The sequence below is a fragment of the Cryptomeria japonica genome, chromosome 10, assembly GCF_030272615.1.
Source record: "Cryptomeria japonica chromosome 10, Sugi_1.0, whole genome shotgun sequence".
Taxonomy (NCBI): domain Eukaryota; kingdom Viridiplantae; phylum Streptophyta; class Pinopsida; order Cupressales; family Cupressaceae; genus Cryptomeria; species Cryptomeria japonica.
In genome coordinates, this window is record NC_081414.1 from 189,274,503 (window position 1) to 189,418,681 (window position 144,179).

The following is a 144,179-nucleotide window of genomic DNA, read 5'->3' on the forward strand; positions in this document are numbered from 1 at the left end:
GTTTGAATATAAGACTGTTCACCTTTACATTAGTAGAAAAATTTATCAAGTAAAGCATTTAAAATATAGATATAAAAACCTAAATTGCTTTTATGCACTTATATATGAAAGTTGGAAAGACAACACAAATAGAAACGTGTATAAATTTTAATTTGTTCAAAATATGTTCGAGTGGGAAATAAATCGTAGATCAATTTTTGTATCTAGTTTGACACAAAGTATGGATTTTATGCAAAATATGTAACAACTGAAATAAAATAATATACCTTAACCAAGATATATCTAGAGACTGTTTTTATGTAGATACACTTAAACTAGGTTCTATACATGCAAATGAATAAAAAACAGAAGTTGCAAAAATTTATGTGTCTACTTAATAATCCAACAATAAACATGTACAACTCTTTAATAATCTTGAGAAGATTCATTACAAAAGCTTTGAAATAATTTTATGGCTTTCTAGCTGACCTACTAATCAAGAACTTGTCAAGATAATACATAGAGAACTCTTGGAGACACTCAAACAATACCATATCTACTAGTTATGATCATTCTTCAAAGCTTTAATGATTCCTTCATAAATTTTGAATAGAGCCACACCAATACAACCTCAAAATAATACTACTTAAAACTAGAAAATGTAACCTTACGGCTTCCAGCAATATTTTCTTCGTTTTCTAACTACTCTTCTTTCTTCGCACCCCCCCCCATTGTATAAGCCTCACGTGTTAGTTTGTATCACCTTCACATGGCCATACACTCGAAACCATTGCCTTTACATCAATAACCATATGCTTTTGTATAGACTAATGTCTTAGAGGGGTCCACAAGTACGAAGAGGTATTTGGGAGCCTTCATATGTTGAATCATTCCATTTCAAACCATTAGTGACATCATGGTTCATACGGAGAGGTAAGTAAGGTTCTTATGTTTGAATGACAAAGTTTTGAGACTTGGCATGCTAGGATTTCAAAACCTAGAAAGTTGGATTTTTGGGAGTGGGGGAGTGATTTTTGAGGAAAGGATGTATGGATGACCAAACCCAAAATATCAAAATTTAAGGGAAAGGAGAGTAGAAAGGAAAAAGGGGAGTTAGGGATAAAGGCATGCTATGGATAATAGGTCCAATGAGGATTTCAAGATGAGAAATTTTGAAACTTTGAAATTGCCTAAAATCACATGAAGAAAGGCCAAATTACAAGGAATTGACCATAAAGTACCCCTTCATTAATGTTACAAAGGATATTTGATGCAAACATTTAGACAATTACTCAACAAAAGAGACCCAACCGAGATTTCTCAAACTGATTATCAACAAAAGGTGGACAGGGTCAAATGCACAATTTTTGGAGTAAAAAAAAGCAAAGATGAGACACGTAAAAACAAGGTGCTAACACAACTCACAGGTCTCTAACACTCGTCACAACCATCCAAAATATCTATTCTATAATGCAAACCCAAAATAACCTTCCATAAAGAAAAATAATTTCAACACCACACCATTTCAACTTGTAGACATCCACTAACTAGATCATACAATTAGATCAATTTAAATCACCTCAAATGTTAATAATATACTAACTAATTGTACATATAAACACTCCTAAAATTACAATAACTAGTGACACCATGTAAAGAAATGCATTGAACTTTTCCTCATAAAAAACTATCAACCAACTATCTGTTGGAAACTTGAGTTGTGTTGTGTTGTCATTGATGTCAACCTATCTTAAATAGTCATCGATGATGAAGGATGGTATAGTGGAAGCACCAATATGCAAGAAAGAGTATTTATGGGTTTTAGTATGACAATGAAATAAGGATGATGGAGTGGAAGTTTCAATATGTAGGAGAGTCCATCTATGTGATTTGGTACTCTTGAATTATCTGGTGCAGATGTTGATGTATTTCCAGAAGGGTGGTATAGTAGAAGTCTCTATATGTAGGAAAGAGTTTCTAATGTCTCAGTGGAAGAATGTCTTGCATTCCTCCGATTTGTGAAGACTATGTTATGGTTTTGAATACAATATTTATGTTCTATGTGTATTACTCTATCAGGTTTGTAGATGCTTTATGGCTCATTTGGCTGAGCTGATTATCGATGTTTTTGATAGTAAGGTTGTCTATCAGAATGGGTCTGATGGGTTCCATATAGGTAAATTCAAGTTTGCGGTTTGGAGGATATGTTCATACGGATTGTGCAATGTTCCAATCCAATTTTCAGATGATGGTTTGATTGGCATGTGAAATTATGATGGTCTATGTTCTAGGTTGTGGGCCTAGTCTGGTTTCTAGATGTCTATGACATTGTATCCTACTTGGATCATATTATTCTTTTGGTCCGGGTTTGTTTTAGAGGATGTGTATATAGGAGTTGATAAAATACAACACCACAGGAGCCTGAAGATCTTCTACAAGCTGAATAACCTGTTACAAGGAGAAGCAATGAAGCAAAATCTGAAGAACATACAAAACACAAAGAATATGCTCAAAAAGAGAGAGCTCAATATTCACAAAAATATGTAATGTGATTCTTACAATGAAAAAAAAGAACTCAACCTTTAATAGGTCAAGAAACCCTAAAAAGAGAAAACCTAGGTTTGCACATAATAATTAATTATATGCACCTAAAGTTAGCTTAAGTGTAAAAGAGATAAAGGGAACTTAAATAATTAAACAAAGAATGTTTAATTAATCAAGTAAATACCCGAATACTCTAACACCCCCCCTTAAGCTAGACTTAGGGAGAAGCTAAAAACTAGAACAGCTACTGAAAGCAATAAAGATGGGTCCCGACAACAAGGCCTGATCAGGTACCCAAATACAATGAAATCTCTATGAAACGGAGACAAAGGAGAAAACCCAGTGGGAAAAAACTCCTCTCCAAAAAGAGATAAAAGAACACCATTGAAGCATGAAGAACATGCAAACTCTGTCGAAGAATAACTACTGATCTGAAGAACATCCACTAAACTAGAACATGACGAGGTAGAGAAGACTGTAATCTGCATGAGTGCCCTCAAATGACACTACTCGAATCAGGAGGCAAACAAGGCAAAACAACTGAAATTGAAGATACAGATGGCATGAGAAACCAAAGCCTGAAGAGCTGATCAATCGAACCACAGAAGCATTAGAACCAACAGGATAAACCTCCCCATAATGCGGAAGTGGGAGAGGGACAGGAACACTGAAAAGGACAGCCAAAAACAACTGCATGACGAAGAACCAAGAACATCAAAGGTGCTGAGACACATCATCATGAGGCGAATTTCGTGGAAGGAACACTCACTTGACAAAGGAAGATGGCAAACAAAGGCAAACATCAACCCCCTCATGGCACTTGATCAATAGTGCATGTACAACAAGACACAAGATATGCAAGATTCCAAGTAAACAATGCATGATGGCACTTTATCTCAGTGCGTTTGCATAATTACAAGCTATAATGATAAGAAGACTGGAAATAAAAACGAGAATCAAAACAAAGACACCCTACTCAGAAAAGAGATCCCAGGACCTGAAACAACCACGATATCCACCAGAGTGCTGAAAAGAAAAAAACTGAATAAAATATGCATGGAGCAGAATCTGGAAAAAAAACTCATATTTCTGGAAAGTACACAGAACATGCTTTCTGAAAATATAAAGTTTTCGAAAAACGGAGGTCGGATGCTCATTCTACGTCTCCCGGAGTGCAAAAAAGAGACCTCACATTGACTGTAAAAAACATAGTCAAATAGCAAAATTGGAAAAAATTACCAACACCATGAGGTCGGCCTCGGAACCAGCTTTCCGACGCCTATTCGTTCTCGAAAAAATGACTCTGTATGCCCAAGATAGGGCCAAAAAACCAAACCCCCCCCTAAAAAAGCCAAAAAAGGGGGTCTGGTTGCTTGTTGGTGGTCCGGTGGCCAGTGGGTGGCGCACCAGTGGCGGCCGGGCAGAGATCTGGTGGCTGGGCGGCGGCCGGGTGGCAGAGCGGTGGCTGACCGGAAAAAAATCCAGGGAGCTGGAGCGGCGGCCGGGAACTGAGCGGTGAGCTGGGGCCGCAGGCAGGTGGGGGCCGCAGGGAGAGGCGGCGGTTGGGGAGAGGAGCTGCGGGCGACGGCCGACGGGAGGAGACAGCGGCCGGTGGGAACAGAAGTCGGGGACTTGCAGCGGCCAGTGAGGAGAAGCAGCCGGCAGGGACGGAAGCCGGGGACCTGTAGCGGCCGGCGAGGAGAAGCGGCAGGCGGGGACCGGAGATCGGGCCGGCGCACAGCCGGAGACCGGAAAAGAACACCGGAAAGTGTCGTTGATGGGGGCTGCAGAGGCCGGAGAAGGACGGAGGGGCCGCCAGCGGGGGCCACAAGGGTCGGACTGACAAGTCTGACAGGCCTGTCAGTCCGGTACCCTGCGGTACCCACAAAAAATGTGCCAAATTTTTTTTTTTTTCTTAAAAAGAAACAAACCCCTCCTTTTTTTTTTTCGCCTTTCTTAAAAGATTTTTTTTTTTAAAAGAAAATTTCGGCCTGCATGCCATAAAAAGGAAAATTTTTTAACTTTTTGAAAATTTTGTTCTCGATCTGCGTGCCAGAGTTGTACGGCCTGGATTTGAGAAAAAATTTCACCCAGAGGCTCAGGAACCAAAATAGGTCAAATTTTATATGACCATAGGGGTTTTCGAGTCTTCTGAGCACGATAGTGAGGTCCGTTTAGGCCCAAAGTGCTCAGAAAAAAATCTCAAACCCTAGGTACATAAAAAATTCCTGAAACCCCAGATCTGCTTCCAAAGCAAAAATTCTCAAAACAAGAATAGGCAGCTGCAGATCTGAAGCTTTGATACCATATAGGAGTTGAGAAAATACAACACCACAGGAGCCTGAAGATCTTCTGCAAGCCGAATAACCTGTTACAAGGAGAAGCAATGAAGCAAAATTTGAAGAACATACAAAACACAGAGAATATGCTCAAAAAGAGAGAGCTCAATATTCACAAAAATATGTAATGTGATTCTTACAATGAAAAGAAAGAACTCAACCTTTAATAGGTCAAGAAACCCTAAAAAGGGAAAACCTAGGTTTGCACATAATAATTAATTATATGCACCTAAAGTTAGCTTAAGTGTAAAAGAGATAAAGGGAACTTAAATAATTAAACAAAGAATGTTTAATTAATCAAGTAAATACCCGAATACTCTAACAGTGTATGGCTGATGTTTTGGGTTTGACTGTGGTGTGTGTAGATCCGCATTGTGTTTCATGCATCAAAGAATGCTTGTAGGTCGACTGGTTGGCACGCTTCATTGTCCATCTACACGTTTCAATTTATGTCGACCTTAGAGAATGTGCTGGTGTGTGTGGTTTGTTGGAACCATTTGGAAATATTGTATTGCAATGTTTTTGGGTCCTCTCTATCTCCTGGGGTGGATCGCATTTACTATTTTAAGTCCGTGTGGCTAAATTTATGTAAAAATATATATTCTATCTATGGTTGACCTAGTTAAGGGGTTTGATAATTAATCTTGTATATAAATGTGGATGTATTAGTGAGTGTGTGGAATGGGTGTGAATTGATTTGCTGAAGGTGTGAAAGATCTACAAGCAGATCTAGTATCGGAGATGTGTGATAGACTATTGTGAAGAGCTTTGATGATAATATTCTCAATGTGGCAGAGTTCAGAGATTGTGTTTTGGAAGAAGAAGTGTTTGTCATGATATTGATTGCTTGACACAATGGTTCAAGATCAAGTTCATGATCTGGAGATATAGTTCATTCCAATTCAGTTATTTGTTTCTTTGTTGGATGATAGTGAGTCTCTCGGCAACTTTTTGTATCTTGCTTGGAAATAGTGAGTTTTAGTCTTGCAAGTCAATTGTCTCTAAGGTTGTGTGCCTTAGTTTTGCAAGTCCTCGTAGGAGAAGGGTGTTCCAGAGGCAATATTGTAATAGATTATATTCATATTGTGAGTTTGAGTCTCATTTTGGTTTTTCCCTAATTGAGTTTTCCATGTAAATATGGTGTTCATGTGTTTGTTGTGTTTCTTACCTTTATGATTTTTTATTGCTGGGATTATATGTTCGTGACTTAAATTTTGAAGATTAGAAATTTTTAGTATTTGAAGGCCTGAATTTTGATTCCTTGACACAGTGGTTCAAGATCAAGTTCATGATTTGGAGATATAGTTCATTCCAATTCAGTTATTTGTTTCTTTGTTGGATGACAGTGAGTCTCTCAGCAGCTTTTTGTATCATGCCCCGAAATAGTGAGTTGTAGTCTTGCAAGTCAATTGTATCTTGCCCCAAGGCTGTGTGCCTTAGTTTTGCAAGTCCTCGTAGGAGCAGGGTGTTCCGGAGGCAATATTGTAATAGATTATATTCATATTGTGAGTTTGAGTCTCATTTTGGTTTTTCCCTAATTGAGTTTTCCATGTAAATCTGGTGTTCATGTGTTTGTTGTGTTTCTTACCTTTATGATTTGTTATTGCTGGGATTATATGTTTGTGACTTAAATTTTGAAGATCAAAATTTTAAGTATTTGAAGGTTTGGACTGATTCAACCCCCCACCTCTCAGTCCTATGGTGTGTTGAACACTATCAAACATACAATTTACTAGATATTCCCAAATTCCTAGACACAATGTAAACTTTCAATGATTTCCTAAGGATTCCCTACATCAAAAACCTAGAGTAAATAAAAAATGAGTAGCTCATTTTCAAGGGCAACTTGTCCCTACCTAGAAATTCTATCCTACTATTCCCTCTTTAATTTTCTTTTTTCATCTCCTCAAGTATGCCTCATGTGATCCACCCTAAGTGCTACTGTTACATGTGTTATTTGTCACTATATCCCTTTATTCATCCTCTACACCACTTGTCCCTATCTTGTATTCAATCACAACCTACTTCTCTTTTTTATTAATCAATCCCTCACATTTTCTATTGTCTTTCCTAGCTATCATATATCCTTTTGTCTAGCCTTTGATAGGTGTAGGTTCTTCAATGCAAATACTTATCCTATTGTTTATTTGTCTTGTCCTCAAGACCACTTCCTTTTGGTGACCTCGCTTCTCACAATCAATTATTTGTGCTACTTCCTTTGCATTTGTAGTGCTACCACTCATTCTAGAAATTTCACACAACTTTAAAATCAACACATGTCATTCCTCCCCAACAAATGCACACATGCATGCACGTGCACACACACACACACACACACACACACACACACACACACACACACACACACACACTCATGCTGTTAAAAATTTGTCCCTCAATTTCCCTTAGTGGCATCAACTTGTGCTTCTAATCATCCTTCCATATGGTGAATATATTATCCCTCCCATCATATACTAAATCTTAATCAATTTACAATGGTATACCCAACAAAAAATGATACACATATATTTGTGCAATGCAACATACTATTTCATCACCTAATGCTTTGATGTTGAATCTCCCCCAACATCATTCCTCTTCCAAAATTTGATCTCCCTATTACAACCAACCAATCTAATAGGAACGAATGCCTCATCCTCAACCACAACTTGCCAACCATTTCCATAGACACCAAGTTGTTTGTGCTACCACAATCTACCACCTCATTGAACCATTTACCACCTTCCTTACATTTGGTCCTGAAAAAACTATTTCCCTATGTCATCTCATCTCTCCTATTGCACCTCAAGCCTCTCCATGAAAGTAATGAATCCCCATACTCAAGGTCTCTCTCCAAAGTAGGTGACCTCTCATCACCAAATCAAAATCCCATGTTATCTTTTGCTCACTTTTCTTGGCTATTAAACACTTCGTATCCTTCCTTGCCACACCCTAAACATGTTGAAGAATGTTTTCTATTCCCTTCAATATTTCCTTATATCCTATTAAGAATATCCTTCATTCTCTTCCCAATCTTCTCAAGAATGAGCATCCTCTACTCTTTCATCTTTGTGATAATTTCCACCAAAATATATCCTTGTGTTAGCTACTATGGTTATCTCTCTTATTGTTGCACTAGGTCATATCATCTTCTTTCTCTTTATGGTAGGAATTTCAATCTTCTCTTTTGATGAAGTATTGGTTACCCTTTCTTGATCTTTTGGGGTTTCTCCCCATTTTCGCATCTCATGTTACTGCCCAGTTCTCCTCTCTTCATCTTTGGTGGTTCCACATCATCCTATTTCTAGTTCAACTTCTTCTTTAGGGTGTGAGTCAATTAGTATACTATTGATGTGTGTTTTATGCACATAACATTTCAGAATAAAATACCAAGGAATTTACCCTCTCTTGAACAAAATCACCTCAGATGGTAAGGATAAGATCAACTAAAAAGATTCCAAGGTTTCTACATGTCAGGTCTTGACGATTGGGTAACTCAATGGTCGATGTGAATTGTTGTGTTCACTTGGGGACTTACGCAAATGTTAGGATTGTCTTATTCGATCATGAAGATGCGGAATAGGTGTATTGACAACTTAGGATTTATCAATGAAGCTTCGGACTTAATTCTTACTAAAAAATGGGCAGAAGGAGCAGGGTTCAGGAAATCTATTCTAAGCCTAGGAATGTAGGAAATGATGAACAAATTTAGTGGAATCAAACTAGGCAAGGTCTCACAAACAGGTATTGACACAAGCTTAGTGCAATCGTCTAAGGTATACTTAAAGATTTCCAGACTATCACCATCAAACGTTGACACCATCCAAGTTGATGCTTGTCAAGGGACACATAATTGTTGAAGTTAAGCTTACTCAAATTTCTAGTTGACCACACAAGGCACACTTACCAGTGGCAAGAGGCTAGTGGTATGGATTAAGGATTCCACACAAATATATTCAACACATCTTTCATTCAGTTTGACATACATGAAAATAAATTCTAATCTAACTTGGAGGAATTGAGAACCATGAATGCAAATACAACACTTGAAGAGCAAAATCACCAATAATTGAACAATGATTATGATTCAAATAGCTGCAACATATACCAACAATTCTACAAAAACTCTCTTACAAATGAGAGACAAGGAGGCATATATAGAGTCTCTTACAAAATGGATGGCCAGTATTGATACAAGATCAATGACCAAGATCATGCCAACAAAACCCTAGAATTGCCCTAATTAGGGTTTACATAAAAAAATGGCTCCACCTGCATATGGCCCAATAAAAAGATACCTAGTCATCAAATAGGGAATCTTCTAGAAGATTCCTCCCTGCATCTCTCTCTCTCCTAGTATATTCCAAGAATCTAGCCAATACTGAATCTAACTCCTCCATGGAAATGCTAGGCAAGGTATCCTGTTGTAAATCAATCACGTCCAGTGAATCTGAGTAAGCGTCCAAAGTGTTCTCCCAATCTGGCATGAGCTTCTGTGAACTATGAACATGAATCAATAAAGAGACCAAGTCGTCTATCTGACTCTTCTTCAAAGAGTCCAACTGGCAAAAATACATAAACTTAAACTTAATCTCATCTATCAATTCAACTAAGTGTAAACCACTAGCATCACTAACATCAACACCCAATAATTCTTCAATCGAGGCAAGGATCTTCGCCTGAATGTCTTGAATCAATCCCTCCATCTCCATACAACTTTACTGGGCATTCTCACAAGTCGATCTCTTCACGGCCAATGAACAATACCAGCCATGGAAATCGTATTTGTCTCCATTGTGCACAATGTTCTTGCTGACCAAGGTGGAATTAGGAATCTTCTTCAAAGCCTGGAGGCGTGGAATAGTCTTCTCTTGAATAGGCCGGAATTCTTCCCAAACTCCTTCCAAATATTAGATTCTAAACACGAGCCCTGTTGTCCTATCATATGCCTGGACAAACTGAGTAAGGATATCATCTGCCTACTTTCTTGTACTCTCAATCCACTTTTCCACCTCCGAGAGTATATCTCTTGCTGCCTCATAATGTGAATGTATTCCATGGTCAACTGCAATAGTGGAAATAAGGGTGGGATTCTCACGCCTTATCCCTGCAATATACTCTCTAAGTCTGATATTCTCTTCTCTGTACTTTTCCTTCTCTGCAATTTCTCTGTCTAACCTTGCGTTGATTGCCTTGAGGTTTTCACCAACCTCCTGAAATTCTTGCTCTCTTGATGTACGACCAAGGACAATTGAAGTGATCTGGAAATCCATAGGAGTAGCAATGTCCATTGTCACGACTGCAATAGGAACATCAACCTGCGCAATCTGCATTCCTGTCTCATCTCTAGCTATGTGCGAAAAAATCTCAGCTCTCTTGGGTTCTTTCTCCTTAGCACTCCTAGCTAAGTAGTCATCAATGTCATCAATATGATGTACCTCTATCATTTTCTTACTTTTCTCCATACTTCTCATCAACCAATTAGGAATAGCGGCCATCTCCATGCCATCATTGAGACACATTTCTCGATCAAGTCCTCTCAATGCCGAGATAACATCATCATCATCATCAGGATTATCCCTGGTCAAATCGTATATCTCATTTCCCAAACTAACTTCCAAAAGGACAGTAGGGGATCCTGGTTGATCATCATTCTCATTTGGAGGTGCAGATGTCGTTGTGGCATGTAACTCCTGAATATTCTCTGGTAGTATCACTGTGTTGGAACACTGTTGGGTTTCCTTGTTATGCTCTGTTATTTCAATCACCTTAATTGATGAGACACTGAGAGGTGGTGGAGTGATAGGTGGAGGAATGATAGTCTTTTGTTTCTTTTTCTTCACCTTGTCAATCTTCTTTCTTCTAGCCTTGACTTCTCCTGATGTGTTCTTCCTTCTCTTGGGAGCTTGACTCTCTTCATCTGCATGAATCTTGACATCACTGATAGTCCTCTGATCATCTTCGGAAGCAGACTCTTTTGGCTTCATCTTTTCATAAGTGAAGGGAACACCCACATCAACTAACTTATTCATCTGTATATCTACCCATGTACAAGAGAAACTCAAGACCTCTCTCATTAATACATTCAGGTCAATCTCTTCTGACTCTGACCAATTAAGCAATAAGATTGCCTTCTTCATTTCATTCTCATATTGTGGATGCGTATGATCCCTGTCATCTAACACTTAATCAAGAATGAGGAAAAATCCACACTTCCTCATGAAATCCACTGACATTCTGGACCACATTCTTCTCTTTACTGCTTGCTTGTCTATCAGGTCAGCCCAATAATCTTCTATGTCTACTTTGTGGATGATCTTCTCTCCCTTGATCCTTCCAACTTTCTTATTTGGATCAAATCTTTCTCTTTTCTTGAAGGTTGCAAATCGATAAAATGCAAGCTCCTCACTAGCAGTGTTGGCGGCTAAGGCAGACTGGCAAACCTCTGATGTCTTCCCAACTGAAATAGGGAATGTCATGTCTGTCCTATGCTTCTCTCTTTGAATGGCATCAAACTCTAGAAGCTGTCTCACCACTTCCAACAAGATCATTATTTCGGACGGATACCTAGGAAGCTTGTAGGGTTCGGATTGAAACCCATGAATTCTAAGGTATGTGAAAGTGGGAAACTGAATATACCACGATCCATATTTCTCTATTAACTTTGTTGCCTCCTTGGACAATCTTCTGTGGATTCCACCTAGCAGCATCCGCGTGATGTACATAGTGAATACATCATTCACTCTCTTATAGTCTTCAATTCTATACATACTCAGTTGGGGGTGGCACTCATGACTCCTGAATTATCTTTGCCCATTTCCGACTTCACCTTTGCATATCAATCCTTTGTATGAAACGAACCGTTCAAGTAGGTATACCAGGTAGGAAGTCATGGCAAATGACTTGGACTGCTCTACATTCCTCAGTTGAAAGTCTAGATTGTCACTTATAATCTTAGACCAATTTACCAATGTCCCTCTAAGACAATCCTGGATAAAATAGAACATCCATCCATTGAATATTGCACCCTGCGACATCCCCATCACTCTATTGAGTAGGAATATTAAGTCACTATACTCCTCTTTGAAGTCTATGCACATGAGTGTCTTGGGAGCCTTGGAATGATGAAGCCTAGGCTCAATCATCCACTCTTTGTTTATCATATTCTTGCAAGCACCCATCTTCTTCACGTATCTTTCTTTATATTCATCCTTGGTCGCATCCTTCATATTTGTTCCGCATGGAATCCCGAACACCTCAGCAAGGTAGGCAATGACAATGCCCTTAGAAGTTTTGATCATTCGCGTGAGAGGATCATAACATCGTGCACACTCCAAGATAAGCTCATTGCACTGTATGGATTGTGGAAATCCAACGGCATGAAAAATACCACTCTTCATAATGTTCACATATGTTGGGGAAGGAATCTGATTTTCGACTCCGAACATCCATTGTCACATCTGGTTCATGTGCAGGCAATGCATGTTTGTATCTGTGATCTCCTTCCATCTGGATGAAATCTTAGGCTTTGGATAGAATCCAGTCTCCAGTATCTTCAGTGGTTCTTTCCTTTCCTTAAATCTGGACTTCGACATCGCACCTGTATGAAGCTTGAAGTTAGAACTTAAGAAAATAAAATAAAATTCATGATTTTCTAAAGATTTTAAGCTAATTAGAGCATAAAGTCAGGAACATAGTCTACACTCTTGGTAGATCTTGACAATTAGATTCAAAATGTGACAACGCCAGAGCATGGAAACCCTCTATAAAATTCATTAATGGGTGGCTGCAAGAAGTTGAGTCCCACTTTTGGGCAAAAAGTGGAAGTGTTTTCGTTGTTTTTCAAATTTTCTGTCGATTGATGTCAAAATTTGATGCACTTAGAAATTGAATCTCAAAAAACTTCAGTAATAGAAAATGTAGTGCTCGGAGTCTACTTTTCAAATATGTAATTTATTTTAATACCCACATGGTAGAAATCAATTTTTAGTAGGCATGTTTAAAAACTAGTTTTTCAAAATGCTTGTTTCAGGACCATACCACACATGTGTACGACCACCCTTTTTTGATGCAAATAAATGAATTTTTGCAAATCCTTCTGGGAAACAATACCTAAGACACCATATATTGATGAGAATATTTTTACTTATTTTTTTATTGAATATATATTTTTTTATTAATTTTTAACTGACAATAAAGTATATTTTCAAAACATTGGGTGTACGACCACCATAATTTGATGAAAATTTGATATTTTTCAAAAAAAAAATTTAATATTCAAAAGAATTGTATGTAGATCAATGTCATATAATTTATTTTTCTAAAATCCTAGAAAAAAAAAAGTTATTAAAGGTTTAGTGAACCTTGGTATTTTAGGTTTAGGTTCCATTTTTTATTAATAAATAATACAAAAATAGTAAAAATAATCTTATCACTATGAAATTTACATTTCTGAAATCAGGATGCTGAAAACTCTAATGGGTTTTCGTCTCGTCAAAAAATTCAATCAGAAAGGCCCTCAAAAAATTAGGCCAAGGTAGAAATCTGATGTCGTTTTACCTTATTCATTTTTTGGAGGTCCAAGCTATTGGAGTTGAGAAAATACAACACCACAGGAGCCCAAATGATCTCTACAAACTGAAAAACCTGTTACAAGGAGAAGCAAGGAAGCAAATATAGAAAAACAAATACACAGAGAATATGCTAAAAAAGAGAGCTCAATATTCACAAAAATATGTAATGTGATTCTTACAATGAAAAGAAAGAACTCAACCTTTAATAGGTCAAGAAACCCTAAAAGGGAATGTTGGTGTAAATAAATATTCATTTTGGATATTATTACATTTACTTAAGTTAACTTAGGATAATGCATCTCTTCGTAGTTTGGATTTGAGACACTTAGGGAAGTGTGCACATAGGGATAGAGTTTGTAGGAGAAATTCCACCTTTTGTGGTCTTATTTTGCTGTTACACTCCACATTCGGTGGGTCATCCACCTCTTATGGAATATTATATTATTTCTCCTACCTACCCCTAGTATTTCTTACCTACCCTTGTTTCTCATTGAGCCACATGTCATATTTGTGTGCTCATACATCCATATGGCCTTGCCTATATAAGCAGGCCTATATTCATTGTATTGGTTAATCAAGTTGATTATTTTGCATATTGATGAGAATACAGTTTGTTCTTGTCATTCTATTGTCTCTTTTATGCTTTTCATTGTGCCCTTGATCTTGGCAAAATCCTACATGGTATCAGAGCTATTGGGGCTTCATTGATTTGTTTTTGGACACATCATGGAAGGCTTCTATTTTTGGATTTGGGGATCTTCATTTTTTGGGGGCGTCATACAGCGATTTGGACATCACCGTTGAATTCGGGAGGCCGTTTCCATAAATTTTGACTATAAAGTCGACCTATTTTGGTGAGAAATTTTTTTTCCCCATTTTGGCTATTATCGTACGGATTTCGAAAAAAAATTTAAAAATTTATTTTTCAAAAAAAAAAAAAAAAAATCGAAAATCTAAAAAAGTGATAAAATTTTTTTTAAAAAAAAGAGGTTTTTTTGTGCGCTGTTTTTGGGGGTCCGCAGACCCCCCTGTACCTACGTGTTCCACAGCTTGCAGGTCATACCTGCACCGCCACAAGTCCACGTCACCCTCCACCACCGCCGCTCGTGCAGGTCTCTGCGCCCGCTCCGGCCGTGTACCCTCTGGAGCCCGCTGCCACCGCCGGCCGTCCCGTCCTCCCGGCTTCCACCGCGCCCTGCTTGCTATCGTCGTCGCCGCCGGCCGCCTTGCTAACACCGCCGGCTTCCCTCGGCTCTCGGTCGCCGGTCTCCGGTGCCTCGGCTCCTGACCGTCGAAAACCTCCGATGACGCCTTCTCTCCGTCGGCACTACAAACCAGGCGGAAACCGCGTCCGCCACGTGGCAGGTGGCCACTGGCCCGTGGGCAAAATCGTACACCTCTGTCTACCACATCAGATCCGTACACCTTGTCAGTCGTACCGCATAGTCACCTGCATAGTCAGCAGTTCGTACAATACGGACACCCAGTCAACAGGGAGGCGAAGTTTTTGCGACGGTCATATGGCTGTCAAATTTAACACAGTGAATTGCTAACGTCAGCGCCACATCGACAGCTTTTTGAAATTTTTTTGACCCATTTCCATTGAACTTTTCAGTTTTACAGTCCAACTTTGAAAGGCCATATCTTGCTCATTTTTGCTCCTTTTTTGGTGCAATTTTTTTTGAAATGGGATAAAATTTCGTGATCTTCATAGTGGTGTGGTTATTTTCTGATTTTGGTGCATAGGTTTTTGGGAATTTTTGGATTCTCTCAGCTGTACTTGTCCAATCCTCAATTCTGCAACTTCAAAGGCCTCGTTTGAGCTCATACGACCTCCTTTCCGTTTTTTTTGAAAGTGCATATTTTTTCGTTTACTTTCATAATCTATGATAAGATTTTAGAGATTTTGAGTGAAAATTGTACTTTCAGATATTGATCTTATTTGGCCTATTAGGTACTTGTAAATTGCTTGGATCTTAGTTAGATCTCTTGCATTATTAGTTTGAGTCTCTTTTGGCCTTATTGAGGCAGTTGTAAAATTGTAAATCAGAAGTCCACTTTGCTATTTTTTTGCAAGTGGCCCATTGTATACGCACTAACTTTAAAGTGCCAAATTATCACTTTTGGGGGGGGGTTCTTTGATTGAGTGAATTTGGGGGGGGGGGGGGTGTCTTGTGTGATTGTGCCTCTCTTTGTGCTCTTTCCATTTTTGTTGCAATGAGTCCTAATAAATTTCCACCTTTAACTCCACATAATTATGCATCATGGAAAATTAAAGTATGGAGTAAATTAATAGAAAAGGGTCTCACACATTACATAGATGGAACAATAATAGCACCACCTGATCCTAAGGCTGATCCAAATGCTCAATTAGAATGGCTCACAAAGAATTGCATGGCTCTTGGAACCTTGCGCAAGTATGTATCAGATGACCTCATTTTTCACATTGAGAAGTGTAAAACAATCAAAGAGGCTTGGGATATGTTTCAGAAATTGTATGGACAAGTTGATGAAATCAGAGGCTATCAGATTGACAATGAGCTCACCAACTTGGATCCCAAGAGTTTTGATACAATCCAAGATTATGTCACCAAAGCAAATGAGCTAAGAGCAAAGCTTAAAGATTGTGGAATTGACAAAAAGGATGCTCAGTTGATATTCAACTTGTTGGACAAGCTTGCACCAGAATATGCAGCATTTGTGTCTAGCTTCCAAACTCATTGTTTGACAGTGGGGAGTTCTTATGTTATGCCTTCATTTGATGCTTTCATAGAAATGTTAATATTGGAACAATCTAAGTTGTTGAACATGGGGTTTCTCAAGTCTTCAAAGTCCAAGGCTTTGGTGGCTAATCAAGGGAATCAAGGAAGTCAAAGGCAAAGATTCCAACAAGAAGAAGAAGCAATCTAAGTCTAAGCCACACCAGGAAAAAGGACAATCATCCTCTCCATCACAAGGCAATTTTTCATCCTCTTCCAAGAAGGGGACACCACCTAAGAAGGATAAACCAACTTGTGCATATTGCAAGAAGTATGGTCATGATGAGCATCGATGCCACGCAAAGCAAGTTGATGAGTTAACTAATCTTCTCAAGAAAAACAACATCAACTTGCCATCCACCTACACAAAGAAGGATTCATCTCCTTCCTCTTCCTCATAGTCTAAGGGAAAAGGGCAAGCATTTGTGGCTACAACAAGTTCTTCACAACAATGGATACTTGACTCGGGTGCCTCATATCACATGGGTTCTACAAAGGAGCAGTTTTCTTCATTGGAACCATCTAAGGTACCTCACATTTACATAGGTGATGATACACAAGTTGAGGTTGGAGGGAAAGGTTCAGTTGACATGGATGATGGAACATTTGAGAATGTTCTCTATGTTCCTAACTTGTCTACCAACCTTCTCTCCATCGACCAAATCACTCACTATGGGAATGGGAAAAAGGTTGAGTTTACACCAGATTCAATTATGGTAAAGGAACTTGATGATGATGCCTTGGTAGCAGTGGGACAAGTCAATGACAACTCAAGGCTTTATTCATTCTCCCATTTTGTGCCAAGTTCACCTTCTAGGGCCTTGCTTACTCATTCAAATTCAGAAAGTAAGCTATGGCATGAGCGGTTTGGTCACCTCAACTACCGCTATCTTCAGCAGCTAAGCACTAAAGACATGGTCACAAGTCTACCTCGAATCAGTTTTTCAGAGGGTGTATGTTCAGGTTGTTCCATGGGCAAGCATCCCGAAGAGAAGTTTGATAAAGGGAAATCTTGGAGAGCTTTGGAAGTTCTTCAACTTGTTCACAGCAATGTAGCAAGTCCATTTCCAACACCTTCATTTAGTAAGGCCTGCTATGTTCTTACCTTCATTGATGACTACTCTCCCTTCACTTGGGTCTACTTTCTCATTCATAAGAGTGAAGTATTTGACAAATTTCAGGACTTCAAGACTTGTGTGGAGAAGCAATCAGGGAAAGTGGTCAAGATTCTTCGCACAGATAATGGAAGGGAATATGTGAACAAAAGACTTGAGGATTTTTGTACATTTGAGGGGATTGATCTTCAGCATTCTGTCGCATACACTCCACAGCAGAACGGGGTTGCATAACGCAAGAATAGAACTCTCAAAGAAATGGCTAGCTGTATGATACATGCACGTTCTCTTGATCCCGCCTTTTGGGCAGAGGCTATCAGTTGTGCCACACACATCCAGAATCGGGTTCCTCACAAAGCTTTGCAAGGTATTACTCCTTTTGAAGCTTGGGCTGGTAGGAAACCGATTGTGAGACATTTCAGAGTCTTTGGGTGTCCAACATGGGCTCGCATACCTCCGTAGAAACGCAAGGCATTGGAACCACAGAGTCGACCTTGCATATTTGTTGGATATCCTGAGGGTGTTAAGGCATACAGATTGATGGATCTAGAGACACATGAGGTATTCATTGAGAGGAGTTTTCACTTTGAGGAAAGCTCTCCTAGCTTAGCCTCTCTACCTCCTCCACCTTCCTCCATTGTGGATAGTGATGTTAGTGATTTAGATGATGAGACTCCTTCAACTCCGACTCGCAGGGTTACACCTCCGCAGGGTCCACTTGCAGTTGAGGAGCCTCGTTCTCCACCTCCACCTAGACCTTGTTGGGCTCGACAGACACTTGAGTCCGCGGGTTCTCTTGTTGGGGATCCTTCAGATACATGGAGAACTCGATCACAACATTAGGATCTTCCACATGCATTCATTGCCACCGCTTCCGATCCACAGACATTTAGGGAAGCATCAGGGGTTCCTGAGTGGGACCAAGCTATGGAGGAAGAGTATAGTTCCTTGATGAGAAACAACACATGGGATTTAGTCCATCTCCCTAAGGGGAGAAAGATGGTTTGATGTAAGTGGATCTATCAGACCAAATTTGCAGCGGATGGTAGTGTGGATAAGTATATGGCTTGGCTTGTTGCAAAAGGTTTCTCGCAGGTTGCAGGTGTTGACTATATTGAGACCTTTGCACCCGTAGCCAAGATGAACTCCATTCGTTTGACACTTGCTATTGCTGCAGCTCATGGTTGGGCTATACATCAGATGGATGTGAAGAGTGCTTTTCTTCATGGTGATCTTGATGAGGAGATTTATATGGAGCAGCCATAGGGTTTCATCCAGGATACTTCCTTGGTTTGCAGACTACGGAAATCTCTCTATGGCCTTAAGCAGGCCCCCAAGGCTTGGTACGCCAAGATGGATTCCTTTCTTCTCTCTGCAGGGTTCACCAGGTGTCATTCCGATCCGAATGTCTACATTTTGCGACAGGATGACTCTCACTTGATACTTGTGGTCTATGTTGATGACTTGATCATTACAGGGAGTACTTCATCCATCATTAGCAGGGTCAAATCTGCTTTGCATGACAGATTTGCTATGACTGACTTGGGTCTTTTGCACTACTTTCTCGGGATAGAGATTTCACAGTTACCTTCCGGGATTACACTATCGCAGCCCAAGTATGCTCTTGATCTACTTGCACGCTTTCATATGGCTGACTGTAAGCCTGCCCCGACTCCCTTTCTTTCAGGAGTCAAGCTTGAGGCTCAGTGTTCTTCTCCACCAGTTGATGCCACTTTGTATCGTCAACTTGTGGGTAGTCTCATCTACTTGACTCATACACGCCCTGATATTTCATTTGCAGTTGGCATGGTTTTCCGCTTCATGCAGGAACCACATGAGCTTCATTGGAAAGCCGCCAAACGCATCCTTCATTACATCCAGGGTACACATCACTATGGGATTCACTATGCAGTAGGCATAGGACTTCGCTTGGTTGGTTACATAGACTCCGATTGGGTTGGCGATCTAGTTGATCGTAAGTCTACTTCTGGTTACAGTTTTCACCTTGGTTCGCGCCCCATTTGTTGGCAGAGCAAGAAGCAACATGCTATTGCTCTCTCTTCGACTGAGGCTGAGTATCGAGGCACTGTTAATGCAGCGACTGAGACCATTTGGCTCCAGTAGATTCTCACAGAGTTTGGATTCACCATTCCACGGCCGACAGTTCTACATTGCGACAATCAGAGTGCTATTGCAATCTCGAAGAACCCAGTCCAGCACCAACGGACCAAACACATCGAGATTCATATGCACTATATCCAAGAGCTCATCCAGGAGCAGGTCATTGATTTGCAGTATTGTCCTACAATAGAGTAGGTTGCTGACATATTCACCAAACCTTTCACCGAGAGTAAGTTCCAACAGTTGCGAGCTCTCTTGGGGGTGCGGGATGTGTCATTAGGGGGGGTCAGCTGACTTCTCCTTCCTCTCTTATGGGGGGGACTTTTTCCTCTTTGAGGTTTTGTCCTTCTTCTTTGAGAGTCTTTTGTACATTCATCTCTCTTTTGGGGGAGAGTTTTTTCCACTGGGTTTTCTCCCTTTCTCCGTTTGTGAGAGATTGCATTGCATAGTTTTGCTTCCATTTGCATATTGTACATGGGTACCTATCATGGCCTAGTAGCCGGGACCCATCTTGTATTGTTGACTTGAGTCTTCATTCCCCTAAGTTGCACTTAAGGGGGGGTGTTGGTGTAAATAAATATTCATTTTGGATATTATTACACTTACTTAAGTTAACTTAGGATAATGCATCTCTTCGTAGTTTGGATTTGAGACACTTAGGGAAGTGTGCACATTAGGATAGAGCTTGTAGGAGAAATTCCACCTTTTGTGGTCTTATTTTGCTGTTACACTCCACATTCGGTGGGTCATCCACCTCTTGTGGAATATTATATTATTTCTCCTACCCACCCCTAGTATTTCTTACCTACCCTTGTTTCTCATTGAGCCACATGTCATATTTGTGTGCTCATACATCCATATGGCCTTGCCTATATAAGTAGGCCTATATTCATTGTATTGGTTAATCCAGTTGATCATTTTGCATATTGATGAGAATACAGTTTGTTCTTGTCATTCTATTGTCTCTTTTATGCTTTTCATTGTGCCCTTGATCTTGGCAAAATCCTACAGGGAAAACCAAGGTTTGCACATAATAATTAATTAAAATAATTAATTATATGCACCTAAAGTTAGCTTAAGTGTAAAAGAGATAAAGGGAACTTAAATAATTAAACAAATATTGTTTAATTAATCAAGTAAATACCCAAATACTCTAACACAAGCATAGGCTTGGTGGGACCAAGCCTATCCTGAAGCAAAAAACAATGCTAAGGGTTGTTTCCTGCTCCTAATTTTAACAAACGGGCACTCGTTTTTTAAATTCACAAAACGGGCGCCTGTTTCGCTTTGTACCATTGAAAGCGAAACGGGCATCCGTTTTTAAAAATAAGCATCCGATTCTAAAACAGGCACCCGATTTGAAAAAAAAGGGCACCCAATTTGAAAAAAACGGGCGCCCGTTTAGCTTCGGGCACCTGAACCAAAACGTGCGCACGTTTCCGAAAAATGTGTGCCTATTTTTGAATGGCTCGGGCACCCGAAGCAAAACGGGTGCCCGATTTGTAAAAATCGGGCACCCGTTTCTAGCGGGCTCTTTTCCCAACCCGCAGACTTTCGCGGGATTGGGACCCAACTTTGTGCATTTACCCTAATACCTCCTTATACTTAGAAATTATGCAAACTGAAGTGCAAAGGAGTATACCGAATCAACGATGACTAAGGAAAGGTGTGAAAGGTTGTGTTTTCACACAAAGTATGTCTGAGGACACCTTCAACAGTCAACAATGGAGGTCAACAAAATCTGAAGACAACCTGAAAATCAGACTTTTTAAAACATGTTGCAATCATCTAAATATGCATAAATTGAATAGAATTAACCTTCCAAGGCAAACACAAGAAAATATGAACATGTATGTAGGGCTGGAAATGAAAACTTAGTCTGAAGACAAATCTGGGAATGAAGTTTTCTGACTTACTAGCACCCTTAGGAATGATAAAATACTCAAAAATAAACTCCAGAATGAAGCAAAAATGCTTCCCAAGTGAAATCACAAGGTAGGTAGGTGGCTGTAAAAAATTGTTTTCTGAGGATAGCACCCCTACAATGGAGTTTCAGGTCTGCAACAATGGAAGACAACTCTGAAAATTGATTGAAAATGTCTCCAATCAGCTCCTTGGATAAAATCGCTTAAGGCACAAAATAGTTGGGAACAAGGCATAAGTCTGAAAATTGATTTTCCAGCTAGCTATGGAGGTCAAACAAGCTGCAACAATGGAGGACAAACTCAGATCTGCAACATATCAACAAGCTGGGAATGATGGCAACCACCAAGTGTGAAGGAATCCACCCCAAATAATGGCACAAACACTTGCCAAAATAAAATCGAAATTTTCAGCTATGGCGCCATTTTGAAAATTCTAAAAAATGTCTTCAATCAAGCTCTAATCTGTTGCAATGAAGGTCTAGGACAACAAGCAACAATGGTGGAGAAAATCGCCAAAGACATCAAACACTAAAAATCGCCAATTTCCACCAAATAGTGATTTTCACCAAAATGACGAACTTCACCCAAAAAATAAAAAATCTAGAAATGATCATCAATGGCAGCAATGGAAAGGATTGCCAAGCTGAAAAAATGGAGAAGAATCCTCAATCCAACACTTCACTTCAACACTTCGCCAATAAGAGAGAAAAATCGCCAAACATGGAGACGCCTGGCAAACTTATATAATAAAATATTGCTGGAGACTCCTCTCTTATACTTGCTTTTGCCTCTCACTTTCACCACACAAGCAATGTGGGATAAAACACTTGCTTATATACTTGTTTAGTAAAACTAACTTGCTTCTAGAAGGGTAAAAATATTAAATGCTCTTTGCAAGTTATTTAATTTTGTTTTTAAAATTTTAAATAATCGTCAAACATCATTTAAAAACAATTAAAATGGGGCTCATTTATTAAATATTTCAATTTTAAGTCAAAATTGAGCCTCTGGGGGAAAATCGATATAGGTAGGGATTAAGAAATCCCATTAAAAATCATTTAAAACACCAAAATATTCCCCACAAGGGAAAATCGATATTAGTATGGATAAAAATCCATGCTAAAACTCATCAAAATGCACATAAAATAGGCCAGGGGAAAATCGATAGGGGCATGGACAAGGAATCCACACTCCAAATTCACTTCATTTGCAAAAAATACTCCCTGGTGGAATTTCGACCTCAGTTCGGATGAAAATCCGAACTCAAAACTCATCAAATTGCTCTCAGTGGAAAATCAACTTGGGTATGGACTGAGAGTCTGCACAAAAATCCACATTAACTTGTCACAAAACATCCTGGTGGAAAATCGACCCAGGCATGGAATCATCCTCAACTTCATCCGCACTCCCAGTGGAAAAACAAAGGCAGTCTGGAAAAATCCCGACACTTATTCAAATTTTAATGCTTCCAGGGGAAAAACGACCCAAGCATGGATAAACAGTGGTGGAAAATCATAGCCAGTATGGATTTCAAGGGAAACCCATGTGTAGTGTGGCTTTTGAGTGGGGGAAAAGCATGGGTAGTTCGGAATATGAGGGGAAAAGCACCTCTAGCACGGAATTTGACCTTTTAACCCTTGGAATATGGATTTCTCTTAGGAATTTGACATTTTAACCACTCAAAATCGCTTAGAAACTTCAAAACTTGACTGGACTTAGGCAAATTTTCTAGAAAATCGAGTGAAACTCAAGGAAATTTGTCGGGATAAAGTGCGAAATCAACTTGAATAATACCTAGGAGCGAGAAATCAACTCCAAAAGGTTTGAAAATACCTTGGCACTTTAAAACCACCGACGCGCATGTTTAAAAACACGTAAATGCTCAAAATGGTCAACACTTAGACAAAAATTAGGATCATTACAATTCCAACGTTTGCAACTTGATCCTATAACCTCAAAACCCTAAACGACACTAGGCATGATCAAAACTTCGAGACTCGGGCATGGGAAACACAAAATTGCCCACTAAGCAGCCAAAACCTTGACCTAACAACGCAGAAAACCAGAAAAGAGGGGGTCCCTGTTAGCAATGGGGCGATGTATGAAAAGGTCACAACATATACCTCCTCTACTATTTGGATATATTCCTTAGTGTACTCCTTAATAGTCATCTCTCCTTGCTGCAACCTATGTAGCTCCTTCAATGTTTCCAATCAGTAATTGGCTCAAATGAATTTAGATTTTAGCTTCTCCATCATCTAGTCCAAATTAACAATGGTAGACTTTCCCTTTCTATTCCTTTCAAACTAGAGTTCCTTCGACCATATTGCCACATGGATTTTGAGGTTGGTCTTTGCAAAATTTACCATATTCAAATCCACAATGTCCTCATAATTAAATTTTCCTTCTACATTAGTGATCCATTCTATCAATTTGTGATCCAAATTTCCAAAATAGTTTGAAATGACTACTCTTGTCCTCCTACCAATGCCAAAAATGGTCTTTATCATTCTCTCATCCTTATCCTCTTTTCTTCTAATTGATTCCATAAGATATGCTTATTGTTCCTCTTCATCACTTTCCTTGACCCTAAGATTAGGTTTCCTTGGTGGTCTTGTTCCTATGCATCCACTAGGTTTTGGATCTCCTTCAACATTTCATACATCTCTTTGATTCTTCTTGCAATATTCAAGATTCCTCTCCCTCTATTTGGCAACATCTTGACAAATTCTATTGATAGGTGCTTTGTCCATAGTCACCCCCTTGCAAACTACTTCATAGTTAGTGCTTATATACAAGCCTCTTATAGGCTACCTTAGCTCATAAATTTATTTAATTTTGACAAACTATCAATAACCTTGACATAATTTCTCATCTTATGCTCACACTTAAATTTACATACCCACTACCCACCTCTTTTGACAAAGTCATTCTAAAAAACGCATTGAGTAGGTCACTCATCCAGACTAATACTCCAACATTGACAATGATCAACCTCACTTTGATACCATCTAATGCAATCGTTGTCAAAGGTTCCAATGAAAGATTATCAAGTCATGAAGTCCACACCAAAAAACACGCACAATAGAAACCCATTGCAAAGTAACACAAGATATACATCCAGAAAACCCTCAATGAGGGAAAAATTAAGCCTCAAAAGATTTCTTATTATATTGATTTCACAAACACAATTACAATTTACCGCAATGGCTTCTCACACACATTTAGACATAACTTGGAAACACTACTTCTACAATTGCCACATGGGCTATGAAACAAAATTATAAAATTGGCACATGATCCCTTCACATGATTGCACTCTACATCATACTCCTTATTACCTCACTCTATCTTTTAGCCTTCACTTCCTTGCAATTATACTCACTTGTTACACCTTCGCTTGCTCTTAATCTTCTTTGATTGCTTACAAAAGAATTGAAAACACACATATATATACCTTTCCTTAGCTTTTCACACAATCTATGTTAGCCTCAAGGTGGTGCAAAGACTAAAATCATGTGACATTTGGCATTAACTAAAAATAATGAACTTACAAATCTCAATGATTCAACAGTGGAGAATCTCCATGAGATAAAACTTGCAACTTTCCAATGATAATTGCAACCTTCCCAACTATCCATCCTTTGATGCAAACTTGAAATAACCTTCTACAAACCAAAACGCCATTGTCAATCCATAAACATCCACTCACTAGATCATGGACTTGACTAAAGTAAATTAAATCAAACTTCAATAATAGGCTAATCATTTGTACATAAAACCACTCCTCAATTGGAGCCCTTGGTTGAATAACATCATGAAATGCATTAGCTTTTCCTCATCACATACTATCAATCAACTATCAAACATACAATTTACCATATATTCTCAAGTTCCCAAACATAATGTAGATTTATCACATTGCCGTAAAAATCCCCCTACATAACAAAGATCCAAACCACAACTCATATTTTAAACTTCTTAAAACAACTCTAATTAAGTTTTGATGGTTTGTTTAAGTGACTCATACTTTTGTGATGTATAATGCGATCACTTGGTAGAAATTCCATATTTTATGACACTAATATTTTATTGGACCTAAATATGGACCCATGTTATAGCCTAGAATTTTGTAGATTTTATTAATGATAATTTTTTTTGCTAGTGGCATGGAGATCCTATGATTTAAAGAACACTACCAAATTGCCCACGTTTGTTATATAATCTATGAGATTATTTTATAGTTATTTATATTATTAATAATAACGGAGTTGCTTCTATTCAAATATTCCCTACAGTTATAATTGTACAGAAAAATATTCATTTGTAAGTTAATTGTATCTTGTAACCCGAGCATGTGATACCATGAATGATAATTACAAAGTGATTTAGCTTTTATAAGGATAGAAGTTACTTCATAACAAATTCCCTTCTATTGTAAACATCAAATACACTCATTACAAAGGCTTAAACTAACTTAGAATCATATGTTTACTTATAATCATACAATTGTCTAATGCATTTGCATGAAATGAAGAGTTAAAGTTCATTTTTCTTGATTATATTCAAAAAGATTATTTTTCCTACCTTCCTTGTTTACAAACATGTATGTTTGTGATAACATTCCAACATTTTTAAATAACTAAGCAAATTGTTAGCACATGACTCATTATTCTTTGGACATTATAAATTGAATCCCCTATTATCAAATTTTCATATGAATCAATTTTGAAAATTCAAGATCCATAAACTCATTGTGATTAAGGATTATAAACAAACATTAGTTGTAGCATATGGAATTTAGTCTTCACTAGCATTTATCAAGTATGCGACATGCAAGCGTATTCAATTCTTGCCTTGCCAAATAGAATTTAACCTTCGCTATTTATTAGTTTTGCCACAAGTGAACAAAGTAATTTATTTGACCACATTATGAATATAATCAAAATATTCTTTTCAAATCTCTCATTTTGTTTCTATAAAATTCTCCCAACTTTTTGAGTTCCTCTTGTCACTACAAACACTTACAAAATGCCCTATTTAGATCTCTCTCAACCACCTTCAAACAATCATGTTATCAATACTAATTTATAAATCTCATCATATACAATTTTGCAATACAATGAATGTGCAATTACAATACAATAAAAATTGAAACATTATTTTTACATTTACAGATGTTATTCTCTACTCTGTAGATCAATCTATAAGCCTCCTTGTGCAAGTTTGTCAAGTGCCATGCATAGTGACTAATTACTATATAAGCATAATTGCAATTTTTTTTACCTCATATATAAATTATATTACTTTATTTCTAATTAAAATCAAATAAACTGAAATAAAATTATATTATAAATATTTGTGAATTCACAAATCTATTGGCTGTCTCATAAATAAAAAGAATATGGAAAAACATTAGAAATATCTAAACATAAATGAGACAAAATCTACATATACATAAAATATTTCATACTGAATTTGAATATATAATTTAATCTCAAATTTGTTAACCAACGTAAGTGAAAAATAATATCCTTAATCCAAACAAAAGAACTATACAAAATAGTAAGGGTAGTTGTGAGCCCTGCTTTTCCATTACCTGCTGGTCAAACATCTTTCTGTTTACTTTTAGTGTTCCTCACCTATAGTTGTATGCCCTTTCCCCACCACATCCTCCACCTTTAAATTTTGCACCTATAAAGATTTCATGGAAATAATTCAATGAAATGTCAATATTATAATAAAACAGATCTTCGACAGATACCCAACACTGTATATAAGTAGTGGTTTCCATTGTGTTCTATGCATCTAATTTACTGAAGCCAACAGCATGTTCTAGATTGCTAAATACTTAACCAAAACTAGAACTAAAACTTCCAAGAACTGCAAATAAAACCTTACCCTTACCCCTTCCTTATTACTGCAGGTCTGACACGATGCACATTATTATAGTGTATGATTATTTCTCATATTACTTCATTTGGCATCACCAATAATCTCCACAAGAACATTCTCCATGTTTGAAATGATGGAAACGGTTCACATCTCTCACAACAACATCACCAATAATCTCCACAAGAACATTCTCCATGTTTGAAATGATGGAAACGGTTCACATCTCTCACAACAATTTCTCTTGCAACAATCTTGGAAATAAATTTCGATGCAGTGTGACAATCAGCACATACCCGAAGGTTCTTAACAACTCTAATAGTTGTACCAGGGGGTGTGTTTAACAAACCAAAAGCAATCGCCAACTTCTCACTATGGTGGCAAAGAAATAATTCTTCTTCCTCTTTTTCTACATCACTAAGTAAATGTCTTGAATCTGGAAAATACCCTGCAGCCTTCATCTCCCAAGCCAATTTCTCCAATTCTGCATAGATCTCCCGTGTCTGTGGATGTGATCTGTCTCCTACACAAAAAGCATGTACCATTTGATGGCCTTCAATCCAACTACATCCAGGGATCTTTTTAATTCCTTCATCTCTCATTAATTTCCTTACCATTTGGACCTCTCCCCACCTGCCCACTTCTGCATACATGTTTGAGAGAAGAACATAAGTTGCAGCATTTTTAGGATCCAAAGCAAAAAGCAGCGTTGCTGTAAATACTCCTAAGCCTAAATTCAAATGTGATCTACAGGCACCAAGAAAACACATCCACACAACTACCACAGGTTTATCTGGCATCTTAATGATAAAATTTAGAGTGCCCTCAAGATAGCCAGCACGGGCTAGAAGGTCAACCATGCATGCATAATGATCAATTGTAGGGGTAATGCAATAAGCGTTACTCATGTGATTGAAGTATTTACAGCCCTCATCCACTAAACCTGCATGGCTGCATGCACATAAAACACAAGCAAAGCTTATAATATCAGGACATGTTCCAGAGTGCTTCATTAATTCAAAGATTTTGAGAGCATCTTTGCAAAATCCATTTTGTGCATATCCTGCAATCATTGCATTCCATGAGATGACATCTCTTTGAGGCATCCTGTCAAAAAGTTCACGGGCTTTGTCTATGCTTCCGCATTTTGCATACATGTTTACAAGGGTAGTTGCAACTACAACATCTGATGAAACTCCTCCGTCCTTTATCATTTGATGGATGTCCATACCCTGTTCCAAAGCTCCCATTTTGGCACAGGCAGGGAGGATACTGGTAAAGGTTGCAGAGTCTGGCTTTACACCTGCCACTTCCATTTGCTTAAACGTTTCTAAAGCCTTTTCAACAAATCCACTTTGTGCATATCCTGCAATCATTGCATTCCATGAGACCACATTTCTTTGAGGCATTTTGTCAAACAGTTCACGTGCCTTTTCTATGCTTCCACATTTTGCATACATGTCTACCAAGGCAGTTGCAACTACAACATCTGACAAAATTCCTCTATCCTTTATGCTTTGATGGATGTCCATTCCCCGTTCCAAAGTTCCCATCTTGGCACAGGCAGGGAGGATGCTGGTAAACGTTACAGAGTCTGGCTTTACCCCTGCCAATTGCATTTGGTTGAAAGTTTCGAGAGCATTTTTAACAAATCCATTTTGTGCATATCCTGCAATCATGGCATTCCAAGAGACAATATTTCTTTGAGGCATTTTGTCAAACAGTTCACGTGCCTTTTCTATGCTTCCACATTTTGCATACATGTTTACGAGGGCAGTTGCAACTACAACATCTGATGAAATTCCTCTATCCCTTATGCTTTGATGGAGGTCTATACCCTGTTCCAGGGCTCCCATTTTGGCACAGGCAGGGAGGATGCTGGCAAAAGTTGCAGAGTCTGGCTTTACACCTGCCAATTGCATTTGATTGAAAGTTTCCAAAGCTTTTTCAACAAATCCATTTTGTGCATATCCAGCAATCATGGCATTCCATGAGAATGTATTTCTTTGAGGCATTCTGTCAAAAAGTTCACGTGCCTTGTCTATGCTTCCACATTTATTATACCCTGATATCATGGCATTCCATGAGATCACACTTCTTTGAGGCATTCCGTCAAACAGTTCATGTGCTTTATCTATATTTCCACATTTGGCATACATGTCTACCAGGGCAGTCACAACTACAACATCCGTTAACATTCCTCTATCCTTTATGCTTTGATGGATGTCCATGCCCTGTTCCAAAGCTCCCATTTTGGCACAGACAGGGAGGATGCTGGCAAAGGTTGCAGAGTCTGGCTTTACACATGCCAACTGCATTAGTTTGAAAGTTTCTAAAGCCTTATCAACCAATCCACAATGTGCATATCCTGCAATCATGGCATTCCATGAGACAACATTTCTTTGAGGCATTTTGTCAAACAATTCACGTGCCTTGTCTATCCTTCCACATTTTGCATACATATCTACGAGGGCAGTTGCAACTACAACATCTGACAAAATTCCTCTATCCTTTATGCTTTGATGGATGTCTATACCCTGTTCTAAGGCTCCCATTTTGGCACAGACAGGAAGGATGCTGGCAAAAGTTGTAGTATCTGGATTTACACCTTCCAATTGCATTTGATTGAATGTTTCTAACGCCTTTTCAAAAAGTCCATTTTGTGCATATCCTGAAATCATTGCAGTCCACAAAATCACATTTCTTTGAGGCATTCTGTCAAACAATTCACGTGCCTTGTCTATGCTTCCACATTTAGCGTACATGCCTAGCAGGGCAGTTGCAACTACAGTATCCGACAAAATTAAATGATCCTTTATGCTTTTATGGATGTTTATACCCTGTTCCAGAGCTCCCATTTTGGTACAGGCTGTGAGTACACTGGCAAATGTAAACTGATCGGGTTGGAGACCTGCTTGTTGCATACGGTGGAACAGTGTGACTGCCTCGTGAGGATACCCATGTCTTCTGTACGCTGAAATAATCGTATTCCATGAGACGGCGTCTCGTTCCTCCATGTGGTCAAACAGTTTACGGGCATCAACCAAACTTCCACACTTGACATACATGTGAATAAGCTTATTATGAAAAGTTGCGCGAGAAGCAAATGCAAAATGCCTGTGAGCGATGAAAGAGTGTACATTTTTACCTTGTGAAATCGATTTCTTGAGAATACAGATCTGCAATACTTGAAGATATGTAGAGAATGGCATTTTATGATTGTTAATCAGTCTCTACTTCTACCACAATGGCATTGCCAGTGATTAGCAAGCTTCGAATTAATGAAAACCTTAAACATCTCTCCATTAAGATGAGATGATGTCCTTCCAGTTCAAAATTTTCAGAAAGATCAATTCCCGTCATTTTCTTAATCCTCTGCAAAATTGATTTTAGCTCAAATGTACATTCAAATATAGAGCACGGATCGCTTTCTCAGAAATTTCCTAGGACTAATTATATGTAAAATCTCTACAAATTTTGGATTTGTGAGTTTCATATACATTAATATTGACAAAATCTAAAAGTCTGATAACGATGCGACAGAAAATATACCTCTTCATCTTGGAGAACATCGCTGAAAGATCGTAGATCGGTGATTCTCACCCCATCTGATGACAGCATTCTGCCCTTCAAAACCAAATAAACATTAACAGAAAGATGATAACGTTTTATTTGCAGTCTTAAAAATCCCTCAAACACAATGATAGCAGACAACCATGTTCCACGAATCTAATCGAATCTCAAAATTTAACCCAAATACTTTTGAAATAGGTAGACTTGCAAGCATACTTATTTTCACATTTATTAAGAAAAAATATATTGACAAATCTAATATTTAAGATTTTTTTTATTTTTTTTATTTATCAATTTAACAAAGTAAAGTTACAAAGCATATTTTTAGGTTAGTTTTAGTATAAATGCTATTGTATATATTAAATTGAAGATTATATTCATATCATTTTGAAAAGATGTATTGTCACTTATATATGGTTATTTGTGTGAAGCTATGTTCTTTTATCTAGTTATATTCATATGTCATTTCATTTTTATTGTTTTTTATCATATATTCATATATTTTGACACATTTTGATTAATTGTCTTAATTGTCTTGATTATCTATGCCCACATCCCTCTAATTTGTCACCAAACATGAGCTTTATTATCTTTATTGTCTTAGGTCAAGTTTGTGTGTGAGAGGTCTCCTTGGCAAGCATGGATTTAAACTACATAAAACCTAATAGATTGCCACCCTTTTACATCTTGACTCCAAGCTAACTGTGTATAGTTTCTCATGAATTACTTTCATGTGCTTTTATAAAGAGACATTAATTTGCATTTAGTAGGAAAACATCAGAGTACATATAAACCAATCAAAGAATGTCAATGAATATGCATGATCTCTCATTTGAAAGTGATTGTTTTAGCACATGCAAAAGGGGAATCAAATATCATTGAATATTGTAGGATTTGTACATAGTGCAAATTAATAAAAGCCTCAACCTAGATGACAAAAGAAAGTTACAATAACAAATATCTTAGACAATATATAATATTGATCTAATACAAAGAATGGATAAAAATAATTAAAAAATAATAAATGAAGTAGAAATATATAGGTCTCTTAGATGTATGAGTCAAGTAGGTGAAATTTCCAAGAAGTCGTGATTAATTAATTACCTCTAATGAGGAGGGTTAACTTAGTCCAACTAAGACAAGGTGGTGCTTGATTAAACACATGTTGCACCTAACTTCTATCAATCAAGAATTGATGAGGAAATAGTAGCACTTGATAACCTGAAATAAAGGGTGACACGTCATTATTAGCTACATGGGTAAGGGAAAAATTATTCCTAATAGATCCTAAGAAAACTTACTAAATAAGCTCAATATCACACTTAAGATAAAATATTATCTAGAAGGTGAATTATAAATATTATGCCAACAATCCTTTATAAGTGTAACTTAAGATAATAGTGACAAGTCTCAACAAATTTGTACGCATATTATGTACTTAAGTGCAAATTGATCCACCACCAAATTAATAAAAGTATAAATTTTTCTCATCCACCACCTTAAAGAAGATAAAGGAAAAACTTATCATGTGGCCTCCCAAAGAGAGAGAAGAAAGAAAGAAGAAGTGTCCTTTCTCAATGATGGAATTTACTATTCTAGCAGTAGCAAGCTAGTAAATGATTAATGGTCTTCCCTTATATGAGCTCCCATAATCTAGTGCATATGAATGTTGACCTATTTGTCTTATATATGATGGACTAAATTCTTTGAAATCTTGATACTATTATAGTTGTCATAAAATATGTTTGATAGATTCTAAATAGGAATGCAAAACTTGGTAAGGATTTTTTTCAATCAAATAGCCTCAATGGTGACATTAACTACCTCTTAATGCTCAACTTAGTAGAAAAAAGATCAATAACATGTTGCTTCTTACTTTTCCAACAAATGAGTTAAAAAAGTAGACAAAATTTACCAAAGTAAACTTGTGGTCTTCAAAATCATAGATACATAACATAAATCTATGTATCTAATCAAGTATAATTTTGTAGTTGCAATATGGTGAATCTCAAACCTATGTTTACTCTAAACATAATGAATGATGTGTTTTCCAACTTTTAAATTAATCTCATGAGGCTTTTTTCATAAAGCATGTGACCACGTCAACTACATAGGAGATAGATGGATGAGTATGAGCTAGGTAGATGAAGCTATAGACAAGATAGAAATACAATTTTGTATCAACTAGTGGGTTTGAATAGTTGGACTTGTGCTTGACTTTGAATAGAGAGGAAGATGATATTAGATTACACTTAGCATTATCAAGCTCCAAAAGGATGTTAAGGGCATAATTAGGTTGTGCTAGGTTGATCTATGAAGAAGATCTTGTGTGATCTCAATATTGAGAAAGTAATGCAACAAACCCATTTTTGTCATGGAAAAACCCTATCTTGTATATTATATTTGACTCTACCAATGATGAATGCATTAACATGAAGAACTAGAAATAGTGGAGAATCATCTTAATACAAGAAAATTAAAAAAAATGGATTTGAGTGACATATTAAGAATCTAGTCAAGAGAAAAAAGTAGACCATCTTGGCATACCAATTGAGGGGAAGCCATAGGGAGATTTGTGTAAGTCATAAGCCAATAAATAATCTTTAATGAAACACGATGACTACTCCATGTATATCTCCTTCTTTACATCTTTATGAAAAAAATTGCGGCTCATATCCATCAAATGTACTAACAAACCTTGAAAGGCAACAAAACAAGAATTAATTAAATGAAATTTAAATTTATCATAGTAGTTGGGGCAAAGGTACGTATATAATCAGTACTAGCTACACATGAGAAACCATTGTCCATAATTGGAGTTTTGAACTTATTAATAGTTTCATCTACAACATGTCTGATATAATCTAGACCCACTTACATCAAATAAGTTTCCCTCCCTTTGAAAAATAGACAAGGTGTCATGTATAATTCCTCATTAAGGAATTGTTGTCTTCCTCCATTGATGAATACCCAATGCTCCCTTAAAGGAATATGGAATAAGAGAAGAGGTAATATAGACATGTGGGGGATCCTAATAATGTGATCACATTCATCAAGTGACAATAGAACCCCTAACTAAAGGGACACGTCTATTCTGGCTCCAAAACGACAGTACAGATTGACTAACATGTGTGTTAGTCACACGTTTTACATCGTCGATTTTGCAATTAACGGCTGTGATTGACTAACTTGTCACTAACACATTGTACAAAAGGTCTGTTTTGGAGCCAGAATAGATGCAGCATAACTAAAGTTTCTACAACATAAAGTGCTTGATGAGCCCAAATAATGATAACTCAAAGATGGAGGTAAAGCATCAAGAGTAACCTTGTTTCTTATTAATTTCAGGATTTGATTTCCTTTTACTATTGCTCTTTGCTTTTTGTTCGTTGGAATTAATCATTGAGCTAAGCATAATAATGTTTTTATATCAATTTTTTTACTTATCAAATGATTCTTATGACATAATATTTAAAGGGTAATCTTTTCTATGTACCTTTTTCTCTATTACTCTTCTTTTGCATTTTTAATATGTGTCTATATCTAGATTAGTTAAGAATATTTTAGTTTTAATTTCTTTAAATGTAATTTTAAGATTTTAATTTGAATGTTGAGTCCTATATTTTATATAAGACTAAAATTTAAAAATTGTGTTTAAAAAATATAAATTATAAGTGAGTTTTTTTACACATTATTTATTTTTAAAAATTTATCAAAGATGGTTTACTTAGAAAATTATTTTTATGAGTTCTTTACATATTAGTTGTTTTTTAAAATTTATCAAAGATAGTTTTCTTTGAATTTAATTTTTATGAATACATCTAAAATTTTATAATTTGTTATTTTTTGGGGTTTGAATATTGGTTTTGTGCAATCAAACAAACTCTTAGAAAGCATATGGATATTCTTGTAGTCAACTGACTTATGAACTTATGAACTTGTAGGTGTCCCATAGTAGTTAATTCACTCATCCACTAAGTTATTAAAGGATATTTTAACCCATAAATGCATATAGAAGAATCTTGAGGTTAACACCATTCAAGTGGGTGATTCTTTTTCCCAACATCTTGGTGTGCCAAAATAAACATCGACTGGTCCATGTTTATTCTATGTAGTTTTTTGGTTGTGACTTTAAATATACACCTTTTGGAAATCAACTTGGCTTTATATTCATTCAACCTACCAAAATCCAAATGAATTTCTTCAATACCCTTTGATTTATTTTGAGAATTTAAGAATAGACTATTTTCATAAGATTCCACCATATGATGATTGAGGTTTTGAAAGAAGTGGGTCATGCTAGAGTAAAATAGGAATATCACCTAGTTGATTAGGTCTTCTTTTTGCTTTATTACACTTAAGCTAAACTTGGAGTGTTTTTCTATTTTTAGTTTATGTGATTTTTTGTCTTGTATTATAGCATTAGAATACTTGTTGTAATCTAATCTAATCTTCACCTATTGTTTTTTCTAGGGTTTCTTTTTTCTTTTTCTTTTATAAGAATTAATTATTTATTATTGTAATAATCTAATCCAATGTAATCCTAATGTATTAATCAAATCATCTATTTAATACAAAATTTCAATCATGGAGCCTATTTGGATCAATTCATTTCTTAAGGTTACATAGCATAATCGTGGTGTTTTCTCTCTTCGTGTGATAGGCATTTTGGTTGCATATGCTTTTCGAGAGTTGTGGGGTTCACTATCAACTCCAACATAGTATCAAAACACTAAATCTAGTATTTCCTCTTCATTTTTCGACAAATTCAGCCTTGAGAAAAAAATTGGTGCATCTTGGAGCAATGAAGACCTCATTATTACATAAACACCCACAAACCTTAAGATTGACTATCAAAGCACAAGAAAACTAACTTAGAGAAATTTAGGTTTTATTAGGTTGCATTTAAAAAAAAAAGCTCCATATAATAGTATAGATTTGTACAATCATACCATCTCTACATATTTATGTATTGCTCTAAATTATTTCTATCTAATTTCTAGTTTTTTTTTATGATGAAGGAATTTTCTGAATGATATTGGCTTTTCTAGTGAGTTGTAGAGTTTTCTAATGTGTTGATGTCATTTTTTGGTGCTTCCAAGTCATCACCCACCATCCACAAAACTTGATTTTTTTAATCTATTTTTGTAAATAATCTATAACTTGGGCATATCATGTTAGACTTTTACAAATAAGATATCACTGAAAATATGATTTTGAGAAATTTCTTGTGGTGTAGGTCTCATCATTATATTTTTTTGCTAGTAAATTTAATCTCCTATGAAAGTCATATCATCATTTTCTATTTGCAATCTCATAACATTTTCCTTATATCTCCAGTTTTCATTATTGTTGTAACCACTCAAGAGTGTTTTTCTATATATCTATGCATTTTTTCTAGTGTACATTTCATTGTTTATCATTATATTAAATTTTGGTCAATTAATTTGATATCCTAGAATATAAAAATGTTATGTTTGCATGAGATGACTTCATTTGATCTACCTTATATGCATTAAGGTTATTTGTCTCTAATTTTTATCATTTTAGGAGGTATCTATTTAATTTAATGCGTCATCTACCTTCTAAATTTTATGTCATATTGCATGGTTCCAACATTCTTGGGTACATTCCTAAGGCACTTAGGGTGTATTTGGAAAATAATTTGTAATATTTATTCTCAATATTATTTGTAATATATTCATAAGGGGTGACGGGTTCTACTAGCAATGGTAAAGGTGGGTTGTCGACATAATTATTCAATATCATTTTCCCCACATGTGGATGCCTAGAATGGGATAATTAATGAAATGGGAAGGGGATGAATGAGTGATCTTTGGGCTTCTCTAAGTGGGTTCTTGGAAGATGCAAAAAAATGTTTCGATATTTTATCATTTATTGCATTTGATGTAATGTTTATTTTTCATGTATGGGCACCCAAGTTCGAGTGATCAAGTATTGTTGAACCCACGACATGATTGAGAGGGGTGGGGGTGAATCAGCCCGGATCTTTAAAACAGATCAATTATAAACAATATTTAACCATTCTAAAATATTATTGATAAATCATCAATCGTCAACACACATGAACACCAAATTTACGTGGAAAACCCAAACAAGGAAAAACCACAATGAGAATCAAACTCATAAGATGAATAAAATGATTACAATGTTTTAGGCTTACTTCCAAGGAGAAAAAATGCACCTTATAGAATTGCATGACTAAGGCACACTGCCTTAGGGTAAGGTACATGGACATGCACAACTGGGGCACATTGTTTCAGGGAAATATACAAGGTGCTATCGAAAGACCCACTGTCAATCAACAACAAATAAAATAGTAGAATTGAAATGAGAAGGATATCCTGATCATGAAATTATCCTTGAAAATCTATATGAAGTGACCAACATCATGACAAACATCTTTGAAAAGTATCATTGTCTCAACACACTGTCTCATAGAAAATATCACCTTCAAAGCTCTTCACAAACTGACTTTCACACATCTGCAATCTCAAATTTGCTTGCATATCATTCACATTTGCTTCTCATCAATCCACACTCTATCTCATACACCACAAACATCAACTCATACATCCATACTCCTTAAATATAAGATAGATCATCAAAAACCTAATCGAGGGTCAACCACAACTGAAATAAACATTATTGCACAAAAATAAGCCACTCAGACTAAAAATACTCAGAGAGGTCCAAACTAGGAGAAAGAGGGGACCCAAAGACTTCATAATACATCCTTCCAAGTCGAATCCAATGAACCACACATATCAGAGAATAGTAATAACCAACTTCTACAATCTTCAAACTAGAAAACCAATTGATGAACAACATCTATAAGACATAATCCTTACCATTCGGAGGAACGCAAAGCATTCTACCAATGGAATATTACATATTGTTTCTTGCATACATTAGAAACTCTTTCTTTCATATTGAACTTTCCACAACCAACACCAAAATATTGAACAAAGAAGCTTGCAATAGTACATGGCCATATTTGAATAAGACTCCATCCAGACAACCAAGCTTGACATCAATCGCAACCATACAAACTCAAATTTCCAACAAGTATTGGAATCAAACCAACATCCTTTTGGATTTTATGGAGGTAATCCAAGGGTTGGGGACATATGGAATGAAGAAAAATGTTTGGACACCTTGTTTGGTGGTTTTTGGGTTCTTTGTATTCTATATAAACAACTCTTTGGATGTAGAAAACGATGAGGAATACTTGAATCTAGGGTTACCCTCTAGGAATAAGGATAGGTGGGAGGCATAATGAGGTTGTTCCATAGGTACATAGGTACTTCCATGTTGGAGGAAAAGAAGAGAATGGAAGTGAATGTATTGTAATCACACTTATTTTTTGATAATGCATACTTGACCTCTCTTCTTGGTGGATTTTTTTTTTTCTCGCAAGGGTTTCTCCACATTAATCTTGTTTTATGTAATTATCTTATGTTACTTATTTGCACCTCTTTGCTCCTATCATGGCGATGATTTTTAGCAAGGAAACTAATATGTTTTGAAGGGACCCAAAACCCTTTACAAAAAGTTAGTCAAAAGATAAACATAAGAGGAACACCAACAACCAAAGAGGCAAAAAACTTATGGTGATGTTGTTCATTATTTGTTGTTGTTATAAGTTCACATAAGGTAGTGTTGATAAGCATGATATGTTGGCCGATTTAGCATCATAAAGAAGAAGAATCGAACAATGGTATTTGTACAACAAGGCACCTTAATTTTCATATTTACATATAAGTTTCATATTTTCATGTTGTAGTTGTCCAAGCCTTATATCTCATCCCTTAATTTGTTTATTGGATAGATATTGATTTACAACCTTTGGTATTAAAACATGTATATTTTTCAATAATATCATGGGTTTTTTCATTCATCCTTATGTGGTTATCTTGAAAAATCTAAATTATGAGTCTTGGTATGACATTTTGACACATCTTGAGTGGCTTAATTTTCTACCTTATCTTTATGGTCTCACACCTAAACTAGACACACCATATGGGGTAAGATAATTGACCATGTTGTAGGATTGTTTTTTTTCTAGTGTCAAAAATGACACAATGTATGTCGTATTAGAGATTGATTGTCCCTACACACAAACTTTGGGAAATCCATAAAGACCCTAACATTTCCCCTTTCACTAAGAATCCAATTATCAATTTCCTCATTCCCATTGATTATGCATATTGTATACCCTTTGATGATGATACTCTAGAGGATATTGAGTACAACATGGGTCTTGCATGTTCTGATGGTTCAAAGGCTTATTTCCTATTTCTTGCTCTTCATATTGAGATACATTCTCTATCTTATATTGTTCCTAATTAGATTAGTACACCACATCTGTGCCCCATATTGGTTTAACATAGTAAGACATTCATTATCATCCAGACATAGATTTGGGATCCACGTCTATCAAGCATATCATCCTTATTTATGGATTCTCATATTATAGATTTGGAGGATTATTTAAGGATATTCACCTTCTCTTTATTGATATCCATATCATCTTGTTAGACCACCATCAATTTCTTTGGAGCTTGTTCTACATTAATAATTATATGACCCTGGATTAATAACATCTCATTTCACCATGCAGGTATTTGAGAAATGTTTAGAGGCACACATCATTTGGATTTGGATTCCCTATTCATCTAGCTTATGGGAATGACCTCTCCAATCACTAGTGGATCTTTTCTTCGTAAGGGAGCTCCTGAAATGTTGTTTGTCGGTAGTGGATTGTGTTCTATCTTTAAGATTTTACCATTAGCATATGAGCTAATTATTTATGGAGGGATTCATATTCTCATTTTCTCTAGATCCTCTTTAGGGATATTCATTATACTTTTGTGATAGAAGAAATCCTTGGGGGGTCATATCGAGGAGTCCTTTCCTTCTTTTGTGTGTACACATTTATTGTATTTTCTCTTTTTGAAGACGAGGTTTTTCCATGAGGTTTCCTCTTTTTCTTTGATTATGAGGGATTTATTTATTTATTCATTGGTGCCTTATCAAGCCTTATAGATAGGACCCATCCATGCATTCATCATTAGGTTTTTAACTTCTCTCCAAGTTGAACTTAATAGGCCATTATAATAAAATAGGAATATCACCTCATTATTTAATTAATTAGGTCCCCTTTTTATTTTATCAGACACATGCTAAACTTAAGAGTGCTTTTCTAATTTTAAGTTATGTTGTTTTTCATCTCATAACATAGGATGAGGACACATGTCATGATCTAATATAATCTTCACCCGAGCTTTTATCTAGGATTGATTATCCCTTTCATAAGAATTCATTATCCATAATTAAATCATCCAATTTAGATGTATTAGTCTAATCATTCAATATAGAAGCTTAAACATAGAGCCTATTTGGACCAATTCATTTTTCAAGTTTCTATAGCACAATCAATGACTTTTCTCTCTTCATGTGATAGGCATTTTGCTTGCAAGTGAATTATAGGAGCAATGAGGTTCATTATCAACTTCAACATGTCATGCCCGTCTAAGATGTGACTATTTTTGTAAAATAAGGTTCTCTAAGGAGTGGTAAATATTTCCTTATTCTAGGTGGCCTTCACAATATAGAGTTGATTAAAACCCAAGTATCCATTTGTTAGAAAAAATATCAAATATATGACTAAGAGAAAGGCTTTTGATATGCCAAAGACTGTCATTTTATGTTTGTTGATTTAATGAATGTATTTGTTTGGTGTGCAATTATTTCCTTAATTGCAAATTAGTGATGAATTGAAGACGGTCTCTATATTTTTGTATGTGTTTTTGAGTCTTGAGGTTTCAGGGCAGATTGAGTCTCTCTTGCATTAGATAGTCATTTGTTCTATTAGTTGAGAGAAGTTAAACAAGCTTAGTCTTGAATAGATTTAATGGATGAAAGAACTTGATAAAAGAGAAATGAAAATTGCTTATGGTGGAACAAACATATATCAAGCCTCTGTTAATATCGAATGCATCAAGTTTGCGAGAAATCAAAGCATCTTAAAACTAAACTATTCAAAGAAACTGCATAGACTGGGATGAAAAGAGACTCTAGGATCTAATTGGTTGTTAGAATATACTGCTAACAACAATCTTCAAGATAAAAAATTCAATTAAAGTAATTATGCATACAAAACAATCAAACTTGGAACAAAAAGGAAAACTAAGTCCCCCTACTGTAAATAGTGTGACAACTTTCTAAAACACAATTTATGCATTCTCCATTTTCATCAAAATCTAGGAGAGAAACACTCGCATGAAAATTTACCGAAAACCCAATTGGAAATTGAAACAAAACAAAAACCACTTTAGAAATTTGTGATATTATTAAAGATCATGAAATATTTAAATAGGAATATTTTGAATTAAATAAGGAAGAGGATGCTAAAAGACAAGCTTTGAAATTAAAATGAGAACAGGTACAAAAGACTTTTGTTAGAGGGTTTTGACTTTTCCCCTGTTCACGTATTTGGATTTTCTAGTTTTTTTTCATATTTCTAAAACAAAGTGAATTTGCCTAAATTATTTGACAAATGCTACAAAATTATACCTAAAAAATGCTAACGAATTATACCAATCTTTTCAGATTCGTTGATATGAGATGGGCAATCTAATCATAGGAAGTAAATAGTGAATTTGGGAAGGCTATATAAATTTCCAGAATCTTAGTAATAAATCAAGTGGACTCCCAAAAGCCACATTCCTACCTAATTTTGATGAAACTGTGGATTATGATGCTCTTGAACCTGCAATTGCATACACAGGAAATGCAATGTAAAGAGTCGATTGAAGATGGGTCTAGGTGGTCTTTGAAAATGCCTATATGAAGCCCTAAATAGAATGCCAGCAATACACCTCTGGATGGATACGCAACCCACATGCAGGCAAGCACAACAATGTCCACCACAACTGGAATATAAACCCTAGCCACACGTTATAGGAGCTGTCACAAAAAACCTATCGGCAAAAATTCGGCGGCAACGGGAAAGTGCGATTTCACGGCGTGAGACAATTCTGGTGGGGGTGCAACCCCACCAGGAATTTCATACAAATCTTCTTCCAAAGATTGAGAAGAAGATGACTCAAATTATAGAAAATCCAATTTATTAGATTTATCACCAGTAAAACACTCATGAAGCATAAAAAATGGAAGATCTAAACGTCATCTTGTTTACAAATAAAATATTCATCAAATTCTTCAAGAAACCAACTTAAAACAAAGAATTCATGATACTAAAAATTTAAAAGTCTTCTTAAATTAAAAAATGTTTGTTTGTTGTTCTCTTAGAACTTCTAATTCTAAACTTATTTTGCATAGTTCAAGAATAAGGCTACTAATTCATGATTGTGATTAAGAGTTGTTTTCCTACCAACATCCATCACTTATATCTTCAACACATATTCCAATTAATAGGGCTTTCATCTCTTCATTCTCATATATAATTAATATTTCAATAGGGAAACAAAGAAAATACAAAACCTTTACTTTCTTGTTGGTCTAAGAATCATTTACAATATCCTCCATATTTCCACAAAGAAAACATTCATTAGAAGCTTCAAGGAATTAATTATAATCAAGACCGATGATTCTGAAACTCATCAAATAATTTTTCTTTCACATGCATGTCTTATTAATTATATTAACACTACAAGAAGTGAAACTACATTGTGTTCCAATTATTTCTCAAGTTGAGATTGCTTCTATTAGACTTGCAAGATATGTATCCTTGACCTATGGTCTTGCAAAAGATCTAGCCCCATATTTTTAGCATATTTAATACTCTTCTTGAACTAGATCCACAATGATTCAAGACCTTTTCACTATTAAATGCAATAATTTAATAAACTATTTAAATTTTCTAATTCATTAGCTCTTTCTTGTTTCCTTTTTCTTCGTTAAAATTATGTAATAAGGAGATCTTAGTCTTATGATCTTGCATAAGGTAAATAATCATATTTTAGCTTCTCTAATGTACTCTCCTTAATATTGTTCTATTAGAATCTATGATTTTGTATATATATGAGAGGAAATCCACTATTTGGATATACTTTATTTATATTTTTAAAAGTAACACATATCTAACATTCCCATTCTTGTTGAGTATTGAGACTATATTTAATATCTAAGGTTAGGATTATTCTCCATCCTGCATCCATCTCCAACAAAGTAAAGAATCCAAAGATAATTTGACTCCAAGATAATTTTTTATGGTATTTCTAGTTTTGAAATGAGTTAGGTCTCCCCATCTTCACTTTCAAGGGTGAGATCAACCATATACAACTAGCTATCTATCTTCTCATTTTCTTCATCCAAATTGGAGGTAAATGATAACATCTTCCTGAAATTGAAATGTTGTTTATTGAAAGGGGTGTAAGAAAACAAAGTGAGGAGATTTAAAAATAATAATTTGATTCCTAATTTCAACAAGGCTCAATCATTTGTTATTTGGATTAATAGAGACAATTGAGATTTGATTAGAACTCTTTCTCTTTTTGAATCTTGTTGTTCCTTGACTATTATATATTTTGAGGCCTCATCTTCCTCTCTCAATCATATGGTTTGTAGTGCAATATTTCCAGTATTATGGATTTCTTTTTGGTGAGTTTAGAGTCTATTAGTTTGTGAACCTTCTTCTTGGTTGTATCTACTTTGAGAATTATAAATTCTTCTAGATATACATTTTCACATAAACCTTCCCTTACAAATCACTTGGAACAATGTGAAAGAGATTTCCTTTATCTCAACAATGCAAAGTATCCCGAATAACAAATTGTAGTATGTATTTTTGTCGCACATATAGTATTGGAGGGGTCATTTTAGTTCTATGTAAACTAAGAGTTAATTTTTTTTATCTCTACATGTAGTGATATTTATCTCACACTCTCTAATATGGAGTAGGAATAATTTGAGCATAATCTTATCACCAACAAGAGTCTTTATAATACAATAATTTTAGATCTTTACTTATAGATATAATGTAGGGCATCCTCTTCTATTTATCTACACCTTGGTGAGCATTTTATTTAGGTTGAAGAAGAAGCTAGGTTAATGTGAATCAATGTTGGGTTAGTCTTGTTCTAGGTCGACTTGGCATACTTGTTGTTTAGGAAGAAATATCCTATTGTTTAGATAATTTAAACTAATATCCTCAACAAGGGCTACATAATGTGATAAGGATTTTCTTAAAAGGTTGATATATTAGATTATTGTAAACTTATTATTGAGGTCCTATAGTACATAATAAGTATCAATAAGATTGGGAGTGGAGCTAATCACAAAAACCACATTTCAATGATACACCAATTTTGGGGACATCAATATTCTTGGGCTTCAAAATTTTGAACTAATTCAAAAAATCATCATATTTTGGTTCTTTATCTCCAACAATATGGTGTTTGATCCTTCTTAGGGAGAGGTAGCTAATTTAAATGTGGAGGTATTAGGAGTATACGATTGATTTGAAGTAACATTGTGGAAATTTGATGGAAATGGATCCTAATAGATCCATAAATTATGATTTAGAGGAGATATGAGAATTTATAGCTATGGTTTTAGGTTTCATAGGGATTTAAAAAATATATTCATGAACAATTACTATTTTTCATTAATGATTTTATAGATAAATTGAGTATACTCTTTGAATATTTATATTTCATTCTCTCTTCTCTTATGGAAGGAAAATAATTTAGTGGGATCAAAGTCCCAAGGCCTTTCATTGTAATTTTTATTATATATTACATAATTATTTTATCATCTATTATTCTTCTGATTTTATTTGTTTTGAGTTAGGATCCAAAGGTCTATTGACAAGATAAATAAAAGTATGCAAACCCTTGGATTTAACATATAACTACTCCATCAAATAAAGAGGGACAACATCAATATATATCTCATCATGTAAGAAAGAAGATAGTCACTAGCACTGAGAATCCTTTGAATTTGAAGCCAATCCAATAGTATTTGGATTTAAAAAATAACAAGGTAGTGTTGGTATGTTTGTGGAAAGTGATCTCAAGATGTGTGATTATTAGCAAGAAAAATGGGGAACATAGACTGAAGTTTTGAGTGTAATAACCCACTTTACATGACCCAACAAAATTTGACCACTTTTTTTTTTGTTTACTTTAATCATTTGTGTTTGATTCAATCGCATACTCTGGGCATCCATCCATTAGGATTAGGCATTCATCCATCCAGGATGAGCATCTAACCATACGGGTTAGGCATCTGTCCATACGGAGCAGGAGGTTTCATCTATCCAATACAGGATAGGCATCTACCCATACGGGGTAGGCATCTATCCAATTGGGATAGAAGGTGCTCTGGCCAGAGACTTAGACTCATCGGGACCATTCGAGTCTTGAGTCACTCACTAAGTACTACACTCCTCTAATAGGAGTGCACTGAGGTTGCCGTCTTTAGGAGAAATCAAATAACATAATACAAGCTTGAATTCCACCTCGGAATTTGGCTTAAAGCCTCGGGAAGTCAAGCGAATTCATACGGGATTCCTTCCGAGTATGCATTGAATTACTTTTTCCTTTTTATTATACTTATCTTTCAAATTAGGACTCTTCTCAATCCTTCTTCTTACCAAAACCTAGACCCCATCCACGAACGCCTGAGTACTAGGGACAACTCCGTCCCTAGACTGCCTACATACCCATTTCGGCATGGGATCAAGGCGTAAGGTATGCAGTTCTATTTTCTACTCTATGGTTTGATGTAAACTGGTTAGTGGGTACGCAACCCTTTCTAGGGTCAATGTCCCAGACAGTTTCTTTGTGGTTGCTACCCACGGTGGTAGCACTTAAGCAAAGGCTCAAGATGGCCTATTGCTTGTGGCCTAAACAACTAGATCCTAATACCTATCATAAGCGTCACCCTTGACCCAATTGTCAATCATCAACAACTCTTTGAGATTAAATCAATTTCATAAAATCATTTCACTCAATCAACCCTAAAGGGGGTTTACTATGGTTTAACTCAGCGAATGTATAATCATTTAAGGATTATCTTGTTAGATTATCAATCCAAGGGGGATTACCCGCCCCTTGGATTTTAACTTCCAAGTGTCCCTTATTACTCCCCGACAATTTATAGGGACGATGCCACAGACGCCGTTGATGTAGCTTTATTAGGCGTTAAGTGCAGTAGTTCAACACGATGACATTACCCGTAAGCGTGACCCAGAGGCACCGTAAATACCGAACACTGCTAGGTTTTGGTTTTCTGACTTCCTTTATTTAGTTTTCTAACTAAGAAGCTATGAAAAACATCATGCTTGAAACAATTATGAAATGAATGTACATAATTGGACATTGCAAAGTTTAATTAATTGAAATAACTACTTCGATGGCATTCATGTACCACTTGATAAAAATACTATCCTTCTACAACTAAACTATTTAATATTGAAATACAATTGCATGATAATGACAATTATGAACTCACATATTAAAATGTGTAACTTGCATGAAGATGATGAAAATGTAACTCGCTCATCAATAAATGCAATTAATGTATAAGTAATTCGCATGAAGCAAGGATAGTGTAAGTTACATGCAAGGTTAAGCAATGTTTTACTTCTACCATGAGAATAATCACTTATAGAGTCACTGGTTGAAAAATAGCAATTAGTTTAGACATTTGGCAATTTTGGTTCAAATCATGAATTAATTGTTTTTGATGAGTCTAAAATGCCAACTAAGTGACCCAATGAATCTTAAATAGATTGAAAGATTTTAATTATAAAATTTGATATAATTTAATGTACAATTATAAATTTACTAAAGATAAATTAATTGTAAATTTACTAAAGATAATTTAATTATAAATTTACCTAAGTTTAATTTTATTAAACTAAGATTTAAATTAAAAAGAAATTAACAAAATCCAATTGCCAAGAATTACATTTATGTAGTGGCTTTTATAGCCAAGTGGGAGTCGGGGCCATAGGTCCCATCACCATTGCGGACCTGCGGGTGCAGGCCCGCAGTGATGAGGGGACAACCGTGGTCCCCTCCACTCCCTCTGTGGCCACTGTCGTAACAGTGACCGTAGGGGTAGTGGAGGGTACTACTCCCCGACGGTTGTCATAACTCCGCCCCCCCTGCATTGGCCCGATAATTTATTCAAAATAAATTTAAAAACCACTTTGTAATATCATTTTGTATAAATTTAATAATATATATATGGTTTTTATTCCAGTTTATTTAATAATATAAGAGGGATATATATATATATATATATATATATATATATATATATATATATATATATATATATATATATATATATATATATATATATATATATATATATATATATATATATATATATATATGTTATTATAAAAATAAGAATAAAAATTTAATCACAGGAATGAAAGGAAATAGAGAAATTTGTTTCAGCAATATAACAGATAACTAAATTATCACAGAGATAGGTAAATGTTTAAATTTTGATTTCACAGTGATCATATCCAACAATTTTGCCCTTATGTTGAGATAAACAAAACTTTCTTTGAGAGATTTTCAGTCACAGAGAGAGAGATTTCTGGAATAAATAAATAACAGAACAATAATGAGAAGAATTCATATTTGATATACTATTTCTCATAGCGAGATTTCTCAATACAAATGATTATATGCATAGAGAAAGAAATTACTTACAGAGATAAAAGAATTTGAGTTTTTCAAAAAAAAGAAATAGAGATGTTGAAAGAAATGATTTATTTTCTTCCTTTTTTTGATTCAAGATCTTCTCTAGATTTCAAAAAAATAGAAAAAGCAGAATCTGATTTCTTTCTTTTAAATAGATTAACAAATAAAAGAGAAATCAACATTTGCATTTTAAAAAGAAAAGAAACTTTTATCAATGCATTATCCTTTCTAATTAATCTATCTAACAATTAAGAAATGATTTCCTTCAGAAAGTTATATTCAATTAAAGAATCTAAGAGGAGATATTTCCTTTGAAAATATAAAAATTTACATAAGGAATTAACAAATGCAAAGAGGGAACCTGGAGAAGTCTTTTGATGTTGAATCCTCTCCAAATCTTCAAGCCTAGCCTTCCTTGATCCTTCCTTGCAAGCTTGGAAAAATTTCTTCAAAACAACCTTAACTATTCTCCAAATGAAAATATGACTACTAAAAACAAACTATTTGAGAAAACTTTCTTCAAAGAATAACCAACTCCCTCTTTTGAAAACTTGCATACTCTATATAAGAAAAATCCCTTAATTCCACTATCTAGAGAAATTAATTAAGAATGAGATTCTTTTTCCAATATTGGACCCATGCAAAATTGATTAATATCCTAGTGGGGGAGTTACATGCAAGGGAATTAAAGAATGAAGATTCTTCTAGAAGCTTCTAATTTCTCCTACAACATGTGCCATAATTGGGAATGGGAAAAAGAATAAATAAATAATGCCTATTTAAATTATATTCTCCAAGTGTGTATGTGGGTCCATTATTTATTCTTTTATAATATTTATTCAATCATTTTCAATAGCTCAACCAAAAAAATATAATAGAAATTGTATCAAATCAAAAGTGATAAAGGAGGGTTGTGACATTGAGGCCCAAGTACTTTCTCAATGTTGTAGTTTATACCCCAAAGTCAGCTATGCAAGGAAAGCAAGGACTTGATTTTGACAAAATATCGATTAGTTAATTGAACCTAAAAGAATATCACATAAAACATCATATATATGATTATGAAACATTTGTATTATCAGTATCAATTAAGTACATTCGTTCATCCATATATCTCCTTTTCAACTATCTATATTTAGCCACAAATAATCATATATCTTCCTCTATACTCTCATATATAATCACATACATAGTCTCATAAATACACAAACTTAGCTACATATAATTTTTCCTATACATATATCTAGAGGATGGGACATGATCCATCTACTACATCCCTATCTTAAATGGTTTCTTTCAAATCTTAGGCTCTGTGAGATCCTTGTGGTAGAATGTGGTAGGATTTTTCTAACTGTGTTTGTTCTATTCCACTCTTCTGTCAACATCATCTTCTCTTTCAAAATGTTGCCTTTTACTCAAGACAATAATTTTCCATAGGAATAGTTTGCTAATGTTTTTGTTTAGCACTGTTGATATAACATTGTAAGATTATTCTATCTGAGGTTTTGAGTCCGATTGCTAAAGACTCCAAAATGTCATTAATTTGATAAGGTCCTAGCCATTTGACGTTTAGTTTGCCTTGATTTTTGAATTATTGTCATATAGTAGGATCATATCATTGACCTTGAATTGTTTAAGCTTGAGGTTTCAATCATGTCACACATTTTACCTTTGTCTTTCTATTAATTAAAAGATGGTTTTCTTCTAGTTGTCTTACTTCATCTAGTTTGTCTAGTTCTTCTAATTGGTGCTTGATGGATTTCCCATCAGCGAGTCTTAATTTCATTGCTATGTGGAGGTTATGGACAATGAAATTTAGAGGTAGGTTGACCTCCATCACATAAATAAGATCAAAATGAGTGTGCTTGGTAGATCATTTGTAGGTAGTATGATAGACCTAGAATACTACACAAATTTTGATGTCCTAGTCAGTTCTATCTACATTACAAATCTTTGTCAAAGTAGCTCCAATAATCTTATTCAGTTCTTCACTTGCCCTATTTTCTTGGGGATGGTAATAAGGTGTACTCTTGTTATGAGTGATCGTGAAATTGGTCAGTAATTCCTCGATTATTTTATTGACAAAGTGTTTCCCTTGATTGTCAGTTATGCTTAGTGGGCATCAAAATTTTATTGTGGTATACACAATTCATAGCCTTTGGTTGGTTTAGCCTCAACCCACTTGGTTAGGTAATCTATATAGATAATAAGGAATATAGCCTTGGAAAGTTTGGTTGAGGGTCTATAGGTCGAATAAAATCAATGGCCCATTATTTGAATGGGACTTATGCTAGAACTAGGTTTAGAAGAATTTCATCTTGGGTTCTATGTCACCTTGTTCTTTGGCAAATGCGACAATTATTGTTATAGTTCTTAGATTTCCTTATATATATATTAGGCCACCATAATCCAACTAGTATTTTTTTTTGGCTAACAATGTCATTGTAGTTATGTCTCCCAATAATGCCTTCATGTGTTTCCTTTAGGATTTTCTCTCATTCATGTGCATAAACCACCAAGATAATGTCATCTCTCACTTTTTTGTATAATGCTCCTATTGTTGTGAAAGAGAGTGACTTCCATAGTAACAATTGTTTATCATGTTCCACCATATCAATGGGGCATTCTTCAATAAAAATTAATTAGATAACATCATAAAATTCTTCTGGTACCATAGTTATCCTAAATAGATGGGTGTCTCTAAATCATCCTCATTATCCTCTTCCAGTGTCAGCAAAACAATGATAAAGTCATGGAAGAAAGAACTTTACTTGTTGGATTTGAGGAGTTCAATATGAAGGGATGTGGCCTATCTCTTATACTCTTACATGATAAACCATTCATTGATTTTAATAGTAGCATTATGGATAGGCATGCATTTAAAGAAAATGATCTAAGATCAAGATATCACCAAATTTGTATGAGAGACAAAGATGTGGAGGAGACATCTTTCTAGTGTCACTATGGGAATTTTGAATTCTTGGTCATGTCTTTTGAGCTCACTAATGCACCAACAACCTTTCAATAATTCATGAACCAAGTATATGCAATAAACAATCTAGAAAATTCGTAGTATTCTATGATGATATCTTAATTTACAGTAAAACATGGAAGGGACATTTGGAACATTTAGACATTGTTTGGGAATTTGGGAGTATAAATTTTTCTAGGCTAAGTTTTCCAAACATGAGTTTGGGTTGATTGAAATTTTATACTTAGTACATGTCATAAGTTCCAAGGGTGTTCAAGTAATCAATAGAAGATTTAAGCAATTTTGGATTGGATCCTACCAACCGATCTAACACAATTGAAAGGATTTCTTAGGCTTTGTTGTTATTATAGGAGGTTTGTAAAAGGTTTATCTCAAATTCTTGATCCATTGAATAATGTGACTAAGAAAAGAGCCTCTTTATGGTCCAGGAAGCTCAAAAATATTTGACAAGTTCAAAGAGGTAATGGGCTCACACCCCGTACTTGCAATTCCTGATTTTTATTTACCATTTGTGGGTGAATGTGATGCATTTTGAGAAGGTATAGGGGCTGCCTTAACTCAAAAGGAACATCCAATAACATATGAGATCACTAAATTATGTAATTTGGAGAAGGGATAATTTGTTTATGACAAAGAAATGCAGCCATAATTCATGCTCTAGAAAAGTTTAGACAATATCTTGTTTGTGGCAAACTTATGGTGAAGACTAATCATAATAGTTTGAGGTTCTTTATGAATCAAAATAACCTAAATGACCGCCAACAAAAATTGTTAAGCAACTTGCAATCTTATGACATGAAAGACAAGGCAAATGTGGTTGCAAACACACTATCTAGAAAACCAACTCTATGTTCATTCTCTACTATTTTAGATGATTGGAAGGATAATATCATTTTTAATATGTTAAGAATTCATTTGCTTCTAATGTATTGGATGAGAAGATGCAAGATGAAAGGTACAAAATGACAGATGGGTTGATATACTATAAGACAAGAATATTTTTGGTACCACAAGTCAAATATCAAGGAGAAGATCATGAGGGCATTTCAAAATATTCTCTTGGCTAGTTGTAGTATCATAAAATTGCGACCCTAGAAATTTTTGACTGCATTAGGGTCCTCACGCACGTGAGTTCGAATCCTCTAGCCTGATCAGAGACCAAAGATTGCTTAGCCCTCAAAAACAACTTCTTCCTTGGCCTCTGTATCACCCCGTCCGCACTCTTCCCTGGAGAAAGGGGTAGGACAGGGGTGTGACGCCATTGTCCCCCCTTGGACAGGGGCGTGGCACCCTTGTCCTCCCAGAACAGGGGCATGGCGCCCCTATCCCTACCTTATTTTAGGGTAGGACCCTTCCTAGGGTTGCATTGTTGGTTGCGCATTGGGCAGGAAAACTCCCCCGATGTCGGTCTATGACGAAAATTAAATCCACTAACATGTATTTAAGGGGCATTCATCCTCTCATTTGCATAAGTTGAATTTGGATAAGATTGGAGTGTGTCAAGTTGCATAAGCAATCAAGCATTCAAGAGCATTCAAGCATTCTTTTCCAACATTGAGCATTCTCTAATCTTCCTTCAAGGCTAAGTGTTGCATTCAAGTCAAGGTTTCAAGCATTGAAGAGGAGATTGATTCCAACATTCAATTTTCCACAAGCATTTCTATCAACATTGCTATCACAACCTCCCTTGAGGTGATTTACAATTCAATCTTTCATATACATCTACTTGCAAGTACTTTCTTTAATTACTTGGTTAATTCCAAAACTGGGGTTTGACCTAAAGGCAAACCCCTTATCCCAACCCATTTTCCTCTCTTTTCCGTGTGTAGGTTGTAGGTGCGTAGCTATACTTTCAGATTCGAGCTCCATTTGCAGAGGTGGAAAAACCCTTTTCATTTCGCGGATTTTTTGGAAGATCGTCTACATTACCGCCATGGTCTGGACAAATTTTCCTCAAATTTGCAGGGCGACTTCGTCTCGACATATTACTGCCAGATCCAGGTGCACAACTTCATCCCATATTTTGATCTCAATTTATAATCAATTCTTTGTCACTTTTGCACTACATAATTCAATCAATTCCTTTCCATTTCAAACAAGGAAGAGGGGATCAATTTAACATTCCCAATTCATTTAGAATTCAATCAATCTTCTTCTATGGAGGGTTGAATCTAGTGAATTCTCCTCTCCTCTTCCTAATGTAACGCGGTGAAAAGTGTTTGAAGGGTAATCAATAGTGAAACTCTCATCTCTCTTTGAGGGAAATGGTAGTTTTCCTCTTGATCTATCATTCACCATTTTTCCACCATTACATTTTGGTGAACTCGACATCTTGCATGCTTTCCTTTGAACAAAATTGCATATTTTTCATTTAAAAGTTTCAAATTTTTGCAAACTTGGTGGTTAAATCATTAAAAACCCTAGTTTTACATTTAAAATTGAACTTGTAATTTGTAAAAAAAATGTTTGTGGTTATCTTAGATCTGAAAATTGTTTTGATTGTCGAATTCAATTTCCTCATTGTTTCGTTCAATTGGCAATTAAAATTTACAGAATTAAGAGGTTACTTGTTAAAACCCTAATTTTCAAAAGTTATCTTGAACTTGTGCAAAAATTAGATTTCCATTTAATTTTTAGATTTTTTATTGTTCTCAGATTTGTCTTCAATCCCACAATTCAAATTTTCAATTTCCCCCCTTTTTCCCAAAATTCAAAATTTAAAATTAAGTGGTTAGGTGATAAAACCCTAATTTTCAAATTTAATTGGATTTTGTGTAAATTTCAAATGAATTTCATTCCAATTCAGATTTCTAAACATTTTCCAAGGTGTCCCTATCCACTAGGTTTGACCTTTTTCAAATTTGCAATTCAATTCCTCTTTTTCTTCAAAACCCTAATAGGGTCGTATTTTCACATTTGCGCCTTCATTTCGCCCATCTAGAGGTTGTAAAATTCGTCAATTTTTTGGGGTTATCTTTAAAATCATCGTAATATCCATCCTTGAAAATTTTGAAAAAAGTTGGTCTGACCATGTGCGCTCCCGCCACGGTCCTCGACTTTTGTCTCAAAATTTTGGGAGATTGTTATGACTGTATTTAATAGCTTAAATCCAAAAGATTGGCTGATTTTATCAAATTTTTATCCCTCTAGAATTGGAAATACCTTCAAAATTCAACATTTCAACTTTCAAGAAATTTTTTAAAATTAAGAGGTTAATTATAGTCTGCCCTGATTTTAAAAATTCTAATTTTAAAATTAAGTGGTCTTCCCTTGGCCTAAAATTTCAATTTCCTTTCATTTTTGGAAATTGTGTCATCCTCTTCCCCCAACAAAGTTTAAATTGTGTAATCATTATTTTCTTAAATTTTGCATTAATCAATTTTGTAAGCTTTGTTCCAAAATTCAAAATTCAAACATTCCCTCTAGTGCATGAGTTTTACCACTATTAGTCCTACCTATCCTATCCCCGTTAGATGAAACATTAGAATTAAGGCTTCCCAAGGTTTAATTACCGAGGAGATGGAGCCTAATTTGGGTGACTTCTTTAATGAGGATCATGCTTCCCATCCTAATCATGTGCCTATTCACCCCATTGATGGATTCCATGATGAAGAAGAACCTATAACAAGGGTTTCTTTAGATCAACTTTCCACATTGGACAATCAATTTGATAGCTTTCAACAATGGATGTCCCAAGAATACCCTGATAGTGAAGCTCTTCCATTAATTGAAGGCCTTAAACGCACGATTCAAAGTGATAAGAATGGAATTGATATATTGTGTGGCATTGCACATATTGTTGATTCTAATGTCATGCCTATCAAGAGTTGTGTCGAAACCCTAGGTTATTCACAACCTTCAACACAAGTCAATCCTTCAATTCCTTTGACTACTCCTATGACTAGTATTCCTTCTTTCACATCCAACTTCATGGCTACTTCAACTCAAAATGTCATCCCTACAACAATTGGTCATGGGGGAAATCCCTATTCTTCATTTAATTCTCCATCGTTACCTATGTCTTCCATGAATATTCCTATTATTCCTCAACTAATTAGTGTGACACAAGGGCACAATTCTTTCAACAACTTTATTCCTCCTTTAAGTGTCCCTTTTTCTACCCAATCATCACCCATGCCTACTTATCATAATGTTCCACCACCTTATTCTTAGTCCATACCTTCTTTCAATAACATCACACCATCTTCTCAATCACCTATGTCTAACATCAATTCTTCTACTGAAATGACAATTAGCAATCTTGCTCAAACCGTGTCTTCCTTACAACAACAAATTGCTTCTATGAGTCAATTCAAGTTTAGTGTGCCCACCTTTGATGTTGCGATCCCACTTTCTCTTGATATTGTTAAAGATGTGCCACCTAAACATGTTAAGATCCCTCAATTGGAACTCTATAATTGAAAAGGTGACCCTCTTACGCATGTCAAAACATTTCAAACCTTGTGTACTGATTTTACTTATGATCAACGATTGCTTGCAAAATTGTTTACAAGAACTTTAAGAGATAAGGCTTTACAATGGTATTGCTCTTTGCCTTCTTATTCCATCACTTCCTTTCAACAACTGGCAAATGCTTTCATCCAACAATTTCAAAACAACATTGGTCCTAAAATCACTTTGAGTGATTTAATGCATTGTAAACAAGGTGTTAAAGAAAAAGTGATTGATTTCATTGGTAGATATAAGCATTTGTATGCTCAAATTTCTTTTCATGTACCTGATAATGATATTCAAAGAATTTTCATTTCTAATTTACAAAAAGATATCAGGGAAAAGCTTTTTTTGTCTGAGTTTACTTCCTTTCCGTATTTGTGCGCAACACTCCACAATTATCAACTGGCTGAGTTAAATGGAGCAATCCACTCCTATGGCTCCGAGTGATAAGGGGGATAGTGTTCAATAACCGTTTGTGAAGTTCAAACCAACAAAAAGCTTCATCAAGTTCAATGATATAATAAACAACAACAATGTGAATGCTACAACAGGTGCCTTCTATTTCTAAATTTTTCCAAAGAAAAAGACAATTTACTTCCTTGAATGAATCTTTACATGGTATTATGTCTCGGTTGTTGCACAAAAATGTTATCAAACTTCCTCCTATAAAACAAATTGATCCTTCTAAACTTGCATCCCCTTATTTTGATAACAATTCCTTTTTCCAATTTCATCTTCAACTTGGTCATGATACTGAGAAATGTTTTGTATTAAAAAATAAGATTCAAGACTTGATTGATAATAATATTATATCTGTGGTAGGTGTGAATTATAAAGGGAATAAACAATAGCTCCTCCTAATCAAAATCTTAAGATTTTCACTGATTTCTTGCCTTCTCATACCTCTAACGTTATTGAGATTGTGCCTAATTCTTTCTCTTCTGAAGAATTCACCTATATGGCTCCGAACTTGGTAAATATGGTAGAAACACAAGATACACCTAAGGATCCTTGTATTTCCTTGTATTACATTTGACCCTAGTGAGACCATTAGAACACCCAATGGCCCTTTATACATATTTGTGAAGGTTAAGGATATCCCTTGTTGTGGTGCCCTTATTGATCCCTCTTGCATGGTTAATGTCATAACTGAAGAGTATCTTTTCACTTTACGATTGCATAAACCAATATATGATGATTCTAATATGGTTGTGAAGTTATTTGATGGCTTCTCTTGTCCTACTATTGGTTCTATCACCCTTCTTGTTGAAGTTCATGCTAAATCCATGGATATTGACTTTGTTATCATACCCTCTTCTGAGCAATTCCATGTGAAGTTGGGCTATCCTTGGCTATCTTCCATGAAGACTAAATTGCTTCTTCAATCCACAAGTGCCTCAAATTTCCTCACAATGGAGAAATCATAATCGTGAACCATATCTTATTTCGTCCATCCGAAAGAAGCCCTGATGTTCCTATTGATCTCTTTTGGCCTAAACAATTTCAATCTCTTCCAGCAAGGAGCGATGCTCTTTTTCAATCTTATCGAAAATGGAAGAAAGATGATCTTATCCTTAAGTCAACCTAGATCTCCAACACTTGACATTCCTATTATTCTTCAAGATAAGGTTCTTCCCCTCTCGGATAGAACTAATCTCTCTTCTAAGGAAGATCGTCCATCTATACCTATGGATGTTACTTTACCTTCTCTTAAGGAGAACACCAATATTCTTCCTAAGGTTAGACCTATACATCCTCCTCATGATGGACCTGGTCTCCTTCCTACACCTAATATTCCTCCTTTCTATGGCACAATTCCACCTCCTTCCTCTTATCGAGAGAAGAGGCATGCTTCTCCTCTTGTTCAACCTAAAAGACCTCAACCTAAACCTTCCACTCCTCCTCCTTCTTAGCCTTCCACTAAGACTCGACGGAATTGTTGTGCGAGAGAACATCGACGAAGATGTCGTGTTCAAGCTCGTGAAGCTATCCCTCAAAATATTCAATCTCCTCAGACTCTGACAGTTGACATAATTTCCTTTTCTCCTAAGCAAGATGTTCAACCTACATCTCCAAATCATAAGTTGCATAAAACATGTGATGGTTTTACTCCTATTCATGTTCTTGCTCCTCTTTCTCTAAACTTTGATGAAGAAATGGGTGAAAATGTTATTCATGATGGCAATACAACTCCTAATGCTTCTGATAGTGAGTATGAATATGTTGACATAGACAAGCATTTATTGGCTGAGTTTTCACAAACCCTAATCCTAGCTCCTAGAATCAAACAAAGTGACTTACAACATGAGCATAGTCATTGTTTGGATCTTGTGATAGCTCCATTTATTGTGCTCGATGTTGCTCCTTTGACATGTTGCTCGCCTTCCCGAAATAGTAATCAACAAGATCGGGAGGTGGATGTCGTGCTAGATTAGTAATATTTGCACTTCAGATCTTTCTCTCTCTCCTTTCTTTCTCTTTGTGACCATTCTTCTATGTGTATCCTTATTCTTCTATTGTTCCCTTAATGTCTACTTGGGGACGATGCAAAGCATTGAGATATTTTCTTGGTCTCTTTCATGTTGACTCAAAAGACATCCTCTCTTCCCTTTCTTCTAAGGTAGTGTCCTTTGGGGAATGACGATTATTATATGCATATAGATACATGATATACATGAGTTATCATACAACATACTGACCCCGAGGAAAGCGATGTACTACCTCGTGTTTTATGTTTCATTATCCTTGGATTTATTCCTCGATTGGGAGCTAAATCCTTGTGATAACGTGCTCCTTCCTTCTCTCTCTTGGGTGTATCCTACCTTAAAGCAATCACCCCTGATAAGGCACGCGTGATCGCTTTAACGTGGGGGCATACACTCTGCTCATACTTTCCTTCTTGTAATACTTCGAATTACTTAGTGAACTTTGTTTTGCTTTGTAATCTTTTGTATCCTTGCTTTCATGACTCATAGTGAAGGGAATTTTGCTACTTGTAGTCATGGTTCTCTCCTTCTCGATCTTCCCTTTTACTTTGTCAATCGAAGTCGTAAGATCCTAAGTCCACTGGGGGCTTGGTGCATCTTGCCTCCTTGACGTGGTAAAAGACTTTCAATTTTGTTTCCTTGTACTTTACCGACAGTATTAGCGTATGCTTATACTCCTGCTAAAGTGGGGGCTAAATGTAGTGTCATAAAATTGCGACCCTAGCAATGTTTGACTGCATTAGGGTCCTCACGCACAGAAGTTTGAATCCTCTAGCCTGATTAGAGACTGAAGATTGCTCAGCCCTCAGAAACAACTTCTTCCTTGGCCTCTATATCACCCCGTCTGCACTCTGCCCTGGAGAAAGGGGTAGGACAAGGGCGTGGTGCCACTGTCTCCCCTTGGACAGGGACGTGGCACCCTTGTCCTCCTAGGACCTTGCCCTATTTTGGGGCAGGACCCTTCCTAGGGTTGCATTGTTGGTTGTGCATTGGGCGGGAAAACTCCCCTGATGTCGACCTGCAATGAAAATCAAATCTACTAACATATATTTAAGGGGCATTCGTCCTCTCATTTGCATAAGTTGAAGTTGGATAAGATTGAAATGTGTCAAGTTGCATAAGCAATCAAGCATTCAAGAGCATTCAAGCATTCTTTTCCAGCATTGAACATTCTCAAGTCTTCCTTCAAGGCTAGGTGTTGCATTCAAGTCAAGGATTCAACCATTGAAGAGGAGATTTACAACATTGCATTTCTATCAACCATTGAAGAGGAGATTTACAACAAGCATTTCTATCAACATTGCTATCACAACCTCCCTTGAGGTGATTTACAATCCAGTCTTTCATTTACATCTACTTGCAAGTACTTTCTTTCATTACTTGGTTAATTCCAAGACTGGGGTTTGACTTAAAGGCAAACCCATAGGTCAAACCCCCAATCCCAACCCATTTTCCTCTCTTTTCTGTGTGTAGGTTGCAGGTGTGTGGTTATACTTTCAGATTCAGGCTCCATTTGCAGAGGCAGAAAAACCCTTTTCATTTTGCGGATTTCTCGGAGGACCGTCTACATTACCGCCATGGTCCAGACAACTTTTCCTAAAATTCGCAAGACGACTTCGTCTCGACATATTACTACCAGATCCAAGTGCACAACTTCATCCCATATTATGATCTCAAGTTATAATCAATTCTTTGTCACTTTTGCACTGCATAATTCAATCAATTCCTTTCCATTTCAAACAAAGAAGAGGGGATCAACTTAACATTCCCAATTCATTCAAAATTCAATCAATCTTCTTCTGTGGAGGTTGAATCTAGTGAATTCTCTTCTCTTCTTCCTAATGTAACATGGTGAAAAGTGTTTGAAGGGTAATCAATAGTGAAACTCTCATCTCTCTTTGAGGGAAAGGGTAGTTTTCCTCTTGATCTATCATTCTCTATTTTTCCACTATTACACTAGTCAACAAGGGTATTACAAGACTTGTAGGAAGATCCAACAAAGGTTTACATGTAAGGGGCTGACAAAGGATATGCATAAACACATTAAGGAGTAAATGACTTGCCAACATAACAAAAAAGAACAAGTTTTTCTTGTAGGGTTACTACAACTGTTTCCCATGCTAGAACAAAAATTGGAAAGTATGGACTTCATCATGGGACTTCCTAAGGTCTAAGGTAAAGATTGCATTTATGTTTTGGTGGATAGATTGACAAAGTATGCACATTTATTTCTCTATTATATTAGAATTTAAGGCTCTCCAAGTAGTAGCAATATTATTCAAGGAGACGTGTAGATTGCATGGGTTGCCTAAGAGCATTGGTAGTGATACAAATAGTAGATTCATGAGTTCTTTTTGAAGGTTGCTTTTCCACTTGATAGGTACATAACTTGCTCCAAGCACAAGCTATCATCCATAAATAGATGGCCGAATGAAAATCATTAATAAGTGGATAAAAGACCTCTTGATGAATTGTGTTTCAAATCAGCAAGTTGCATGGGTCAATTGGTTGCACTTGGAAGAGCACTACTACAACACAACTCACCACATGTCCATTGGTGAGAATCTTATTGTAGTTGTGATTAAGGATTGTAAACAAATATTAGGTGTGGTACATGGAATTTAGTCTTCACTAGCATTGTAAGGCATGCAACTAATGCAAAATTACATTCTTCTCTTGTCAAATAAAATTCAATCTTTATTGCCATTTGTTAAGTTTGCTACAATTTAATATAGTCAATTTAACCATATTATGAATTCAATTGTAATACTCTTCTCAAACAAATGGATTTATCCCATTGCACTTCTCTAAAATTCTTATAAACTTGATTCTTTTGAGTTCCTCTTATTTTGAATCTATTGTCACTTCAAACACTTATGAAATACCTTACTTAGCTCTCTCGCGATCAACTTCATATACTTGTCTCATTAGAATCCATTAATAAATCTCATCATACAAAATTTTGTAATACCATGAATTTGTAAACCTCATTAGGCAAGTTTGTCAAGTGCCATAAATAACCACTACTTACAACATCTACAAAATTGTGTGTTTTTTTTTAAAATTTCTTCATATATAAATTATAACAGATTATTTTTTATTAAAACAAACATATTGAATCAAATTAAATAAAGCATCTATGAATTCAAAATCTTTCGATTATCTCACCAAACAAAAAAAGGTGAAGCAACATTAGAAATGCCTAACCATAAATGAAGCAAAATCTACTTCCATAAATTAAATATTAAATTTGAAATATGTAATTTAATCTCAAATGCTTAATCTAACCTAGGCAAAAAAATAATACAAATAATCAAAAAGAAAGAAAAAAACTATACAAAATGACAATTGTGAACCCCCTTCTCTCATTTCTGCTGGTCAATCATCTTTCCATTTACTTGAAGTTCTCTACCTCCTCCTCCAGCTCAGGTTCATTAAACAATTAGATAAAGTATCCATGTTACCATAAAACAAGTCTTTGAGAGAGATCCCAAATACATAGGTAGTAATCTGTATTGCACTCTGTGCATCTAATTTTAGGAAGCCGGCACCATGGTATAGATTGACAAACACTAAAAAGGGAAAAATCTAGAAACTGAAAATAAAGCCTTATCCCTTCATTATTAGTGCAAGTCTGAAATACTCTAAATTATCAGAATGCAATTCTATTTTTCAAACTGCTTCATTTAGAATTACCAATAATCTCCACAAGAACTTTATCCATGTTTAAAATGATGGAAACAGTTTAAAACTCTCGCATCAATTTCTCTTGCAACAGTCTTCAAGATAAACTTTGTTGCAGCATGGCATCACCAAATACTTGAAGGTTATTAACGAGCTCGAATAGTTGTTCCAGGTGATATGTTTAACAAACGAAATTCAATTGCCAACTTTTCAGCATGGTGGAAGAGAAATAATTCTTTCCTCTTCCACATTATGAGGCAAAGTACTTGAATCAGGAAAATACCTCGCTAACTTCATCTCCCAAGACAATTTCTCCCAGTTTGCATGGATATCCCGTGTCTGTGGATGCGATCTGTCTTCCATACAAAAAGCATGTACCATTTTATGGCCTTCAATCCAACTACATCCAGGTATCTTTTTAATTCCTCTATCTTTCATCAATCTCCTTACCATTTGAACCTCACCCCACCTGCCCATTTCTGCATATATGTTTGAGAGAAGAACATAAGACGTTGCATTCTTAGGATCCAAATCAAGAAGCAGCAACGCTGTAAATACTCCTAAGCCTATATTCTTATGTGATCTACAGGCACCAAGAAAACACATCCACACAACCACTACAGGTTTAACTGGCATCTTAATGATAAAGTTTAGGGTGTCCTCAAGATAGCCAGCGCGGGCAAGGAGGTCAACCATGCACACATAATGATCAGTTGTAGGTGTAATGCGATAAGGATTACTCATGTAACTGAAGTATGTACAGCCGTCATTCACTAAACCTGCATGGCTGCATGCACATAAAACACAACCAAAGCTAACAATGTCGGGCAATGTTCCTGAGTGCTTCATTAATTCAAAAAACTGTAGAGCATCCTTGCAAAATCCATTTTGTGCATATCCTGCCATCATGGCATTCCATGAGACCACGTCTATTTGAGGCATTTTGTCAAACACTTCACGTGCCTTGTCTATAATACCACATTTTGCATACATGTCTACCAGCGCATTTCCAACCTTGATATCTGAAAAAAATCCGCCTTCCATTATGCTTTGATGGATATCCATACCCTGCTCCAAAGCTCCCATTTGGCCACAGGCAGGGAGGACGCTGACAAAGGTCGTTGAGTTTGGCTTTACACACGCCAATCGCATTTTGTTGAAAATTTCTAAAGCCTTTTCAACAAATCCATTTTGTGTATATCCTGCAATCATTGCATTCCATGAGATGACATCTCTTTGAGGCATTCCATCGAACTGTTCATACGCTTTGTCTATGCTTCCACATTTTGCATACATGTCCACCAGAGCATTTCCAACATTAATATCTGACAAAAATCCGCCCTCCATTATGCTTCGATGGATGCTCATGCCCTGTTCCAAAGCGCCCATTTTAGCACACACAGGGAGGATGCTGACGAAGGTTACAGAGTCTGGTTTAAAACCTGCCGATAGCATTCGCTCAAATGTTTCTAAAGCCTTCTCAACAAATCCATTTTGTGAATATCCTGCAATCATTATATTCCACGAAACGACATCTCTTTGAGGCATTCCGTCAAACAGTTCACTTGCCTTGTCTATGCTTCCACATTTTGCATACATGTCTACTAGAGAATTTCCAACTCTGATATCTGACAAAAATCCCTCTTCCCTTATGCTTTGATGGATGCCCATACCCTGTTCCAAAGCTCCCATTTTGGCACAGGCAGGGAGAACGTTGGCAAAGATTGTGGAATCTGGCTTTACACCCGCCAATCGCATTTGTTTGAAAGTTTCTAAAGCCTTTTCAACAAATCCATTTTGTGCATAGCCTGCAATCATCGCAGTCCACGAGAACACGTCTCTTTGAGGCATTTTGTCAAACAATTCACGTGCCTTGTCTATGCTTCCACTTTTTGCATACATGTCTACCAGGGTAGTTGCAACAACAACATCAGACAAAATCCCTTCATCCTTTATGCTTTGGTGGATTTCCACACCCTGTTCTAGAGCTCCAATTTTGGCACAGGCCGGGAGTACGCTGGCAAATGTAAACCGATCCGGTTGGAGACCTGTTTGTTGCATATAGTGAAACAGAGTGACAGCCTCGTGAGGATAACCATGTTTTCCATACCCTGCAATAATTGTATTCCAAGAGACGTTGTCTCGTTTTTTCATGTAATCAAACGCTTTACGGGCATCCACCAAACTTCCGCATTTGACATACATGTGAATAAGCTTATTATGAAAAGTTGTGGGCGTAGCAATTGCAAATTGCCTGTGAGCGATGAAAGAGTGGACATTTCTCCCTTGTGAGAGCGCTTTCTTGAGAATACATGTCTGCAATAATTGAAGATATGTAGAGTGATCTTCAGGAGGGTTGTATGTGGTAAGAAGAATGTGCAGCGCCTCGTTCAACTGGCCATCTCTACATAATGCAGTGAGATTGAGATGAGTAGTGGAGGGCCATGACATTTTATGATTGTAATTGGACGGTGGAAAATGTTCATTGTTATTCCAAACAAGTTTAAGTGAATGAAAACCTTCTTGAGGTAATCTGCCGAGTAGTTTGAACTTTCAAAAGCACACAGACATTAACAATTGAAAACACCCGGCGTACATACAGAAGGATGATAACGTTTTCAGCATTCTAAAAGCTCTACAGTCATTTTTAAAACTGATTGTGCAATTCATCTATGATACAGTCGCGTTTGTTTCTATTATTTTATAATATGTTATAACAATGCTATAGAATCAAAATTAAAAACAAGAGATAGATGTACACATCATCATAGCAAGAAGCATCCTAATGGTGCTTGTCTTCACAATTGAGACAAGGCTTTTTAAAATAGTAAGTCTCTTAACAATTAATTTTGTTATTTATTTTTATATATCCACTTCCAATCGGTTGTATTTATTTTAGGAGGTAGACGAACAAGATCTTATTTCTTTTTTTATGTTGAAGCGTTATACTCGAATTTCATATCATCCTTTCATCTTTCATTAGTATAGAATACTCGTGTCTATGAATAGAAAGTGAGGTTCCCAATTCATACAAATAAGGTGTTAAACTATTTAAACTCTATAAAAATAGTTAAAAACAAGTATGTTGCCTACTAGATTTAATTGTGAAAATGAATGAATGTCTAATAAGGTTTATAATCCATGATAAAAGATAAAAGATTAAAATAATAAATAAAAAATTCCTTTGAGCCACAAAATTCACTCCTTACATCATTTTTGCCCAAAAAAGTTGGACGTAAAAAAGAATCTGTAGTAACATGCCTAGGTCCATGTACCAAGATTGATGGATATTTTTCAAACCCTCACTAACCAACCAATGAAAATATTGTGACATACTTATGGTTATGATTTTATAATAGATGGTATTCTCCGATTGTGCTAAAAAGAAATAGCAATTCTATTAATCAGGCTTACATCTAATCATTTTCACAATTTGATCATGGTTAACATCTAATTTATAACATTTAATATAAAAATTAAATCATGGATAGCATCTATTCTATAACATTTATATAGATTAAATCATGGAAATATCTAATCCATAACATCTCTTCTTGGTGTTAGGGTGGGCTTTGCCTTTACAGAGGGGCCTTCTGATGCATCTCTTGGCTCTCCTCATGTCCTATTGTTACTTAAAGATGGTGTTGCCTAATAGGTGGACGGGTCATTTAAGGATCCTTTGAATGATCCTTAGATATGTGGTTTTTCATTTGTGGATCCTTTTCTTGCTATGGTTGTTCCTAATCCTTATCGAGATGACCTTGCCCCTACTAGCTCTTGCCTCTTAATTTGGATTCCAAATGCCTTGGTCAACAAATTTATTTCTTTTATGGACAATGTTCTCATTGGGATGTTCTCAAGCTCTTGTATAAATATAGGTTATGTTTATGGTTGGGCTTCGAAGAGGTGGAGCATTTTTGGTCTATTGTAGATGGTTGCTATGCCTAATAGGTTCTTCCTTTTCTCCTTTCGAAAACTTAAGGAAAGAAAGGATGTTATGCTTGGTGGGCCTTGGTTCTTTAGAAAATCTATCCTCTTTTTGAAAAGATGAGCTACCAAATTTGATGTGTCCAAGGAAAAATTCAACTAGGTCCCTATTTAGGTAAGGCTCTCAAATATTCCTCTAGAATATTGGCACAAATAGATGTTTCAAACTATTGTTAATTCTCTTGTCTCTTTTCTAGCCAAGGTCACAAAAAAAAACATGAAATATTTAATTATTTCTAGATTTTTTATTTGTGTTGAAATTGGTAAGCTTCTACCGAACACTATTAAGTTGCAAATTCCAAATTGGGTGTTTGGGAGTAGATTATTCACTTTGAGTCTTCTTTTTTGGTGTGCTCTCACTACCATAGCGTTTGTTATTTTTCCAACTCATGTCAAGTTTACAAAGATACTCTTCTAAGAAAATTGTTTTGAAGGGAATCATTTGAGCTTCTCTGATGTAAGCCCAATAGAAAATTCTACCCACCCCCCCCCCCCCCCCCCCAAAGGGACAAGGAAGATATTGTGAGGCCTCTGGTTCATGATTCATTTTTGACTCCTAGTAAGGGTTTCATTATTGAGAATTCTATTGAGATCCTAAGGAAAGCTCCACTCAAGGATGAAAATTAATGTATACACAAGTACTTTTGGATAAATCCCAACTTTGGATAATTTCGTGACACTTTCAAGGAACTATGAGTCAAAAAATGTAAGGCAAAAAATAGGTTGTGTTATCTATATAAGATTTAAATGGATAAAAAAATTATAAACCAAGAATCATAAATAGCCTCCAATTATCAAACATCCACTTCCCAGGCAATTAAAATATCTATTTAATGTACTCTATTTTAAATAGACATCTTCCGAAGAAGGGGGAGAGAGAAGGGAGAGTGGAGATTTTTGTATCTTAATCTTGCTTTTCCTTTAGGTTAATATACCACACAACCCTGTATGTAACACCCTCACAAATGGATATTTATACTATCTAATCAAAGTATAAATTATTACTATCATTTAAATTTAGCATTATTATGCTTCAATAAATACATATATAGTCTCTAGGCCTCATCATTAACTATACCAAACTTTATACTGCCTATTATGGAAAGATTATATGGTACTTATATTGAGTTCTTCATTATAAGAGGTGGATTCATCTTAACTTCTTATCTAATTGACTAATTGATAAAAATAGACTATAGCATTTGCAGGCTATCCTACTTTCATCCATTTTTGTATCTTATAATTTTTCATATTTTTGGTGAGTTTTTATATCTTAGTGACTGAGCATAATGTGATATTCCAAGATATATCCAATTTAATGTCTTGCAAAACTTTCACAAAAGCTAGATAAGTCTTTAATTGAAATCCCTAGTATTATGACACATGGTGGTGTGGTCATATAAGACATTTACATATAATGACTGAGGAGCCTCTATTGGTTTAAGTTAAAATATAAATTAATAGAGACCATATGGCATGCTCTTGGAGATTCCTAGAAAAATAAAACATAAATTTCTCCACAATTATTGTAAACCATCTAATTTACTACATAAAGTTCATTTGATGTCCCGCAAGATGCAAAATAGTTGCTACATATAATTATTCCACCTTGCATCCTAAAAACACAATTTTGACATTCATATAGCTCCCCTATCTTAGCCTAAGGAGGTTTACAATGCTAGAGTAGCATATATGGGACCATTCACATCCAATATTTGAATTTTATAGAATGGTAAGACAAAACATTCATGTCCAATGAATATATATCAACCAAAGAGGAAAGTTTAAACTATGACAGTTGTGATATTGCAGTTTTAGGTGGTAGACTTCATGATTCAACTATTAAAGGCCATATAGGTGTGTCCAACCCAACAAGAACAATTACATTGTTAAAATATATAGAGATGTCTTTCTCTATCAATTTAAAATTTAAAATGTAATTTGGGTAGGAAAATTATTGTGAGCTAGGTAGCTTAGTTTATATATACTATCCTATATGTTCATTTACAAACAAGTGATAGTTTGTATAATTGAGCTATTGAGCCTAAATATTAGTTGATTATCATCTCTCTTTACTATTATATAAGGGAGGCTCTATGTTTCTAGAGGAATAATGTTTATGCAATAGTTGGTAATTCAATAGATTAATAGGAAGTAAACTATTGTTTCAATTGTTTGAGTCTTGTCTTTGTTGACATTTATTTGTTATGTACACAATTGTTTTTGTTGGTTATTAAATTTTGAGCTATTAAGCTATGCTCTAGTAGAAAAAACTTTATATGTCTAACATGATCCTTTATTTTTTTTATTTGATTTCTATAATCAGTGTCCCTTTCATCCTCGCCACAACAATTTTAGTCTTAGCATTAAGATAGCTAGGGAATTGACCCTTCAATATTGGAGATTCTCTTGTAGGGTGCACCTTCATTGCCAACTCATAATGCTACTTGCAAGGTTTTCCATGTTCTTGATCCTACATAGAACATTGGCCCTTGAAAAAGGATTTTAGATCGACTAACAATGGCTAGACAATTATTTTCACCACCAAGAATCATTAGTTCATATGAACAACTTATTTGCATGCTTCAAATAATAAGCTCTTCTAATTTAGAAGAAAATATATTATAAGTGAATAAAATAGTACATCCAAATTCCAATATAATTAGATAAAATATGGGTCTAGATCTAATAAAAAATAGATAAAATATGATATCAAAATTGAGCAAACTATAACAATTCAATTTGTATCGAAATTGGGTAAAAAATACTTCATAACATATCAAAGTATGTATTAAATTTGGGTATTATGTGGGATCTAAATGACCTTTTAAAATTGGCTTAAATATAAAAGTAAAATACCAAATCCAAATTGATATTGATATCGGGTCTACTTTTTGATTTGCCTCACAATTAAATTATGTCATATAATATATCCAAATTACTAAATAGGTCTCAATTTGACCAAGCCTGAGTCATTTAACATCATGTGTTTCAAAAATTAAGCTAGCAATTGTACCATTTGGAGGCACAATAGTTATGTTGATACGTGGAAATGGATTGTTACCATATCAATAAAAAATGTTCATGAAGAGAATAAATTTCTCATGATTTACTAGTGCAATAAAGTAATGAATAAGTCATGAAAATTTTCAATCCACCTATAATTTATCTTATACGATAATCAATATTGTATAAAATTTAAAGCCACAAATAAGTGTGTATAGGTAGATTAAAGTAATTCATTTTTTGAACCTAGCCTAAGTGTACCACTAAAAAATTGAACCTTGATGGATGACATAATTGAGAAACACACCATCATCCTTGTATGCATGGAAATTAGAATATTTTAATAGTATTAAGAAATAAAGTTTAAAATATTATATTCTAACTCATACAAACCTTTGGTTGAGTGTTGTATGGATGTGCTCAAGATGTCATTGATATGTGGATGCCATATCATTTTTGTAGAATTTGATGATCACCCACAAGAGCCAAGAATCATTTGCACGAAAAACACCTCTCACAAAGAAGATATCAAGCAAAAATTGTATGCTCTATAACAAATAGAGAATTTTGTATTATGCACAAAGAATGATTGAATGTAACCTTAGGTGCAAAACCTAATGCTAAAATTAGGAGAACTAAAGCAATGCAAAGTAGGAGCTAAATTAAGCTCAACTACATCTATTCTACTCATGTTAGAAAAGCAAACTCTAGATAATAAAAAGCACCTAAGTTTAGCTTAAGTGAAAAAGCAACTAAAGAACCTGATTAATAAATAATTAGACAATTGTCCTAAAATTACTCCAACAATTTTGTTAGCATAACAACATCATTCTTTTAGTTTTTAGATTAATAACAAAATTTTGTATTAATATTGATGATGAAATGATGGATTAGAGGATAAATTTATAGATTTTTAGATGGAAGAATGAATGTTTTAGATTTGATCATGAAGTGATAGTCCGATTCATAATTAATAGATCTAATGGGGAGAGGCAACAAGATTATTAGGTGGGATAAAAATTATTTAATTAAAACAATGGTTATTACTCAATTAAATTGATGAGTGAGATATAAGAAGTTAATTGATTGCACATAAATTGATTGAGTGTATGAATCACTTAAGTGAATGTAAGTGAGTGCATGGATGAATTGACCAATTACATGAAGGAGTTGACTAATTACATGGATGAGTGAACTAATTTTGATTCATTAGTTAACCAAATAAGATGGAATTTGAATATTTAATTATTTATTTAATGAATAATTAGAGATCTAAAGTGGTATATAACACGTTTCATTCAAATATTTTAGGGATAATTGGTGGATTTTAATATTTTATTTATTTAATAAATGATATGATGAATTAATTTATGCTTTAAATCAATCAATAGAATATACACTTGTAAGATCTCTATACCTACTCAAATTTTAGGGGCAGACACATGAACTATGACCAAGGTACTTCCTCATGGGCTTACTTCTCCATGCAAGAAATATGGTAGTAGAGGCAAGCATAATAGGTCTAGAAGCCACCATCATCATGTAGGATGATTTCCCTACAAGTAGACTCCCTCCCACCAATTCCAAGAAAGTGTGGCACCTTAGGACAATCATCAATAACAAATTCATATATTCATTGGTAAAGCTTTATATCAACACTTAGTATGAGCAGTTAAAGGTTTATATATAGATGTTAGGCACACATGACATTAAAAGGGATTAATTTCCCAAAACTATTCCTATTAGGTATCAAGGAAAACATTAAACTACAATCTTAAATTTTGAACTTCTTAACAAAACTCTAATTAACCTTTGTGATGTTTTTGTGGCTCATAATTTTTGTGATTCCCAATGTGATTGCTTGGTGGATATTTCCACATATTTGTGAAATTAATTTTTTTTCGTTACCTAAAAATTGACCCATCTTGTAGCTTAGAACTATTAAAAAAACTGTATAATAAAAATGATTGTTGGTGGCACCACTACCATATTGCTTAATTTAAGATATAATCTATGATATTACTTTTTAATTATTTTTATTATTAGTTAAAATGAAGTTTATTCCATTCAAACGTTTCCTATATTTTAATGCACGTGACTGATCTTCTCAATGGTTCAACAACTAGACTTTGAAGTCATACCTTAGGGATTGGACGTCCAACTAAGTAGTTATCTTTCATCATGAAGGTTCATTTAGTTATCAACCCGGGGTGTATACTTGAAATGGGTCTGTAAAGTATATGCACTAGAAAGACTAAAACAACCACCTTTCCTATTACTGGAAATGAAATGTTACTAAAAGAAAATGCTGAAAAAAAGTAACTGAAATGCTTGAAAGGAAAACTAACTAACTTCTAAGCGACAACTAGGAAAGATAAGACTTTATCCATGATCAACAAATGGGGTTCTCCTCAGTTTGCAGTGGTTACAGGAATAGTCATAGGAAATATTCCAGTGGTTGTAGGAACAGTCTGTGATCAAGATAATGCTAAGTACAGAATGCAAAGTAACTAATAAAAGAAATCAAGGGAATACTCAATAAGTGGGCCCCCTTATTAAGCATCCAAACAACTAAATCAAATGCCTGGAACTTAAAGTATCATCTCTATTAATCCAAAACTACTTGATAACACAACATATTGCTGGAAGATTGTCTCTTCAACTAAATCAGAATTGTATTACAAACTCTGAAACTATTCTTTTCTCAACCACCGTACAAGAGAAGGTGGGAGATTATTTCAAGCATTAAATTTCTAACTAACTAGCATACCACTCCCAAAGTTCAAGGAGGATGCTTTTATTAAACAAGGAGAAAAAGAAGGTGAAGTTACAAGCATTGAGAATTAGTCAAAGTTTGTTGGAATAGTAGAGAGAAAATATAGCATAACCTCTGACCTAAATTTACTCCTATAGCAAAGGAAATCATTTAAGTCTTCAAATAAGTCATAATGAACCATCTTCAACCGCAATTTGACTCTTTCAATGACAATCCTTGTTGTCTCTTTTACCGGCCAACAACTCCATTTTCTTTATTGTTGAGCATCTTGGACTTGTTCAACATTCTTCTTTAGTCCTGGATGAAATTATTAACGTGCACAAATAGAGGCCTATTTATCCCTTTTAGAGTAACATTCAAAATCTACATGCAACATTACCATGGATATTCCTTATAGCATAATTACCTATTATATTGCATAAAAAAGGAACATATATCAAACGAGTTCATGTCATATGACCACACCATCAAAACATATAAAGTCTTATCACTTAGCAAAGGTTTTGAACTCAAAAGACATATCTAGACTCCTAATGTCTAAGTAATGACACATAAATATAGATAAAATAGAGCCATTCTTTTGGCTCATTATTCCCCCCAACCTAAAGTATTGTTGGTCCTCTAGAAGAAGATGAAGATGTTGCATTCCTTCCTTTTGCATGAGTCATGTAATCAATGACTTGAGTTTGTCCTTAGCCTCTTGTAGCAAGGCTCCAATAAAATCTCTTATTCTTCTCAAGTCTGTCCCATCTAGATTTTTCTGTTGTTTTATCAAATGAATTGACATATTTGTTGTAGTCTAGTATTGGCCATAGAAGCATAGGTGGCTGAAAGAGTAACGTAAGCCAATTATTCGTTCTTTTTCGACCGAATTGAAGGTACCATAAAGTTCTTTTCAAGGCTGCATAGTAATTTTGTAAAGAGTGTGGTTCTGCCCTTTTTTTAATTCCTCTGTAAGACTATTCCACCTTCTTTCTACGTGACCCAGAGCTAGAAGTGCCTCAGAGAGCCTCATTTCTTCAAACTCCTTGTATGCTTCTTCCCTCAAGGCCAATATTTTGGGTTTAAAGTCAGGGTGATACAACACTCTCTACCAATCATAATAAAGTTTCTTAGGATTATCAATCTTTGCTCTTATTGGAAAAGGAATTATGAGTTCTTCCTCTTGATAGGTCTTAGCTTCTTCACCTCTTGCATGTTCATTCTGAATCCAAGACATTAGTGCTCTCATATGTATGTCACCAATATATAATAGAGGGTTCCATTCTCTATCATGAGGCACTGCACAATTTTTGCAAATAAAACTCACAAAGTAAGTTTCTAATTACAGTAGGAGAGTCTTGATAAACCTAATAAAATTCTTGTGCAGTTTCTAAGGAGTGATCCCAATATGAAAGAATCCTAGACATTTTGAAAGTGAGAAAACGTTCCTTTAAATACATTGCATATACTCTAGGTGGTGATCTACACTCAAGGATGTTGGGTACCATGGTCGCCACAATGTCTATTTTCCCCTTAAGAGCAACAATCTCCTCATCCCTCTTCTTGATTCTTTCTATAGTTGACACTTCTCATTTTCCCATTCTGCTTCCTTGTCTAACGTATCTCAATATAGACCGAATGCAACTGACATCCAAGAAAAAAGAGTAGGCCTATGCCTAACTACCCGAAGTTTCCCTTTTCCTTTCCTTTTCCTATGTTCCTCAGTTAACTGTCCTTGCTTTGCTACTTGTGCATGTACTGGTTCTTGTGCAGGAGTTTCTTTTTGTCTTATTTCATCTCCCTACTCTCCTGCATAAGTTGCTTCCTGTTCTGTTCCAAGAGTCTATTGTATTCCTTCCTACTATGGTTCCTCTTTAGCGGCAAGAGATTTATTTTTTGTTGCAGGAACTTCCACTCATTCCATCATGGAATTAGTTGTTGCAAGACTTGTGCCCTGTTCTTTTTCAATTACTCTCTCTACTGCTTTCGCCAAATTATCTAACCCACCTAGCCTTATTTCATCATAATATTTCTCTTCCTAAACTTATTGTTCTTCAATACTCTGCTCCTCAGAACTGCTCCTTTTTAGAGCTTCCACTCATCTCCTCCTCCCACTCAACTTCCTCCTTTTTTCCTCCAGACTAGGGGGTTTTAGAAGCTGAGTTTGAGGAATCAATTTGGATAGGTCCTCTAGATTTGAATTTTTCCTGGGCTTTCCTCTAAGCCTATGGCTTCTTCTTTGAGGCATAATTGGAACACTCCTATGGGTTTTGGTAGGTTTATATTTCTTTGTAGTTTCTTTGAACCAAAAAGTTGTTGCAGGAGATTTTGTGACAATAGCCTCCTTTCTATTTTTAGGAGATTTTGCAACTTCCTAGTTTCTCCTTCCAAGGGTTGAAGTTTCTTCTTCTAATTCATCCTCAAATTTCCTTTTTACACACTTAACGCTTGAGGACCCCTTTTCTTTTTCTAAAGTCTGCTTAAACTTTTGCCTCTGCTTTAATCTCATAGGGCTTTTTGTACTAGGGCTTTCCTCGTCGGTCTCAGCTAACTTTTTCCTCTTTGCTTGCTTAGGGCTTGGGATTTCTTCTTCTATCTCAACTTCAGTTGACTCAATTGCCTTACCCTTTTCCCTATGAGTAGAAGCCCTGGTTTTTCTAGAAATTTTTGCTGGAACATTTCCACCTGTGGCTACAAGAGTCATCTCAACATTGCTATGAGTTACCTCTGCAACAAGAACACCCTTAGAGCTTGAGGCACTAGGAGTGGTTTTTCTTTTCTTTTTATAAACCCTAGTCTCTCTTTCAGAAGCCCTTTGCTAACCTCTATAATCTTCTTCCCTAAAATCTTGAAGTGAAACAAATTCCTCCCAAGATAACCGAGAAACATGCCTCAATGACTGTTCAACTAACAATTTAATTAAACAATGGTGAGAGACAAAATTTGACCTACCTTTTTGAGTTTTTGTGGCAATGATCATCAGAAGGTTAAACAACACATTTGGGGCGTTCATCCTAATTCCATGCCTGAGATGGCTGAGCAAATTAAAGTGAATTCAGTGCAAATAGGACTGCCTCCCTTCACAGGTCAAATGTTTAATTTTGTGAGCAGTTTCCGCCATCCATTTGTCTAGTAAAGAGATTCTTCTGGCCCCTTGCTTGTCAACAATCAATGCATGATCTCCAGGTCTTGTAAATTCTGCTCTGGAACTCTTGGCATCCTTAGATTTTGGGTACTTCTCTCCTTAAACTAGGAAACCTATCACTCCTGCAATCCTTTCTTCAGTAGCCAGAGCTCTCAGACCTTTAAGATTTGCTTCACCATTAGAGAATGTTAGGGAAAACTCTGTGGCTATGTCTTCATTAAAATCATCCAGCTTGAGAAAATAATTCAACCATCCACTCTGAACAAATTCTTGACCACATACTTGGTCTTGCAAAATGGAGGTATGGAATATAGGTTTGTGTCTTATCAAAGAACCCCCCATATGTTCCTTTAACTCAAGTTCTGCAATACTCCGGAACCCTATGTTTCAATGTCTTACTGGTGTCTCCTGTAGCTCACAATCCCTGTCTTTCAAATAAAACCATATTTCCACTTCCCAATCCTGAGTGTTTGCTACCTTTCTAGATGAAAATGACAAAAAAATGGCAACTAAAAGGTGACAAGACAGTGTAATTATGGCTCATAAAGGCAAAAGGACAACCCAAAAAGGCAACTCATGCAAAGTTTCAAAAATGTGTTTGCTTCTTCTATTTCTCATGAATTAAAATGTCACAGTCACTTTATTCGCTTAATTCAAATTTGATTTATTATTAAAAGTGACACAAGGTATTGATGACATGGGATGTGGAAAAGTCAAGTCACATGTGGGAATATCAAATCACAATACACTTCCCCCAACCAAAAGTGTGCCAAGTGTCCACACATGGCAGAAGAGAAATTATAGGAAGGGTATGAGGAATATAATGTGGAATAATGATGCAGCTAATGAATGAATCTAACAAGAAATAAATAAAGCATTAATTTGTGATGTACCTAGAGTGATGTGGCGGCATGCAAGTTGTAGTCCTCTTTATCTCACCTGCAGTTAACTTAATGAAAGTGTTGGAAAAGTGGCTGCATGTGAAGTGATATGGAGTGAAACAAAAGATATGAAGGTGAAATGGAGTGGAGTATGAAAGTTATTATGGAGAAATGACTTCCAAAAGTATGGAAGTGTTTATTATGAATTGTCATGGTTGACTAGTCAGAAGGAAGGGCTAAGAGCCTACCTGCATCGGCTGCAAGAAACCCAAAGGTTGACGCTGCAGGAAAATCAGAGGTTGAAGCAAATTGATGCATGAAATCTACTTTGGATGAGGGATTGTGATACAAATTCAACCTATGCCCGTTGACTAGCAATTTGAATCTAACAAGATCAATTATTGTGAGTTGAACAACTCCATTCTCATATACCTGTGATACCTCATATGGGCCTAACCATCTTGTGTGAAGTTTGCCTAGATTGTCTTTGTACTGTGAATCATATAGGAGAGCCCAATCTTTCCTATGGAGATCTACAGTTTTGGTCAAGATGCTTTCAATATCCTTATTGGTTATCTTTGCTTGACCATTAGCTTGAGGATGGTATGGTGTAGATTTCATTTGCCTAATATTGTATTCATTTACTAATGTTGTAACAAGTATAGATGTGGTCTGTGCTCCTTGGTTTGTGACAATTTCTCTAGGAACTCCATATCTTGTGAAGATTTCTTCATACAAAAACTCGACAACTTTGTTATCTCTTGCATGTGTCATTGCCTTAACTTCTACCCATTTAGTGACATAATCAGTACAAACCAGAATGTAAGACTTGTACCATTAGAAGGTGGATCAATTGGTCCTACAAAATAAAGGCCCCACTTGTCAAATGGTGTTACCACTACTCGAGGATGCAAGGGCATTTCAACTAATCTGGTTGGTCTACCCATCCGCTGGCACCTATAACATTTCCTTGTATACCTGGCTGCATCTTTATGAAGTGTTGGCCAATAATATCTTGTGTTAAGTATTTTGATAGTTGTTCTTTTTGTTGTAAAATGTCCAACACAGGGTTCATTGTGGCATGCATGCAGTATGTCATAAGTTTCATCTTCTCTCACACATCTTCTCATGACTTGGTCTGGACCTGTGTAAAATAAGCATCTTTTTGTCCATGTGAATTTGAAACTCTTCTCAACAAGTAGTTTTCTTTCTTTTGGAGAAAAAAGAGAGGGTACCTTTTGAGCTACTAAATAGTTGGCTATATCAGCATACCATGGTTTTTGAACATCAATGGAAAATAGATGCTCATCTGGGAATGAATCATCCATAATAAGTGAATCATGATTTGTTGTTAATCTTGAAAGAAAATCTGCAACTACATTTGCCTTTCCCGGTTTGTCTATAATTGTGATATGAAACTCTTGCATCAAAAGAATCCATCTGGCCAACCTTCCTGAGATTGAAGGTTTGTTCATGAGATATCTGATTGTTGCATGGTCAATATGAACAAAGACTTTATATCTAGTTATGTCATGTCTGAACTTATTGAGAGTATAGATGACTGCTAACATTTTCTTTTTTGTTACTGTGTAGTTAAATTCAGAGCCCTGCAAGTTTTTGCTAACAAAATAAATTGCATGTTACATTGTTGTTTCTTTTTGTCCTAAGACAACTCCAATTGCATAATCAAATGCATGAGTGTGTATATGGAATGAAAGTTCCCAATTAGGACCTTGAAGCATTGGTGCATGAGTCAATTCTTCCTTCAGCTCAGAGAATGCTTTGTTGCATGAGTCTGTCCACTAGAATTTTGCATCTTTAGTGAGGAGTGTATACAATGGTGCTGAAATTTTACAGAAATCTTTGATGAATCTCTTGTAATAGCCTACATGGCCTAAAAAACTCCTTACATCTTTATGTTTTGTAGGTAGAGGCAAATTAGAAATAAGTTCAATTTTTGTTGGGTCCACTTGAATTCCTTTGTGAGAAAGATAGTGGCCAAGGACAACACCTTCCTGCATAATCATGAAGCACTTCTCACTATTTAAAGACAAGTTATGGTCTTCACACCTTTGCAAAGTCTTCTCTAGGTCACTTAATGCTTCTTTAAAAGTGCCACCATAGGTAGTGAAGTCGTCCATGTATATCTCCATATAATCATGAGAAATATCTGAGAACATGCTTATGACTACCCTTTGGAAAGTAGCTGGGCCATTACATAAGCCAAATGGAAGCACAAAGTAGGCATAAGTCCCCCATGAGCATGTGAATGTTGCCTTCTCCTGGTCCTCAGGTGATTTTCTTATTTGGTTGTATCCACTAAAACCATCTAAGAATGAGAAATATTTCTTTCTCGCTAAGCAGTTCAACACTTGGTCAATGAAAGGTAGAGGGAAGTGATCTTTCTTGGTTGCAACATTAAGCTCCCTATAATCTACACAAACCCTCCACTTTCCATTTTTCTTAGGAACAATGACCAAAGGTGACACCCATTCACTGTCAGAGATAGGATATATGAATCTTGCATTTAGTCATTTCTGCAGTTCTTGATTAACTATTTTCCTTAATGCATGGTTGACTCTTCTCTGAGGTTGCCTTACTGGTTTACAATCTTCTTTGATGTAGATTCGGTGCGTGCACAACTTAGGATGTAAACCTTTCATATCTGTGTAGTCCCATGTAAATACTTCCTTATGAGACATTAGTACTTTTGTTAGAGACACAATTTGATCTTGAGTGAGGTTATTATTAACATTTAACCATTTATCTGGAGTCACTTCAACTTGTTTAATTAGTTCTATTATAGATGTTTCAAGAAAGTGTGACACTTGTATTTCATGTGGCATCAGTGTATGCAGTAGGTTTGTGGTTGTAGGAGATCTTGCAGTAGAAGCTGGCAGTAACAGTTGTAAGGGAGATATATTTTTTGCATCACAACCTTCAGTTTGATTAGGGACTCCATATTGATTTTGCAAGATATTAGAGAGCACATCCTCCTCTTCCTAAAGCTACAGTAAGGGGTCCCTTCTTATCATCATCAATTGTTGTATTGTATTGACTTCATCAGATTCTTCCTCTATATCTGGCCAAACAGGTTGCTCTTGCTCAAGTTGGGGTTGTGCAGGTGGGTATAGTGCAAGATTTTTAGTTTTTATCCCATCTGAGATGGTCATGTCCCCTAATCTACATCCTATGAAGGCATCTGTTGTGGCTAACCAAGGTCTACCCAGAATGATAGGGTACCCCCCAATGTTGCTTTAGGTGAGAGGATAACAAAGTCTATTGGATATTGCCAGGAATCCAATGTTACAATAAGGTCTTCCACCATACCGTCTGGTTTAACAACAGAACTGTCTGCAAGTTGCCAGACAATAGGTGTAGATCTTAGGTTAGTGATGTTGAGTTGTCGCATCACATCCTTTGTCATGACATTTATTGCCACTCCAAGCTCAATAAGATCATCCTGAACTTGAATTCCATTAATGACTACTCCTACAACAGGGCTTCCAGGATCCGAATACTTAAGGACACAAAGTTTTCCTAGCATAATATCTGCTAACTCACCTACAACATGGATTGTTTGTGGGTCTTTCCTCTTCCTTCCTGGCTTTCTCAAACAAGCTTCTTTAATTGCCTTTCCATATATTGGAACATCTTTTATTGCTTGAAACAAAGGAATCTTAACACACACATTCTTTGGTTGGTCCACAATATCAAACATGGACTCTTCTTTTTGTTTTGTTGGCTCTACTTCCAATATTTGAGGGAATGTAGGTGTAGTGTCTGATTCTTGTTGCACTAACCTTGATGGAATAGGTGGAGCTATCTCACTTTGTTGAATGGGGTCTTCAGCAGGCATAACAGTTATCACTGGAGGTGAAGGTGTAGGAAGAGTTGTTCCTGACCTTAAATGGATCTTAGTAATACTAACAACATAGGTAGGGTATTAGTTTGGATCAGTAGCATAAACCTATTATTGTTGTGGTTGTTTACTGTTAAGATTGGGCATAGGTCGAGCTGGCAACTGAGTAGGTTTAGGTGGATAAGTAGCATTTTGATTAGGTGGTGGCATTATAGCTTGTTGTTGGGGTTGTTGAGTAGGTTGCAGGAAACCAGTGGACTGATTTGGCCTTTGTTGACCTCCTCTCCACTGAGGTGTTTGTTGCTAGTTTCCTTGAGGTGGTTGCCAACCTCCTTGATTTTGCTACTAAGGAGGGGGAGGGTTTTGATAATTGGTCCATGCATTTCGGGGATTATTCCAATTTTGTTGAGGGAAATTCCCATAATGAGATGGATAAGGATTTTGCCACTGATTATTAGGACTATATGAATTTGAGTAAGGACCATTAAAGGATAATAGATCAGGTGGCATACCTTGTCGTAGAGCCCATGGTCTCCTTTGAGAAACATAGAAGATTTGGTCCTCTTCCCTTTCAACAAGTTTGAACTCTAATAGAGCATGTTGATTTTCAATATTTGCTACCATCTTGCACCTGCAGTCTCTTTTCTTTTGCCTACAGTGAGGGCAATATTCATCTAACATTGCCTCTGCCTCCTTGTGCTTTCTCTTTGCTTGAAGTGTGTCCAGTTGTGTGGCCATGTTGTTGATAATATCTTGCTTGAAGTCAGATAGTAAGTGAGTAATTTTCATCCTTAAAACTCTATTGGCAGAAGACTTCCCCTTGGTAGCTTGATAACCTCTTCCTTTCTTTACAGTTGCTCGGGAGTAGTTCTAGCATATTTTCTTAATATCATCCCAAGGAACTTGAGTGATGTCTCCTCCTCCTATCAGGTCCAGGGAATCAATACAACTGTCATTGAACCCTCTAAGGAAAAGCAACTTTTGGGACTCTTGGTTAAGAGTATGGTCTGAATTTTTCTTTAGGCAGAAGAAGAACCTTGAAATGTAGTCCTCCAAAATTTGAACTTCCTTTTGCTACTGTAATGGAGGGAATTTGTCATCTCAAGGATGACGAATCCTCAACGACAAATTATCCTTCTCTCTGCGAACTGGTGCTAAGATGAGCCAGGGGATAACAAATTTATACAAGGAGTGTCGGACACTCGAGAAGCGTCTCTGGATGGCTTTGTAGAGCCTTTGTCCTCAGAACGAGCGCACAGAGTGTTGTCGTCCAGTACGGACGAAGCATAGAGTCCAAGCAGAAAGTCCTAGATGCACTGACAAAACTTATAAAACAGCTAAACAATATTGGAAATTATGAAAAACATAGATTATGAAACAAAATAAGGAAAATGCTAAAGAATAAGAAAATCTCACTACTGGTCCACGTCGTGAAGCCTCCTGCAAGATAATCTCCTCTTCGCGAAGTTGTGCCTACACACATGCAAGAGAGAAAATATTGGGGGTTGTATTTTGGAGTCTGCCTAATTCAAAACCCCATTTTGGTGTTTCCACCTCCATGGACAACCCAAAAAGCCACGGGAAATGAAGATGATGAAGAAGTTGATAAAGAAGAATGTAAAGACCAATACAAAGACAATGCTATACTATTTGATAATTGGAAAATAAGCAAGATATTGAAAGTGCAGGATAGAGTTAGATCACTCCCATAGTACTTGGGTGGTGTTGGAATGCTTGATAAACTTGGTATCTTGACGATGCTGCAACAATGGTGGTGGCGTCTCCAAGAGCAAGTCTCCAATCTTCCAAAAGATCCTTTAGAAATGTCCCAAAACCAAGGATATAGGCTAAGGGATAATTTTGAATGTCATGGCCGCGCAGGAAGACGTTACAATTCCTTCCTAGTGCGGGTCGTAATGTCCCAACAACCACATGTTGGCTGGTAGGTTGGCGGGACGGTAGCGCGCTGCACAGATGTCTTTGCATCGCTTCTGCGTCCTGCGAATCTTTCAGATTGGCAGAGTTGGTAACTCCTCCGGGGAAGCTGACATGGAATTCTTCGGTGGATAAAAGGACAAGTTGGTGAACTTGTCCTCCAAGAAGCGTGGGGGAGGCACCACATGTCGCAATTGCCACTAAAAGTGACGAGGGTGATATTTTTGACTCTACATTTTGCCCCCACTTTAGCAAGCATGTCTCTGTTAAGAGATGCGAAGCTAAATTAGGAAAGTTAGAAAAGGTGAAAAGGAGAAAATATCGCGATAGGGAAGCATATGCTCGTTGATAGAACGAAGTTGCCCTCGATGATATGATGCTAGAATTTTGGAATAGAAATCAGAACTTGGAACATCGACAACACACTAGCTGTAGTCTAGTCTAATGGATGATAAGATATGATAAAGAAGTTGGAACAAAGCGCAACAAGAACAAGCATCGTCGTGGAGGAAAGTCCCTAATGACAAAAATATACAAGATATGGTGGCCGCCATTGGTACAAGATACACCGATATGGTTAGCATGATGCGCCATGCCGAGAGCCATATGATAGGGTGTGATAAGCCGATATGGAGAACTATACGATAAGGTAAATTGAAACGCCAATATGGATAACCATATGATAGGGTGAATTGGAATGCCGATATGGATAACCATATGATAGGGCAGATTGGAATGTCGATATGAATAACCATATGATAGGGCAAAATGATATACCGACATGGGTAGTGAGGCGTTGAATCACCATGCAATAGGGAAGATAAGTTAGACAACATGGGTAGTGACATGCTAGATTGCCATGCGATAGGGAAATTGGAATTGGGGCATAGTAGATTGGCCTCTACCAAGGCAAGAAAGATGATGCAGATTGGAAAGATGGTTTAGCCCCCATGTAGGCAATCTTTGGAATAGATCAAGATCAAGTGGTTTGGCCCCCACCTAGGCGATCTTGGAAAGAAAAGATCAAGTGGTTTGGCCCCCACCTAGGTGCACATGATAAAGAAAATGCATGAAAAAGCTTAAAAATAAAGGCAAAAATGAAGAAATGATGATATGATGGCCCCCCCTTAGAATGATATGCATGGAAGGCATGCCATTTTAAGGAGAAGATGGGTTGTGGCACATCAACATAGCGAGATGTTTCTGTGGAATTCCACTAGGAGATAGTGACACATAAATGTCCACAACATCAAAAGATGCAATGCAAGAGGACATGGGGATCTGATAGTTTGGCATCAGAACCTAAAGCAGTGTAAAAAAGGCTATCACTGCGAGATGGGTGTATCGTCATAGTGCCAAATTTATTGGATTTGAAGAAGAGCACATGAAGACAAAGATAAAAGAAAAATTTGGGTCAACATGGAAGAAAGCAAAGAATGCCCCCAACGCTTTGCATCATCCCTGAATGTCGAAAAGCAAGATACGACAAATAGAAGAAGGAGGTAAACAAATAGAGGAATGTGTACGACAAAAAATCCCCTATATTCGAGCACCTACAAAGTAAGTCGGATCCTTCAGGAGAGCACAACGGATAAAAATAGTCAACCTCCCATATCCAAGTATGGGTCGTAACAGGAGAACACAACCACACACACATGCAAGAAGATGGAGTTGAAAAATAAAAGTCCTAACGATCAACCCTTAGAAGGGAATTGTATTGTAGGAGATCATCATCCTCAAGAAGAGCCTCATCCTCCCAATTTAGGTCATAGGGAGAGGGGGGGCGAGCTCGAAGAGGGACTATTGCAAGGGCCACACCAGGTGCCTCACCAGAAACAAGAGCAAGAGACAAAGCAACATCAACGCCTTTGTCTACAAGATCGAAGGAGGTGAGGGTCAACGATCGAGTGAAGATCGTAGACAAGGCTAGAATATCCTCCAAGGAGCCGAACATTTAGGCCTCTGAGGAGGAAGCAGGTGACTCACTTGGAGAAGATGGAACAAGGATTGGATTGCCGACCTCGGTAAGAGGGGGCAGTGACAAACTCAAGAGAAGGCGGGGCCTTCTCGATCATGCAAACAAAGACAGGCAAACCAGCAGGCACTGAGACAGGCAAAGGAAGGGATGAAGAACATAACTGTGAAGACTAGTGTTGTCAAAACTCTGAAATAGGGCCCTGCTCAAACTTGCGTTTACACGGGATATGAGTGTCAGGGCTCCTATCAACCGTAGAACGATGAAGGACCCCAGAAAAGTTGAGACGCTGAAGGGGTGGTAGAACATGTGGAGCAACAGAAGCTACGCTGGAGACCACTTGTGTGTGCGACATATCCAAAGGCATGGACAAGGGCATAGTGTCCGACAAAGAACTGAGAAGCGGAGGCTCCAAGGAAGGAGCGATGGAGACCTACACTTGCTTGGGGGGGGGGGGGTGGGTCATCAAAGGTCCTTGGAGCAGCAGGAAGCGAAATTGAAACTAATGCAGAAGCGAGAGCCACCGAAGGAACATGCTCTGAAACAACAGCGCTGGAGGATGCACCAAGGGACTATAAGGCAACATCACGCACTCAAGTCTAAGCCCATCAGAAGCGTTTACGCTCGTGCACACACTAGTTTTGATGGATGTGGGGACCACCGATCGTAGTCTGAGATGGATCAGGAGCATCATGTTCCATAGGAGAGGCCTCTAGGATCGGCTCAAGGATAGGAGGAGGCCTAACCAATGAAACAAGAGGGACATCCTGGACAGGCACCACATTCACAACGATGGACGCTCGACCTCCCTTCGCTCGAGGAGCAGGTGGAGGAATAGGAGGCGCCGATGTGGTCTGTTATGTAGATGGGAGTGGAGATGAAGGAATCGGAGACAAGCGCTTCCCCTTCGCATAGAGAGATGGCCTAAGGATGTCGGCCATGATGGGAAGCTCAAAGGGTGGGTGGGTCGTGGACTTCAGCAATGAAGGTTCCTTTCCTTTGGCTACACTAGGTGTAGTCACAGGAACAAAGGACACCACTGGGGTCTGCATGGTCCTAGGTAGACGAGGAGGTCTCAGTGCGGGAGAGGGTTTATCCCCGACCCCCTATGATGGAGGGACATGTGGCACAACACGTTCCAAGGTTGGGATCTCGGGTGCAGAAGTTGATGTGGGAGGCAACAAAGGTATGGTAGGTTGCGCCGATGTAGAAGCCGACTCCCTCATCTTGTATTTATAATATGCACAGCATAAAAGGTCACTGCAGGGAAGCATGGGCCCAATCAGGGTAGGCCATAAGTCATCCAAAGAGAAGTCCCCACAGGAAATCAACGGTCAATAGTCAATGTCCTGGACGACATGCATTGCGCCCTCGTGAGGAAACTTTAAGCACTTGTGAACCACGCAAGGAACCGCTTCCATGGTGATCAACCATAGGATCCCAAGTCTGGCTCGGAAGAGGTCAGATTTAGGGATGATAGTAAAAAATGAGGACACTGCCTTGGGACCTACCATGACCATTAAGGTGATGCTTCCCAATGGGTCGATAGAGAATCCATGGTGGGTCCGCAAGGTAGTGCAACACTTGTCATAGACCGACCTATGCCATCCATTCATGAAGAGTGTCTCCTCCGTAATGACATCGACTCTACTAGATGGGTCAACCATCACACCTGTGACAGTTTTACCGTTCAATAGAGAAGGGATATAGAGAAGAACAGGTTCTCCAAAATATGGGGCATTGAGTGGTGAGAATGAGATAAGCATGTCAGACACCTTCCCCTTCTGGGCAGGGGGGAGATGATGGGGGTTACGGTCACCATATTGACATATGAACCACCATCCAAGGCTGGATCAAATTTAGAAATCACATTTGTCGAGTGCAGAGGAAACAGGTTGGTATAGATCTGCAAGTCATTGTTGGTTTTATCTATGGACTTGTTTGACTTGTGTTTCCTTGCATCAACTTTGATAGCCCCACCGTCGATGTGGTCTTGGACAACGTGTCTAAGACAATAACATCTCTCAGTGTCGTGACCAAGCACATGATGGTAATGCCAATACTTCAACCCATCGAACCAGCGGGGGTAGTGTCTACTATCTGACAGAGGTTTAGGCTCAGGTAGGGTGATCAAGTTGTCTCGCAACAACCATTGCATGATACTTAAATACGAGTCATTCAATTTTGTGAAGACTCGGTTTTGCAAAGATTGAGAGGGAGCTATCGAAGGCGTAGCCGCTACATTATCCATGACTTTATTCCTCTGAGATCCATTTGAGGACATGCCTGGAAAGGACCCACCATGAGGGTTCGAAGAAGAGTCTCTGAACTGTGTCACAGTGTGCTGATAATTAGTCAAGGCATAGCACATGTTGGCAAAGTTCTGATAACAATTCAGGGACAACTTCTCCCTCAATGTCGGTTGCAGGTTGCCTATGAACATACGTTGTAAGTCATTATCCGGTAGGGAAAAGGGGATCTTAGTCGAGATCACCTGATATCATGAGATAAAATCCATCACCTTCTCATTTGGTTTCTACTTACAATGAACAAGGTCAGATATAGTGACCTTGCTGCCTATGTTAGTGTAGACACCTAAAATTGTCATGTCTAATTAAATAAATATTTTATTTATTTAATTATCTAAGCCTAATTCTTCTATTAATTAAATAAATCCTTATTTATTTAATTAATTCATTTATCCTCTTCTAGCCTTGTTTCTCATTTAAATAAATACATTTATTTATTTAAATTACCCTTTCCTAAATTAAATAAATATTTTATTTATTTAATTGTCCTATTTCTTCTATTAATTAAATAAATCTTTATTTATTTAATTAATTCATTAGCTTTTTCTACACATGACACATGTCATTCATCTCTTAATTCCTACACTACCTACCCCTTTCATTATTTTGGTATTTCCTCTACCTACCCTCTAATCCTGGCCGACCTCCTTTTTACACCTCTCAATCTTAACCCTCCATTTCTTATAGTGTCTTCTATATAAGGAGATGCCTTCTTCATTATCAAACCCTAATGACTGATCTTGAAGACTTGGCTACACTACGATCCTACTTGCAACCACATTCCGTTCTTTGTTGAGCTCTTGTGCATACAAAAATCTGAGAGCAAATATACATCAAGCAAGATCAATGGAGATAGGAAGAATGAAGATCAAAACCCTATTGGACATGTGATGGTATAATCTTTGTGATTTTGAGTTATTTGCATTGTCTTAGGTAATCTTCATATGTTATGGTGGATCTTTGTTCATTGTTAGGCTAGGGTTTAGTGGTTGGATTCATTTAGCCTTTCAATATTGTTGTTATTGTTATCCATTTTCACCATAAACATTTTGGCACGCCCGGTGGGACTCTTGTCCCTTTGCATTTAACATTTTTGTTGCAGATTTTGCGTTTTTGAAGTTGCAGATCGGACATTTTTCGACGACATTTTAGGTATTTCCGCGTCTGCGAGCGTTCGGATCGCGTCTCTGAGTTTCAGAAGCGTCTGCGGGATAGGAAATCGCGCCTGTGTTTTTGCCAAATTTTTATTTTGTAGGTTTTTGGAACCGCGTCTGTGTATCCGAAACGCGTCTGTGTTGCATTTGATCGCGTCTGTGTCCTGGAAGAGCGTCTGTGTGTTATGAGCGCGTCTGTGAATCACAGAACCGCATCTATGTCGTACAGACGCGTCTGTGTCTGGTATAACAGCGTCTGTGTTTACTGTTTTGAAATTTTCAATTTTGCTTTGATTCAATTTTTCGGATTTCGCGCTTAGGGTTTTAGATCTGGTTTTATTTTTGCACTAACCCTTGCAGAGCTAACCAAGTTTGTGCAGCTTGTTTTGGAAGCAAAAAAACGTTTTTGTTGAAGGCCCCTTTTCACAAAGTCTTTTGGGTTTTTTTTTCTAAAATTTACCTAACTTGTGTGCTTGCAGGAAGGGGTTATCATTTGAAACAACCCAAACTACTAACAAATTTTGTTGCAGGTCCTTGGCTAGGGTTTTGAAATTTTGTTGTGTGCCTTGTTTTCATAGATTAGCAAACACTTCCATTGGTGCACTAAAATTGAATCATTGTCTTTTGTGTCTTGAGCAATAGGCTCTTTTTGTTTAATCTTTAGAGGGCCTGTCTTCCCGTGTGGTCATTAGGACTACTAGTGAGAAGAGAACGACCCAAGTGGTAGCGAGGAAAACCCACCTCATCCGAACCACTATAATCAAATGTATTCATGGTGAAAACTATGGATAACGTGTGCTGATTAGTTCATACTGACACTATGTCTCCCCATAAACCCGTTTGATCAAATTTATTTGATCATTTGTAGGGCGTAACCCCTACCGGCTGGGAGCCTTCTGTATTTACAGAGCTGAAAGTGCCGCATGTATGGCCACACGAGCGGATGCCCTTACTAGCACCATTTTGTTTTAGAGGCCCAAATCCTTCTAGTTGTTGGGGTAGGAGGTCGGACCTCTGGTAGCGGCCCACACACATACGGTTCTTAGTAGAGATACAAAGTTCGCCATGGGGAGTTTTCATGGGGACTGATGCTTGGCTGACCCGAGAAGTGAGTGCCGAGGGTGGAGCCAGTGAGGTCAAGCATCTAAGTATCCGCTCTGAATAGCGTAGCCTCGGGGGTAAAACCCTATGTGGGATCAACAACTATTGTCTTGGCCAGCCATAAGAATTGTGCTTGTCTTATGTTAAACATTCAAACATTCAAGACCAAACAACAAAACATTGTGTCTTTTGTGTCTTCAAGTGTATGCAAAACAACTTTACATCAAACAACACACTTTTGGAGTCTAAAACACTTGCAAACATTGAGTCCTTGTCAACATTGTGTCCTCTTGTCACGAAAAACAGTCAAACAGTCAGATTTGGTCACAACAAAACAACTTCACAGATTGGAAAAAATTGCACAAAGTTTACAGAAATGCGTCTATGTCTGTTTTAACCGCGTCTGGGTCATCTAAGCGCGTCTGTGAAGGGCAGAATAGCGTCTGTGTTTTTATCAGCGTCTGTGTCGAACAGAGACACGTCTGTGTCTGGGAATCGCGTCTGTGAAGTATACAAAAGCGTCTGTGTACAGAATTGAAAATTTTTACAGTCCAGCAAATAAAGGAAATCAGTTTCGGAATACTTGAGCTTCCTTGGTTGTTTCTTCAGGTTTCATCTAGCATTCAATCTGTCCTTGGGTCTCATACAGTCCATCATTGCTTTACATCTCATTTTACATTCATACTTGTCTAAACTTGAGTCAAAAGGTCACTTGCTTGTCCTCATCATACTTTGTCAACATACTACATACAACTACACTTTGCTAAGTGGTCCCTCATCAAGGTTTCTTACCTTTGGGTCTCATTTGGTCTTACTTAGAGTCAAGGTCAGCTTACCTCATCAAGAGAAACAATCATCTCTTTGGAAGTCACACCTACTCTACTACTTACATACTTGGTCTTACACTTTGGACATTGCAAGTACACCTCAAGATTCATTTACACTCCATACAATTCTTGGTCTTCCATACTCTTTCCATTTTTCATCTAGTCTCTCACATCTTGGTCAAACACCTAGTTCATGGTTGAAACCCGCCTTCAAAAATCTAGGAGAAAAGCTAAAGAAGCTCAAGAGTCCGCAAACATGAGTTCCTATGAGTATGACAATAATTTATTTTTCAATCCTGAGCACACTACATTGCCTGACATGGATGTTTATAGAAACATTCCAAATGTGGAAAACACAGACACTACAAACAAAAATGCTACACACAATGACAATGTGGACAACTTTTCAATACAATCAGCAGATATAGAAGAATCCATAATGAATCCTCATTTCAATAGATTGGTTGAAGAGATAATGAAGAGGGATAGACAATACTTCTTACACATGATGGCACAAAGTGGAGCTAAAATACCTCATGACTTTGACATGTCTCAACTTATGGAAAATAGGCCTTTGCAACAAACTCACTCCAACATGGATCAAAGGAGACCTAATAGTGGAGGAAATAGAGGACCACATATGGTACCTGAATCACCATCAGCTTTGCTTCAAAAACCAGAAATCCCACATACACATGGTCAAACATATGATACTTACCTTCGAAGACCATTATGGAAGTCTTATGCAGATAGATATGCTCAAGCTATGGATCAACCAAAACAATTGGACACTCAAAGGCATGCTCAAAATTTGGACACAAGGAAACCTCATGTCAAATTTGGGGGCAACACATTAGAAAATGACATGCGTATAGAATATGTTATACACGCACAGAATAGATTTGGGGTTCCTCAACATGAAGCTATACCAAGTGCTCCCTATATGCAGCATCAATATAGACCTCCTCCATATGAACATGTCTATGATCAATATCATCCATACATGCAACAAGCTCCTCCTCAAATTGGTGTCTCAAACATGGGGTATGCTACAAGAAATCGGTCGCCACCTAAGAATAATTTGGAGCAACAAATCAGAGATTTACAAAAGAAAATGGAGGACATGAGTACACCAAAACCAACATACACTATGAGAGACATATGTCCTTATCCATTTGATAAGAGCATTCCAATGCCTCCATTTCCTGCACACTTTGTGACGCCAAAATTTGACAAGTATAGAGGAAAAGGAGACCCCAAGGCACACATACGACAATTTTTCACAGCTTGCATTGAGGTAGCGGCAGAAGAAAAATATTTGATGAGGTTGTTCCTGCAAAGCTTAGGCGATCAAGCTATGGAATGGTTCTCTCAATTACCACCTGGTATTAAGTCATGGGGTGACTTAGCAGAGGCATTTATTCAGCATTTCTCTTACAATATAGAAACAGATATCTCAGTCACTACTTTGTGCAATACTAGGCAAAAGGAGGGAGAATCTTTTGCGTCATTTTTACAAAGATGGAGAAATCTAGCTAGCAAATGCTCTTGCGAAATCCCACAGAAACAAATGGTAGAAATGTTCACTCAAAACGTTAACAGGGACATTGGCTATGATCTAAGGAAAGCTTGTTTGGCCACCTTCAAGGATGTTATTGAAAAGGGCTTAGCAACATAAAAGGTCTTAATTGAACAAGGAGTCATTAAGATATTCAAGGAAAACAAAGATGACTTTAAAGGAAAAGACAAGCCAAGATTTTGGAATAAAAACAAGAACACAGTCAATGATGGTGTTGTTGATGCCAATACAGTGAGACCCAAATTCATCTTTTCGGGATCAAGTTCTACAAACAATCAAGTGAATACTCAAACAACTTCTAGACCATGACGGAAGTACACCCCATTGGGAGAACCACTTGAATCAGTCTTCAAAAAGCTTGTGGCAAACAAAGTGATCACAGTTCCAGATTTTCCTCCATATGAACCAAAGGTCAAACCAAATTGGTGGAATGATGATGAGTATTGTGAGTTTCATAAGAGCAAGGGTCACAAGACAGGTAATTGCCATCGACTGAAGAACATTGTGCAAGATCTCATTGATAGAGGTGACATTGAGATTGAGGGACACTCATCCAATCAAGAACATGAAATGTTTAAGGAACCATTCCCAAAGCATGACAAAGGAAAAGCCAAAGTCACAGATGATCAAGCCAACTATACTAGAGCACCTTACAATTATGATTCTACTATCAACCACATTTCAATGGACAATCATATATCTACCATTACTATCAAGAACAAAAATCCTGAGAATCCTTCTCAGAGACCTAAGATTGTCCTAAGAGGTGTTGGATCTTCTTCCGAACATACCTCTGAATGTCATGTTACAACCCGTCGAGGTAAGATTACTTTGCCAGGTGCTTCCACTAAAAATGCCGCTTCTTCATCAACCAAACTTGAGTATGACCTTGTAGAACAGTTAGGGAAGACACCCGCGCTCATCTCCATTCTTGAGCTCTTACGCATATCCCCTGCTCATAAAGCTATCCTTGACAAAATCTTGAGAGATACTGCTGTTCCTACTAATCTGAACGTGGACCAGTTTCAGGCCATGGTGGGATACCTTTCCATTCCACACTCCCTTACATTTACAGAAGCCGATGACGCCTCCGTATGTCAGCCACATAATGCACCTTTACACATTGAAGCCTTCATACACAAACATCGAATAAAGCGAGTCCTGATAGATGGAGGAGCAGGTCTAAACATTTGTACATTGAGCACCATTAAACAATTGGGATATTCTGACAAAGCTGTAAATTCAACAAATCAAATCACCATCAAGGCATATGATGATGAAGAGCGCTCATCCAAGGGCACAGTCACCTTACCTCTAAGAATTGGGCCAGTCACAAAGGATGTGGTTTGTCAAGTCCTAGATCTAGATCTCACATATAACATTTTGCTAGGACGTCCTTGGATTCATGAAATGAGGGCAGTCCCATCAACATATCATCAATGCATTAAGTTTCCTCATAATGGAGTCGAGGTAACAGTCAACGGTGATCCAAATCCGTTCATATATTGCAATAACTTGAGATCACATACTGAGACCATCATTCCTAGTAATCGTGAAGCTGTTCCTTCTTCGGCATACATTAACCCTGAGTCATTGAAACCTTCGACATCAAAACAAGGTGAACTTAAAGGCAAATTTCAAGACAAAGGCATGGGAGAATACACTTTAAATCAGACCATGTATTTATGACAAGTCATGAGCTCTCCAAAAGAATATGGAAGGCCACATCCTAACAAGCAAATATCCATCATGATACTCAGATGGGATCCTACTACCTTTCAAAGATGGGGCAAACTAGGAGAGGAAGATTTATACAAAATGCTCTATAAAGACATTGAAGATGACACACAAGATCATATCAATATACCCTGCGAGAAATATGGCAAAGGCTCCAAGATTCTACAGAAATTCGAGTATGATGGAAAAAGCCCTCTTGGGTTACGCAAAGAAGGTGTCATAGAACCCTTACAACCTGAATTGACTATAAAAAGAGAACGCTCAAAGGGACTTGGTTTTCTGACTTCCAAGATCCACACTAAAAGGACAGAAGAGGCATCACAAATCAAAGTTGCTAAAGTTCAACAAGAAGATTACTATTCCACAGATTCCAACGAATGGGAATGGGGTTCAGACAAATCTTCCAATGACTATGAGCTCACCGAGACATTCAGAGAGCCAGATGAACCCACAGAAGAGGAGGAATTTTACAAAAGTTCAAAGTTGGTCAAGAACCAACTCATAAGGATTTCCCACAGTCTTCATTTCAAGTTCTTAGGTCGAAATCACATAGGATGAGGACACCTGTCCCGGAAGGCACTACTAGTGACGACAATTTGGATTCGCTTACAATCGAAACTGATGAGGAGAGTGCCATCGATGACCTCGACGATTGCCTCGATATACCCGAATATAACCACATCTTCACTCTTAGCCCCGCAAACTCCGAAAACATTAAAAGCCTTCCCCTTGTTCATCCCCAACTCATTGACTGGGATTATGAAGGATCAGCACAATTTGATACATTTCAAAATGACGAAGCCATTATCGACTATCTTGGCATACGAGATGATCTTCCCCCTGGAGATCACAAAGCAGGATACATCATAGAGCTCAACAACATGGCATATTTTGGTGAGGGTGTCGGACCTTCCAGTCGCAAAAATGTGAAAATAAGAACAAAACAAGGGTCTTATGGCGAAAACCACACTGTGGCGCTATCTGATCCCAAAAAAGTAAAAAGAAAGGACGTATCTGAGGGCGAAAACCTCTCTGAGGCACCCGAAGATGGAAGGCTCGACATTCTCCCAGCATCATATGAGGAAAAATCATCCATGTTGGTAGAGGAGACTATCAAAATGAATATTGGTACAGAAGAAGTTCCACACAACATATTTCTGGCTCACTCATTGACAGAGTCCGAAAGGACGAAATTCATAAGCTTCTTCAAGGAATGACAGATCAACTTTGCATGGTCATACGCTGATATGCCTGGACTAGATCCGGATTTGGTAATGCATCATTTGACAGTCAAACCGGGGGCAAAGCCAGTAAAACAGAAATTAAGGAAAATGCATCCACAAGTGGCATTACTAGTCAAAGCAGAGCTGGAGAAATTATTGGATGTTGGATTCATACGCCCAATTGATTATCCTGAATGGATCTCCAATTTAGTACCTATCAGTAAACCAGATCGCAGCATCCGAATATGTACAGACTTCAGAGACATTAACAAAGCTTGTCCAAAAGATGACTTCCCATTACCAAACATCGACCTGATCGTCGATCTTACAGCAGGTCATGAAATGTTATCTTTAATGGACGGATTCTCCGGTTATAATCAAATTAGGATTGCACCTGAAGATCAACACAAAACATCATTCACTTGTCCATGGGGAACTTTCTGTTGGAATGTCATGCCCTTTGGGCTAAAAAATGCAGGTGCTACGTATCAAAGAGCAATGACCACTATCTTTCATGATCTCATGCACATAACCATGGAAGATTATGTTGATGATCTCTTGGGAAAATCAATAGACAGAGATACACATTTGGACATACTTTCAGTCGTCTTTGATCGGTTGGAAACATACAAGGTAAGATTAAACCCCAAGAAATGCGTCTTTGGAGTAACCTCAGGGAAGCTCCTAGGATTCATTGTGTCCAAAAGAGGAATTGAAGCCGATCCAGCAAAAGTCAAGGCTATCTTAGACATGCAACCACCAAGGAATATCAGTCAACTTCGATCTTTACAAGGGAGACTCCAGTCCATACGAAGATTCATAGCACAACTTGCAGATAAGTGTAATTCTTTTTAGCACCTGCTACATAAAAACATAAAGTTCAAATGTGATGATAACTGTCAACAAGCTTTTCAGACGCTCAAAGATTATCTTTTGAATCCGCCAGTTTTGATGCCACCAGTTCCAGATCAGCCTTTGCTACTATACATATCAGCTACTCCAACAACACTGGGGGCACTCCTAGCACAACAAATAGCTAACGGCAAGGAAAAAGCAGTATACTATATCAGTCACACATTGGTGGGATATGAGCTAAACTACACACCAACCGAGCGTGCATGTCTCGCTGTGGTCTTTGCTTCACAAAAATTATGACATTATATGCTCACTCACAAAACTAAGTTGATTGCAAGAATTGATCCACTAAAGTATCTTCTCAACAAAGCTACACTTACTGGTCGACTGGCCAAGTGGGTAATGATCCTGAGTGAATTCGACATCGAGTACGTGGACAGAAAAGCAATAAAAGCACAAGCAATTGCAGATCAATTAGCAGATACTCCCATGATAGATGATGTTCCTCTACAGTTAGAATTTCCAGATGAAGCAATTTTAACAATATCACATGCAAAGCCATGGCAACTATACTTTGACGGCTCATACACACAGCATGGGGCAGGAGCTGGTATTCTCTTTATAACTCCTCAGGGTGATTCTATACCAAAGTCATACCGCTTATCATTTCCTTGCACTAACAATATATTGGAATATGAGGCATTAACAACTGGATTACGAATCGCAGTTCAATGGAAGATCCAAGAACTTCGTGTTTTTGGGGATTCTCAACTGGTTATCCGTCAAGCAACTGATGATTACCAAACAAAAGACGAAAAACTAATGCCTTACAAACAACTAGTGGATGATTTGAAACAACACTTTATAAAGATAGATTTTGAGCAGATACCAAGAGAGAAGAATCGTGCTGCAGATGCCATGGCTACAATTGCTTCACTAATTGATCTACCGCAAAATGAAACCTGCTATGAGTTTCTGGTAGACAACCTGCTAGTTCCTTCATATGAGATCGCTCCTACTGAAATGATATGCGTTGTTGGTCCTGAATCCCAGTTATATGGTTCCATATTCACATACCTTCGCGACAATATCTTACCTCCCGATCTATCGAACAACCAACGCCGCACTTTCATTCGCCAATCTTCTCGATACGTCATTCTAGTTGATATCCTATACCGACGAGGTCTAGATGGCACTCTCCTTAGATGTTTAGAAAGTGACGAAGCTCAGATTGCGTTACGTGAAGTGCATGAAGGGATATGTGGTCCGCATACTAGTGGTCCTACCTTGGCCAAGAAACTCATTAGGACTGGATACTACTGGCCCAATATGGAAAAAGACTCATATCAGTTTGTCAAGAAATGTAAGCAGTGTCAAATTCATGGAGACCTAATACATGCACCAGCACAAGAATTACAACCACTTGCGTCTCCTTGGCCCTTTTGTCAGTGGGGACTCGATCTCATAGGCAAGATTCACCCTCCTTCTTCCAATGGTCATAAATTCATTATCACAACTACAGAGTATTTCACAAAGTGGATTGAAGCCGTGCCTCTCACACAAGTCACTGGGAAACAAATTGCTACCTTCATCCTGAACTACATCATTTGCCGATATGGTATTCCCACTTCCATTATCACTGATAACGGGCGTCCCTTCAAAAATCAGGATGTTCGTGAACTCTGTGACCGCTTCCATATTTCCCATCGTTTCTCCACACCATATTACCCCCAAGGTAATGGCCAAGCTGAGGCGTCTAATAAAACAATTCTTAAAATCCTCAAAAAGACAGTCGACGACGCTGGCCGTAACTGGCATATCCAACTCAATCCTGCACTTTGGGCCTACCGCACAAGTGTCTGCACACCTACAGGAGCTACACCCTACTCACTTGTCTATGGCGCTGAAGCCATCTTGCCTATTGAGGTCGAGTTACCTTCTTTACAGGTCTCTTTGCAAAACATCATCAACGATGAAGATTACAGGGTCTCTCGCTTACAAGAACTAGAACTGTTGGATGAACGGAGACAAACTGCTTTTAATCATCTCAAGGCTTACCAACAACGAATGAGTCGCAGTTACAATCACAAAGTCAAGCCTCGCACATTTGAGATAGGGGACTTGGTTCTCAGAGAAAACCCCAAGAATCAGCAAGACAGAGAGAAGAAGGGCAAGTTTGAACCAAACTGGCTTGGTCCTTACATCATCACAGCGGTATATGGATTTGGGGCATATCAACTCTCAACTACAGAAGGTGAACCTTTGGAGGATCCTATCAACAACATGCACCTTCGCAGGTTCTACACATAGCTCTTCGGAATATCCTAATTCAAAAATACAAAAAAAATCAAAAAATTCAAAAATACAAAAAAATTATAAAACAAAAAAATCGTTACTTGGTGAAAACCTGGCAAACAGGCGCCTTGTGACACAAAAAAACTGAAAAATCGAAAAAAGTAAAGAGAAATAATTTCGCCCAACGGTGAAAACCACTTTGGTAGCGCCCTGGGCAAGTACCATGGTGAAAACTGGGTTCCCAGCGCCATGTGTAGAGACTTTGCTCCTCCCTCCTTCAGGATTCTCTTTCATCCTTCACATTGCACACACTCACAACCTATTCATTCACAATAAACTTACCCATTTCCATCATGGCTTGTTATTAATCTACCTAAGGTTGGTTAGCCATTCATAATAAACCTCCCTTTTCACTCCCTTTCCATCCATAATAAATCAGATCCTATCTGTGGCTAAGGCAAATCCTACGTCTAGTGATGGGTGTGGAACTAAGAGCATCACATGCTTCAAGGAGTACAGTTTCTTCCAGCTTCCTTAAGTCTATCCACGCACAATCCGCAATAAAGCAACATCTGCATCACAGATCCGCAATAAAGTTCCGTCTTCTTCGCAATAAAGTATCAGTTTCATGGATTCAGTCAGTTTCAGATAAGACACAGCAGCACCAATGGGCTTCAACAAATCAAATCTTTCGACAAACTCAGACAACATTATGGTTCAGTGCTATCTATTCTTTTGTGAAAGTAAACATTGTGACCACAATCAAATAAGACTTATACAAGTGACAAGAGACACTAAACTTGAGGACTATAGTGGATGTTGGTGTCGAGTCTTGGTTTTCTTTTGATTTTAACCTTCTGGTGACATGTCTTTTAGCTTTTCCAAGATGTCTTTGACTAGAGATTCTATCTCCAGGATGTCTTTGACTAGAAAGGCGAGGATGGGATATCGTCACCTATTTGTACTTGCTGTCTGTGGATTGTCTTTTAGTAATGCTATGACTTGTCCAAGGATATGAGGACACTGTGAGTCTAGTGTGAACTGGGGCATTCCTTGTTTGTGATTGTCTTATCTCCATGCAAACAGGTACAATGACTTTCTGGGTCGAACATATGCCTCGATTGTCATAACCTACTTGCCATAATAAAGCTCAATGATGATAACGCACAAGAAGCTCTTTCACTTTCATATCTTCTGTCTTCCATCCCCCTTTCTTGATTGACTTCCATCGTCCTTCTGAGTCCGCGTAGCCCGCTATCACATGACTGAGTATAATGACACACCAAAAACACTTGCATTTCATATAGTTTACACCTGCAGTATCACATATAAGCATTTCATACATACATATAGATATCACAATTGCATCACATCCTGCACACAACACATGTTAGCACATCTTACATTTCCATCATGTAACTAATCATTTGCATTATCATATTCATTTGCATTGCATACATTCATATTTGCATCATGCATCACATATAAAACATAAAAGAACAAAAATATATTGCATTGCATCATATCATATAAGCATACATTCTAAGAACATCTCATCACATAAGGTACACATGCATATAGCTGCCACCAAAATGAATCATCTCTCATATATAATCAAATGTGTCATAATACAATGATGTCAAAAATCATATAGCTACAAAATCACCCGCAGGTGTCTACAATACAAAAATGGTACATATACTGATACAAGGGAGCCCTCTATGGCTATGATGAACTCCCTCCCTCGGAGTCGCCTGACCTCGACGGATGCTGAGCTATAGAAGGACCCGCTCCAGGATCACCCTGCCTATCTGGTGGTGGTGGAGGACCCATGACCCCACCACTAGATGCCTGCCTGCTCCGGCTCCCTCCCGTAGCCGTCGCTGTCCGCGATGGTCTATGGAAGCTCCTCGCCTGCTGATCTGCTGGCACTGCACCATAGTAGAGGTCCCTCCAGTAACCAATCTCCTCTCCGGTTCGCAAGACATATGCGTAGCCTGCCCCATCTCCTCAATAGCTGCTCTCTCCTCAAATGACAACTCTGGTCGCAATCTCTGTGTAGACAGGAATCTCTCCCGTGACTCTAACATAGGCAGATACTCCTGCAGTCACATAATCAATCATGTCAGTTATCGTGGCATTCACTGTTTATCACAAAATGCTACTTGCTATCTAAATGCATATGGCTATTTATCCTAGTGACACTCACTGTTCATCACAAAGTGTTACTATTTATCCTAGTGACACTCACTGTTCATCACAAAGTGTTGCTATTTATCCTAGTAGTGCTCCCTGTTCATCACAAAGCACTACGTGTGTGACATTCCCTGTTCATCACAAAGTGTTACTCACATTTAGCACTCCCTGTTCATCACAAAGTGCTGCTCATCCTATGGGTACTCCCTGTTCATCACAAAGTACTCTATCTTGGTACTCACTGTTCATCACAAAGTGCCTTGATCTATCCTAGTCTTCCTAGAGGACCTGCTTGAGTGTATCCTCTCAGCAGCTTATCCAATCGACAGTGTATGTTCATCACAGAACTACCAATTTGACCTAGAAGACCAAAACCATGCATTTTTAGATATAAACGCGCTTTAAACTCATAAACGCGCTTCTTGACTACACAAACGCGCTTCTGCAACACAGACGCGACTTGGGACATAAACGCCCCTACAGGACATAAACGTGGCCGCATTAGACACAAACGCGGTCCCAGACGTAAACGCGCCTGGAACTGACACAGACGCGCCTGGCACCGACACAGACGCGGTTGCAGGTTTTTGCATTTTTTTGGTACCCTATTCCTAGCGCATTTATTGCTATCTACTATGCATTAATGACAAAAAAAGCAAATGCGTCAAAGTACGAGGAGGTTTGGTGGTACTTACCGGCTCTCCTGCCTCTGCTGGCCTCTGAAATCGGCGAACGCGCTCGAATCTGTGTACAAAAGCCATCGCTGCTGACTGCTGCCGCTCTTTTTTCGCTCTGCACTATGATCTCGTGAGGGTGTAGATGACAATGAGGATGTCTTTTGCCCGTGGTCTATCTTATAGCCTACCCTAGCCCTGGCCTTCATTTCCCGAGTCAGTCTTCATTATCCTGTGACTCTGTCACTTTATCCGGTCTATCCATTCTAGCCTTTCTTTCTTATCGAGAGATTGTCTGCAATCTTTTCAGACATTTTCATCCAATCTCTCGAGGGGGCATATTATTCCCATTTTGGGGCAACTCTGTATCAGGTCATCTTATCTTCTTTGAAACAACGCGACAAGCCGCATTGTCTCAAAGAGGGGCAAAATGTAGACACCTAAAATTGTCATGTCTAATTAAATAAATATTTTATTTATTTAATTATCTAAGCCTAATTCTTCTATTAATTAAATAAATCCTTATTTATTTAATTAATTCATTTATCCTCTTCTAGCCTTGTTTCTCATTTAAATAAATACATTTATTTATTTAAATTACCCTTTCCTAAATTAAATAAATATTTTATTTATTTAATTGTCCTATTTCTTCTATTAATTAAATAAATCTTTATTTATTTAATTAATTCATTAGCTTTTTCTACACATGACACATGTCATTCATCTCTTAATTCCTACACTACCTACCCCTTTCATTATTTTGGTATTTCCTCTACCTACCCTCTAATCCTGGCCGACCTCCTTTTTACACCTCTCAATCTTAACCCTCCATTTCTTATAGTGTCTTCTATATAAGGAGATGCCTTCTTCATTATCAAACCCTAATGACTGATCTTGAAGACTTGGCTACACTACGATCCTACTTGCAACCACATTCCGTTCTTTGTTGAGCTCTTGTGCATACAAAAATCTGAGAGCAAATATACATCAAGCAAGATCAATGGAGATAGGAAGAATGAAGATCAAAACCCTATTGGACATGTGATGGTATAATCTTTGTGATTTTGAGTTATTTGCATTGTCTTAGGTAATCTTCATATGTTATGGTGGATCTTTGTTCATTGTTAGGCTAGGGTTTAGTGGTTGGATTCATTTAGCCTTTCAATATTGTTGTTATTGTTATCCATTTTCACCATAAACAGTTAGTGATAGGGAGAATCTCACAAAAGAGTTGCGCCTTGATTAGTAGGTTGGTAAAAGATGTTATAGTGGGCTTCCATGCTTGTTCACACCCTTCTTTTTCCTAGTATCAATTCAAACAACTAAACTCCTTTGGAATGCTCCCTAACAACATGTTTGCTCCTATTACTCAAAGATCATGTCTGGGATTCACTAGAGTAAATCCAACCCTCTAGTTGTCAAAATCTCCCACATTCACTTGTAGGGGTCTAAGATGATGTTGAGAAGGTGTTTCAATTCCCTTTACGTGGTTCTGTGACTGTTTTCTCTCCATTTATCCATCGCTTTCTCTTGTTCCTATTTTCTAGGCCTAGTAGCCCTAAGAGCCCCTTTTAGCCCTACTTTCCCGGTTTTTGCCCAATTACTCAAAAATATTCCAAAGGACCCCCTAAGATCTTTTGTGATTTAAACACCCTTTTGGAAACTCTTTGAGAATCAGGAGGTAAGGTTGTTCGGTACGACCATACCGGTACGGACCCCAAAATGGCTCTTTTTGAGGGTTTAAGGGTTTAAGAGTCTTGTCCGGTAGGGTTTTCATATTTCCACACCATATCACACCTCCTTGCCTCTACTGAGACTCCATTAGGATTCTTTCATCCCTTCCAAACACTTGGCACAACCACATTTGATCATCCCTGCAAGCAATGATAAAAATAACAATCATAATCCCTAGCTGGGCTATGGTAGAGCTCGCCTAGGATATGATGGCAAATGTCTTCAAAGCAACTTATGGGACAATAAAACTAATATGTATACTATACACAGACTCCATGAATTGAATACCAAGGTCCATTGAGAAAACGCAATGGGATTTTAAGTTGGAGCCATAGCTAGGGTCTTGATCCCTTGCTCAGACTGAGAACAATGCAGTTGAAGAAAATTTGTAAACAAGCACTAAAACGACACTAAGAAAAAGAGTAAAATAACTTCCTAAGCTCTACAAAAATATGTACTAAACCAACATGAAAGGACAGTAGCAACATCAAACCATCTGGTACGGACTAGTATAACCAAAATTACAAATCTTATGCGAAAATCTGAAAAAATTGCCCTCAAGTATTATTCAAAATTTTCTCATAGATCTTCCAACCCATTTAGAGTGATTTTAAAAGAATTATATATGCCTCCTTGGTCATAACCAACCACCCATCGGTTCCTCAACTACTGATTTGATCATTTTTCTAAAAGTTGCTCCAAAAGTTGCAAAAAGTTGTCAAGCAACAATGACAATTTTTGCTCCATTTTGCATTTTTGCAACTTATGCATTTTTACTCACTCTAAACCCCATAGGATGGTTCCCTAACATCAAAATAACATGTCCAAAAGCCTTATGAGGCCTTACAAAGAGTTTCACACTATTTTGTAAAATGATGCCATTTTTGGCTTACAAGGGCCCATTGGCCAAAACTGAGCAAATAAGCTAAAACAAGAGACAACACAACTACAAATAACCTTAAACCACACACTTGGACTTTTCAATAGTCTTTTATTCACTCATTAACCCTAAACATGATCAATCACTCCAAAAATTTGAAAATGCAACACTAAAACTAGGTGCTCCTGCACCAATTAGCCTGAAACCTCTTGAGAAAGAGATCCATCAACTAGTCAAAGGTGTGGATACAGTGGTCAAGTAGAGAATTGTACCAATCCAACTTTGTCCCTTTGTGGGAACGAGCAAACAACTTAAGGAGAACAAAGTCCAGATTGTGATAGTCACTACACATCGTCATAAATGAATTGAAGTGAGTGTTTGGGTAACCATCGCCACTAAACCTATCAAACTTCAATGACTCACCAACTGTTGGAAGGATGGTATTCATGACAGTGATGTCTAAAGGGCTCTTCCAATAGTACGCTGGTGCAGATGATTGGCCGGAAGCAGAAGCTAGAGAAGTGAGCTGCAACTGAAGCTGGCCCATGTTTTGCAATATGGTATTCAAAACCGGGTTCATAGGCAGAGGAGGAGGTGGTGGAGCTGCACCACCTCCCTCGCAAGATGACATGCCGACTAACGTGGTATTGGCAAAGACAATTGCAATATGGGTAGCAGTGGAAAGAGCAGTTGAGTCACTAGCCATACTCATGTAACCTAAAGGAACAGAGGAGGAACTGATACTGGGGATGGTGGAATCCACCATGCGGGCTCCCAACCCAGGGGTGCTAACATGGACCTGGGACCCGAATGGATCAAATTGGGTGTCCACAAGGGGTACCCGGCTAGGGGCACATGGATTTTAACAATTATGGATAGGGCCCTCATCATCTCTAGGCCTCTCCTATCGGATATCAACATGTCTCTCAATGTGCGATGACATTCGCAGCCTAGGGGAGGACGTTCTCTCGTTTCATGAATCCCTCAAAATCTCTCAGATTTTGCTCTAAAGAATTGATCCACTCAAAATTGATAGAGACAATAGAATCATGATCGACAAAAGGAGGGGAAGGCGAGGTAGAACTCCTAGGAGAGTTAGGTTGCGAATTAGAAGGAGAAGGCCCCCCAGTCAGAATAGATTTCAAACTGTGAGAGGTCAAGAACTCATTGGGATCAGATCACTGTTCACCCTGCATGGCATCGGGTACAGGAGGACTGTAGCAATCAAGAGGGAAGCTCCTCCTGGATGACCTCCCACCTACAACTCCTGTTGCAGTCTAGGTTGTAAAGCTTATAAGCTGATTGACACCTATGCAAGTCTTTTGAAAAAGATGTAGGACTGTTTTGTTTTGATGAGTTTAAGATTAAAACCTGAAAGGGAAAAAGATGTTTGTCGTTCTCGATTTTTGTTTTGTCCTTTTAAAAAAAAATTAAGTTTTTAAATGAGTGTGATGAAAAGTAAAACAACTATACTAAACTGGAAAATGAAATGAAATAAAGCAACTAAGCTATACTAGAAAAAACAAACACACACGAATCCCCCTTCACGTCGGGTTCACCAAAATGTAATGGAGGGAATTTGTCACCTCAAGGATGATGAATCCTCAAGGACAAATTGTCCTTCCAATTACCTCTGCGAACTAGCACTAAGATGATCCAAGGGATAACAGATTTATACAAGAAGCGTTAGACACCCAAGAAGCGTCTCTGGATGACTCTGCAAAGCCTCTGTCCTTGGGACAAAAGCACGGAGCTGGGACACTAGTGTGATGCGCTATCATTCTATATGAACGAAGCGTAGATTCCAAGCAGAAAGTCCTGTATGCACTGACAAAACTTATAAAATAGCTAAACAATATTGGAAATTATGAAAAGCACATATTTCAAAACAAAATAAGGAAAATGCTAAAGGATAAGAAAATCTCACAATTGGTCCACACTATGAAGCCTCCCGCAAGATAATCTCCTCTTCACGAAGTTGTGCCTACACACATGCAAGAGAGAAAATGTTGGGGGTTGTATTGTGGAGTCTGCCTAATTCAGACCCCCATTTTGGTGTTTCCACCTCCACGGACAACCCAAAAAGCCACGTGAAAGGAAGATGATGAAGAAGCTGATAAAGAAGAATGTAAAGACCAATGCAAAGACAATGCTATGCTATTTGATAATTGGAAAATAAGCGAGATATTGAAAGTGCAGGATAGAGTTAGATTACTCCCCTAGTGCTTGGAAAGTGTTGGAATGCTTGATAAACTTGGTAGCTTGACGATGTTGCAACAATGGTGGTGGTGTCTCCAAGAGCTTCAATCTCCAAGAGCAAGTCTCCAATCTGCCAAAATATCATTTGGAAATGTCCCAAAACCAAGGATATAGGCTAAGGGATGAGTCTGAATGTCGGTGGTTGCACAGGGAGATGTTACGATTCCTTCCTGGTGCGGGTCGTAATGTCCTAACGACCACCTTTTGGCTGGTAGGTTGGTGGGAGGGTAGCATGTTGCGCTGACATCTCTGCGTCGCATTGACATCTCTGCGCTACGTCTATATCCTGTGAATCTATCAGATCGACAGAGTTGGTAATGCCTCTAGGGAAGCTGACATAGACTTCTTCGACGGACAAAAGGACAAGTTGGCGAACTTGTCCTCCAAGCAGCGTGGGGGAGGCGACACATGTCACAATTGCCACTAAAGGTGATGAGGGTGATTTTTTGACTCTATAGTTGCATCATGAAGATGTCATCTCCCCTATTGCCACTTTTACAGTATTCTTTGTATTTCTCAAGAAATTTGGTTTGCATGGCTTCCCTACTGTCAAAAACATCTCTCCCCAGACTCATAAACCATCTCAGGGCTCCTTCTTTTGAAGTAGCAGGAAACAACTTAAGTCGATGAGCATCAGTGGTGTAATCATAGCTTCGACAGATAATTTCAAATTTGAACAAAAAGGTATCTAGGTTTTCTACTACAAGCCCATAAGACTTAGGGAGCACTAAAGTGGGGATATTCTTGAGGTTGTTATTATCATGTTGGTCGGTGATAGGGAATTCAAAGGTAGCTTGGTTAGGATGATTTTGTGCAGTAACAACCATCCTTTCCCGATAAAGTATCAAAGCAAATGGGTTTTCAATAGGTTCTTGGTTAGCTGGCTCCTCAATATTGGAAAATAACTCAACTAAAGGGTTTATATCTTGGTCTCCATCTTCAAATAGGTTACAAGCTTGCTCAAAATGATTGTTAGGATAAGGGTCGCTAGGAAGAAACCTCCCTAAATCGTGTCTTCTCCTAGGCATGCAATAGTATTTACAAGTAGTTATGGGTCATTACTCTATGAAGTTAAATGGAAACAAAACTTTTAACTACTGAAAATAAAGTACAATTATTAATAGTTGCAAAGGTTTCTAGTTTGACACCATCCCCGACAACAACGCCAAAAATGACTGGTCTTCTCAATGGTTCAACAATTAGACTTTGAGGTCATACCTTAGGGATTGGACATCCAACTAAGTAGTTATCTTTGATCATGAAGGTTCATATAGTTATCAACCCTGGGCATATACTTGAAATGGGTCTACAAAGTATATGCACTATAAAGACTAAAACAATCACCTTTCCTATTACTAGAAATGAAATGTTATTGAAAGAAAATGCTGAAAGAAAGTAACTGAATGCTTGAAAGGAAAACTAACTAACTTCTAAGCAACAACTAGGAAAAATAAGACTTTATCCATGAGCAACAAATGTGGTTCTACTCGGTTTGCAGTGGCTGCAGGAACAAACATAGGAAATATTCCAGTGGCTGTAGGAACAATCTGTGATCAAGATAATGCTAAGTATAGAATGAAAAGTAACTAATAACAGAAATCAAGGGAATACTCACTAAGTGGGCCCCCTTAGTAAGCATCCAAACAACTAAATCAAATGCTTGGAACTTAAAGTATCATCTTTATTAATGCAAAAGTACTTGATAACACAACATATTGCTGGAAGTCTGTCTCTTCAACTAAATCAGAACTGTATTACAAACTCAGAAACTATTCTTTTCTCAACCACCGTACAAGAGAAGGTGGGAGATTATTTAAAGCATGAAATTCCTAACTAACTAGCATACCACTCCCAAAGTTCAAGTAGGATACTTTTCTTAAACAAGGAGAAAAAGAAGGTGAAGTTACAAGCACTGAGAATCAATCAAAGTCTGTTGGAGCAGCAGAGAGAAAATCAAGCCTAACCTCTTACCTAAATTTGCTCATATAGAAAAGGAAATCATTTAAGTCTTCAAATAAGTCATAATGAACCATCTTCAATAGTTGGTTGACTCTTTCAATGACAATCCTGGTTGTCTCTTTTACCGGCCAAAAAATCCATGTTCTTTATTGTTGAGCATCTTAGACTGGTTCAACATTCTTCTTTAGTCCTACATGAAATTGTTAATGTGCACAAATATAGGCCTATTTATCTCTATTAGAGTAACATTCAAAATCTACATGCAAAATTACCATGGATATTCCTCATAGCATAATTACCTATTATATTGCATAAAAAAGGAACATATATTAAACGAGTTCATTTCATATGACCACACCATCAAAACATATAAAGTCTTATCACTTAGCAAAGGTTATGAACTCAAAACACATATCTAGACTCCTAATGTCTGAGTAATGACACATAAACATAGATAAAATAGAGCCATTATTTTGGCTCATCAACATGCTTAAAACTTTTCATTAATAACTTTAGATATATCTTGGAACCTTGGATGTGATGCTATTAGTAGTAGTTACAAAGTGATTTGGCGTCTATGAAAATAAAAAGAACACTCAATATAAACTTATGATGAATTATAAATGCATGTTTCCTTGTAACTATAAACTTGTCAAATATATTTACATAAGGTGGAGAATCGAGTTCAAATTCTAGATTCTTTTTGAAACCTATTTTTCTTGACTTTGTTGTATACAAACATGTATGCTTATGATAACATTTCAATACATTTAAATTTTTTAAACAATAATTTTTAGTCATGTGACTCATAAGTCTTTGAACCTTATATATTGAATCCTCCATTGTAACTTTTAATAGAATTGGTTTAGACCACTTCCCCATTAGTGTTTTGGTAGATCCCATTTCAGGTAGAAGGAAATTCCCCTTTTGATTTGAAAAGACGTGGCTTCTTCATCCTCAACTTAAACATAAGATTTGGTAGTGGTGTAGTGTTGATGTGAGGGGAACTACTATGTTTTGTGTTGTGAAAAAGCTTGGGTTTACTAAAACCAATGTGAGAAGTTGGAACAAATATTCCTTTGGTCATATTTTTTCCATTAATTCTACTTTGTATCTTAAGCTCAAGAACATCCAGGAGATTATTTAGAGGGATGGTTATTCAGGGGATTTCCTTGCTCAAGAGAATGTGATCCTTACCCAGCTTCCTGATGTGATCTCTAAAGAGTAAGAGTTTTGGAAACAAAGATCTAGGGTTTATGGTTGTCTTGTGGAGACATGAATACTTGTTATTTCCATATGCAACCCTTAAACATAAGGCTTCTAATAGGATCTCTCATATTATGAGTAATGGTAAGAATATTGATAAGGACGAGGACATTATGCATGAAGAGGTTAACTTCTTCTCTAATCTTCTTTCTGGGGATGGACAATTGGATGTTGACTATCGACAAGAGATTCTTCAGATTATCCCTAATATTATCAATGAGGATATTAAAAAAATGTTAGTGGCAATTCCTTCTATGGAGGAGATTGGGAGAGTTTTTTTAACCTTTAAGGGGAAGAAAGCCCCACACCCAGATAGTTTTTCCATTTTTTTCAGATTTTTTGGGATATTGTGGCTTCTGAATATTGGACATGCAATGAAAGAATTCTTTAATTTCTACAAAATTTTAAAATAATTCAATTCGACCTTTCTAGTTCTTATTCCTTGAGTTCCCGAGCCTAAATCTCTTGATTGTTTCAGACCTATTAGTCTATGCAATTCTATATATAAGATCTTTTCTAGAGTCTTGGCTTCTAGACTTGAATTGATTCTACCCCATATCATTGTTGTTCAACAGAATGAGTTTGTCCCTAGTAGGCAGATTCTAGATTCCACTGTGACGGTTCATGAGAATATCCATTCTTTGGATGTTAATAAAAAGCAAGATTTTTTGCTTAAGCCTGACCTCATGAAAGCCTATGATAGGGTTGATTAGCTTTTTTTGAACAAATTTCTAGATGCCTTTGTCTTAAATAAAAAGTTCTACGATATTATTTGGTAGTTTGTCTATACTACCATAACCTTGGTCATTATTAATGGTTCCCATTCGGTTTTTTTCAGCAATTCTAGAGGTTTAAGACAAGGGGACCCTATTTCCCCTCTCCTCTTTATTATCATGGTTGAGACTCCTGGGAGATATTTATACAACCTTGTTGATAAGGGTTTGCTAAAGGGTTTGAGGCCGCCTTCCAATCCTACTATTTGTTGTCATTAGCACTTTGTTGATGACACTATTATTCTTGGAGATTCTTTTGTTGGGGAAGATATAAATATCAAGAAAGCTCTTTCAATGTATAAAGTGACTTCTAGACAAAAGGTTAGTCTAATAAAATATCTATCTTCTTCTTTAATACTCTTGAGTTGAGATAGAAAAAGATTGTTGATATCCTGGGATGTAGAGTTGATGCTCTTCCTTCTACTTATCTTGGGTTATCCTTATGCCTTAAAGTTCTTGATTCTTTTTGGCTAAAACTCATTGATAAGTTCAACTCCAAGCTAGTTGGTTGGAAAGGGGCTTTGTTAAGCCAAGCTAGGAAGGTCCAACTCATGAAGGCTTCCCTCCAAAACATGGCAATATATGCCACGAGCTTGTTTAAAATCCCTTATAAATTTCTTGAAGAGATCGAAATAATTCATAATTGTTTTTTCTGGTCTAGAGTGGAAGAGAGGGCAAGGATCTCACTTGTGGGATGGGATCATAATTGCAAACCCAATAAACTTGAGGGTCTTGGTTTGAGAAAATTGAGAGATTTTAACTATTTGCTAATGGCAAAGTAGATTTGGAGGCTTTTAACTTCTTCTAGGGAATGGAGTTGTATCTGGCGTAGTAAGTATTTATAGAATTTGACTCCTTTGAGTGACTTAATCAATTTTTAGAACTTGCCCTTAGGTTCATTACTTTGGAATAATATTGCTCATACCAAATTCATTTAAAAAAAAGGTGTTTGTTGGAAAGTGGGTTCTAGTAGGTAGATTCATTTTTCATAAGATAGTTGGCTGGGCCATGAACCTCTCATTAGAAATCAAATTTTTTGACCTTTCGTCCAGATGGATGTATTAACAAATTTGTTGTGTATGTCTCTGACTACATTTCAAATGGATTTTGGAAAGATCTAATGGGGATTAGCAAGGTTCTTCTTCCCCTTCATTGTACCCTTAATTTGGTGAGAGTCTCACTCCAAGCCTCTATTGACAGCTTGGTTTGGTTGGCTTCTTCTTTAGTGAATTTTTCTATTTCCTCAGTTGTTTCTTCTCTTGTAAGTGCTACTCCCCCCCATTTTGGGTTGGTGTTTGGAATTACTATTCTAATCCCTAAGATTAATATTTTCTTTTAGATCTTGCTTCGTAATAAAGTTTTTACTTTGGATAATCTGTGTAAATGAGGTCTCCCTCTTTCTAATAGATATTTTTTTATATGTTGTGAAGATTTGGAATTTGCTACACATCTTATTCTTAGATGTTCCTTCATTAGGGATGTATGGAGTTTTTTTCTTCATCTTTGGTAGGTGAAGTGGGTTTTTCCCTCTTCTCTTTAGGATCTTTTGGCTCAATGGGTGGCCTCTACTTTTAATTCTGCTATGGTTATCCTCTGGTCCTTATTGATCCCCCATTTAGTTTGGGGAATCTGGAAGGAAAGAAACAATAGAGTTTTTTAGGGATTCTGTTGTGCATGTTGATGTTGTTTCTTCTAAGATTTTCATAGCTATTATGGAGAATTTTCATGTGGGGATTGCTAAGCTTAAGCCTTGGGGTAAAGTTTCTTGCTCTGCTTATGATTCTCTTGTGGCTAGCAATTGGAAAATTCAATTTGATATCTCTATAGCTTTTAAACCTCTTAAGTCACCCAAAGAGAATGATGTTTGGATTCACCTCTATTTGATTGGGTGAAGGATAACTTTGATGGGGTGACCAAAGGGAATCCTAGGCCGGTAGGGTATGGGGGAGTGTTGAGAGATTAAAATGGCATGATTTTATCAACAACGGTGCTCCCTTTGGGAAGTCACACCAACCACCAAGCTGAAGCTATTACGACATACCATGGTTTGTGTCTTGCTAGACATTTGAACTGCAAATGTGTTTGGATTGAGGGGGACTAACAATATTAGCCAATGTCTTAAGGGTATACAAAAACCTTCATGGACCATATGTAATTGGATTAAGGACTCCATGGATATTATATAGTCTCTTGAAAAATGTTACATTTCCTATGTATATAGAGAAGGGAATGGAGTTGTCGATTTTTTTGCAAACTATGGGGTTAAAAGTGATAATATAATGTATTGGAATGAGGATGGCCATTTGTCAGTAGGTGTTGGACAATTTATGTCCATGACAAGATACATACATGAAGTCTAAACCATTCTAAATGTTGATGATCTTGTTGTCATTAATTTACTTGTTGTTCATGCAGAGTATATCAAATATGATGAGGTGGAAGTGTTTGGAAGGATGTTGTAATTCTTCGCATGATTTATGGGCTATTTTCTTCCTGGCCTTTACTATTTTTCCTTTGATCTTCTTTCACAGACTGACATAGGTTTATGTAGGACTCAGATCATGGGAGGTGATAGAAAGTGCTTGGAACCTATAAACTACTCTGAGGTGAAGAAGGATGTGACTATATGAAGGATTCTGGCTAAAGGAAGTGTTATGTCCTTTTTGGAGAGACTCCATGGCTTTGACCCTAAGGCCACTACCTTGTTTGCTAAGGGATAGAAGAATGACCATATTGCCCTCTTCAACCAGAATTTTGACATTACTAAGGAGATTATTGCCCAGGTTACGGGTATGTTGATGGATGGTGTTAAAGTTTATAGAGATAAGAAGTATTTTGAGGTGACTATTAAGAAATTTCCCAAGGGAAAGGAAAAGGAGAAGCTAGTAAAGCATCCCAAAGGTAGGTACGACTACGATTCCATCAAGTCAATTTGGGTGGCGGTCTCAAAGGTACTTATGCAATATTTTTTCCTAGATGGTTGCTTTACTAGAATTTATGGCCACCATTTTGTTCTGCTCAACCATTTTCAGTACAAGATTATAATTTATTTCACATTCTATCTTTTGTCCTCGGTGAATGCTAGCATTAAGGATCACAAGAAGAACCCTAATAACACTATTTTACATGAGGAGCTTATGCTTCTTATCTATGAGTATTGCAAGTCTTTTCCCTCTCCTTCAAAACCAAAATGTAGAATTTTCCTCGTTTCTTCTAAGGAAGCTATGGGTTTTAATAATGAGGGGTTAGACAACTTGTTTTTAGAGGAGAATGCTTGGAGAACATACGTTAATTCTGAGCATGTTTCTCTGGTGTGGGAGGGCAAACTTCCTAAAGTTTGGAAGAAAGTTATCAAGAAGAAAAGTGTCTCTCCTATTTATGCTAGGAAGGAGGATTATGACCCCTCTATTCATAGTGTTTTAGGAAATTCTTTGCTTGCTACTGATAGAGAAGGTAGAACCCCTTTCCCTCAAGACTTGAATGTTGACTTACCCCTTCTTAATCTGGAGCAGGAGATCCCTAATGATTTCCTAGGTATTGCAAGGAATGTGACATTGGATAATTTCATAATGAACAAGTGGGTCTTCCATGAAATAAAGGATATCCATCTCAAGTTGCAAGCTATCAGCAACACTTTGGAGAAGAGAATGGAGGCTCTTTGGGATGAGAATGAAGGGAGAAATATTGTTGCCTCTTTGTAGAAGATCGTCAAAGATGTTGAGAATATGAAATTGGATTATGAGGGCAGAATTAAGGGCCTAGAGTCTAAAATCAAGCACATCAATGACAATATCATCCCTTTGTTTTCCTTTAGTCATAAGGTTATCAAGAACAGTGCGGATAGCATGAACACCATGGCATACAAATTTGAGAAAATGCATCAAAATAAGATACAAGTGGTGGAAGTGGATTCTACTGATAAAGGAAAACAACTGTCCGATGAGGAGAAGGGTCCTTGTAAATGAACTCATGGTAACTTGAAGAGAGTTGTTGACCAAGCTGACAAAAACGTCAAAGATATCAAGAAAATGGCTTTGAATATGTCCTAGCTTGAAGCTGAAGCTGTCAAGGTCTTAAAGAATCTTAATTAGTTCTCTTGTTGTTAGTTGGTCTCTTTTGGTTTTTTTCTATTGCTAGGCTGCCCTTTCTCTGTGTTTTTGCTATTAGCAACATTTTGTAATTAGGGTTTTAGGTCCCTTCAAAATTTGTTTTGATCCTTGATCAAAAACTTTTTAGATGAAATAAATACAAAAATTCAATATTCTTAATATAGTTGTGATTAAGGACTACAAACAAACATTAAATTTTGTATATAGAATTTATTTTTTACTAGCATTTGTTAGGCATACAACTAATACAAAATTATTCAATTCTTGTCTTATTAAATGGAATTTTATTTTTATTTCCTTTTATTAGGTTTGCCGCACATGAATAAAGTAATCAATTTGACCATATTGTGAATATAATTGTTATATTATTTTTAATCTTATAGATGTTTCCTTTTACGTTTCTCTAAAATTCTTATAGCCCCAAGCCTTTTTGAACTCCTCTTGTTTAACCTATTGTCACACCAAACACTTAAGAAATGCCCTATTTAGCTCTCCCAACCACTTTTAAACTCTCATCTGATTAGTATTTATTTATAAATTTCATTATCCACAATTTTGTAATAGCATCAATGTGTGATTCCAATACCATATACATTATGATTTCATTTCTACAGCTATAAATGGTATTCTCTTCTCTCTAACACCAATTTATAATTTTAATTAAGCAAGTTTTTCAAGTGCCATGTACAATTGCTAATTGCAACATAAACACAATTATTATTATTTTTACTTATTCATTTATAAATATAATTTTTTATTTTTTATTAAAATAAAAAAGATTGAAAATAAATCAAATTAAAAATGTCTTTGAATTCACAAATCTATTTGCTATTTCACCAAGCAAAGGGATGTGAAACAGCATTAGAAATATCAAACCATATGGAAACAAAATCTACATACACTTACATAAAATTACATACTAAATCGAGAATGTGTAATTTAATCTCAAATAATTACCTTGACATAAGAAAACAAATTAATAAAATTAATCCAAACAAAAAAACTATACAAAATAGGAAAGACAATTATGAACACTCCTCTCCCATTTTCTACTCATCAAGCATCTTTTCATTTACTTAGTTTCCCACCTTTTGTTTTTACCCTTTCTCCACCTCCCCTAACTTTTCAATTTCATAAAAACAATTCAATGAAATATTCATGTTGTCATATAACAGATCTTTGATAGATACCCCAATAATGTCTATGAGCAGTTATGCATCTGATTTTAGGAAGCCAATATCATGAGCTAGATTGTCAAATACTCAAAACAAACAAATTGCTTCTTTTAGCATTACCAATAATCTCCACAAGAACATTCTCCTTGTTTAAAATGGTGAAAACGGTTTGCATCTCTCAAAACAATTTCTCTTCCAGCAATCTTGGAGATAAATTTTGTTGCAGTGTGACAATCAGCACATACCCGAAGGTTCTTAACAACTCTAATAGTTGTTCCAGAGGGTGTGTTTAACAAACCAAATGCAATTGCCAACTTCTCACTATGGTGACAGAGAAACAATTCTTTTTCCTCCTCTTCTACATCATTAAGTAAATGTTTTGAATCTGAAAAATACCCTGCTGCCTTCATCTCCCAAGCCAACTTCTCCAACTTTGCATAGATCTCATGTGTCTGCGGATGTGATCTGTCTCCTGCACAAAAAGTATGTACCATTTGTTGGTCTTCAATCCAACTACATCCAGGGATCTTTTTAATTCCTCTATCTTTCATCAATCTCCTTACCATTTGAACCTCATCCCACCTGCCTGCTTCTGCATAGATGTTTGAGAGAAGAACGTAAGTTGCAGCCTTTTTTGGATCCAGATCAAATAGCAGCATCGCTATGAATACTCCTAAGCCTATATTCATATGTGATCTACAGGCACCAAGAAAACTCATCCACACAACCACCATAGGTTTAACTGGCATCTTAATGATAAATTTTAAAGTGTCTTCAAGGTAGCCAGCACGGGCAACAAGGTCAACCATGCACACATAATGATCAATTGTAGGTGTAATGCAATAAGAGTTACTCATGTGATTGAAGTATGTACAGCCCTGTTCCACTAAACCTGCATGGCTGCAAGCACATAGAACACAGGCAAAGGTTGTGGAATTTGGCTTAACACCTGCCACTTGCATTTGATTGAAAATTTCTAAAGCCTTCTCAACAAATCCATTTTGTGCATAACCTGCAATCATTGCAATCCATGAGATGACATCTCTTTGAGGCATTACGTCAAACAGCTCACGTGCCTTGTCTATGTTTCCACATTTTGCATACATGTCTACCAGGACAGTTGCAACTACAATGTCCGACAAAAGTCCTCTATCCTTTATGCTTTGATGGATGTCCATACCCTGTTCCAAAGCCCCCATTATGCCACAGGCAGGGAGGATACTAGCAAAGGTTGTGGAATTTGGCTTTACACCTGCCAATTTCATTTGCTTGAAAGTTTCTAAAGCCTTTTCAACAAATCCATTTTGTGCATAACCTCCAATCATCACAGTCCACGAGACCACGTCTCTTTGAGGCATTCTATCAAACAATTCCTGTGCCTTGTTCATGCTTCCACATTTTGCATACATGTCTACCAGAGCATTTCCAACTATAATATCTGACAGAACCCCCCCTTCTATCATGCTTTGATGGATGTCCATACCCTGTTCCAAAGCTCCCACTTTGCCACAGGCAGGGAGAATGCTGGCAAAGGTTGTGGAATTTGGCTTTACACCTGCCAATTTCATTTGCTTGAAAGTTTGTAAAGCCTTTTCAACAAATCCATTTTGTGCATAGCCTGCAATCATTGCAGTCCATGAAAACACATTTCTTTGAGGCATTCTGTCAAACAGTTCACGTGCCTTCTCTATGTTTCCACATTTTGCATATCCCGCAGCCATAGCATTCCATGAGACCACATTTTTATGAGGCATTTTGTCAAACAGTTCGCGTGCCTTGTCTATGCTTCCACATTTTGCATACATGTCAACCAGTGCAGTTGCAACTACAACATCTGGCATAATTCCTCTATCATCCATGCTTTTATGGATTCCCATACCCTGTTCCAAAGCTCCCGCTTTGGCACAGGCAGGGAGGATGCTAGCAAACGTTGTCAAATCTGGACTTACACCTGCCAATTGCATTTGCTTGAAAGTTTCTAAAGCTTTGTCAACAAATCCATTTTGTGCATATCCTGCAATCATGGCATTCCACGAGAACACATTTCTTTGAGGCATCCTGTTAAACAATTCAACTGCCCTGTCTATCGTTCCACATGTTGCATATCCTGCAATCATGGCATTCCATGAAACCACATTCTTTTCAGGCATTTTGTCAAACAGTTCACGTGCTTTGTCTATGCTTCCACATTTGGCATACATGTCTATCAGGGCAGTTGCAACTACAACATCCGCCAAAATTCCTCTATCCTTTATGTTTTTATGGATACTCATACCCTCTTCCAAAGCACCAATTTTGGCACAGGCAGGGAGTACGCTGGCAAATGTGAATTGATCTGGTTGGAGACCTGTTTGTTGCATATGGTGAAACAATGCGACTGACTCGTCAGGAAACCCATGTGTTTTATATGCTGCAATAATTGTATTCCAGGAGACGATGTCTCGTTCTTTTATGTGATCAAACACTTTACGGGCATCCACTAAACTCCCGCACTTGACATACATGTGAATAAGCTTATTGTAAAAAGTTGTGCGTGTAGTAAATGCAAATCGCCTGTGAGGGATGAAAGAGTGAACTTTTTTTCCTTGTGAAAGCGTGTTCTTGAGAATACAGGTTTGCCATGATTGGAGATGTGTAGAGTAGTCTTCAGGGGGGTTGTGTGTAGTAAGCGGAACCTGCAGCGTCGCCTCTAACATAATGCTGTGAGATTGAGATAAGCAATGGCATTTTATGATTGTGGGTGGAGCGTGGAAAATGTGCAGTGTTACTCAGTCTACATATATCACAATGACATTGCCAGTGGTAAGCCTGAGAGTTTTCAGAATTGAACAAACATTTAACAGTTGAAAACGTTTTCAGTACTCTGAAATTCCAGTCCTAAAAGCTACAATTCATACTTGATTCTCACCATTAGAAAACTCAAGATTGCAGGTGGGCAAGGAACGAGAATCGCATGGAATGAGAAAGTAATAGAATCTCTAGGCAATCTCAAAATTTAGCTCATTTCGTTCTGTGTTGACATCCTGTACAGCGATGATATCTGCGGACCTTTTGCATTGACACATCTAGTAAGGAAAAATACTTGAATAAATAGACTTCTTAGTAAAATACTTGAGTTTAAAATTTTAGTTCAAATAAATTGTTTAAATTTTATTAAATTAAATATACAGAATTATTAAGAAATCAACATATTGGTTTTGAGTTATTTTATTTTATATTAATTATGTAAGAGTTGTTTTATGGTTTTAGTTTTTTTTGGAAATATGTTGTTTGTGTTTCAATTTTTACATATATGATCATAACATGATATTTTGTATCTTTTTGTCATTATAGAATATGTTTTGATATACCTAAGATTATTTTATTATTTAATAGTGAAAAATACATGTTATTACTTTTCCTATTCAATTTTAAGTCTATTTTGTTACTTGTATATAATGACTATTGATACTCTTGTGCATAATCATATATTTTACCTAGTTCTATCTGTTGTTATAATAAGGGAATACAACCCTAGGTTTGACAAAATCTAAAGTGTAGGGGAAATAGGTGCAAACAATCTCTCGTTCATTGACCAAGTCTCCCATTGAATCTGAGCATAAGTAATGACAAATCTTTAGGATTTAATGTGTACAGATTTGAGAAATAACACTATCCTAGTATCCACATGTCATTCTTTGCTTATTGTTTTATCCTAGTCATGAGTTCACACATTTAGTGTATTTGCCTTAATTGCCTTGATTATCCATGCACTCATCCTCATAATTTATTGTTTGATATGATTTTTATTGGCTTTCTTGTCCTTTGTTAGATTGGTGTGTACAAGGTCTACCTCATGAATTTGATCCACCTAAATTCAAAATTCAAAATCTAATAGACTAGCCCACTTTTGCGCCCTAGTCCCAAGTGGACTTTGTACATGTTATCATGAATTATTGCAATGCGCTTGTATAAATGGACATTTATTTGCATTTATTAAGATGGATCATCAATGTACATTGGAATTCAATAATATTCTATTATTGAATATGCATGATCTCATATATGAAAGCAATCATTGTAACATATGGAGAAATGGAATCCAATATCATTGAATAGTTTTGGATTTCTACAAATGTAAATCAATACAAACCTTGAATTAGATGGCAAAAGAAAGTTCAAATAACAAATATTGCTGACGACATTTAATGTTTTTTTATTGAAATAAACTAGAAATAAGGTCATGATCCCTATACAAAAGAATCACATATGGAAAAGAAAAACTAGCCCAAGAATGGCAAAAAAACACACATTAACAACACATTAATAGTTTATCAAAAGTATGAGTTCAACAAAAACTCAAACAAAAACAACGAGAAACTAGGAAACAACTTAAGGGGAAATAATTCCCCAATCCTCAGTGAGGAATTTATACATTTCACCATATTTTTCCAAGTTATCAACATCTTTCCCATGCTTCTTCAACACTAAATCCTATAGAATCAAGAGAATGGTGGCATACCTATGCATAGTTTTGGTGTTGAACCTTGTCATAATATTCACGTTTTTCTCTAACTCTTCCATTTTAGTCTTAATCTTCTCCATCTCCTTCACAATTTAGGAACAAATATCACATTATTATTGATCTATCTTCGAGACATTAGGGGAATCCTCGATCACAATATTGTCTGGCTTGAGGGGTTGGTGTTCATATAGAGGGTTTTGGGTGAATCCTCGATCTTTGAGTCAAAACTAGGCACATTCATCTCATTAAACAAGTCATTACCTTAAAATATTAGGGTACAAGGCTCAAATGAGCTACCAACATTTTTTTTGCATCTTCAAAAATATCTTCCTACTAGGAATCATTGAAAATTTCTTTGTCTTTCAGATTAGTTTGTTGCAACAAGTCCAAGCTAATTGATCTTTTGACACTCGTGGCTTCAATATCCTACTTATAGGTCACACCCTATCCTTCAAGTTTGGATTTTCTTATCAATTGGGGTAATAGGTCATGCCAAAAAATTGGCACTTTCTCATCCAAAAAATTATTAGAATCTTCTACATTTTTCCTTTACTTTTTATTGATTCACTTGCATGCTTTTTTTATCAAACCCTTGTTAGAGTTCTATTTACTTGGGGAGCTAATTTTGAGAGAGAAAATTCTCCTAGGTCTTGGTTTTGGTATTAGAGAGAATGATAGGGTGATTGTATTGCACATATGATTTAGCTTTGGATTTGGTGGAGTCTTCCACCACCTTATCATCCTTGGTAGGGAGCTAGGAAAAGGGCCACATGAAGTTGAGGTGTTTTTGACCTTTATCAATGCTAGGAAGGCAAGGGAGCAATTTTTCCACAAGATAAATTTGAATGGGCTTAGTTGGACAAAGGAAAAAATGAAAATGGTAGAGGCATAAAATGAGGCCTGGTGTAAAGAGATGACTAGCTTATTAGGGTTTTTGGAGAGAAAATCCCTAGCTTTGTTGATTAAATTATCTAATAACAAGAGAACGAAGAATGGGAAAATCATTAAAATTTTATATTGAAGGTTATTCTGTTAGGATAACCAGTGAACAACTGAGAGGGGGGGCGGGGGGGTGAATCAATTGTTAACAGATTATAACATTTAATCCACACAATAAACTTTAACCAGATTAAGTACCGGTAGAGCACAAACGGATACCGATAAACAATGCAACTTAACAATTAAGCAGATAATCAATGCAAAGCAACCATACCACATAACACCATGATTTGTACGTGGAAAACCCGGAAAGGGAAAAACCACGATGGGAAGCCTACCCACAGTCAGATGATACTTTCCTGTAGAAAGTATGTGTTACAATGAGGGGGGTTGCACATGCAGAAAGACACACTGCCTAGAGTGTACTGCTCATTAAAAAAGAGTCTCACTGATTACAGAGAGGCAACAACCATCTCAAGATAAATGGACAAAAATATAGAATAATGAACTGCCAGAAATAACATCTACCATGCCTGATTACAGTCCCGGTTAAGCTCAATACCGGAGGCCTTTGACCTCTTCCTTAATCCCAAATCGATCACCTATGATCAACCAAATCTCCTTCGCATATGATATTACATTCCACGACCACGAACACTTTTTATTCCCATCCCATTATCTACAATGAGATCTTAGTTTGACAGATAAAAATGCCTTTGTCAGTTTGAGAAATCTGCAAACCTAAGAAAAATCTCATCTCACCTATCATGGACATTTCAAATTCATTCTACATATTGTTAGCAAATTCCATCCACAATTTATCTTCTCCTCCAAAAATGATATCATCAACAAATACTTCAATAATCAGAATATCATTATCAGTGATCTTATAATATAAATTACTATCAGCATTGCCTTTAGTAAAACCAAGCTTCAAAACATATTTATCCAACCTTGCATACCAAGCTCTAGGAGCTTGTTTCAAACCATATAAAGTTTTCTTCAATCTGCAAACCATATCTTTATCATCTGTAAGTGAAAATCCATCAGGTTGCTCAATGTAAACTTCTTCCTCAAGTTCACCATTCAAAAATGCACATTTAACATCCATTTGATAAAACTTATAATTCGTATAAGTTGCATAGGCAAGAAATAGTCTCACAGCTTCAATTCTAGCTACAGGTGCAAATGTCTCACCATAATCAATTCCTTCCATTTGAGAATATCCTTTACAAACCAATCTAGCCTTGTTTCTTACAACTTGACCATCCTCATTCAGTTTATTCCTAAAAACCCATTTAGTTCCAATAACATTCTTATTTTTAGGTCGGGGAACTAAAGACCAAGTCTCATTTTTCTCTATCTGATCTAATTCATCTTTCATAGCCTTTAACCAATGTTTATCCTTACAAGCTTCAATAACAAATGCTGGTTCAATTTGAGCAATAAGACATACCTCTTCATTTGCCACTCTTCTTCTTGTCATAACTCCCTTGTTCCTATCTCCAATGATTTGATCTTCAGAATGATTTAATCTTACATACCTTGGTGTCTTCTGAACTTAAGGTTCACTGCTCTGATCATCAGTCATAGTTGAATTCTCTGATTGTGTCGATGTAACTGTCTTAGTTTCCTATACCGGTTGAGGCATTGTCGGTTCAGTTATGATCATTTCCACTATCGGTTCCCTGTCATATATTATAGAATGATTTATGTACTGCTCATCCACTTTCACATTAGCACTTTCCACAATTTTTTGCAATCTTTTGTTATAACATCTATATGCTTTTCTTTGAATTTAATAACCAAGAAATATCCCTTCATCACATCTAGGATCAAACTTTCCAATTGAATCATCTCTTTTGATATAGCATTTACTTCCAAAAATTCTAAAATATTTAACAGTAGGTGTATGTCCAAACCATAATTCATAAGGGGTCTTACTGGTTTCACCTTTGATGTGAACTCTGTTGAATGTGTAGACTGTTGTGCTCATTGCTTCTCTCTAGTAGATATGAGACAATTTGGCTTCCATCATCATAGATCTTGTTGCATCCAAAATGGTTCTGTTCTTTCTTTCCACCACCCCATTCTGCTAAGGAGTCCTAGGTGCAGATAACTATCTCCTGATTCCATTTGTCTCACAATAACTATTAAATTCATGAGAAGTGAACTCACCACCATGATTTGATCTTAGACATTTGATTTTCAATCCAGTTCTGTTTCAAACTTTGCTTTAAATATCTTGAATTTCTCAAAGGCTTCATATTTCTCCCTAAGAAAAGTCACCCACATCATCCTAGAATAGTCATCACTAATCAACATGAAATACCTATCACCTTGAAAGCTTCTAGTCCTTGTTGGACCACATAAGTCAGTGTGAATCAAATCAAGTACATCATTGGATTTATCATGTATGCTCTTAAAAGAAGTTCTAACTTGCTTTCCCAATTGACATTCCTTACATACCGGATTATGAGGCTTCATATCTTAGGTATATCTCTAACTGCCTTAGTTGAACTGTTCTTAACAATACAATCAAAATTAACATGACACAACCTCTTATGCCATAACCAACTCTCATCAATATGAGCAATCAAACATGTCTTATCACCAGTGTTCAAGTGAAAGATATTACCTCTAGTCTGAATACCAGTTGCAGTCTCCAAACCAGTCTTGTTAATGATTTTGCATTTTCTATCTTTAAACTGAAGTTGGAAACCCTTGTCCACCAATTGACCAACACTCAAAAGATTATGCTTTAAACCTTCTACATAATAGACATTATCAGTGTTATGCTTGTCATCCAAAGAAATAATACCTCTAGCTTTAATCATACATGCTTTGTCATCTCCAAATCTGACTTGACCGCCATTGTATTCTTGCAGGGATAGAAATTTTCCTTTATCTCCAGTCATATGATTTGAGCATCCACTATCAATTACCCATTCATCTTTATCTTCAACTTTTGCTACTAGGGCTTTTTCTTCATTTTTTATAGCTGGTTCCGATTCATCTTCCTTCAAAGCATAGAACACCCATTCCTTTCCATTGTCAGATCCACCAGTAGAGTCTTCTGCCAGTTCATCTCCAGAGTCATCATTTACTCCTTCCTCATCCGCTATGTAGCATTGTTTACTTTTCTTGAATCTATATCTATTCTGGTTAGGCTTAAATGATTTCTTAACTCTTTCCTCAAACCTTGCATTCCTTATTACATGCAAAACATTTAAAAGGTGTTTTTCCTTCATACTTACTTCCTGTCGGACCTTTAGGTACTCTTCTAGCAAATAAGGCTTCAAGTTGCTCAAATTCTTCATCTTCTTTCCTCATGTCTTCCAATTCTTTTGTATATAAGACTTTCCAATCACTTTTGCTGGTAGATGATGATGATGATGCATGAAAAGCAGGTTCAAACTTTACAGCTCCAGAAGATCCAAATTCTTCAAGCTCAAAAGCAAATAATTTCCCAATTAGAATGTCTCTGTTAACTGAAGAGTTAGCTATTGTTCTCAACTCATTAATTGCAAGTGCCTTCATCTTGTAAGCCGGTGGAAGGGCTCTCAAGACTTTGGAAACTATTTCATCTCCACTCAGAAATCCTCCACAACATTAAGTTCCCATAACAATCTCATTTACTCTTTCCATAAACACAATAATTCTTTCATTATCTTCCATCTTCAAGTTTTTCATATCTTACTCGGTAACCGTCAAGTTTAGCAATTTTGATAGAAGGATCACCTTCATTCAGAGTTTGCAATTTGTCCCACATAACCTTTGCCGATGATTTATTAGTTAACCCATGATTTGTTGATCAATAAGTGCACACAAGAGAGCTTCTCTAGCTCTGCAATCATTTTCAATATTCTTGTCCAAGTCTGCAGGAGCAGGATTGCCAGATGCCGGATCATAAGGTGTGTATCCTTTCTTAGTGATCTCCCAACTATCCTTGCCAAGACATCTAAGATGAGTCTCCATTTGAATTTTCCATATCCCATACCTTTAACCAGATTAAGTACCGATAGAGCAGAAACAGATACCGATAAACAATGCAACTTAACAATTAAACAGATAATCAATGCAAATCAACCATGCCACATAACACCATGATTTGTTTGTGGAAAACCCGGAAAAGGAAAATCCACGGTGGGAAGCCAACCCACAGTCAGATGATACTTCTACAGAAAGTATGTGTTACAATGAGGGGGCCTGCACATGCAGGAAGGCACACTGCCTAGAGCGTACTTCTCATTACAAAAGAGTCTCATTGACTACAGAGAGGCAACAACCATCTCAAGATAAATGGACAACAATCTAGAATAATGAATTGCCAGAAATAACATCTACCATGCTTGATTACAGTCACGGTTAAGCTCAATACTGGAGGCCTTTGACCTCTTCCTTAATCCCAATTTGATCACCTATGATCAACCAAATCTCCTTCGCATATGATGTTACATTCCACAACCACAAACACTTTTTATTCCCATCCCACGATCTACAATGAGTTCTTACATCATTTTATATGTAAACGCTAAGTCCTAAACCAATTAGGTCGCCCACCTAAAAGATGTTACAATAAGATCATTACATAAATCCATATTACAATGATATGCCATGTCGTCTTAAGACCAAAACAACAATAACAAATCCATAAATCATCTTGAAACATCCCGGTAATGTGTAGAGTACATGTTAGCATGACACTGGTCCATAACCTAGATAGATACCGAACCTATTCTAGGTCCACCACGCCAAAGCAATGTCTTCAAGCTGTTGAAGCACAATCAAAGAACATCTTCAGCATCTTGAAATCCATCTAGAAGCCGCACCAACACCAATTATGCATCCTGTCAAGATTCCTTAGTGAAAGCTCTGCTAGTAGAGCCTTAAACCAATATCAGTAAGGGTTTACAAGAGTGTATGATAGCATCCGATTACCAAGTCAATACCAACTGACCAAGACATGCTCCAGAAACACGTACCACATGTAACCAGTCACATTCCATAGATCCAAACATGTCGGAAGTGTCCAACAGATAGTCTGTTCTGTCGGTAACACTAGATCTTCTACCGGTAGCCAAAACCTGTTTGTCGGTAACCAACCATAACAACTAGTGTTGACATCAATGCAACATATAATCAATTCATCCATAATGCCAACATATTCAATAGAGAAAAGTGGTAGTAATAATAACACTTAAAATGCCCTTCAAGGGGAAAGTATTTTATGAGAATCCAACATCTAGTCGTATGACCTTGGAAGCTTTTGGCAAATGATTCCATTTTAGCATTTGACATGTTCTTTGCCTTCTTTGGATAATTTCTTCATACTCTCATTGTTAGGAGTCTGGTTTTACCGTCAATTTTTTTCACATGGTAACTTATCATAGTAACTTTACAAACAATCTCTACATTGAGTTCAAAGCTCACACCTCCCACTTGAACATGTCTCTCATTCTAGGAATCAATAAATTGAATTGAGAGATTTTGATCATACATGTTCATTCATTCAATATGTGAAGTAGTGTCATCCTCATGACATATATTCCAAAGAGCATTATCCTTCTTCACTTCATTGCAGGAACCGAGCTTAGTGTGAACCCTATCTCCCCCCATGAAATAAATGGCTTATGGGGTTAGCGAGAAAAAAAAACAAAAAAAACACTTAACATAATGTCATTGAGATTTTACAAAATTCTAGAGAGATTGATAACCAAATAAGATAAGATGCACTAACATTTATGGATTCGGTGTTTATTGATAAAAGGGTACTAATAGCTAGTGAATTGGTAGACCATAGCAAGAAATTTTCAAATCACTCAAAGATCATCTCTATTGGGATCAAAATCAATGAATTTTTTATGCATATCAACACAACATTGAGAGGTCTTTGATGCTAGAGACGTGATTTTTCTATGTTGTATCCTCATGGGAAAGCTTCCATTAAGTGACATAGGGTTGAAAACCTCAAAACTTACAAATATAGACATTGTAGATTTGTGAGAAGGGTGGTGAAGTTTCTTGTGTCTTGGAATTGTTAGCAAACAATAGAATTCACAACATTTTCCATGTGTCTTGCCTCAAAAGTGTACTTGGACAATGTAATTACACTACCAACCGATTTGTTTCCCTTGAATGATTACAGGAAGCTCATTTTGGTGCTAGATGCCATCATTGATACACATATCAAGAAGTTGGGGATAGAACAATCACTTAATACATGTTTGTTGGAGCAACCTACCTACAAAAGATGTTATATAGGAGGGATCAAATATTTTCAAATAGCTTACTCTACATTTCTAATGATAATGCAATCTCAAAGAAGGTAGAATTGTAATGTCCTTTTATAATTAATTAATGTATGTAGGCCCTATCATTATTTTTTGATAAGGATATACAAATATTTTAATTAAAGGGGCCATGTTTTAGGGAAATAAAAGTAACCAATAAAATATTTAATAAATAATTATCACATAATAAATTATGGGGGTGTGGATTTTTAGTAATTGCTACTCCCAAGATGCTTGGTAGTGTCTTCATAATATATTCTATGAAAACTCATTCAAAATGTGTTACAAGGTGGTATTCGTAGAAGTGGGGGATATTTTGATTAAAGAGCCTTATTACTATTTTAGTTCTATCTTTAAGAGGGAAAATGGGGCACTGAAATTTGTGCCCTACGAGTTGATTGGTTACCTTTAAGACTATTCCCATTTTCACATGCCATATATTGAGCTTTGTGTTCAACTATCAATTCAATGATGAAAACCCTTAGAGTTAGAGATTTGAGGATGAAATTCCTTTACGTGTCTCAAGGCAATCTCATTTAGAGATTGTATTTGTGTAACATTTTTCGTTTATTTATCCAATAAGAATTTATATTTCAAGTGGCAACATATTGTTATAGCAAAATTATATATGCTTAATTTGATGATATTCTAGCATATTTGAATACATTTATTTAGCTCTACCAAATATGTATTTCTATCCAATCTATTATTTTGAGCAGCACACTTCGTTAGATTATAATAATTTATCGGGTTAAAATTAGATTATTGTGAGTTCACAAATCTATTTGTTATCTCACCAAACAAAGAGATGTGAAATAATATGTAAATATCTAATAAGACAAGATCTTCATTCACTTATATAAAATACATATTGAATCTCAAACAGATAATTTAAACTAAAAAGGTTATCTTGATATAAGAAAGAAATAATATGATTAATCCAAACAAAATAACCATATAAAATGGCTAGAGCAATTGTGAACCCTCCTCTCCGATCTCCTACTAGTCAAGCATCTTTCCAATTACTTGAAGTGTTCCTCGCCTTCTATTTTTTACCTTTTTCTCCCCCTTCCAGCTTTTCATTCCATACATATGGAGGCTGCATGAAGGCAATTCAATGAAGTGTTTGTCTTATGTTATCATAAAACAAGTCTTTGACACAAACCCAACAGTGTGTATAAGCAGTGATCTGCACTGCACTTTATCCCTCCAATTTTACGCAACCAGCAGCATGGTCTAGATTGCCAAAGACCTAAAAGAAAAGAAAAAGAAAAAAAACTTTCTAGCAACTGTACATAAAACCTTATCTGCAGCTCTGACTCTGGGCACATTATTATAGTGCAAACCTATTCTTCAGATTGCTTCATTTAGCATTCCCAATAATCCCATAAGAACATTCTCCTTGTTTAGTACTAATGTTTTGCATCTCTCACAAGAATTTCTCTTCCAACAATCATGGAGATAAATTTCCTTGCAGTATAGCAATCAACACATACCATAATGTTCTTTACAACTCTTACAGTTTTTCTTGGGACGTATTTAACAAACCAAATGCAATTGCTTACTTTTCACTATGCTGGAAGAGAGAATTCTTTTTGCTTCTCTTCCACATCATTGAGTAAATGTCTTGAATCTGAAAAATACCCTGATGTATTCATCTCCAAAGCCAATTTCTTCAACTTTGGATAAATTATCTGTGTTTGTGGATGTGACCTATCTCCCACACAAAAAGCATGTACCATTTCTTGGCCTTCAATCCAACTACATCCAGGAATCTTCTTAATTCCACTATCTTTCATCAATCTCCTTACCATTTGAGCCTCATCCCACCTGCCTACATCTGCATAGATGTTTGAGAGAAGAACATAAGTTGCAGAATTTTCAGGATCCAAATCAAAAAGCAGCATCGCTGTAAATACTCCTAAGCCTACATTCATATGTAACCTACAGGCACCAAGAAAACACATCCACACAGCCGCCACAGGTTTAACTGGCATCTTTATGATAAAGTTTAGGGTGCCCTCAAGATAGCCAGCACGGGCAAGAAGATCAACCATGCACACATAAAGATCAGTATTAGGTGTAATGCAATAAGGGTTAATCATATGATTGAAGTATGTACAGCCCTCATCCACTAAACCTGCATGGCTACATGCGGATAGAACACAAACAAAGGTTGTGCAATTTGGCTTTACACCTGCCAATTGCATTTGTTTAAGAGTCTCTAAAGCCTTTTCAACAGATCCATTTTGTGCATATCCTGCAATTATTGTAGTCCATGAGATGACATCCTTTTGAGGCATTCTGTCAAACAGTTCGTGTGCAATGTCTATGCTTCCACATTTTGCATACATGTCTACCAAAGCATTCCCAACTATAATATCTGACAAAAGATCCCCTTCCATTATGCTTTTATGGATGTCCATACCCTGTTCTAAAGCTCCTATTTTTGCACAGGCAGGGAGGATGGTGGCAAAGGTAGTGGAATTTGGCTTTACACCTGCCAATTGCATTTGCTTGAAACTCTCTAAAGCCTTTTCAACAAATCCATTTTGTGCATATCCTGCAATCATCGCATTCCAGGAGATAACATCTCTTTGAGACATTCTGTCAAACACTTCACATGCTTTATCTATGCTGCCACATTTTGCATACATGTCTACTAGAGCATTTCCAACTATTGGATGTTGTGAAAGTCCGTTTTCCATTATGCTTTGATGGATGTCGATACCCTGTTCCAAAGCTCCAATTTTGGCACAGGCAGGGAGGATGCTGGCAAAGGTGGTGGAATTTGGCTTTGCACCTGCCAATTGCATTTGCTTGAAAGTTTCTAAAGCTTTTTCAAAAAAACCATTTTTAGCATAGCCTGCAATCATTGCAGTCCATGAAAACGCATCTCTTTGGGGTATTCTATCAAACAGTTCACGTGCTTTGTCTATGCTTCCACATTTTGCATACATGTCTACCAGGGCCGTTGCAACAACAACATCTAATAAAATTCCTCCAGCCTTCATACTTTGATGAATGTCCACACCCTGTTCCAAAGCTCCCATTTTGGCACAGGCAGGAAGGATGCTGGCAATGGTTCTGGAGTCTGGCTTTACGCCTGCCAATTGCATTTGCTGAAAAGTTTCTAAAGCCTTTTCAACAAATCCATTTTGTGCGTAGCTTGTTATCATTGCGGTCCACGAAAACACGTCTCTTTGAGGCATTCTGTTGAACAGTTCTCGTGCCTTGTCTATGTTTCCACCATTTTGTGCATACCCTGCAATCATTGTAGTCCATGATAACATATCTCTTATAGGCATTTTGTCAAACAGTTCACGTGCCTTGTCTATGCTTCCACATTTTGCATACATGTCTACAAGGGCTGTTGCAACAACAACATCTGACAAAAGTCCTCTATCCTTGATGCTTTTATGGATGTCTATACCCTGTTCCAGAGCTCCCATTTTGGCACAGGCGGGAAGTACACTGGCAAATGTAAACCGATCCGGTTGGAGTTCTGTTTGTTGCAGATGGTGAAACAGTGTGACTGCCTCTTGAGGGTATCCATGTCTTCTGTACGCTGCAATAATTGTATTCCATGTGACGAGGTCTCTTTCTTTCATGGGGTCAAACACTTTACGAGCATCAATCAAACTTCCGCATTTGACATACATGTAAATAAGCTTATTAAAAAAAGCTGTGCTCGTAGCAAATGCAAATCGTCTGTGAGCGATGAAAGAGTGGACTCTTTTCCCTTGTGCAAGCGCGTTCTTGAGAATACACGTCTTCAATAATTTAAGGTATGTAGAGTAGTCTTCAGGGGGGTTATGTGTAGTAAGCAGAATGCGCAGCGCTTCCTTCAACTCGCTCGTCAACATAATGCTGTAGTGGATGTCAATGGCATTTTATGATTATGATTGTAGCAAGTTTCAAGAATATGAAAACTTTCGAAGGTAAACTGTCGAGTAGCGCCAACTTTCAAAACTACAGAAACAGTTGAGAACTTCCAACATACATACAGGAGAATGGCAACGTTTTGATTATTGTCAAATCTACATGTCCTCTTGAAAACTATTGGTGCAGTTCGCGCAAGATACGAAGACTCGCCATGGCAGGAGAAGATCCTCCTAAAAAAATCTATACAAGAAAATTTCCTCCATACCTTTAAAACAAGCAATGGCAGAGCATTGCTATTCAAGGGATGACAAGCAGACTCTGCAGCACGTCCCTCTGAATATGATAGGAGAATCTCAATTTTGTAAATATACTCTTTTTTAGATGAACTTTTCAAGATTGTTTTCTACTTTTGTCTCATATATATATATATATATATATAAAATACACGCATATACTACACAATTATAAGAAAACATGTAAAATATAACATGTTAATTAATCTTTGTAAGAAATTTAAATTTTATAAATAATAATAAGGAAATTACTCAAATGTTTTTTATATTATATTTTATTTTATTTGTATTAATTTTATAAAAAAATGATTATAAGATTTATAAAAAAAAGATGGCTATCATCTATAAGTCTAATTCAAGGGTCTAGTTCTAAAATAGAACTATAAAAGCAAAAGAGTCAAGCCTAACATTACAATTAAGCAATCACGACTACGCCAAACAAAGGAGGATCTTAATCGTTAATTTCCCCTCAAACATCAGTTTAGGTAGAATTCTCAATTGACTCCCACCCATTGAGAACATTGTCTTCATCATTATCCTTTGGAGGGTTGATCGTGAATTGGAGAGATGGAAAGCAAAACACATAGAATAGTGTTGGTGTTCAACTAGCCAATGTGGTGCAGGAGCACCTAGGACTTAGGCTAATAGTCCTTATTCAATTTTGGCTTGTACTGGCCTTAGCCAAGTTAGATTTCCAATAAGGACTCCAAGAGGGTCCAATGTGTGTGATTAGAGTCTAGGTTGAGTCAAGTGTATGCCTAGATTAGTTGGTTTCTTTCTAGGTTTACACTTTGTTGGTTGTTCTTGGTTTGAGTAGTCAATGATGCCTTCTAGATGGTCAAAGAAGGCATAGTTTGATTAAAGTATTAGAGGGGTTCAAAATAGCCTTAGAAATGTTGAAAAAGAAGTTAGCAATGATTTGTAATAGGTTGCCTAAGTTAGAAAGACAAGATGTGGAAAATTGTAAAAGTTGTCATGACAACTTTTCAAGTTGTCATGAGAAGTTGGTCCTAAAAGGAGCTTAGCGGTGGAGTTAGGGTTCAAACATTGACCTAAGATGCCTCCACATGTGGGGAAGACTATTTAAACCCTCTCTTGTACGGATACCAAGGTTGGAGGCATTGATTATTGTGATTGACAATCGAAAACCACTCATTTTTCAGATTGTTATTACTGTTTTTGTCTTATTTTGCATTAAATAGTGAATACAAATGGACTGAATCCATTGATCCAAACTTGGGTTATTTTTCTCTAGTGTGTTCTAGTGTCATACAATCCATTTCATGCTTTGTAATTAGGTTTTGTTAGTTCTTTTACTGTTTTGTTTTCGAACAACCAGTTTTGGCTTATAAATAGCATATCACTGAAAAATGGTTGCCCCATAAAATCCCACCGTGCAATCATCACGGCCTGTTGGGACATGGTAGGCAACCTAATTTACATTGTAAATATGCAGGGAGGAGTTCTGGAAGTGAAGTTTACTATTTTTGCCACCTTGCCCTAGGCGAGACCTGTTGCAACGCGGCTAGGAAAGACAAGGTGAAAAAATGACAAAAGATTGTAGGGGTGAAACCAAAACCTTAACCTGAGCATTTGGCATTGTTCATTAGGTCCATACAATGTTGCAGATGAAAGGAGAAGCTTTGACAAATCCATTTGATGGCATTTTCACAAAGTTGAACAGTGACAGTCCTAAAAGCCTTTGAAACCCTAGCAAAACCTCATTTTTGGGTTAGGGCATTGCACGGACACTTGGGGGTCTAAAACCAACAAAATCTCTTGGGGTTCAATGAGTGATTGAAGAATCATAAAACTCTTTGCAGGGTCTTTTGGACCGTATGACCAAAAAAATCCTAAAAAACCGGATTAGGAGGCCTAATTGGGGCTCTTTCCTAGTAGCCCTCTTTTCGAGCATTTTCTTGAAATCGATAAGGAAGATGAGTTTAGCAATAAAACATATGGACCTTGTTGGCCAAATTCCACGTTGAATGAACACCTCCACACCTCTGCAAAACACATGACAACATTGGGGGTGAGAGTGACAAAATGTTAGTTTGAAGGATTGAGAACTAGTGAAGAACATAGAATTGATAGAGGCCCTAGTGAAGACACTTGTTGAATGTCACCTTATGGTGGACAAATCAATAGTCCTGGCAGAGTTTGAGAAGGACTAGGAGGTCTTGAAACATAGCAAGGCCTAGTGGAGTTGGTGGATTGAGCAACACCAATAGGAGAAGTGTGAGCAAGCTAGGTAAACCCTATCAAATTGGTATCAGAGCCTATAAGATTTGGGCTAGGTAAAGTTGATGTCCTTAGAATTGGAAGAGTCAGTTGGAGACAACATGGTGACCAATGTAGAGTTGGCAAATAAAGTGAATGATCAAGAGGAAGAGAATAGGCTCCTGAAGGAAAAATTGGCAGAATTGGAAGGTAAGCTTGGTGAAAGCGAAACAAAGGCAGATGAAGTGTTGGTAAAGGTTGAAGAAGTAGAAGGGGAGGGTAAAGAGGTGTCAGAAGAAGACAAAGTGCCTGAACCTAATCCTATTTTGGAACAGGAACCTTTCCTAAAGGCATTGAAAGCCTTGAGTGGTAAATCACTAGAAGGATTGCCATTGTTCACTGGTAAGATGGAAGTAGAAGTGGTTCTAGAATGGATAGAGGGCATGGAGAACCATTTTGAATGTGAAGGCATAACTGAAGCTCAAAGAGTCAAAGTGGCCAAGTCTAGGATGAGGGGAGTCACTCTCACATGGTGGAAATTTGTGCAAGATGAGAGGAAGAAAGAGGGTAAAACCCCCGTCTCTTCTTGGAAAGGGATGTTAGTCAAAATCAAAGAAGCTTATCTCCCTGATGACTATGAAGTGCAGATCTAAGACAAAAAGACCTTGATGTAAGTGCTTATACGAAGGAGTTTCAAAAACTTAGTCTTAGGTCTCATGTTGTGGAAGAAGAAAGTCTTAAGGTAGCTAGATACCTAAATGGACTAAGATGGAATGTCCAAGAGGAAATCAGTCTATTGAGCCCAAAGATAGTACATCAATGCTATCAGCTTGCCCTTAAAGTGGAAGAAAAAATGAAAAGGAAACATGATTCAAGTAGTAGCAGGGGCAGAGGTAGAGGAAAAGAAAATAGAGGCCATAGGGGAGGCTTTGGAGGAAGAAATTCAGAGCAAAGAACACAAGGTGACTCTAAGCTCACTGAGTAGCAAGAAGTTGGTTCAAGTATAGGAGGATCTAGTAGAGGGGGTCAAACAGTGGAAATAGAGGAAGAACTAGTGGACAAGGTAGAGGTTCATCATATTTTGCCTCAACGAAATGTTACCATTGCAATCAGCTTGGTCATCCAGCATATAGATGTCCAGAGAAGGGATCTTCATCATAGAGTGGTGAGAGAAGGGTAAAATACCTTCAAGAAGAGTCTTCAAGTAGTAAGACCTCATAAGTGGTTTTAGAATCAGAGGTAGGTGACAACTTAATGATAAGAAGAACTTTGATCAAAGAACCTGTCAAGGAAGAGCATAGCCAAAGGAGATCACTATTTAGAATCAAATGCAAGATCATTGGCAAAGTTTATAAGGTGATAATTGACTCAGGGTCAATAGACAACATTGTGTTAGAAGAGGCAGTGAGTAAGCTCAAGTTGCAAAGGATTCCTCATAACAACCCATATAGGGTCACTTGGTTGAATAAAGGCCAACATGTCTTGGTAAATGAGCAAACATGGGTGGATTTCACCATTGGGAGGTATAAGGACAAAGTGCTATGCAATGTCCTACCCATGGATGCATGCCATCTTCTATTAGGAAGACCATGGCAATTTGATAGACAAGCTATTCATGATGGAGCAAAGAATGAATATTCATTCAAGAAAGATGGAGTCACATTCAAGATACAATCTATCCTTGAGGAAGGTGAAAAGAGAGCAACAGTTCCTAATGTCCTTTTGGTGAGTGAAAAACAGTTCTTGAAGACACTTGAGGAAGGTGAAGGAATAGGGTTTGCATTAGTGATGAAACCTAAAGAGGAAGATAAGAAGGAGAAACCAGATTTGCCAATAGAGGTTCAAGACCTATTGAAACAGTTCAAAGAGATAGTGAGTGATGGACAACCAGCCACCTTACCTCCTATAAGAGCCATAAGCCATCAAATTGACTTCATACCTAGAGCATCCCTACCTAACAAAGCGGCCTACAAAATGACTCCCCAACAAAATGTTGAAATTGCTAAACAAATTCAAGAGCTTTTAGACCAAGGCCTAATTAGGAGAAGCATTAGCCCTTGTGTTGTACCTATTGTCTTAGCCCCAAAGAAAGGTGGTACTTGGAGATTGTGCACTCACTCTAGGGCTATAAATAGGATCGCCATTAGATATAGGTTTCCAATTCCTAGAATAGAGGACCTAATGGATTGTTTAGGGGAAGCCAAATACTTTACCAAGATTGACCTTAAAAGTGGATACCACCAAATTAAGATTAAGGAGGGTGATGAATGGAAAACAAGATTCAAGACAACATAGGGTCTTTATGAATGGCTAGTAATGCCATTTGGCTTATCAAATGCCCCAAGCACCTTCATGAGGCTCATGAATGAGGTGTTGAAGGACTTCAAAGATAAATTTGTGGTGGTATATTTAGATGATATTCTCATTTTCAGTAAGAATAAGGCAGATCATGTTAAGCATTTGCAAATTGTACTGCAAAGATTGTATGAGGAGAAGCTAACCATGAACTTGGACAAGTGTGAATTTATGAAGTAGGAGCTGATTTATCTTGGGTTTGTGTTGTCACATGGAAATCTCAATATGGATCCTAGCAAGGTTGAAGCCATAGTAAATTGGCCTACTCCTAAGTCAACAACAGAGGTGAGAAGCTTCCATGGTCTAGCTCGAAATTCATTAGGCAATTCAGTGCTATATATGCACCAATGTTGGACACTATTAAAGGTGGAATGAAGGCAAAGTTTCAATGGAATGAACAAGCAAATGAAGGTTTTGAAACCTTGAAAGAAAGGATAGCCACTCAACTGGTTTTGGTATTGCCTAGTTTTGAGAAACTCTTCACAGTGGAATGTGATGCAAGCAATGTTGCAATAGGTGTTGTCCTAAGTCAGAAAGAAAGACCAGTAGCTTTTCATAGTGAGAAGCTAAGTGATGCTAAGAGGAAATACTCATCATATGACTTGGAGTTATATGCATTAGTATAGGCTTTGAGGAAGTGGAGACACTATCTCCTTCCTAAGGAATTTGCAGTCTACACAGGCAATCAAGCTTTAAGCTTCCTAAACTCACAAGACAAGCTTAGTCACAAGCACATGAAGTGGGTAGAATACATGCAAGCCTACACATTTACAATCAAGCACAAAAAGGGTCAACTAAACAGGGTTGTTGATGCATTGAGTAGGAGACTCTTGATAGTCCAAGAAATTCAGTTAAGAAGCATAGGTATTGATAGTTTTAAAGACCTATACCAGGGTGATGAAGATTTCTCCAATGCTTATAAGGTATGTAAAGAGTATCAAAACCATTTCCATAGTGAGTTTTCTGATTACACCTTGCAAGATGAGTTATTGTTTAAGGGAGGGAAACTTTGTGTGCTTAGAGGTTCATTAAGAGAAAATCTCATACAAGAGAAGCATAATGGTAGTCTTAGTGGTCATTTTGGAGTCAACAAAACTCAAGAGTTAGTCCAAAGGTATTACTATTGGCCTAGGATGAATCAAGATGTTAGGAAGTATGTGGAAACTTGTATTGTTTGTCAAAAGGCCAAGGGCACATCTTCAAATGCCGGTTTATACCAACCTCTTCCCATACCAAATAGACCTTGGGAGTGCATTAGTATGGACTTTGTAGTGGGTTTGTCAAGGACAAAGCAGGGATTTGATAGCATTTATGTCATAGTGGACAGGTTTAGTAAGATGGCCCACTTTGTACCTTGCAAGACCACTCATGATGCATGTCATTTTGCTCAATTGTTCTTTAAGGAAGTGACAAGGATACATGGATTGCCCATGAGCATTGTTTCAGACAGGAACTCAAAGTTTATGAGTCATTTTTGGAAAACACTTTGGAAAAAGCTTGGCACCAATCTATCTTTTGGGTCTACATACCATCCACAAATGGATGGACAGACCGAGGTGGTAAATAGGAGCTTAGGAAACCTATTGAGGTGCCTTACCAAGGAATATAGTCAGACATGGGATCAAGTGTTGGCACAAGCTGAATATGCTTACAATGGTACCATAAATAGAACCACAGGCAAGAGCCCTTTTGAGGTGATCTATGGTCTTCACCCAAGGGGTATTCTTGAATTAAGAGACTTAGGGAATGCGGCAACAAGGAGTGGATATGCTGAAGATTTTGCTCAGTCTATGAAAGAGATACATGAATCAGTTAAACAAGTATTGAAAGATAACACAACTAAGATCAAACAAAAGGTTGATGAGAAAAGAAAGGACCTACAATTCCAAGTAGGAGATCTTGTCATGGTGCACCTTAACAAAGCAAGGTTGCAACAAGGGATATCTAATAAGTTGCAGATGAGAAGGTTGGGTCCATGTGCCATCTTAGCCAAGTATGGAGAAAATACATACAACGTGGGCCTACCAAGTGAAAAATGATTGTCACCAGTTTTCAATGTAGCAGATTTAGTGGCTTACAAAGGGCCAATTCCAGATTCAGATCACAGTCAAACAGAGATAGCAAATGATGCATATAACCTTCAAATGCCAGAAAAACCAAGTCCAAAAGCTGAGAAGATAATGAGTTCAAGGGTCGCAAAAAAGACAAGACAACAAACTTATTGGGAGCACCTAGTTAAATGGCAGGGTATGGATGATGCAGAGGCTACATGGGTGCCTGAGACAGAGTTCAAGAAGTTAGGCATTGATCAGAATCTGATCCCAAAAGAGGTGACTTAATTTTTTTGTTTGTTTGGGAGAATGGTGTAGGAGCACCTAGGACTTAGGCTAATAGTCCTTCTTCAATTTTGACTTGTACTGACCTTAGCCAAGTCAGATTTCCAATAAGGACTCAAAGAGGGTCCAATGTGTGTGATTAGAGTCTAGGTTGAGTCAAGTATATGCCTAGTTTAGTTGGTTTCTTTCTAGGTTTGCACTTTGTTGGTTGTTCTAGGTTTGAGTAGTCAATGATGCCTTCTAGATGGTCAAAGGAGGCATAGTTTGATTAAAGTATTAGAGGGTTTCAAAATTGTTGATTTTAACACTTTCAGATTAACTAAAACTCAGAAAATCAGAATTTGTTTACTAATTAGATTAATTAGATTAGAGATTTATAGTTTTCATATTTAAGCATAGTAAAGAAAGAGAATGAAATAAAGACAAGACACAGTTACGCTGGGAAAACCTCCTAGGAGGAAAAACCCAGCTAGAAAAGATCCTCAAATCTGATTATGGATTATGGTTATGTAATCATTACAACACTTATCTCAAGAACTTGTAGAGGCAGATGTTGTTGTCACAAAAAGAATGACAGATTAGTTTGTTGTCACATGTGTGTTGGTTGTTGATGTTTTGCTGCTCCTTTAACCCAGATTGTAGACCCTCAAGGAATTCACTCTATCTTCACCAAGCTCGCTGACTTCTAATGATGGATTTCACACCTCAACTGGAAGATCTAAATTGCTAATGTAGCAGAGGTAATTGTTGTAGGTCCAGATGTAGTCTTTCTCCCTGAAGTTCGCATTATCCAGTCATATGTATTTCGCATGAAATGAAAACTGAAATGAGTGAGTCATGATGTGGGTTTTATGCTTATTTATATGTGGAGCAAACCCCTTTAACATGTCGGCTTGCCAAATAAATTAAAACCTTTTAATTTATTTAATTCATTTAATTTGTTTAATGCAAAATGTTTAGGATAGGGTTGGCCCTATCATGATGGCGTGTTTGGATTTAGTGTAGCATGGAGATGGCGTGAGGTATAGGGCCCAACCCTTATGTGTTGGAGAAGGGGCTGGCCCCCTTAGGTGGATTCCAATGTTGCCCAAGGCAATTGGAATCAACCACCCTAATTACAAACAACACTCCCTCTTAATTAGGGAGGAGAGGATAACCATAATCTTCCATCTTGCACACAAGCAAAGGATGGATTACATAATCAAAATATTGTAGTCTTCCATCTTGCACATAAGCATATAATGGAACTACATAATATAATCTTCCAGCTTGCACACAAGCATAGACTGGATCCACCTTACATTGCCCGCAAAGGGTGGAGAGGATCTTTTCTACCATCTTACATTGCCCACAGAGGATGGTCAACAATTATACTTCTCCCTGAGAAGATTACAATACCATTTGACATTGCACGCAGAGGATGGTTAACAATTACACTTCTCCCTGAGAAGATTACAATACCATCTTACATTGCCCGTAGAGGATGGTTAATAATTACACTTCTCCTTGAGAAGATTACAATACCAACTTACATTGCCCACAGAGGGTGGTTTGATATAACACAATGTATCATTGAGATTGAGACTCCCTCTCAATTAGGGTTTCATTTTCCACAACACCGAGTCTGTCCCTAAAGTACACAAACTTCACTTTGGATAGAGTCTTGGTAAGAATATCTGCAACCTAGTCATCAGTGCTGACATACTTCAACTGAATAGCACCTCTTTGCACCATATCCCAAATGAAATGATAATGGGTTTTCACATGTTTTGACTTGTCATGAAACACTGGATTGATAGACATTTTGATACAACTCGGATTATCACAATGAATAACTGTAGGATCCCAAGGCTGACCAAACAACCCAACAAGAAGCTTACGAAGCCACACTGCTTCTCTAGAAGCTACACTTGTTGCAATATACTCAGCTTCAGCAGTACTCAATGCAACTGAGGATTGTTTTCTACAAGCCCAAGAGATCAATGCAGATCCCAAGTTAAAACAAATACTGGAGGTGCTTTTCTTGTCTTTGACGCTTCCAACCTAGTCTGCATCTGATTAACCTTCCAAGGTTATTGAAGTGTTAAGTGGATACTTCAGCCCAAAACCAACTGTACCTCGCAAGTATCTTAGGATGTGCTTGGCTGCAACAAGATGAACATGTTTGGGCATGCTCATAAACTGGCTGAGAGCATTCACAACAAAACATATGTTTGGTCTAGTGTTAACTAGATACATTAGTGATCCAATCAACTGCCGGTACTCTGATGGATCTGCAAAACCAGATAGCTGCAAAACACTTAACTTCTTTAAGTTAGATTCCATAGGAGTAGACATAGGTTTACAATCCACCATTCTAAATCTTTTCAAAATGTCAATAGTATACTTTCCTTGAATTAGAAAAATTTCGTTAGATCTTTGCCATACTTCTAGACCTAGAAAATAATGCATTAGACCTAAGTCTTTCATTTCAAATTCTGAAGCTAGTTCTTTCTTGCATCTAATAATAAGTTCATCTTTACAAGTAAGAAATAAGTCATCCATAGATAGAACTAGAATTAGCATTTCATCATTAGCTAACTTAAAGTATATGTTAGAGTCAACATCATTTTTATAAAATCCTAGACTTAACAAGTAATTATCAATTCTTTCATACCAAGCACGAGGAGCCTGTTTAAGTCCATACATAGCTTTCTTCAACCTGCACACATGAGTTAATCTATCCTGAATCTCATAACCCTTAGGTTGTTCAATATAGACCTCTTCCTCAATGACACCATTAAGGAAGGCAGTCTTAACATCCATCTGATGTAGTTTCCAACTTCTAGCAACAACAATAGCTATTATCATTCTAATAGAAGTATATCTAGCAACAGGAGCAAATGTTTCTTCATAGTCTATGCCTTCCTTTTGAGAAAAACCACGAGCTACAAATCTAGCCTTATATTTTTCAATACTACCCTCAGCATTATGTTTAATTTTAAATAACCATTTAGAGGAAACAACAGATTTACCTTTGGGTCTGGGCACAATATCCCAAACATTATTCTTGATGATTGACTGATACTCTTCATCCATAGCAAGCTTCCAGGCATGATGATTCAAGGCTTCTTCAACATTCCAAGGTTCAATTTCAATGAGATTGCACATCAATGCAACGTAGTTGGAGAATACTTGAGGTCTCTTAGTTTCACGGAAGGTGCCACTGGGAGTTGCAAATCTTTCGGCTTCTTGAATGGTGTTTCTTACCCAAAGAGGCCTCTTTTTGGTAATGACAATGTCACTGGGAATATCAGTGGGATTCATGGGCTCTGGTGGATCATTATATTCTTCTTGAGGTGGAGGTTCAACCGGCTCCCTTTGAATCTCAGGGTTAGTATCAACATTCATATCTTGATTGTCATTAGCTTCATCAATAACACAAGAACCTTTTGATTTCTTAAAAGCAGTATCTTCTTCAAATGTAACATCCCTACTTACCTCAACATACCTTTGACCCGGCATGTATATCTTGAATGCCTTGGAGGATTCACGGTAGCCGACTAGCATGCCTTTCTTTCCGGAGGGTTCCAACTTGGTTCACTTTTCCTTGGGCACATGAACATAAACGGGACTTCCAAAAATTCTGAGGTGACTGATGTCTGGTTTGGATCTTGTGAAGGCTTCTTCAGGGGTCATGTTCTTTAGAACACGGTGTGGACATCTATTCTGGATATACACTGTTGTTCTAGAAACTTAAGCCCATAGGAAGGTCTGCAAATCTTGATCGTGAATCATAGCCTTTGCAGCCTCAACAATAGTCCTATTCTTTCTTTCAACAACTCCATTTTGTTGAGGATTGTATGAAACACAAAACTCCCTCTTAATTCTTGACTCAACACAAAAATCATAAAAGCTACCGGAGGTGTACTCACCTCCATTGTCAGATCTTAGACATTTAATTCTTTTACCAAAGGAGTTTTCAATTAATGCCTTAAACTCTTTAAATTTACTTAAGACTTCATCAGATTCTTTAGATTTCAAGAAGTAGATCCAATCCTAAAGAAATCATCTATGAAGATTACGTAATAAAGAAATCCACTAGGAGATGCTATAGACATAGGACGACATAAATCAGAGTGAGCAAGTTCTAGTTTGTCTTTAGCTCTATTTTCACTTTTATGAAAAGGACTTTTAACATTTTTACCTATAGCACAACCTTTGCAAGTTTTATCATGAATTTGATTGAGTTTAGGCATACCTTTGACTAACTTTTCAAGAGAGGGAAGAGCTTGATAATGCAAGTGTCCAAGTCTTCTATGCCATAGCTCACAGGATTCGGGAGCCTCATTAATGAGGGTTTGAATATGGTTATTAGAGAGCTTATAAAGACTATCATATCTATGACTGATTACACGAGTAGATTTAAAACTAGATTTCTTAGGCCAAGCAAGAACTTTTCCCTCAGAAAATGCAATTTGATAACCTTTATCTTCTAGAGCAGAAATGGAAATTAGGTTTCTTTTAATTCCAGGAACAAACAAGATATCACTAAGGTGCAGTAAAATACCAGAGTCTAAATTTAAAGAAGTAGAGTCAGAACCCCTTACCGAATAACGAGCGTCATCACCAATTACCACGTGAAGGTCGGTATCATTTTCTACTAAGTCTGAAAGATGATCACAATAACCTATGATGTGTCTGGAAGCACCACTGTCAATCAACCATGTATTACTATCTGTAGGAATACTGCTAGACAGAGAAGAGATGAATAAGAAATCATTTTGTTTTGAGACTTCATTTAGGTTGGCTTCTCTTTGGGTAGGGTTGTTCTGACATTCTTTAGCATAGTGACCAAACTTGTCACATCTAAAGCATCGGACATGCGAGGTATCTCTTGGTTTCTTCCAAGAGTGCTGGGAACTAAATGGTTTGAATTCCCTATTTCTTTTTGGATAAGGCTTCTTCCAATTTCCACCTTTCTTGCATTGGGCTGCAAGCATGTGTTGATCATCTACAGGAGGACTTTTGGTTTGCCCTCTTGTGATGAGGCGAGACTCTTCTTGGATGCAATCATTCTTAAGGCGATCAAGGGTAGGTAACTTAGTTCTACCAATTATGGTTTGGATAAATGACTCCCATGAGTGAGGTAGATCATTTAGGGCAATCATAACAAGGTCTTTGTCTTCCATGTTATGTCCAATTAAACCTAGCTAATTCTTTAGTTCTGAAATTCTCATAAAGTAGGAAATAACAGAATCTTCTTTTGCCATTTTGATATTAAGTAGTTGTTGTCTTAAAGTAATTGCGCTATTGAGATTGTTAACTTCATATGTACCTTGTAGATGGTTGAACATTTCCCTTGCAGTAGTAAATGAGGCAATAGAGGTGACTAGGTGGTCTTTGACTAAATTAATGAGAATCTTTCTGGCCTTGACAACATCCTTTTTGAATTGTTTTAGCTCAGCTACATTGGTAGGTTCAGTTAGCTCTTTCGCTTCTATGAATTGGAGAAGATCTTCTTCCTCTAGAGCCAACCTGATTCGAACCTTCCATGCAGTAAAATTGAGATTCCCATCAAGCTTATCTTCAACTTTCAGCCCCATTGACCTGACCTGCAAATGCGACAACAATCTAGAAATAAAGGAGTACTAAATTCTAAAATCTGAAAGTTGATCTAGCCTATAGCTCTGATACCATGTTGATTTTAACACTTTCAGATTAACTAAAACTCAGAAAATCAGAATTTGTTTACTGATTAGATTAATTGGATTAGAGATTTGTAGTTTTCAGATTTAAGCATAGTAAAGAAAGAGAATGAAATAAAGACAAGACACAGTTACCCTGGGAAAACCTCCTAGGAGGAAAAACCCAGCCAGAAAAGATCCTCAGATCTGATTATGGATTATGGTTATGTAATCATTACAACACTTATCTCAAGAACTTGTAGAGGCAGATGTTGTTGTCACATAAAGAATGACAGATTAGTTTTCTATCACATGTGTGTTGGTTGTTGTTGTTTTGTTGCTCCTTTAACCCAGATTGCAGACCCTCAAGGAATTCACTCTATCTTCACCAAGTTCGTTGACTTCTAATGATGGATTTCACACCTCAACTGGCAAGTCTAAATTGTTGACGTAGCAGAGGTAATTGTTGTAGGTCCAGATGTAGTCTTTCTCCTTGAAGTTCGCATTATCTAGTCATATGTATTTCACATGAAATGAAAACTGAAATGAGTGAGTTGTGATGTTGGTTTTATGCTTATTTATATGTGGAGCAAACCCCTTTAACATGTCGGCTTGCCAAATAAATTAAAACCTTTTAATTTATTTAATTTGTTTAATGTGAAATGTTTAGGATAGGATTGGCCCTATCATGATGGCGTGTTTGGCTTTAGTGTAGCGTGGAGATGGTGTGAGGTATAGGGCCCAACCCTTATGCGTTGGAGAAGGGGCTGGCCCCCTCAGGCGGATTCAAATGTTGCCCAAGGCAATTGGAATCCGCCACCCTAATTACAAACAACAAAATTAGCCTTAGAAATGTTGAAAAATAAGTTAGTAATGATTTGTAATAGGTTGCCTAAGTTAGAAAGGCAAGATGTGGAAAATTATAAAAGTTGTCATGAGAAGTTGGTCCTAAAAGGAGCTTAGCGGTGGAGTTAGGGTTCAAACATTGACCTAACATGCCTCCACACATGGGGAAGACTATTTAAACACTCTCTTGTACGGATACCAAGGTTGGAAGCATTGATTATTGTAATTGACAATTGGAAACCACCCATTTTTTAGATTGTTATTACTGTTTTTGTCTTATTTTGCATTAAACAGTGAATACAAATGGACTGAATCCATTGATCCAAACTTGGGTTATTATTCTCTGGTGTGTTCTAGTGTCATACAGTCCATTTCATGCTTTGTAATTAGGTTTTGTTAGTTCTATTATTGTTTTGTTTTCAAACAGCCAGTTTTGGCTTGTAAATAGCATATCACTGAAAAATGGTTGCCCCATAAAATCCCACCGTGCAATCATCACGGCTTGTTGGGACATGGTAGGCAACCCAACGTACATTGTAAATATGTAGGGAGGATTTCTGGAAGTGAAGTTTAGTATTTTTGCCACCTTGCCCTAGGCGAGACATGTTGCAACCCGGCTAGGAAAGACAAGGTGAAAAATGACAAAAGATTGCAGGGGTGAAACCAAAACCTTAACCTAAGCATTTGGTATTGTTCATTAGATCCATATAGTCTTGTAGATGAAAGGAGAAGCTTTGACAAATCCATTTGATGGCCTTTTCACAAAGTTGAACAGTGACAGTCCTAAAAGCCTTTGAAACCCTAGCAAAACCTCATTTTTGGGTTAGGCATTGCACGGACACTTGGGGGTCTGAAACCAACAAAATCGCTTGGGGTTAATGAGTGATTGAAAAATCATAAAACTCTTTGTAGGGTCTTTTGGACCGTATGACCAAAAAAATCCTAAAAACCCGGATTAGGAGGCCTAATTGGGGCTCTTTCCTAGGAGCCCTATTTTCGAGCATTTTCTTGAAATCGGTAAGGAAGATGAGTTTAGCAATAAAACATATGGACCTTGTTGACCAAATTCCACGTTGAATGAACACCTCCACACCTCTGCAAAACACATGACAACATTGGGGGTGAGAGTGACAAAATGTCAGTTTGAAGGATTGAGAACTAGTGAAGAACATAGAATTGGTAGAGTTCCAAGTGAAGACACTTGTTGAATGTCACCTTAAGGTGGACAAAGCAATAGTCCTAGAAGAGTTTGCGAAGGACTAGGAGGTCTTGAAGCATAGCAAGGCCTAGTGGAGTTGGTGGATTGAGCAACACCAATAGGAGAAGTGTGAGCAAGCTAGGTAAACCATATCACAATGTCATGCTAAGAAGATGGCAAACATGAGGGTTGAGGCCATTCTCCACAAGTAGTGGAGTCCTTGGGATTTTGAGGTTCATGGCCATGAGAGAGGAACGCATGATCTCCACGACTGTATCATCTGGAATAGTGAGTACACCCACATTGATGCCTATGAGGAGAAGTAGACTCGGAACAAACATGGACAATAGTGTATGGGCAATTACCCTAGTGATCTAGCAAATCGTAGTGATGAGAAACCTCAAGTGCAACTTTGCTAGCTTGCACACGAATCTACATAAGAACATTGGAGAAAATCATAGTTTTGGAATATAAAGAAACACTTTTATTAGAAGCATTGTGATTAAATGATGCATCATTTCTATCTTTCCATATACTAAATAAAATATTCACCTTGAAAGTGTGTCATAACTAGATAAACTAGTGATGAAGGCTAGACCATTCCCCTAGAAGAATCGTGTGGCATGAGAAAGGGGTAGGCTCAAAGGTCTTAAGAAATAATGAATTTAATTCCAAGTTTCTTGAGCTTGGAGATAGAACTAGAAGAGGTGTTTGAGAGATTTGAAATGATCACAAAAAGGTTGATCGACCACATGCAAGTGAAGAAAGAACCAAGAATACCCCTTGGAGGGATTGTAATTCTAAAAAGGAGTATTTGAAAACTATTTCTAGTCTTTCA

The 144,179-nt window shown here is 37.1% G+C and overlaps 3 protein-coding genes across 5 annotated transcripts; all 3 read right to left on the reverse strand.

The window, feature by feature from the left end:
* Positions 1-26,875: 26,875 nt before the first annotated feature.
* On the reverse strand, positions 26,876-31,002 carry LOC131079147 (pentatricopeptide repeat-containing protein At3g12770). Of its 3 annotated transcripts, none has more exons than XR_009113935.2 (3): positions 30,800-31,002; positions 27,263-30,622; positions 26,876-27,049 (listed from the first exon to the last, which is right to left on the reverse strand). XR_009113935.2 is itself a non-coding variant. In XM_058017043.2 (2 exons), exon 2 carries the CDS (start codon positions 30,457-30,459, stop codon positions 27,415-27,417), a length of 3,045 nt encoding a protein of 1,014 aa, XP_057873026.2. In that variant the 5' UTR covers positions 30,460-30,622; positions 30,800-31,002; the 3' UTR covers positions 26,876-27,414. The 3 variants fall into 3 exon arrangements, 1 of the variants encoding a protein (XP_057873026.2); XR_009113934.2 differs by having other exon boundaries at positions 27,257-30,622; XM_058017043.2 differs by having other exon boundaries at positions 26,876-30,622.
* On the reverse strand, positions 30,470-63,603 carry LOC131858843 (pentatricopeptide repeat-containing protein At2g33760-like). The gene is made up of 7 exons (XM_059212305.1): positions 63,053-63,603; positions 62,470-62,731; positions 62,144-62,325; positions 61,603-61,939; positions 61,436-61,504; positions 30,800-30,874; positions 30,470-30,622 (listed from the first exon to the last, which is right to left on the reverse strand). The coding sequence occupies exons 1-7, from the start codon at positions 63,601-63,603 to the stop codon at positions 30,470-30,472; spliced, it is 1,629 nt and encodes a 542-aa protein (XP_059068288.1).
* Positions 63,604-112,511: 48,908 nt separating this feature from the next.
* Positions 112,512-115,864, reverse strand: LOC131079196 (putative pentatricopeptide repeat-containing protein At1g68930). Its single transcript, XM_059213488.1, has one exon. The coding sequence runs from the start codon at positions 115,500-115,502 to the stop codon at positions 112,923-112,925; it is 2,580 nt and encodes an 859-aa protein (XP_059069471.1). The 5' UTR covers positions 115,503-115,864; the 3' UTR covers positions 112,512-112,922.
* Positions 115,865-144,179: the final 28,315 nt, after the last annotated feature.

Excerpts from the sequence above, each read along its gene's own strand:
- LOC131858843 (XM_059212305.1), bottom strand. The coding sequence starts at position 63,603 with ATGTCATGGCCCTCCACTACTCATCTCAATCTCACTGCATTATGTAGA. Across the intron at positions 62,732-63,052 it reads GCAACTACCCTGGTAGACAT|CATAGACAAGGCAAGTGAAC; the intron begins GTATGCAAAAAG and ends AAAATGTGGAAG. Across the intron at positions 62,326-62,469 it reads GATTTTTGTCAGATATTAAT|GCTTTAGAAATTTTCAACAA; the intron begins GTTGGAAATGCT and ends TTTGTTGAAAAG.
- LOC131079147 (XM_058017043.2), bottom strand. The coding sequence starts at position 30,459 with ATGCCATTCTCTACATATCTTCAAGTATTGCAGATCTGTATTCTCAAG.
- LOC131079196 (XM_059213488.1), bottom strand. The coding sequence starts at position 115,502 with ATGTTAGAGGCGACGCTGCAGGTTCCGCTTACTACACACAACCCCCCT.